Below are 144,179 nucleotides of genomic sequence, written 5' to 3' on the forward strand. Positions count from 1 at the left end.
TGCCCAGAGAGGCCGCCAGTTCTAATTCGGAAGCAGCAGTAAAGTTTGTAAAGGAGTTTAAGGAGTTTGTGAACAGTGAGGAGTATGTTTCAAACCGAGTATTCAATTGTGACAAAACAGGCCTTTATAATTTTAGGTTTTTACATTTTTAATTTTATTAATTTACATTTTTATTCAAATGTATTATTTGTTAACATTTTACCCTAAAATCTAGTGTAGTTACTATTAAAATCATTTTGAAAATTTGAATTTGTGGGACCCAGGAACAGATTAATCCAGTTTCTGTTATTTTAGTTTTTATTTTATTTGAGACAGAATCTCACTATGTCACCCTTGGGAGAATGCCGTGGCAACACAGATCACAGCAACCTCAAACTCTTGGGCTTAAGCAATTCTCTTGCTTCAATCTCCCAAGTAGCTGGGACTACAGGCACCCGCCATAATGCCCAGCTACAATTTCTGTTATTTCAAAGGGGAAAATTGTCTTGGAACTCTAACGATTTGGAACTCAAATGGGGTTCTAGAACAGATTAAGTAATACCTTGGAATCACTGTGTATACTTTTATGTGTTTATTATACATCAATAAAAAGTTAAAAAAATTACAAGTAAACCATTTGTTTTTCTCCTTAGCTATCTAAGATGTCCAAGGGTACACATCCAGGCTGGAACTGTGAGGTCCTGGAGTAGCTAAGAATCCATTTATCTTTCTGCTGTTTCAGCTTCAGTGTATGGCTGTTCCTTGCATGGTTGCAAAATGGCCACTGTTGTTTCAAGGTAAAATGGGCTATCCTGTTCTTTTCCTAGTCAGGAGGAAGATAAAAGGGCCAAAAGCTATCCCTTTGTGAACCTTTATTATTTTATTTCATTCAGGAAGGGAAAAACTTTCTAAAGACTTCCAGTTACTTTCTGGAGGCTAGATTTCTGTCACATGACCACCCCTAACTGCAAGTGATTCTGAGAAGGTGACAATTTTAGATCGGAATGTTGCAGCTGCAAATAAAATTGAGCTATTTGTTAGTGAAGAAGACGACAATAGATAATGGAGAGGAAGGATTAGAAGTGCTCAGCATAGGGTACGAGCTCTTGCATCCTGCTGAGGGACGTGGGAGGGTTAATAAAACCCAGATTAGTAAACCCCAGCAGGTGCTGTAGGAGCAGAGACTTCTTGAGAAAGAAGCCAGGCGGCGCCTGTGACTTAGTGGGTAGGGTGCTGGCCCATGCACCAAGGATGGCGGGTTCAAATGCCGCCTCAGCCAAACTGCAACAAAAAAATAGCTGGGCATTGTGGCAGGTGCCTGTGGCCCCAGCTACTCAGGAGGATGAGGCAAGAGAATGGCCTAAGTCCAGGAGTTGGAGGTTGCTGTGAGCTGTGATGCTCACAGCACACCACTGAGGGCGGTAAGGTGAGACTCTGTCTCTAAAAAAGAAAGAAAGAAAGAAAAGAAAATGCACTATGCAAGCACTACCATGTGGAAGCAGTGGAAATCCTCCAGGCAGAAGAAATAATGGCTTTTCATGTATGATTAAAAAGCATGTATCAAAGTTATCAGTGAGTACAGTGGAAATTAGGAACTAAACGTTGTTGGGCGGCGCCTGTGGCTCAGTGAGTAGGGCGCCGGCCCCATATGCCGAGGGTGGCGGGTTCAAACCCAGCCCTGGCTGAACTGCAACCAAAAAAATAGCCAGGCATTGTAGCCGGCGCCTGTAGTCCCAGCTGCTCGGGAGGCTGAGGCAGGAGAATCGCGGAAGCCCAAGAGCTAGAGGTTGCTGTGAGTCCTGTGACATCATGGCACTCTACCAAGGGTGGTAAAGTTAGACTGTCTCTACAAAAAAAAAGAACTAAACATTGTTCAGTTTTCCTCGAGAAATAAGTGTGAGGCTAAAGATGGGGATAGGGAAGCAGGAAAAGAAAACATCATGAAAGTCTTGGGTCCTTTCCAACTTGGCCCTTGCAGAATGGCTCCTGCAAAGAAGGGTGGCGAGAAGGGCCAATCTGCCATCAAGGAGGTGGTGACTCAAGAATACACTATTGGTATTCACAAGCGCATCCATCGAGTGGGCTCAAGAAGCGTGTCCCTCAGGCACTCAAGGAAATTTGCCACAAAAGAGATGGGACCTCCTGGCACATTGATACCAGGTTTACCAAAGTTGTCTGGGCCAAAGGCATAAGGAACAGTTAGGGTTAGGGTTAGGGTTAGAGTTAGGATTAGGGTACCGGACCAAATCTGTGTGTGGTTATCCAGAAAACACAATGATGAAGATTCACCAAACAAGCTCTATACTTTGGTTACCTATGTACCTGTTACTGCTTTCAAAAATCTATAGACAGTCAACGTGGATGAGAACTAACTGGTGATTGTCAGACACATCAAATAAAATTATAAAATAAAATAAAAAAGAAAAGAAGGAAAGAAAGAGAGAAAAAGAAAGAAAGTAAAGAAAGTCTTGTGCCATGAAAAGGAAGTGGAGCTTTATCCCTCAGAGCTCTGGAAGGGTTTTCAGCAAAGGAATGACAGTCAGATTAGGGTTTAAATAGATATTTCTAGCAGTACATCCTCTGAAACAATTAGAAGGGTTTTTGAATGGATAAGGGTGGGAGCTCATGTAGTGAGAATAAGATGGAATAAGTCAAGCTAGGGCCAACATGACACAGCTTGTCTGGTTGGGTTAGGTCCTACCTAAGTGACCTTGACCTTATGCCTCCCATTCTTGTTGTTTTGTAAACTCAGCTTTAACCTAAAAGTGTACATTTTGAGCAGTTTAGGGCAATTAATTTAGGAGATTAACTTTGAATTAGAAATGTTGTTTTGGGTCATGGGTGATGTCAATTATTGTTTATTATGGGTCATCAGTTATGGTGATTACTGTTGTTTAAGATAAGTGTTAATTGCGGTTGTTTAAGAAAAGGATTAGTACAGTTCTTGCTTTTAACTTTTATGCATAAAACTGTGATTTTGGAAATGGAAGCACAGAACAATCGTGGAGAGGCTACTCTCACTGTTCTCTAGAATTGCTGGGGGCGGCGCCTGTGGCTCAAAGGAGTAGGGCACTGGCCCCATATGCCGGAGGTGGTGGGTTCAAGCCCAGCCCTAGCCAAAAACTGCAAAACAAACAAACAAACAGAATTGCTGGCCTTCTGACAAAGTTTGGTGGACTATCCCCTGCTCTGCATATTGGCTACGGGGACAGGTGGACAGACCTTCTTTGTCTAGTAACAGGGGCAGCCAGGTGCATAGAGAATAGAGAATTAGATGTAGTGGGGGAGGAATATTCCAAGATAGGAGGAGCAGAAACAGGTTGGTGCAACAGCCTGGATGAGATATGATAAAAAAAAAAAAAAAAATTGAATCAGGACCACAGGAAGAGAGAGAAAATATTCTCTGTGCTCCACATTTACTATATATATATATATATTTTATTAAGATAGGGTTCTTTCCTGATGCTGCTTCCTATGAAACTCTTAATAAAGAGTGGGACTTAATGGGGGGAGAGAGGACAAGAGAAAATCTTTCTCAAGAGGCCACTGTTAAAGGAAGAATGTTAATGGAGGCTCGACGCCTGTAGCTCAAGCGGTGAAGGCGCCAGCCACATACAGAGCTGGCATTTTCGAATCCAGCCAGGGCCTGCCAAACAACAAGACAACTACAACCAAATAGTAGCCAGGCATTGTGGCGGGCACCTGTAGTCCCAGCTACTTGGGAGGCTGAGGCAAGAGAATTGCTTGAGCCTAGGAGTTAGAGGTTGCTGTGAGCTGTAATGCCAAGGCATTCTGCACTGTACCCAGGGCGACAGCTTGAGGCTCTGTCTCAAAAAAAAAAGTTAATGGAGTCCTGGCATTTGAACTTCCCTTTGTCTTTGAAATGTTGGCACTCTGATTCCTTCTTACCCCTTTTCTTATTCCCCAACTAATCCTTTCCCCACCTTTGGCTTCTTACCACCTATTTGCTGCTAACTCCCACTCTTTATCTCCAATCTAAATGTCTTCCTTTAGTGGTTGACATGTGCCTTTATACCCACTAGCTCAACATCTTCACCTGCAGGCTTCAAAATTCTCAAACTTAATATACTAAACTGTGCAGCAAGGTGGCTCACGCCTATAATCTTAGCACTCTGGGAGGCTGAGGCAAGTGGATTGGTTGAGCTCAGGAGTTGGAGACCAGCTTGAGAGAGAGACCCTTCTCTACTAAAAAAAAAAAAAAGAAAGAAAAACTAGAAAAACTAGCCAGATGTTGTGGCAGGCACTTATAGTTTCAGCTGTTCAGGAGGCTGAGGCAAGTTGGTTACTCCAGCCCAAGAGTTTGAGGTTGCTATGAGCTATGATGCCATGGCATTCAACCCAGGGTGACAGCATGAGATTCCATCTCAAAAATAAATAAAGTTCTAAACTGAACACTTTATTTTCTATCTTTTTGTATCTCTACCTGAATGGATGGCACCATCCTCCTAGTCAAAAGGGATCAGAATATGCCAACCCAAAATATACCACCTTGGCATAAATATTATTTTGAGCTAAAGGCGATTATGAACCAGCAGACACAGGAGGGGCTGTGTAACTATCCCACTTTCTGCCTAAAAGCAGAGCATATATTTCTGTTTGTGAAAGATGTCTCCCCTCCCATCTCCCTTAGCACAGGAGACAGAAACTCAACACCAACTTGAATCTTTATAAATAAACTTTACTTAAATACTCCTCATTTTCCATTAGTCTCCCCCATGTATTAACTTACCTTCCTAAGGCTTACTGCCTGTAGAAGCCCAAATCCCTTACCTTTTCCCTTTGTCTTGTCACTTCTGGCAACTTATTGCTTCTTTAGTTTTCACATTGTTCCTGTTAGGCTCCTACATGCATGTGAAATAAAACTTTTCTCGTGTTCATCTGTTTTTCGACAGTTTAATTCACAGGCTCCAGTCACTAGACATAACAGGGTAGGAGAAAACTTTTTCCTCCTTATATAGTCCACAATCTAGAATCCTGGCAGTCTTCTCAAACACTTCCCTGATTTTCCTTTCTTATATCCAATTAGTCACTGATAGTGGTGAGCCACCAGAACACTGTGCTTTTGGAAAACAGACTAAGAAATCCATCCACTTTTTTGTTTAAAAAAGGCCTCCATCCTCTTATGTTCCAGGGAAACAGATAACTCCAAATGTCTATCCTGTCCTCCCCTATTACATAAAATGACTCCATGTCCATCATTCCTTATGACTCCCGTAAGATTCATGTAAGACTCCTTTGTTTTACCACTTCTATGAAACTTCAGGTCCCTTCCTTTTCTTTGAGATGTTATTCATTAATGAATGTGAGTTATTGATGCAATAACCCGAATACAATCATCCTCTTAATCATCTGGTACATTTCGCCTTTGGCATCACTAAATCTTCCTGATTCTATCTCCTACATTGAGTATGTTCCTCCCTGCCCTCCCTACTGCCAGTTCATCAGGTTTTATTTGGATTACCGTAGCATTCCCCCACATGGTTTCGAAAACTTCATCTTATCCCTTCTCTGCCCCCATTTCTCATTGTTGCTGGAATGATCTTTTTGAAAAGCAAGTCATGATTCAATCTCCATTTCCCCAACTTAACTTGTAGGGCGCATGTGCACGCATGCACACACACACACACACACACACACACACACACACACACACACACTATTCGTGAGTACACCAGGCTACTTGGATAAAACACCATGCCGTCTCTCACTCCTTTTCCTTTCACATGTAGCTCACTTTGCCCAAACATGCTTCCTCGTTCATTTCCTGGCTGCTGCTCATCCTGCATAGGCATCAATCAGAGCAGTTTTCCTGACTGCCTTTCCCAGTCTAGGAAGATGGCTCTGCCATGCACTTTCATGACTTTGTGTACTTTCCTTCATCATTTTTTTAGGGGGAGGGGGCTCACATTGTGACTGACTGTTTCCTCCCTCTACTAAGTCTGTGAGTTCTCTGTAGGTAGAGTCTTTTTTTTTTTTTTGAGACAGAGTCTCATTATGTTGCCCTCGGTAGAGTGCTGTGGCCTCACAGCTCACAGCAACCTCAAATTCTTGGGCTTAAGCGATTCTCTTGCCTCAGCCTCCCAAGTAGCTGAGACTACAGGCGTCCTTCACAACACTTGGCTATTTTTTTGTTGCAGTTGTCATTGTTGTTTACCGGGCCTGGGATTGGTTCAAACCCACCAGCCCCAGTGTATGTGGCTGGCACCCTACCCACTGAACATGGGTGCCAAGCTTATAGGTAGAGTTTTTATTTTATTTACTTCCATATTCTCAGGACTCATACAACACCGGGCATATAATAAATCCATGTATTGATATTTACTATAACTAGTAAGTATCACTTAAATGCAAAATGCCATTTGACCCTCAGGCACCTTGCTTCTCAAATATGTTCAAATGTTTACATTTCAGCAAGTTGGAAAATGTACATTTTCTCATTAACATCCTTGTATTTAGTGTAGTTGATAATTTGCCCTGAGAATATCCTTTTTCTCCTTTGTGAACTGCAAAGATAGAAGACTAAAGAGTTTTGTCATCAAAGAAATGCAAATCAAAACTACTCTGAGATATCACCTAACCCCAGTAAGAGTAGCCCACGTAACAAAATCCCCAAACCAGAAATGTTGGCATGGATATGGAGGAAAGGGCACACTTCTACACTGCTGGTGGGAATACCCACTAATACGTTCCTTCTGGAAGGATGTTTGGAGAATACTTAGAGACCTAAAAATAGACCTGCCATTCAATCCTATAATTCCTTTACTAGGTTTATACCCAGAAGACCAAAAGTCACAATATAACAAAGACATCTGTACCAGAATGTTTATTGCAGCCCAATTCATAATTGCTAAGTCATGGAAGAAGCCCAAGTGCCCATCGACCCACGAATGGACTAGCAAATTGTGGTACATGTATACCATGGAATACTATGCAGCCTTAAAGAAAGATGGAGACTTTACCTCTTTCATGTTTACATGGATGGAGCTGGAACATATTCTTCTTAGCAAAGTATCTCAGGAGTGGAAGAAAAAGTATCCAATGTACTCAGCCCTACTATGAAGCTATATTATAGCTTTCACATGAAGGCTATAACCCAACTATAGCACAAGACAATGGGGAAAGGGCCAAGGAAGGGGAAGGGAGGGGGGAGGTTTTAATGGAGGGAGGGTAATGGGTGGGGCCACATCTATGGTGCATCTTAGAATGGGTACAGGTGATTGCACTAATGTACACAGCTATGATTTAACAATAAAAAAAAAGAAAAAAAACAAAAACCGAATTGAATGCTAAAAAAAAAAAAGACGACTAAACAGTTTTTGTAATCATTTAAAATGTATTCTGTCCACATAACTTCTTAAGTCTTGGGGATCCCATTTCCCTTCCTTTCAAAAGGAGGAGGGGAGCACTGGTAACAGCTACTGGCACAAAATGTACAGGGGGGGGAGGTTTTAGTGAATAGAAGCTTTCCTGCCTGCCCGCTCTCCTGTAGAGCTCCCGCTGTTCTCCCTTGATATCTGAGAAGTAAGGCAGGCTTGCCATGACCTTGTTCATGCGTCTTTCCCGATCTTCCCTCATTTTGGGAATTCCTAAACAACCAGGAAATAGAGTAGGGTGGAGGAGAGGGACAGAATGAACAGTTTATGTCAGTATGGCCAGGAGTGTGGGGAAATATCCTCTTTGTGATACCCTTACTTCTCTCTGACTCTTTCAGTCACTTTGTGATCCAGGGGAGGAGCATGATAGATCCAGTGGATATCCAGGGTAAAGCACGTCATCATCTGGAGACTCTTCTGTTTAGACATCACTCATCTTACTCCTGTTATCCTTTTGCCTCAAATCTGTTTCCAAAACAAAAGCATTGCTCCAAGGAAGAGCTTACTCAGCGGTAGATGTCGATGTGGGGAAGAGCTGGGAAAGCCATGCAGGGGAGAAGCTGAGACGCTAAGGAAATTCAGGCCAGCCACTGTTCCTGGGATCAGTTGTGACTTGTGTGCAGTGGTTGGGTGGGTAAACACAGCCCCAAATTAGAATTCTCTATTCTAACTCATCACTGCATCTTTAACACAGTTCTTTGAGAAGTCTAGGTCGAAAGGTTTAAAGAATAAGCCAAATTGTGAGATTTGTCTGTTTGCTTGTTCTGAGGCAGAGTCTTGCTCTGTAGCCCAGGTTGGGGTGCAGCGGCCTCATCATAGTTCACAGCAACTTCAAATTTCTGGGTTCCAGTTGATACCAGAATTTTGCTCTTCAGTAGGTCCTTGGTCTCCGGGATTCAAAGAATGAACCCACGGACCATATATCAGTGGCAAGATAGGACTTTTATTAGAAGTTAGAAAGGAATACAGAAATAAAAAGCACCAGAGTTTCCATAAGGGGGAAAGAACAGAAGAACCCACTTGGGAGTGTCCACGCCTGCTCTTTTATCTAGGGGTCTTAAATCTAGAGGATTACACTTGGCTGGCAATTGGTAGATAATGATTACATTAACAAATGAATGAATGTAGTTCCTCCTTCACTAGGGCAAAAGTCATCAGGTCCTTTACAGTCTTTGTCCCTGAGAAGGGATTAGAGGGTGTGCTCCTGCCTAAGGTGGAACCACTTCATAAAAACCATCACAGGCTGCTTTGTTCATGACCTTATCAGAGCCCAGAGGGTGTGTCCTGAAAAAGGTAGTCTGCTTGTGTACCTGGAAATGGGGGTCTGACTTCTGAGCTCACCTGGGCCCAGAGAATGCAAGGCTCCCTGTCTAGCCCTGAGTGGTGGAATCCTGTATCACAGTGCCTCAGCCTCCTGAGTAGCCGGGACTACAGGTACATGGCACCCCTACTGGCTGATTTTTTTCTATTTTTTGTCAGATCTCACTCTTGCTCCAACTGGTCTCAAGTTCCTGGCTTCAAGCGACCTTCCCACCTTGGCCTCCTAAGTGCTAGAATTACAGATGTGAGCCACAGAGCCTGGCCCAAGTTGTGAGTTTTTGTTAAACAATGATCATCGTCTTAAAAATAACTTAAGGTATAGAAAGAAATACGAAAGAAACAAATGCACAGATTGTATATTTAAACTTTATTCTTTTAAGCCTAATCCCAAAGTCCTACATTATACCTTCCCTTAGATTTAAACTCCAAGAAGGCATTCTTATCTTTCCTGGTTCATTCCTACCACCATCTCCTCTCTGGAGAGTCCCCTGCATGGGTAAACCAAATAGCTAACCTGCATATCTTCCCCTTTCATCATTCCCAGGTAACACCTCCTTTGTGTGATCACTGAGATGGAGTAGAAAGGAACTAAAGGTCAGGCTTGCTCATCTGTTCCCATCTACTGGTCAGAGAAATCAAATTAGTTGATTGAATGAGTTCTGCTGCAAGAGACAGAAGAATGTTCTACCCTCCAGCAATGCCATAGAGGGTTAGTCCTTTCTGGCTTATATCCTGAAAAGCAAACAAACAAATAAAACAATAGAAGAAGACATCATGATATTCAGTAAGTCTTTAAATTTATATAGGGTTTTTTTTTCTATGACAGGTGTCAGAGTACCTGGCATGTCTATAGAGAAAAAAACAATCTCACAAATGCACGAAAAGATTATTAATGATATTATCTCACTGGTGTGGAATCAGGTAACCTTTAAATTAGTTTTAGTATTTTTATGTCACAAGATATATATTATGTAAAATAATTTTTAAGAAATCAATCTAGCTTCAGTCTAATTGGAAAAAAACATTGATTTAAAAATTACATAGAAATCCTCATACAAATGCCACTAGTAGCTTTTTCTGATGTGAACTACTGGGGATTATGGTCTCTTTAAGAGTTTAGGACACAGTGGCGCCTGTGGCTCCAGGGGGTAGGGCGCCGGTCCCATATGCTGGAGGTGGCGGGTTCAAACCCAGCCCCGGCCAAAAACCAAAAAAAAAAAAGAGTTTAGGACATGGGTGGCACCTGTAGCTCAGTGGGTAGGGTGCCGGTCACATACACCAGGGCTGGAGGATTTGAACCCAGCCAGGGCTGGCTAAACTAAGACAACTACAACAACAACAAAAAAAATAGCTGTGCATTGCAGGAGGCACATTTAGTCCCAGCTAGTTAGGAGTCTGAGGCAAGAGAATCGCTTGAGCCCAAGAGTTTGAGGTCGCTATGAGCTATGATGCCATGGTACCCTACCCAGGGCAACAGCTTGAGACAATATCTCACACACACACACACACACACACAAAAGAGTTTAGCACAAAAAGGAAAACTCACTTTGTATCAAAAATGAGCTTCCAAAAGACAATCATAATAACTCAAAAGAGGGTCCTCTTAACTTCTGAGTACTACTATCTTACCCCCAAAATCCATCCTTTTCTCTGCTGGACATAACGTCATTCACAAGGATCAGAATACTGAATTGTTGCCTGCTCATCTGTAAAATAAAATGACACATATGCATGTATTATTACTTCATGAGCTTTATACACTCAGAAAGACAAAATGCTTCATAAAATCTATTGTTTCATCCTTTTCAGAATATCCCTACAAATTATGAACATATACAGAATTATAAGAAGATTTTTATCACTAATACAAGGTTTGATAATTAAGTTTGCAAACTTGCCATCCTATGCTTACATTGGCAACTCTGTACAAACAACTCAGTAAGATTTTATAACTTTGGCATATCAATGTCTCAGAGCTGTGTGTGTGTCCACATGTGATGAGGTCTTGCTGAGTGGCATTCATTATTGCTGTCATATGTTTTTCTGTGCTATAATGAGAATGTTGGAGCTCAAATTAGAACAATGAACATACATTAAATTTCTTGTTAAACTCTGCAAAAATGAAATTGAAATCATAGACATATTAGTCCGAGCCTATGGGGATAATGAGATGAAGAAAATGGCATGTAAAAATGGATTAAACGTTTTTCTGAGGGGCGAGAAAGCATCACTGATGAAGAAAGGCCAGGGCAGCCAGTAATGAGGAGAACTGACCAAAAAACATTGCAAAAAGCTGGCGTGGAGGCTCACACCTGTAATCCTAGCAATTTGGGAGGCCAAGGTGGGCGGATCCCCTGAGTTCACGAGTTCGAGACGAGTCTGAGCTACAGCAAGACCCTGTCTCTAAAAATAGCCAAGCATTGTGGCGGGTGTGTATAGTTCCAGCTACTCAGGAGGCTGAGGCAAGAGAATCACTTAAGCCCAGGAGTTAGAGGTTGCTGTGAGCTATGACACCCAGGGCCCTCTACCAGAGGTGACAAAGTGAGACTCTATTCCCCCCCCCAAAAAAAATTGCAAAAATTCATCAAATTGTGCATCAAAATCTTTGGCTGATTATGAGAAGCATAGTAGGCCATGTAAACATTGATAGAGAAACAGGAAAATCTTAACTGAAAATCTTGATGTTAAGACACCTTTTGCAGAAAGGTGTCTGCAAAAATGGTCACAAAGGAGCTCACTGATGAACAAAAGCAAAGGAGAGTTGAGGTTTGCCAAGACCTTTTGGAGAGGCAAGGCAATGTTTTGGGCCGTGTTGTCACTGATTATGAAACATGGGTGCACCAATATGACCCTGGAACAAAGCATCAAAGTGAACATTGGAAGTCAGCCAATTCTCCACAACCCAAGAATTTCATCAGTCCAAATAAAGTGTCAAAACAATGTTGCTAACCTTTTTTGATATGAGAGGAATTGTTCATTATAAATTTGCATCAAATGGACAGTTAACCAAGTTTAGTATTTGGAAGTCCTGAAAAGGCTGTGTGAAAAAATTTGATGAAAACAACCTGAACGTTTCTCCAACTCATGGCTCTTGTATCACGACAATGCACCAGCTCACACAGCACCGTCTGTGAGGGCGTTTTTAGCCAGTAAACAAATAACAATATTGGACCACCCACCTTGCTTACCAGATCTGGCCCCCAGGGACTTTTTTCTTTTCCCAAAAAAAATACTGAAAGGAAGACATTTTGATAACATTCAGGACATCAAGGGTAATATGATGAGAGCTCTTATGGCCATTCCAGATAAAGAGTTCCAAAATTGCTTTGAAGGGTGGACTAGACCCTGGCATTGGCACACAGCTTCCCAAGAGGAGGACTTTAAAGTGACCATATACATTGGCACCCATTGCCCAGTGGTTAGGGTGCCTGCCATATACACTGGGGCTCACGGTTTTGAATCTGGCCCAGGCCTGCTAAACAATAATGACAACTACAACAACAATAAAAAATTAGCCAGGAATTGTGGCAGATGCCTGTAGTCCCAGCTACTTGGGAAGCTGAGGTAAAGAGAATCACTTAAGCCCAAGAGTTTGAGGTTGTTGTGAACTGTGATGCCCTGGCACTCTACCAAGGGTGACATAGTGAGACTCTGTCATAAATAAATAAATAAATAAATAAATGTGACCATAGTGATATTCAGCAACCAGGTATGTAGCACTTTTTCTAGGATGCATTTGCGAACTTAAAGTATGAGTGTCAGGTCTCATACTTACATGTTGTAACAAATTTTTAATCAAAGCAAAAATATTAGAAATAGGCCTTTGAGAGCAATGTTCCACACTGTTCTCTTGGTCTAAGGACCACATCATATAAAATGTCTCTAGCATGAAGACTTCTAAAAACATACCAGACAATTGAATTAAAATGTTCTGGGAGATCAGGTAGTATAGTTATGTGCTACTTAGCTTGGGAAGGAGTATTTGTAAAATTAAGCGAGATACCATGAAGAATGAGGTGGAAGCAAGATGGGAGATGCAGGTAAGATCTCAGGGCTCACCTAGGAGGTAATAGTCATAGACTCTGATGGTTGCCGGTTTCAGGTTGGTGACCAGCACACTTTGGCTTATGGTGAAGCTATAGGTCTGAGTCTCCTTACTGAGCTGTGGGGAAAGCAGACAAAATAGTGCATTAAAACAAAAAAGAAAATAATGCTCTACATAAAGTGAGGTTAAAGCACCCTTGCTGTCTTCATGCAACCTTTTACCTATCCCTCTGCCCTACTGTTCATCTTTAAAATATTGCCTCCTGGGGGTCGCCTGTGGCTCAAGGAGTAGGGCGCTGGTCCCATATGCTGGAGGTGGCAAGTTCAAACCCAGCCCCGGCCAAAAAAAAAAAATATTGCCTCCTGCTGACTTTCTAACTCTTTCTTCTGAGTATCTTACTGCTCCCTGGCCCTCTTTTGGATTAGTTCCTTCCATTCATGGTCCACTAGGACTCATGTTTCTTTAACTAAATTAGCCAAAGTGGTCAAAGAAACAGAGATTTCTATTTTACTCCAACAGTTGCATGTTCCCTATTTTTTTTTTTTTTTTAGAGACAGACTCTCACTTGTCACCCTCAGTAGAGTGCTATGGCGTCACAGCTCACAGCAACCTCCAACTCCTGGGCTTAGGTGATTCTCTTGCCTCAGACCCCCAAGTAGCTGAGACTACAGGTGCCTGCCACAACACCCGGCTGTTTTTTCTTGCCGTTTGGCCAAGGCTGGGTTCGAACCCCCCACCCTTAGTATATGGGGCCGGCACCCTACTCACTGAGCCATAGGCGCTGCCCTCCCTATTGGTTTTTTTTCTCTTTGGTCAGGTCTCTGATCAAATGACAACTCCTCAGAGAGACTTTTCTTGACCACCTTATTTTAAAAGAATCACACCACCTAGGCACAATGGCTCACAGCTATAATCCCAGCACTTTGAAGGCTGAAGCAGGAGAATTGCTTGAGGCCAGGAGTTCGAAACTAGTTTGAGCAGTATAGGAAAAGCCATCTGTACAAAAAAATTAAAAAATGAGCCTGGCATTGAAACTGGTGCCTGTAGTCCCGGCTACTTGGGAGGCTGAAGCAGGAGGATTGATTGAGCCCAGGAATTCGGGTGTACAGTGAGTGATTGGGTCACTGCACTCCATGAAGATATCATATATGCCTGGGCAACAAAGCGAGACCCTGTCTCTAAAAATAAGTAGATAAATGAAATAGTCACATGCCTGGCCTACCCCATAAGTACTCTTTCTCTCTTTATCTTGCAGAGCATTTATTACTACTGAAATCACTATAGGAAATAGGAAAAAATATATGTGTATATGTAAATATATGTAATTTTTAGAAACTTGAACATTGTCTTTCCCATAGAATATCAGCTCTGAGAGGGCAGGGATCATGTCTATTTCTGCTGTTGTTGTTGAGACAGGTCTTTCTCTGTCACCCAGGCTAGAGTTCAGTGGCATGATCATCACTCACTGCAACTTCAAATTCCTGGGCTCACTTGATACTCCTGCCTCAGCCTCCTGAGTAGCTTGGACTATAGCACATGCCACCACGTCTAGCTAATTTTTCTCTTTTTCTGAAAAGAGGTTTTACTCTTGCTGGAATTTCTGAGCTCAAGTGCTCTCCTGCCTCAGCCTACAAGAGTACTGGGACTATAGGCATGAGCCATGGCACCCAGCTATGTCTATTGTTTTCATCGCTATATTTCCACTACTCCATAAAATGTCTGGCCTGTATGGGTTGATTAATAAATATTTTTGAATAAATTAATAAATGTAGCCTCTAAGATATTTGTATAAATTGACTTAACAGGAAAATTATATTTATGTTATAAATTAGATATGGAGCTATAGGCCAGGTGGAGTGGCTCACACCTGTAATCCCAGTACTCTAGGAGGCTGAAGCGGGTGAATGGCTTGAGCTCAGGAGTTTGAGACCAGCCTGAGCAAAAGTGAGATCCTGTCTCTACTAAAAGAAAAATAGAAAAACTAGCTGGGCATGAGGGCACATAGTTCCAGCTACTCAGGGGGGCTGAGGCAAGAGGATAGCTTGAACCCAGGAGTTTGAGGTTGCTGTGAGCTACAATGACACCGGGGCACTCTACCCAGGTCAACAGAGTGAGACTTGGTCTCAAAGTAAATAAATAAATACCAATAGCTATCACCAAAAACTCTTTGAGGTCATCAGTAAATTAACAGTATAAAGAGATCTTGAACCCAAAAAATTTTAGAAGCACTGTTTTTGTCCATATTTGGTTGCCATAAGGATTTAAGGTAAGTGACTAATGTGAACCCAAAAAAAGCCGGGATAGTAGGCAGTGTCTGTGGCTCAGTGGGTATAGCTGGGCATTGTGATGGGTGCCTGTAATCCCAGCTACTCAGTAGGCTGAGGCAACAGAATCACCCAAGCCCAAGAGCTGAAGGTTGCTGTGAGCTGTGATGTCACAGTTCTCTACAGAGGGCAACAAAGTGAGACTCTGTCTCTAAAAATAAAAGAAAGCTGGGCTAGCAGTCTTAATTGGTATCTGACCAAATGAAATCTAAGGCCCAAGGAATCGAAGGCAAAAACATACAATGTATATATAATAATCATATGCTACGGAAAAACACTAATACGCTAATAGTATATACTAAAAAAAGGAAAATTGAATAAGACATATTCACAAAAACAAATGCATTTAATTACATACTTTCAAAATATATCAAGAAAAACTGATAGATATGTATAAATAAATGGATAAATCAAACATTATAATTGGATATTTAAACTACCCTTTTTGGAGATTTAAATCAAGCAGAAAAATAAGCAGAGTTATTAAACACATGAATAATAGAAATAATGATCTTGGATTTTTCATCTAGAACAGAATCCATACCCAAGAGAAAAAGAGTAAGACATTCTTTTGGCTTGTAACACTGGACATTTACAAAAATAAGTCATAGCTTAGGTTATAAAAGAAACAACAGTACATTCTTGAGGATCATATCACAAAGACTGTTGTCAGACCGCAATGCAACAAATTAGTAATTAAAAATAAAAAGATGACTATGAAAAATTCCATGCATTTCCCATAAAATTAAGAAATAGAACTAAATGATGAAACACAACTTGTCTAAAATTGTGACAGAGTTGGAATGAACTTAAATGGAAATTTTTAGTTTAAATTCATTAGAAAATAAAGAAGACTGTAAATGTGAATAAGATCGTCTTCTGTTGAAACCAATCAAGAAAAAAAAAAAAAAAGAAGATACCCAGGAAAGGGCAAATAACCACAACTATAAGCATGAACTTTGGCTTTTAGGTTATTAGACTTGATGTTTCCAATTAAAAGTTGATTGACAGATTTGGCAGGGTACACTGAGGAACAGGTCATTACAGTCTCAGGAATGGCAGAGTGGAAGTTAGAAACCTGTGTTTATGCCCATCTCTGCTACTGACTTGGGTAAGCCACTCGATTACCCCATGCCTCAGTCTCCTTAAGTTCATGTATAAAGAGGGTTGCTGTGAGACTCAAATAAGGTGTGTAGAAAAGCATAATAAATTGTGTAAGTTTTAAACTGCAACATCAAGATTACAGGGTAGTTCCTGATAGACTAACCAGAGTTGTCTCAAAAGAAACTATGGAGGGCTCACTCAAAATAGCAAAACCCTGGATCCTGGAAGTTAAAAACAAAAACCACAGATGAATGGGTTGGTGGATGAGCGGGGGGGTTGGAAATGGATATTACTAACAAAAGCAAAACAAAATATTTTTTTGAGACAGACTCTTATTCTGTCACCTTGGGTAGAGTGCCATCGTAGTTCACAGCAACCTCAGTCTAGTGAGCTCAGGCAATAGTCTCCCAAGTAGCTGGGACTATAGGGGCTTGCTACAACGCCCGGCTAGTTTTTCTATTTTAGTAGTGATGAGGTCTCACTTTTGCTCAGGCTGGTCTCCAACTCCTGAGCTCAAGTGATCCTCTGGCCTCAGCCACCCAGAGTGCTAGGATTATAATTGTGAGCCACGGTGCCCAGCCAACAACAGAAAATTTTGATTTGGGATGCTCTTGTCTATTGATTATACAGTAAGAATATTTTGTTCCTTGTATATTGCAAAATATCATGAAAAAACACATTATAACAGTTTTTAGAGCATTACTGGTCTTCCAGAACTTATTTTGTTGAAATGAAAGGTTATATAGAATGTTTAATTAATATTAGTGAACATTAACATTACCTTAAAATAATGTCAACAGCTAATGTTTGAGGCTTACTCTATACCAGGACTAGTTCTAAATATTTTTAAGGGTCTTAAATAATTTCTTTTTTTTGTTTGTTTTTTTTTGTGGTTTTTGGCCGGGGCTGGGTTTGAACCCACCACCTCCAGCATATGGCACCGGCGCCCTACTGCTTGAGCCACAGGCACTGCCAGGGTCTTAAATAATTTCATTCTTTTGAGAGCTCTATGAGATAGATAATTTTTTACCACTCCCCACACTCATTTTACAGCTGACACTCTGTAATTGTCTGCTGACACAGCCAGTGCTGGAACAAAGATGTAACCCTGGTAGTTTGGTTTCAAAGCTTCTGCTATTAACCACTCTATTGTACTCTATAACTGCAATGTCACTCGCAACTACCGAGCACTCTATGTGGCCAGGCAGAACTGAGATGTGCTGACAAAGTAAAATATATACTGACGTTCAAAGATGTAGTAAAGAAAAAAAAGTACGTATCTCATTAATACTTTGATATATTAATTATATAGCAAAATAGAAACATTGTGGGGTATATAAGGTTGCCTAAAATATATTACTAAAATTAATTTCATCTGTTTTTCTACATTTTTTTTGCAGTTTTTTTGGCCAGGGCCAGGTTTGAACCCACCACTTCCAGTATGTGGGGCCAGTGCCCTACTCCTTTGAGCCACAGGTGCCTCCCTGTTTTTCTACTTTTAAAAATGTGTCTACTTGGCCAGGTGCAGTAGTTCATGCCTGTAATCCTAACACTCTGGGAGGGTGAGGTGGATTACTTGAGCTTGGGATTGAGACCAGCCTGAGCAAGAGCAAGACCCATTTGTACTAAAAATAGAAAAATTATTTAGGCTTTTTGGCAAGTCCCAGCTACTTGAGAGGCTGAGGCAGGAGGATCACTTGAGCCCAAGAATTTGAGGTTACTGTGAGCTATGCTGAGGTCATGGTACTCTACCCTGGGCAATAGGCAATAGAGTGAGACTCTGTCTCAAAAAAAAAAACAAAATGTAACTACTAGAAATTTTTAAATGTGGCTGGACCCGGTGGCTCACGCCTGTAATGCTAGCACTCTTAGAGTCTGAGGCAAGTGGTTTGTTTGAACTCAGAGAGACCAGCCTGAGCAAGAGCGAGACCTTGTCCCTACTGAAAAAAAAAAAAGGTAGAAAAACCAGCTAAGCATTGTGACAAGAGCCTATAGTCCCAGCTACTTAGGAAGTGGAGGCAGGAGGATCACTTGAGCCCAAGAGTTTGAGGTTGCTGTGAACTATGACACCACCCATGGCACTCTACTGAGGGTGACAGAGTGAGACTGCCTCAAAAAAAAAAAAAAAAATTTTTTTTTTTAATTCCATCAATGGCTCCCATTATCGATCTGTTGGATGATTTCCCCTACAGGTGCAATAGGGTGTTGTGTAGTATACCAGCATGGAGGGAGAACTCGTTTCATGATTGTGGACTCACTCTTTCAGGTCCCTTATCCCTGTGTATGCGACACTGGTATACTGAGATTGAAAAGAAGTCTAAACAATACATAAGCAAGTTAGCTCTTTGGTCTAGTTCCTGAATACCTACCTCATCCAAGTAAATGTTAAGTATGTCAGTTCCAGATTCAACCTTCTTCACTAGTGGTTGCTGGAGAAGCTGATAAAAAAAAGAAAAACGTAAGAGCCAGAGCCTTCCCTATCCCCTAGAGTGATGTTCCAAAGCTCTGTCAAGATCAAAGAAACAATGTATACTGTGAACAAGGTAGGAAAAAGGAATCAAGACTATTACAGGTTCCATTCCATATATCTGATGCACCTTTGTAGCCCATTAGATACTCTAATCATGAGGTGTGTGTACGTCATCATGCCCACTTCGCTAGTTTTTTTTTTTTTGGTTTTTTGATGGTAATGATAGGTCCCTTTGCACCTAGAAAAACAAAGAAAACAGAAGCAACTTACTAACGGCTTGGTGCCCTCCAGGGGACTGAACCCAGATAGCATCTTCACCTCCACAATAGCCATATTGGAAGAGTTGCGGCTCCCCACATAACTGAGGGCAAAAAAAAGCAAACATGTGAGCCTATGACTTCTTTTTTACTTTATTTTATTTTTGTCTTTTGTGAGTCTATTATTTCACTTCACTCTGCATCCCCAACACACACACATTCCAGCTCAACTTCTATGACCCAGGCAACCTCCCTTCCATGCCACTCAGGCATTCCTTACCTGGTGTGGATAGTGAGCTGCAAGGATCGAGGTAAAGTAGGTTGCTCACATCTAGCTTTTCCCATTTCCACACTAAGACTAAAGGTTTCTGTGTTTTTAGGAGGGAGGATATTATATCTCAACACCATCTGGTAGGAAGAAACAGGTAACTAGTCAGAGTTGGGAAGAACTTTAAGGATTGCACAGTCCAAACTACTTTTCTTACAAATAAGTAAGAGAAAAGGCTCTACTTGAGGCAAAGATGCCCGGGTTCTCCCTTCCAATGCTCTCTCCTTCTCATGGATCGCTGCTCACCTGCACATACACACAGCCCTGGCCAGAGGCCTCCAAAGTGTATACTCCAGGGATGTTGGGCAGAGTCTCCTGCTGAAATACCAATCTATTGGTGGACTGTACGTTGAAAGTGTGCTGGAAATTCTCAGTGGATTTTATAGCCAGGTTGACTTCTTCAGATGGAACATAGGCAGTAGTGGCATATTTGGCAAGAGCTTGGAGAGCAACTACAGTATCCTGAGGAAAATAATCAAGCTTACGTTTACTATTGTGTCGGCCATTGGAATTAACCTTAACCCTATAACCCATACATGTGGTTGTCCGTATGGGTTACAGGACTATAACAAACTGGTCAACATCTGAAGAGTGTCAACATAAGGAACTAGGCCTACTGTACTGATATGTACTTGTGGTGCACGTCTGGTTTATGAAAATTAAGTCAACTTGAGGAGTTGGTCAATGTAGGGACGTGGTCAGCTATGGAGGCTCTACTGTTTTTTAGAGAGCTACTTCTCTAAAAGAAGTAGTTCTGGGGAAGCTGAGACATGTGGAAATTCTTATTATGTAAAGCAGGATAGGACAGTTTTGTTGGAACACTTCATTCTTTTTTTTCTTTCTTTCCCCTTGTTGTAATTTATATAAATTACATTTTCAGAATGAAAAGGCTCGAACTTCCCTATACCATGCTCTCTTAGTGACAATTTATCAACCAGCTCTTAAGGATATTCTCAGATCTATCCTCCATAATGATCAGCCCAATTCTCTACCACAAAAGTAAACTCACTCAGAAACTTTTGATCAAACTCCAACTTCCACAGTGGTGAAAGGATTAAAAATGTCCACTGGACTTTTGAAAATCTTGATACCCCAAATTTTACCAGACTTATAATATTCTCCATTAATGTGAACGGCTTAAACTGTCCTCTAAAGAGGCACAGGTTAGCTGGCTGGATACAAAAAATCAGGCCAGATATTTGCTGCATACGAGAGTCACAGCTTACCTTAAAAGATAAATATAGACTCAGGGTGAAAGGATGGTCATCCATATTTCAGGCAAATGGTAACCAGAAAAAAGCAATTTTATTTGCAGACACAATAGGCTTTAAACCAACAAAAGTAAGGAAGGATAAGATTGGTCACTTCATATTTGTTAAGGGTAATACTCAATATGATGGGATTTCAATTATTAATATTTATGCACCCAGCCAGAATGCACCTCAATTTATAAGAGAAACTCTAACAGACATGAGCAACTTAATTTCCTCCAGCTCCATAATAGTCAGAGATTTCAACACCCCTTTGGCAGTGTTGGGTAGTCCTCCAATAAGAAGCTGAGCAAAGAAATTTGAGATTTAAACCTAACCATCCAACATTTGGATTTAGCAGACATCTACAGAACATTTCATCCCAACAAAACTGAATACACATACTTCTCATCAGCCCATGAACATACTCTAAAATCAATCACATCTTAGGTCACAAGTCTAACCTCAGTAAATTTAAAGGAATAGAAATTATTCCTTGCATCTTCTCGGACCACCATGGAATAAAAGTTGAACTCAGTAACAACAAGAATCCGCACACTCATACAAAAACATGGAAGTTAAATAACCTTATGCTGAATGATAGCTGGGACAGAGATGAGATTAAGAAGGAAATTGTCAAATTTTTGGAACAAAACGACAATGAAGACACGAATTATCAGAACCTCTGGGATACTGCAAAGGCAGTCCTAAGAGGGAAATTTATAGCACTGCAAGCCTTTCTCAAGAGAATGGAAAGAGAGAAAGTTAACAACTTAATGGGACATCTCAAGCAACTGGAAAAGGAAGAACATTCCGGATCTGAAGATGGCAGCCGAGTAACAGCTTCCTTGCATCTGGGCACCGTGAGTCTGGGGAGATAGGACTCCAGGCATCTCTGGCTGGTGGGAACTGCCTATCATCACTCCTATGAAAATACAGGGAGTCAGCGAGAGACTTCTGGACCCCAAGAGGAGGACTAAAACAGTGGAAAGCCGGCAAGTGGTCGCGTGTGTTCAATCCGTCTAAACCCGCCCACAACTGTAAGTTCAGTAGCAGCGAGACTGCAAACCAGAAAGGCCTTACCTGTGAACTGTTTTGATGTCCTTGCACTTGGCACTGAGTTGAACTGCCTTGGGGAAGGCCTGAGCGGGAGTGCGGAGAACTTTGGCCGTTGTCTAGGGCCCCAGTCTGAGCCACTGAGCCAGACGGAGCTGATAGTGTTTGGCGGTGGGTCACACGGATCCATTGTCAGAGATCTGCCCCGGCGAGCTCTGCCCTCAGGGTCGCAGAGCTAGAAACGGGTGGGAGCTGGTAACCCAGCAACCAAGTAGCCTAAGGGTGGGGTCTGAGCCGTCTTGCAGCCCTAACCCTCAGGGGCAGAGTGAGATCGGTTTTGGCACACTGAGTAAGTGCATAGCCACTTCAGCAGCGATTCCAGCGAGAAAGCTGGGAAAGCTTCTGCTCAGCAAGTTTACAAGTTCAAAGTGCCTTTTAAGTAGGCTGAAGAGAGATTTAGGGTGTCTACCTGCTGGGGTTTGAGAAATCAGCAGCCTCCAGTCATATCAGAACTGTGACTAACATCTCATACCCCAGAAGACCACGTGTTGCCCAGACAATATTCAATAACATATACAAACTGCTTTGTTTTTGGTTGTGTATTTTTTTCTTCTTTTTTTTTTTTTTTGGTTTGGTTGTTTTTTTTTGTTTGTTTATTTTGACGTTGCTGATGTTCTTTTGTTTTTTTAATTTCAATCTTTTCCACACAGATCCCTTTTTCTTTCTCAATTTTCCTAGTTTAATTATAATTTCCCATTGCTGCCTTTTTTAATAACTTCAACTTCATTTTTGCTAGTGTTTCTACCGATATAATTTGGTTTTTCACCCAATTTTATCCCCGTAAAGTTTTCTGTTTGCTTCTTTTGGTTTGATTTAAAGCATTTTTGTCTTTCCTCTCTACTTGGTGGAGGTGGGGTACTGTGTCTGATCAGGTTAGCAAAGAGCTGCTGACCTCAAGGGAACCACGCAACTGGGCACCCCCAGAAGGTGGGGTTTTTTAAGGTTGTGTCAAAGTACCCTACTGTACACCTATATTGCCCTGTCTCCCTCTTTCTGTGCCTCTCTTCTTTTTGTCAATATTCCTTATACCCACCCCCTCTCCTTTCTCTATCTTTCTTTTTTTCTTATCGCTCGGTCCTCCTTTCTTTCATCCCCTTTTTTTTGCTCTTCAACCTTCTCACCCTTCTGGTCCTATAACCCTTAGTCCACAGGCACAAGAACTTAAAGAGCAAGAGGAAGTGAAAGGAAAATTAGGGCAAGGAAACAGATAAAAGAAATCACTCATGAGGAAGAATCAGCAGAAAACTCCAGGCAACATGAAGAACCAGTCTAGAACAACCCCACCAAGGGACCATGAGGTAGCTACTGCAGATGATTCCACCAGTATAGAAATGTTAGGAATGACAGAAAGGGAATTTAGAATACACATGTTGAAAACAATGAAAGAAATGATGGAAACAATGAAGGAAATTGCTAATAAAGTGGAAAATAACCAAAAGGAAATCCAAAAACAGAATCAAATAAGAGATGAACGATATGAAGAATATAAAAAGGATATAGCAGACCTGAAGGAACTGAAACAGTCAATTAGGGAACTTAAAGATACAATGGAAAGTATCAGCAACAGGTTAGACCATGCAGAAGAAAGAATTTCAGAGGTAGAAGACAAAGTTCTTGAGATAACTCAGACAGTAAAAGAGGCAGAAAAGAAGAGAGAGAAAGCAGAACGTTCACTGTCAGAATTATGGGACTTTATGAAGCGTTCCAACATACGAGTTATAGGAATTCCAGAAGGGGAAGAAGAATGCCCCAGAGGAATGGAAGCCATACTAGAGAATATTATAAAAGAAAATTTCCCAAACATCACCAAAGAGTCTGACACACTGCTTTCAGAGGGATATCGGACCCCAGGTCGCCTCAACTCTAACCGAGCTTCTCCAAGACACATTGTGATGAACCTGTCCAAAGTCAAGACAAAAGAAAAGATTCTGCAAGCTGCCAGGAGTAAGCGCCAGTTGACCTACAGGGGCAAATCCATCAGAGTGACCGCAGACTTCTCTAATGAAACTTTCCAAGCAAGAAGACAATGGTCATCTACCTTTAATCTACTTAAACAGAACAATTTTCAGCCCAGAATTCAGTACCCTGCTAAGCTAAGCTTCAGAATTGACGGAGAAATCAAATCATTTACAGATATACAAACATTGAGGAAATTCGCCACAACAAGACCAGCTCTACAGGAAATACTTCAACCGGTTCTGCACACTGACCACCACAATGGATCAGCAGCAAAGTAAGAACTCAGAAATCAAAGGACAAAACCTAACCTCCACACTGATGCAAAAGATAAAATTAAGCAATGGACTCTCACCAAATAAGACGAATAGAATACTACCACACTTATCAATTATCTCAATAAATGTTAATGGCTTGAATTCCCCACTGAAGAGACATAGATTGGCGGACTGGATTAAAAAACACAAGCCATCCATTTGCTGTCTGCAAGAAACACACCTGGCCTCAAAAGACAAATTAAAGCTCCGAGTCAAGGGTTGGAAGACAATTTTTCAGGCAAACGGAATTCAGAAGAAAAGAGGAGTTGCAATCTTATTTTCAGATACATGTGGATTTAAAGCAACTAAAGTCAAAAAAGACAAAGATGGTCACTTTATATTGGTCAAGGGAAAACTACAACAAGAAGACATTTCAATTCTAAATATTTATGCACCCAATTTAAATGCTCCCAGATTCTTGAAGCAGACCTTACTCAGTCTGAGCAATATGATATCTGATAATACCATCATAACAGGGGACTTTAACACACCTCTTACAGAGCTGGACAGATCCTCTAAACAGAAATTAAACAAAGATGTAAGAGATTTAAATGAGACCCTAGAACAACTATGCTTGATAGATGCATATAGAACACTCCACCCCAAAGATAAAGAATATACATTCTTCTCATCACCCCATGGAACATTCTCCAAAATTGATCATATCCTGGGACACAAAACAAATATCAACAGAATCAGAAGAATTGAAATTTTACCTTGTATCTTTTCAGACCATAAGGCACTAAAGGTGGAACTCAACTCTAACAAAAATGCTCAAGCCCACCCAAAGGCATGGAAATTAAACAATCTTCTGTTGAATAACAGATGGGTGAAGGAAGAAATAAAACAGGAAATCATTAACTTCCTTGAGCATAACAACAATGAAGACACAAGCTACCAAAACCTGTGGGATACTGCAAAAGCAGTTTTGAGAGGAAAATTCATCGCTTTAGATGCCTACATTCGAAAAACAGAAAGAGAGCACATCAACAATCTCACAAGAGATCTTATGGAATTGGAAAAAGAAGAACAATCTAAGCCTAAACTCAGTAGAAGAAAAGAAATATCCAAAATCAAATCAGAGATCAATGAAATTGAAAACAAAAGAATCATTCAGAAAATTAATGAAACAAGGAGTTGGTTTTTTGAAAAAATAAATAAAATAGATAAACCATTAGCCAGACTAACTAGAAATAGAAAAGTAAAATCTCTAATAACCTCAATCAGAAACGATAAAGGGGAAATAACAACTGATCCCACAGAGATACAAGAGATCATCTCTGAATACTACCAGAAACTCTATGCCCAGAAATTTGACAATGTGAAGGAAATGGATCAATATTTGGAATCACACCCTCTCCCTAGACTTAGCCAGGAAGAAATAGACCTCCTGAACAGACCAATTTCAAGCACTGAGATCAAAGAAACAATAAAAAAGCTTCCAACTAAAAAATGCCCTGGTCCAGATGGCTTCACTCCAGAATTCTATCAAACCTTCAAGGAAGAGCTTATTCCTGTACTGCAGAAATTATTCCAAAAAACTGAGGAAGAAGGAATCTTCCCCAACACATTCTATGAAGCAAACATCACCCTGATACCAAAACCAGGAAAAGACCCAAACAAAAAGGAGAATTTCAGACCAATCTCACTCATGAACATAGACGCAAAAATTCTCAACAAAATCCTCGCCAATAGACTACAGCTTATCATCAAAAAAGTCATTCATCATGATCAAGTAGGCTTCATCCCAGGGATGCAAGGCTGGTTTAACATACGCAAGTCTATAAACGTTATCCACCATATTAACAGAGGCAAAAATAAAGATCACATGATCCTCTCAATAGATGCAGAAAAAGCATTTGATAAAATCCAGCATCCTTTTCTAATTAGAACTCTGAAGAGTATAGGCATAGGTGGCACATTTCTAAAACTGATTGAAGCTATCTATGACAAACCCACAGCCAATATTTTACTGAATGGAGTAAAACTGAAAGCTTTTCCTCTTAGAACTGGAACCAGACAAGGTTGTCCTCTGTCACCTTTACTATTCAACGTAGTGCTGGAAGTTCTAGCCAATACAATTAGGCAAGACAAGGAAATAAAGGGAATCCAAATGGGAGCAGAGGAGGTCAAACTCTCCCTCTTTGCTGACGACATGATCTTATACTTAGAGAACCCCAAAGACTCAACCACAAGACTCCTAGAAGTCATCAAAAAATACAGTAATGTTTCAGGATATAAAATCAATGTCCACAAGTCAGTAGCTTTTGTATACACCAATAACAGTCAAGATGAGAAGCTAATTAAGGACACAACTCCCTTCACCATAGTTTCAAAGAAAATGAAATACCTAGGAATATACCTAACGAAGGAGGTGAAGGACCTCTATAAAGAAAACTATGAAATCCTCAGAAAGGAAATAGCAGAGGATATTAACAAATGGAAGAACATACCATGCTCATGGATGGGAAGAATCAACATTGTTAAAATGTCTATACTTCCCAAAGCTATCTACCTATTCAATGCCATTCCTATCAAAGTATTTACATCGTACTTTCAAGATTTGGAAAAAATGATTCTGCGTTTTGTATGGAACCGGAAAAAACCCCGTATAGCTAAGGCAGTTCTTAGTAACAAAAATAAAGCTGGGGGCGTCAGTATACCAGATTTTAGTCTGTACTACAAAGCCATAGTGGTCAAGACAGCATGGTACTGGCACAAAAACAGAGACATAGACACTTGGAATCGAATTGAACACCAAGAAATGAAACTAACATCTTACAACCACCTAATCTTTGATAAACCAAACAAGAACTTACCTTGGGGGAAAGACTCCCTATTCAATAAATGGTGTTGGGAGAACTGGATGTCTACATGTAAAAGACTGAAACTGGACCCACACCTTTCCCCACTCACAAAAATTGATTCAAGATGGATAAAGGACTTAAATTTAAGGCATGAAACAATAAAAATCCTCAAAGAAAGCATAGGAAAAACACTGGAAGATATTGGCCTGGGGGAAGACTTCATGAAGAAGACTGCCATGGCAATTGCAACAACATCAAAAATAAACAAATGGGACTTCATTAAACTGAAAAGCTTCTGTACAGCTAAGGACACAATAACCAAAGCAAAGAGACAACCTACACAATGGGAAAGGATATTTGCATATTTTCAATCAGACAAAAGCTTGATAACCAGGATCTATAGAGAACTCAAATTAATCCACATGAAAAAAGCCAACAATCCCTTATATCAATGGGCAAGAGACATGAATAGAACTTTCTCTAAAGATGACAGACGAAGGGCTAACAAACACATGAAAAAATGTTCATCATCTCTATATATTAGAGAAATGCAAATCAAAACAACCCTCAGATATCATCTAACCCCAGTGAGAATGGCCCACATCACAAAATCTCAAAACTGCAGATGCTGGCGTGGATGTGGAGAGAAGGGAACACTTTTACACTGCTGGTGGGACTGCAAACTAGTACAACCTTTCTGGAAGGAAGTATGGAGAAACCTCAAAGCACTCAACCTAGACCTCCCATTCGATCCTGCAATCCCATTACTGGGCATCTACCCAGAAGGAAAAAAATCCTTTTATCATAAGGACACTTGTACTAGACTGTTTATGGCAGCTCAATTTACCATTGCCAAAATGTGGAAACAGCCTAAATGCCCACCAACCCAGGAATGGATTAACAAGCTGTGGTATATGTATACCATGGAATACTATTCAGCTATTAAAAAAAATGGAGACTTTACATCCTTCGTATTAACCTGGATGGAAGTGGAAGACATTATTCTTAGTAAAGCATCACAAGAATGGAGAAGCATGAATCCTATGTACTCAATCTTGATATGAGGATAATTAATGACAATTAAGTTTATGGGGGGGGAAGCAGAAAGAGGGATGGAGGGAGGAGGGTGGGGCCTTAGTGTGTGTCACACTTTATGGGGGCAAGACATGATTGCAAGAGGGACTTTACCTAACAATTGCAATCAGTGTAACTGGCTTATTGTACCCTCAATGAATCCCCAACAATAAAAAAAAAAAAAAAAAAAAAAAAAAGGAAGAACATTCCTACCCCCAAACACAGTGGAAGAAAAGAAATAACCAAAATTAGAGCACAATTAAATGAAATTGAAAACAAAAGAATTATGCAACAGATCAATAAATCAAAAAGTTGGTTTTTTGAAAAGATCAATAAAATAAATAAACCTTTGGCTAACCTAACCAGGAAAAAAAGAGTAAAATCTCTAATCTCATCAATGAGAAACGACAAAGACAAAATAACAACAGACACCTCAGAAATTCAAAAAATCCTTAATGAATATTACAAGGAACTTTATTCTCAGAAATATGAAAATCTGAAGGAAATTGAGCAATACTTGGAAGCACGTCACCTTCTTAGCCAGAATCAAGTGGAAATGTTGAACAGGCCAATATTAAGTTCTGAAATAGCATAATCCATACAAAATCTCTCTAAAAAGAAAAGCCCGGGACTAGATGGCTTCACGTCAGAATTCTAGCAAACCTTTAACGAGGAACTAGTACCTATATTACTCAACCTGTTCTAAAATATAGATAAAGAAGGAAGACTACCCAACATGTTCTATAAAGCAAACATCACCCTGATCCCCAAACCAGGAAAAGACCCAACAAGAAAAGAAAATTATAGACCAATATCACTAATGAATATAGATGCAAAAATATTCAACAAGATCCTAACAAACAGAATCCAGCAACACATCAAACAAATTATACATCACCACCAAGTCAGTTTTATCCCAGGGTCTCAAGGCTGGTTCAATATATGTAAATCTATAAGTATAATTCAGCACATAAACAAATTAAAAAACAAAGACTATATCATTCTCTCAATTGATGCAGAAAAAGCTTTTGATAATATCCAGCATCCCTTCATGATCAGAACACTTAAGAAAATTGGTATAGAAGGGACATTTCTTAAACTGATAGAGGCCATCTACAGCAAACCCACAGCCAATATCATATTGAATGGAGTTAAATTGAAATCATTTCCACTCAGATCAGGAACCAGACAAGGCTGCCCATTGTCTCCACTGCTCTTTAACATTGTAATGGAAGTTTTAGACACTGCTATTAGAAAAGAAAAGGTGATCAACGGTATCCATATAGGGTAAGAAGAGATCAAACTTTCGCTCTTCGCAGATGATATGATTGTATATCTGGAAAACACCAGGGATTCTACTACAAAACTCTTAGAGGTGATCAAGGAATACAGCAGCGTCTCAGGTTACAAAATCAACATTCATAAATCGGTAGCCTTTATATATACCAACAATAGTCAAGCTGAAAAAACAGTTAAGGACTCTATTCCATTCACAGTAGTGCCAAAGAAGATGAAATATTTGGGAGTTTATCTAACAAAGGATGTGAAAGATCTCTATAAAGAGAACTATGAAACTCAAGGAAAAAAACAGCTGAAAATGTTAACAAATGGAAAAATATACCATGCTCATGGCTGGGAAGAATCGACATTGTTAAAATGTTCATACTACCCAAAGCAATATACAATTTTAATGCAATCCCTATTAAAGCTCCACTGTCATACTTTAAAGATCTTGAAAAAATACTTCATTTTATATGGAATCAGAAAAAAACTCGAATAGCTAAGACGTTACTCAGAAATAAAAACAAAGCAGGAGGAATCACACTACCTGACCTCAGATTATACTATAAATCAATAGTGATCAAACAGCATGGTACTGGCACAAAAACAGAGAAGTCGATGTCTGGAACAGAATAGAGAACCAAGAGATGAATCTAGCTACTTACTGTTATTTGATCTTTGACAACCCAATTAAACACGTTCAGTGGGTAAAAGATTCCCTATTTAACAAATGGTGCTGGGTGAACTGGCTGGAAACCTGTAGAAGACTGAAACTGGACCCACACCTTTCGCCATTAACTAAGATAGACTCTCACTGGATTCAAGATTTAAACTTAAGATGTGAAACTATAAAAATACTAGACAAGAGTGCAGGGAAAATCCTTGAAGAAATTGGTCTGGGCGAGTATTTTATGAGGAGGACCCCGGGCAATTGAAGCAGCTTCAAAAATACACTACTGGGACCTGATCAAACTAAAAAGCTTCTGCACAGCCAAGAACACAGTAACTAAAGCAAGCAGACAGCCCTCAGAATGGGAGAAGATATTTGCGGATTATGTCACCGACAAAGATTTAATAACCAGAATCCACAGAGAACTCAAACGTATAAGCAAGAAAAGAACAAGTCATCCCATCACAGGCTGGGCAAGGGACTTGAAGAGAAACTTCTCTGAAGAAGACAGGTTCATGGCCTACAGACATATGAAAAAATGCTCATCATCTTTAATCAATCAGAGAAATGCAAATCAAAACTACTTTGAGATATCATCTAACTCCAGTAAGATTAGCCCATATCACAAAATCCCAAGACCAGAGATGTTGGCATGGATGTGGAGAAAAGGGAACACTTCTGCACTGCTGGTGGGAATGTAAATTAATACATTCCTTTTGGAAAGATGTTTGGAGAACATTTAGAGATCTAAAAATAGATCTGCCATTCAATCTTATAATTTCTCCACTAGGTATATACCCAGAAGACCAAAAATTACATTATAACAAAGATACTTGTACCAGAATGTTTATTGCAGCCCAATTCATAATTGCTAAGTCATGGAAAAAGCCCAAGTGCCCATCGATCCACAAATGGATTAATGAACTGTGATATATGTGTACCAAGGAATATTATGCAGCCTTAAAGAAAGATGGAGACTTTACCTCTTTCATGTTTACATGGATGGAGCTGGAACATATTCTTCTTAGTAAAATATCTCAAGAATGGAAGAAAAATTATCCAATGTACTCAGTCCTACTATGAAACTAATTTTTGGCTTTCATATGAAAGCTGTAACCCAATTATAAGAATATATGGGGAAGGGGGAGAGAGAGGGAAGGGAGGGGGGAGGATGGGTAGAGGGAGGATGATTGATGGGATTACACCTGCAATGCATCTTACAAGGTTACATGTGAAACTTAGTAAATGTAGAATATAAATGTCTCAACATATAATTAAGAAAATGCCAGGAAGGCTATGTTAACCAGTGTGATGAAAATGTGTCAAACGGTTTATAAAACCAGTGTATGGTGTCCCATGAGCACATTAATGTACACAGCTATGATTTAATAAAAAAAAATAATAATAATAAAGATCCTGGATCTAGAGGGCAAGGGCAGTATTTTTTCCTCTACCTCCACACATGATCTGATTCTACCTGACAGGTAACTAATAGTGGGATAGCAGTCTGTTTACCTGAGTGGAAGAGAAGCCCCCATATGCATTGCGTTGCTTGGCCAACCAAGCCACTATGCTAGTGGCCCTGGCTATGTCTTTTTGAGTCAGGCTGGGGTTGATGAGCTGGGCCAACAATACATATGATGTAAGTTCCACATCTAGAGCCTCAGGCTCAGACCAGGGGCTGGCATCTGAGGTTGGAGTAAGTTTCTGGCTCCAGTGAATGGATTCTCCTACGGAAAAAGAAAAATAACTAGAAAGGTCTTGAAAGGAACTGTTTCTCCCATATTCACTTTGTAAAATGCTGCATCTTAAAGCAGACAAAGTACCAAACAAGAATTAATTACGCACGATTATAATAGAGACTCTGAATAACAAAAGCAAACATTGTAACCTAATTATTTGTGCCCTCACATTAATCTGAAATTTAAAAAAGAATTAATCATAGGTTAAAATGATATATTTCTCAAAATCAGCTGATTAATTGACCCTGATGTAAATGGCAGGATGTGTGTGTAAGTGTGTGTGTGTGTGTGTGTGTACACATCTACCCATAATTCTTTAAGGTAAAGCCGGGAGTCTGGATAAATGCTCTGCCTCCAGCAATTACCTGAAAACTACCCCTAATGATTTATAAATTCTGATGATAATGAAGATAGGAAAGTAGAAATTTATAAATCTCCATGGGGGAATTTTTTGACTTACAGAATTTTATGAATTTTTCAGCATTTATTCTTCTTACTCAAAAAAGAACAAAAATGGCAGAACATACGTAAGAACTCTGGGAAACCATAGGAGAAATACTAATAAGGGCAATGAAAAACTGTGCTTAGAGGGTAATCCAATAGTATATGAGACCAAAACAAACCTCTGGGACAGCCAAAATGATAGATAACAGATAACTTGAAGAAAAACAAGAAAAAAAAGTGGAATGAGAAAAGTGGAAGTTAAAAGTATAATTATTATCCATAGAAGTTTAGAGATAACAATCTGTGAGAGGCAATCTAATTGGAAGAACATAATAGAAAACATATGAGCTTGCAATGCAAGATAATGGGAAAGAGATAACCCCAAGAAATCAACATACGTGGAACAGGTATATTCTACCCACTCTCCAAGACACCTGCTCCATAACTGATGTTGCTTGCATACAAGATGAAAACTACCCTGAGCCCATATGACAGGACAACCCAGCAATGACACATCTGTAAGCTGAGATTGAATTTTTGTCTGAAAGTATAATTTTAAATATACAGCTAGATAAATAAAGTGTATTAATACTTTATGTACAAGATCTATTATAACTTAAAATATTATTCTAAATACATCCAAAATGATCAAAGAATTTTTGAAGATCTCCAGAATGGTGATTTTCCAATACCAGTCTATTTTTTGACTAGCTTCACCATCTAGTTTCTCTGAGAACTTAACGTATGGTTCTCACAGAACTCCCAGTAATGGTTTTACATGTAACAACTTTTGCTAGAGTGAATCCTAGAGTTGAATAAATGAGAGAGGAGACTGGGATAAAACTATTGGTGATGCATAGCATATTTTCACAATTCCAATGACCAGCATACCTGAGACGACAGCCTGTTGATCTAACTTTTTAAGAAGACTATTTCTGGTGTCCATTTCCCCAGCCAGGGAGAGAGTGTAAGCCAATAGAGCCTGTGTGTAGAGGTCGGTGGTGGAGGTGACAGAATTTCTGAGACATTGCAGACCCTGACTCACCATTGGGTCCTAAAAAGTGAAGATGAAGACCATAATTTATAAGGTATTCCTTATAAAATAGGAAGTGATAAGGAAATTATTGTACCCTCCTTGACCTTAAAAGGCTAAATAGGATAAAGATAGATGAATGTCTCTAGGAATAGGCATGACAAGGAAAGGGTCTAGAGAAGCAGCCAGAAAAACTCACATCTGTAGTCTTTCCCATCTCCAGCAATGCAGCTGTGATGTATGCGGTCAAGGAGATCTCATCATCCACACCACCCTAGAGGGAAACATGGAAGTGATAAGTCAGGGCAGCAGACAGCACCTCTATGAATTATGTGCAAATTGCAAAAATGCATTCCTTTTGAATAAATAAATTCTTCTTTTTTTTTTGCAGTTTTTGGCCGGGGCCAGGTTTGAACCCACCACCTCTGGTATATGGGGCCAGCGCCCTCCTCCTTTGAGCCACAGGCGCTGCCCATAAATAAATTATTTTTTTAAGTGTTCCTTTCCACTGGCTTTCTGCAGCCCCCAGCCTTCAGAACATACAATGAGGGAAAAACAGTCTGAACTTTAGTAATTGCACAACCTTAAATGGTAGCCCAAGGGCAGTAGCATTAGGTCTTCAGTTTAAGAAACTCAAGAGAGGGCAGCGCCTGTGGCTCAGTCGGTAAGGCACCGGCCCCATATACCGAGGGTGGCGGGTTCAAACCCGGCCCCATATACCGAGGGTGGCGGGTTCAAACCCGGCCCCGGCTGAACTGCAACCAAAAAATAGCTGGGCGTTGTGGCGGGCGCCTGTAGTCCCAGCTACTCGGGAGGCTGAGGCAAGAGAATCGCTTAAGCCCAGGAGTTGGAGGTTGCTGTGAGCTGTGTGATGCCATGGCACTCTACCCAAGGGCCATAAAGTGACACTCTGTCTCTACAAAAAAAAAAAAAAGGAAACTCAAGAGAAGAAGTTGGAAGGGAGTTCACAAAAAAGGAGAAATAAACAGGGAACCATGTTGCTGAATCTAAGCCTCCGATGCAATTCCCCTCCAGTAGCACAATGCCCAGCCCCATCTCTAGGGAGGCAAGAAAGACCTTCCCTGCTTAAGGCCTTCCCCGAAAAGATCTTAGCAAAAATTTTTTTAAAATATCTAATCTATATTATCTTTATCCTGTAGATAATAAAACAAACATTTTAAAAGCTTAAATATATATGTATATGTGTGTGTGTGTATATATATATATACATATATATACATATATATATATTCTTTTGTTTTGTTTTGTTTTTTTTCTGTTAAGCAGACCCAGGCCGCTGGTTTTAAACTCCCCATCCCTGGTGCACAGGCCGGTGCTCTAACCACTGAGCCACAGGCACTCAGCCAGATTAAATATCTTGTCAAGTTTACACAGCTATTTCACAATGGGACTGGGATTTAACCTAAGGGAGCTTACTTCTGGAGTTCATGTGCCAAACAACTAAACTCAGCTACACTAGGGATGGGTTTCCTAATGGACTAGCCAGAACTGATAAGGGAAGGGGAGGAAAGCCTCTGGAATCTTACTCTAGTCAAGTCCTGTCTTGTATTCTCAGGTTTATTTTTCTTTTTTCTTTCTTTCTTTTTTTTTGAGACAGAGCCTATCACCCTGGGTAGAGTGCCATGGCATCACAGCTCACAGCAACCTCAAACTCTTGAGCTTAAGTGATTCTCTTGCCTCAGCCCCTAGTGCACAGGCCGGGACTACAGGTACCTGCCACAACACCTGGCTATTTTTTGGTTGCAGTTGTCATTGTTATTTAGCAGGCCCGGGTTGGGCTCAAATCCGCCACTGAGCTACAGGTGCCAAACCCATGCTCAAGATTTTTAATCCAGGCCCTGGAACAGCAATATAAATGATCTCTGTAGGAAATTTTGTATGAATCTTTCTTTCCCTGAGTGTGTTCTGAATTGAATGAGCTATCCTGCTGCATCTATGCCTCACCCTGTGTTTGGGACAGGTATAGGCAATGTAGCAAACAGGTAAGAACAAAGCCACTGCCATCCAACTGCCGTGGTTCGACTCTCAGTCCTGGCACTTAGTGGCATGCACTGTAGGCCTTAGTTTCTTCATCTGTAAGGTGAGGTTAATAATGGCATACCAATACCTACCTTACTGGTTTGATATAGATAATTTTAAAGAGACAAGTGCCTAGAACAATGCCTGGGATGGAATAAACCCCTTAAAAAAGATATTGGGTTGACTACTGGTCCCTACCCCAGGAAATAGCTTTTGCATGTGGGTTTGGGGAGATATTAATAGGCCCAAAGATCTTCTAGTCCAGTAGTCTCATACTTTGGTGTTTTTTATAATCATTTGGACAGTCTGTTAAAACAGAAATTTCTGTCTCAACTCCCAGAGTCTCCCAATCAGTGGGTTTGGGCTGGGAGCCAGAATCTACATTACAAACAAATTCCCAGGTGATGCTGATCCTCTGGATCTGGGGACCATGATTTGAGAACCATGTTCCAGTCCATATTCTCATTCTACAGACATGAAAACTGAGGCCCAGAATGGTCATCCAGGCCAAGGCTGAGACCTGAAGAAAACTAACTCCAAGGCCAGTGCAATTTGCTCCCTCCCAAACACAGTAGCAGGCTGCAGGCCCCTGACAGACCCACACCTTCATAGCCGTATGAAGGAGCTTCCCCACATTGGCATAGCAGCCACTGGGGAGCTGGTTTCCCGCCATCCAGCTGAGAGCATCCTGGATGTTCTTGTCATCAATGAAGATGAATTTCTGTGCTTGTCCAAAGCATTTTGTGACAAAGGCTGTCAGCCTACAAAGGTAAAGAGGAAAATGTGGCATGAAGAAGGATTTCTAGGTGATGGTGCAAGGGGAGTGGAGGACTCAAAATGCCTTAAGAGGTCTAAAAAAGAAAGGCATAAATGGGCAGGAATGAGGACATTAACTGGGGAGGCAGAGGGCAGAGTGAGGGTCCGGGCCATAGATGAGGCTGAAGAGCAGTATTAAAGAGACAGAAGACTGAGTACAAGCAAGGATGGGGTTCGGGAAGAGCAGAGGGATAGTTTCCAAGGGCTCAGGAATTAAGAATGCACTGGGAATTGGGCAAAGTTACCATGTGTTTCCATTTCCATCCTGCTCCCCAAAGGCGCTGTATGAGCCGTTGCTGTGTTTGTACACCAGTTCCTTCTGGTACCCTGGGAAGCCAGATGTGGTCTTCAATCACAGTGACAATTTTAAACCACCACCCCCCCATACAAAGAATGTGGAACCCTTTTGGGAGGGGCTGGAATTTCCCTGTGTCTTATCAGCCTGTCATATTCCCTGGAGGAGAAGAGTGTCCAAAAGAGAAAGACTAAACCAACTTACCTATCTCCAGGAAACCCACTGCCCGAGACCTGATGTCCTCGGTCAGCAGCCCTGCCTTCTCCAGGTACTGCAAGACGTAGATGATGGGAGCAAAAAGGACCATATTCTGTTCCCCACAGCCAGTGGGCATCTGTACCAGACTGTCTAGGTTCTGCAGAGCTGTGCCCATAATGTCTCCTGGGATACAAAAGGAGAGAGAGAGAGAGAGCAAGTGGTGAGAGAAAGAGGACGGAACCTTGGACGGTTATGATCATTCAGTTAACACACGTACACTAACCTATCATTTAGTAAGAACCCACTACTGCTGCCCTGGGGAGACAACAGTAAGTCAGACACAGTCTCTACCTTCAAAGAGCTCAGGGCGGCGCCTATGGCTCAAAGGAGTAGGGTACCGGCCCCATATGCTGGAGGTGGTGGGTTCAAACCCAGCCCTGGCCAAAAACTACAAAGCGCTCGCAGTCAGAGGCACAAACAATCAGGACACATTACAATTATAATTCATTATAAACAGTTTTAATATAGTACTACAATATTGCCTTAGGTATGTACAGGGTGCTGGGTCACACAGAGAGGTGCATAGGCCAACTGAGGGAGTTAGGAGCTTTAAGAAGACATGTCCCTGAACTGATGAGTGATGTAACAACTTAACAATACTGAGACTCAATCCCTAAATCCTTCCACTGCATATAAATTCATCACCCTCCAAATTACCAAGTCTCTCCCAAACACACAATCCCGAGGCTTTTCCGAGTATGTCTACCAACTCCTCTAGCCTGAGCTAAGTGAGTCGTTAAGATCTGCATTTTAGCCATTGAGCACAATTCAAATCTTTTCTTTTGGTTTTTGAAAATAGAGTCTCACTCTGTTCCCCCAGGCAAGAGTGCAGTGGCCTCATCACAGCTCACTGCAACCTTAAACTCCTGGGCTCAAGCTTCCTGAGTAGTTGGGATTACATGTGTGTACCAAAACAATTAGCTAATTTTTCTATTTTTAGTGGAAATGGGTCTTGCTCTTGCTCAAGCTGGTCTTGAACTCCTGAGTTCAAGGGATCTGCCCATCACCGCCTTCCAGAATGCCATAGTTACAGACATGAGGCACTGCACCCAGCCCTCACATCTTTCAATATGTCCAGAGTGTCAACTACGTTGCAGGAACTATACCAGGAACAGAAAAAAATAAAATGAGGTCTTTGCTGTGAAGGAGCCTACAACACAGTGTGAAAGATAGACATAGAAGGGAGCTATGACACAATCAGATGAGTCCTAGATCAAAGTATAAATAAAATAAAGTCAAAACAGAGAAATTTTGACCTGCGAGGGATCTTGGTGGGGTGAAGAAAAAAACTACCATTCATAGAACTCCTATGTGCTAAATAGTGTACTGGGAACATTGTGTTACATTTAATCTTCACACCAATCCTGAGAAGTAGGTTATTATCAATTACTGTTTTACGGAAGAGGAAAAAAAGGATCAGAATTGTTCGCTAACTTGTTCATGATGACATAGCCATTAAATGACAGGTCTGAATCTCATGCTCATGCTTTTCTACTTGCTTCCTCTCCTTGCCCAAAGGAGTAAGTCTGCTTTTTATCAAATATGGTTATATCTTCCTTAAACTCTACTCAATTCTCCATTGTTTAAATGGTTGGTGCAAACATTTTATCTCCCCCTTCAGCCAATATATAGATTACCCAATCTTTTTTGTTTTTTGAAACAGAGTCTTGCTATGATACCCAGGCTAATCTTAAACTTCTGGCCTCAAGAATTCCTCCTTCGTTAGCCTCCCAAGGAGCTGGGACTACAGGCATGAGCCACTATATCCAGCAACTACCTAACATGAATATATATCAAGTGTCAGTGACCTCAGTTTCCTCTTGCCCAGATGCCTGTTTTTAACTAGGATTTACATCCAACCCCATCTGCTCTGTTACCTACACACTGTATTTCCCCAGTATATAAAATAAACCCTTCATCACTTCTCTGCCACACTTCCCTTCAGAGCGGTCTACACGCCCTGTCTCACTCCGCACCTTTGCAGCCTCTAGCCCCACTTGGCCTTTCTGAGACAAGACTCTCCAGTTGCTTACCCAGCACAATAACATGAGCCTTAGCTGAGTCAGGAACAACATCCACAGGGAGCTCCAGGGAGATGGATTCTGAAGCCACCTTTCCTGTGAGTGGCAGAGAAAAGGTGACACAATAGAAGGTGGGAACTGGGAGGGTTCTCCAGCCCAAATCATCGAAAGCCCAAATCACATAATCCAGGGTTTTCTGGACCCAGTGCTTTTTTGTGGAATCGAGGCGGATTTTCTTAACCTATTCATGGTGATCTTTGCTGAAGATAAATTGCCAAGAGTTGTGATTTTGGAGTACATTTTGTCTTTCATCCTGCCTGTCAGTAAATCAGCCCTGGGAGGGTTGGAATCCTAAAATCTCTCATCGCTTCCTGTCCTCTATATTCCTCCTTTTGCCTATGAAAATCTCCCGTTGCCTATGGGAATTCTCACCACCCAGACTCCCCTCTGAGTTTACCCACCTTTTGGGCACAGCAGTGAGCTGTGTGTCTTCTCCACAAGGACTCCCTCGGGCTGGCACCAAGACAGACCCGAGCAGGGAAAAGCAAAGAAGATGAATGTCAGGGCAGGTGGAAAGGAAGGAGTAGGAACTGGGAGGGAACGGGGAGAAGAGTCCCCTCCCTGGGCGCCCGGGGCTTCTGTCTGATGCTCAGAGGGACTCCATTTCAACCCAGGAATACACGTGTTCTGTGAAATTCTTTCTAGGCTAGGGCTATAGCTAAGGACAATTTTAAGGCAACTTACACGAAGCAGGCAGGACTGACGACAGGGCTCCTGATGGGATCTTTAAAAAGCAGCTAATGATGAAGGTGGGGATCTTAATAAGGGCAAGTAACAGTTATTGAGAGTCTGTGATGTGCCAGGCACCGTGTTGGGCACTTTCATAGGCCACAGGTATGGGTGAGGCACATGGTTAAAGGGCAGGGAAGGAGGATGTTGAAGCTCCCAGACTAGTGGCAGAGATGAAGCTGTCTGGGGAGATACTGCGTACCCTGGGCTGGCTGCCTTCTTTGTCTCTGTAGCTGCCTGCAGAAAACTCACCTTGACCAGAACAGGTTTGATGAGTGTGTCACTCTGGCCCTTTTTGGGAACAAAACCCTTGTGGCCCCCACAAAGTTCATTGCTGTCCAGAATCTTAGTACTAATGGTAAAGTTAACATAACCTGAGGAGAAAGAAGGTGAAAGAGGCTATTAGCCCTATGGCCAGAGGTACCCATAGGATCTTTTCCCTTTTAGACCATCATTTCTTAAGCTTTAACAGTAAACAGATCATCTGGGGAATCTTGTTACAATACAAACTCTGATTCAGTAGATCTAGGGATGGAGTGCTATATTCTGCATTTCTAGCAAGTTCCAGGTGATGCCAGTGATGCTGGCCCAGTGAATAAGTATCCTCCAAGGGCCTGCAATGACCCCTGCATCCTGCTATTTATATCCTTTTATAATCCCGTCCTGTAAGTGTGGCTGGATTGAGTGTCTTGCTTTTATTCAAAAGGATAGGGCAAAGGTAATGCAATGTCTTTTCTTTTCTGAGATTACGGTGTTAAAAAAAAAAAAACAAAAAGACTTTATTTCTGTCTTGGTGTACTCTTTCCCTCAAATCTCTTGCTCTGGGGAAAGAATATGATGAGGCAGCCCAGTGGGGAGATTCATGTTATGAGATACTGAATGAGCCTCTAGGCAACAGCTGAGGTTGAGAACTGTGGCCCTCAGTCTCACGGCCTGTAAAGATCAGAGGTTTTAGAACGAGGTTGAAATGGATCCTGTCCTAGTCCAGTCTTCAGGTGAGACCCCAGCTCTGGCTGTCAGCTTCACAGCAACTTCATGAGATACCTTAAGCCAGAGGTACCCAGATAAGCTGTACCAAGATTACTGGCCCACAGAAACTGTAAGATAAGAAATGTTAGTTTTTAAAGCCACCTATGTCTTACAGTAGCTTATTAAGCAATTATTAGATAACTAATATACCTGAAGATTGTACTTTGAGTTGAAGCAATTTAATCTATGAGCAGCTCCTAGGGTTAATGTGAAGATTAGAAGAATTAATCCACGTCAAGCAGCCAGAGTGGGTGCTTGGTCCATATTAAGTGCTCGAATAGTTGACATGACCATAAACACCTTGTCCTGGTATGAACATTAAGAGGTCTCCTTTTCGGGCAGCACCTGTGGCTCAAGGAGTAGGGCGCTGGTCCCATATGCCGGAGGTGGTGGGTTCAAACCCAGCCCCGGCCAAAAACCACAAAAAAAAAAAAAAAAAAAAAAAAGAGGTCTCCTTTTCACACTCAAAACATTCCAGTTTGGATAAATTTGTTTTGTCACCCATCAAAGAGTGCTTTTATTTATTTATTTATTTATTTTTTGAGACAGAGTCTTATACTCTGCCACCCAGGGTAAAGTGCCATGGTATCATAGCTCACAACAACCTCAAACTCCCGAGCTCAAGCAATCTTCTTGCCTCAACCTCCTGGGTAGCTGGGACTATAGGCACTTGCCACCACGCCTGGCTAGTTTTTCTATTTTTAGAAAGAGTCTCGCTCTTGTTCAGACTGGTCTCCAACTCCTGAGCTCAGGCACTCCACCGGCCTCAGGCTCCCAGAGTGCTAGAATTACAGGTCTGAGCCACTGTGCCCAGTCTCAAAGAATATTTTTATTTACTTACATAACCTTAGGAAGAAGGAAAATAGAGTCAAATAAAAGACAGAGGGAGGAGGAAAGAAAGCAAATACAGTAAAGGAAAGGATAGCATTCTCAATCCTGAGATTCTGTGCTAGGCTTTCCATGCCTGTCTCCCCCTTCCCTCTTACCCAGTTTGATGGCTGTGATATTCCAGTGGTAGGTTTCTGCTTCATCTGCACAGAGACAACGGGAGGCCTGAGAGTCTGCCGATGAATTCACCTGGTACTCATCTGATGCAGCCAGCTTAGTCTGAACCTGAAGAGTATGTTTAAGAGATGAAAGGCATGCGAATGGAGACAGCACACAGAAGCCAAAAGAAACGTGGGGGCTGAGGCACCAACATCTCGCCTCTTTCCCAGGGAAAACTGGTATGCTTCCAATCAGGGACAAACTTATGAAAGGGGTTGTGGTTCCAGGGCCAACACCTGCCTCCTGTGTCACTGGCGGCTCTTACCCTGATACAGTTCTTTAGATAATTGAAGACAGTGGCAGTAAGACGAAAAGATTCCCCACGAACAACTGAGTAAGGGAGAGTCAGGTCGACAAAGAACGGCTGGAAAGCAGTTAGTCCAACAGTGGGGGACAGACCGAAGCCTCTGGACGGGGAGGTGCAAAAAGTCATAGCCTTCCACTCGGTGATGGCATCAGGAACTGTGACGGGGACCACTTCCTTCCCAGAGTCACTGTGAGAACATGAGAGCCCGTGTGAGGCAGAGGCAGGGTGGGAGGAGAGCATTTGTGAATTGAGCTACAGGTTCATCTGCAGAAGCGCATTATTTTTGCTGTGTGGGGGGAAAGTAAAGAGGTAAGTGGACTGGGGGAACCTGTGACTTTCAGGGTGAAGCCTCAGGTGAGTAAGGATGTAGGAAGATGGAGAAGGGATGACAGGGTGCAGGGGGCTCAGGGGAGAGGTGTGTGTATGCATACCTGAAACAGGGGCTGGTGACCTTTGGATCTGTGGGGATATGTGCTCTGTGGCTTGTCAAAATAAGGACATAAGCAGTGGGCAAGAACTGATGTCAACACGTGCTTTTTTTTTTTTTGAGATGGAGTTTCACTCCCTTGCTCTGGGTAGAGTGCTGTGGAGTCATAGCTCAAAGCAACCTCAAATTTCTGGGCTCAAGTGATCCTCTTGCCTCAGCCTCCCAAGTAGCTGGGACTACAGGTGCCCACCACAATGCCCAGCTAGTTTTTCTATTTTTAGTAGAGATGGGGGTCTGACTCTTACTCAGGCTGGTCTCAAACTCCTGAGCTCAGGCAATCCACCTGCCCTGGCCCGCAGAGTGTTAGTTACAGGTGTGAGCCATCCCACCTGGTCTAGCATGTCCCTCTCCATGAGTAGCTCTGGAGTGAGAATGCACTCTGCACTGTGAATGTGAAGATGTGTGATTCATTTTGAGTGACTCTGTATGATTTCATAAGAACTCTGGGGAAGAAACAAGTTCCCTTATTCCATCAAACATGCACAGCTCAAGACCTAGCTCCATTAGGAATGATGTGGAGTTCTCTGTGGGCTCCACACTGTATCATCTCACCATATTTTAGACGCAGGGGTCCTCAAACTGCAGCCCGCAGGCCACATGAGGCTGTGTGATTGTATTTGTTCCTGTTTTGTTTTTTTACTTCAAAATAAGATATGTGCAGTGTGCATAGTTTTTTTTTTTTTAACTATAGTCCGGCCCTCCAATGGTCTGAGGGACAGTGAATTGGCCCCCTGTTTAAAAAGTTTGAGGATGCCTGCTTAGAATCATCACTTACCCAATAGGAAACAGATCCCAGAGCCAGGTCTCCGGGAAGTACTGGCGGACCTGAGACCCCTCTGAAGGAAGTGAGGCGGAGGGTGAACTAAAACCCTCTCGAAGAGTATCAGCACCTGATGATGAGAATAAGGGTATGAGAATTTTGGAAAACAGAACACTTCTGTTGTGATATAAACTAAGGTAGAAGGATTACTAGAAAGAAATTCAGGGGGAAGCAGAGGATAACCTAGTAAGAGACAAGAAGGGGGCCTCTGGGGAAGTGACTGAACACAGAGGCAGTTGGGGGAAGTGACAGCAAGGTGGTTTGACCAGGGAATGAACAGATAAGGGCTTCAGGCTTCAAAAGCTCTCTCCAGAGAGAGAACTTTTGGGGAACTTCCTGCATCTGTGATGCATAAGCCATTAGCATTCTGAGGCTGGAAGCTCGATGCAAGAACAGGAGGAAAAGAGGGGTTTTCAGAGATTCTAACTCCATCCATCTAAAGGGAACCCACAGATCGCGGAGGTGACTTACTTCCACCCATTAAACGGCTGTATTCTGGAGACGAGTAACTGCAATTTACAGGCTTCCTGATTTTGGCATTGGACAGTATTTTCAGGCCCGCAGTCTGACAGGCACCAAAGAGACCAGAGAATGAATTGTTAAGGTAATCCCTTCTCCCACCACAAGGGACACTATCCTGAAATTCCATTCTCTAAGGACTGAAACAAAACATACTTTTTTCATTAATGGTGAGACTGGTGGTTATTACCAAGTACTCAGTCACCAAGATTGGTTCACTTCTGCTCCAGCCAGGATGAAAGGTTTTCAATTAAACTTATCTCATCAGAAAATGCATCTAATTCTTCTTCCAAATATTGATCACTGTGTCTTTATTTGACACTCTGAATTTTCTAAGGGCAGGGACCATATCAGCTTGAACAATTCAACCAAAATGCAATGAGCATTAAGAGTGTCGGGCATTAGAGAGAATGCAGGTGACCAGACCTGACCTCAGAGACTACCTGGTCAGACTTGAGTCACACAGCATCCTAAACTCCTGCTCATAAAATAGGTACAAAATGTTTCTATAATAATGATAAGAAACTTCCGGGAAGCCTTCCTTAAATTTTTTTCTAGTTGTCTGATCCCATGAAAATCATTGTTTGTAGATCCCCCAGAAAAAGAAGAACTAGGTTTACAATCTTCACCGGGGTGGTTCTCTTCCAAAGTAATTGGACAACTTCTATTACAAAACCTAGAGAGTCTGCCTTCCATGTCAGAAGCTTCTTTCAAGTTTTTTTTCCCCCTCTCAGTACCCATATGAGTGTCTCTGCTTTCCTAAATGTGGACTTTCCTTTGCTCTCTTTCCCATCACCATTCTTTGTATAAGAATAAATTGAGTAAAAACATCTACCTGGAAAAAACTGAAAAAGTCTATGCCTTCAGAGAACCAGGGCCTCCACATGATGAAAGGCATGCTCGAACGCCCCTCGGGCACCGGGTCAATGAGGGGTTGAGGAATGTCCCGCTGGTCAGACACTAGACACTCATCATATTCAGCCACTTGATAGGGGTAGTGACCATACCAGAATGGGAACATCCCATAGACCTGAGAAAAGAGGCGCAAAGAAAATAAAGTATTGACACTGTGAAATCAGTTGAGAAACTTCTCTCAGATTCTGTTGCCCCGGTTCACTACTCCCTTTGTTACTCCAGAATTATTTTTATATTTATTCTACTGTAACCAACATTTTACTTCAAAAATTTTAACCTCTGTCTTACCTCTTCATGATCCTATCTCCTATTTCATTCTCTTTTCTTTTTTCTTTTTTGAGACAGAGTCTCACTATGTTGCCCTCAGTAGGGTGCTGTGGCATCACAGCTCACAGCAACCTCAAACTCTTGGGCTTAAGTGATTCTCTTGCCTCAGCCTCCCTAGTAGCTGGGACTTTAGGCGCCCACCACAACACCCGGCTATTTTTTTGTTGTAGTTGTCATTGTTTAGCAGGCCCGGGCTGGGCTTGAACTCACCAGCTTCAGTGTATGTGGCTGGCGCCCTACTCACTGAGCTATGGGTGCCGAGCCTCCTTCTCTTTTCTTATCTCTATGTTCATATTAACCATGTCCTTCTTATGCCATCATTTGTACCTTAATTTCTCTTCCAGCTTTTTTACCACCTTTTGGTGTTTCATTATTTCCCTAAGGCTTCCTCTCCATTCCCTGAAATCTACATCTGATTCTGATGCAGTTGAATTCTTCTCTACCCACTCCCTCTTCCCGCCGGATCAGCAGACTACTCACAGAGCTGTTGCTCAGCTCTTTCTCTGGCCGAAGGAGCAGGACGCTTTCATCCACAGCCCGGATCGCACACAGGGATCCAGGAGCTGCCTGCAGCTGTAGCTCCACATCTGCCCCTGGAAGCTGCTGGGCAGGTGAAAAGCCAACAGCCACCTGGAGAAAGGAAAGGGAGAATTTGGGAACTGGGTCAGCCTGGACAGAGGGGAAACGATGTGATTCGGATCACCAGCCAACACTCCCCAGTGATGCTATCCAACTCATTCCTACCCTTTTGTACTTATTTTCTGTGTACAGTTTAGATCTTTAGGACTTATATGCCATAACAGAGTTGGGAAAAGGGAGTGGTACAGTGGATCAATATAGAAAGTTGTTTTTTTTTTTTTTTTTTTGGCTGGGGCTGGGTTTGAACCCACCACCTCCAGCATATGGGACTGGCGCCCTATCCCTTTGAGCCACAGGTGCCACCCTCAATATAGAAAGTTTAGAAGACTAAAAGTAGAAGAAAGGAGAGTATGTGGATCAGCTATATAGAACATGTGATTTCCCAGGACGACTTTTTAAAAAGGAGAGAAACAGATTTCAACGTAAACCTAAAACACTAAAGATACAAATACAATATGACATCCAATGTCAAGTGTATTTTCTTATTTCCCTGAACCTGTGTGTCTCCAGGCCCAGCACACGCAGATCTTTCTTTCTTTCTTTTTTTTTTTTAGAGACAGAGTCTCACTTTGTCACCCTTGGTAGAGTGCTGTGGCATCTACAGCTCACAGCAACCTCCAGCTCTTGGGCTTAGGCAATTCTTTTGCCTCAGCCTCCTAAGTAGCTGGGACTACAGGAGCCTGCCACAACGCCCGGCTATTTTTTGTTGTTGTTGTTGCAGTTTGGTTGGGGCCAGATTTGAACTCACCACCCTCGGTATATGGGGCCGGCGCCCTACTCACTGAGCCACAGCCACCACCCCACAGAGATCCTTCTTTATGCCCAACTCCTTTCTCCACCCTCCTCAACTGCCCTTTTACCTGATTATCAAAGCACATCTCGACTGAGAACTGAATTTTGTCAGCTACAACACCTCCGCTGGAAAAAATGGCGTAGACCAGCAGGGTAGGATTAGGAGCTAGTCGGGAAGTGAAGGTCAGTGAGAGAGAGAAGGAGCCTTTTCGTCCTGAAAGAGAGGAGGGGAGTTCGGGGGAGTGGGCTTGCACATTCACCTGCCAGTGGTGTCCAGCCACATGTGTGCTTCTCACTGCAGCATCAGAGAGCAAGTTGCTTCTCACGCTGCTATTCTCCTGTGATTATTGTTAGTGTTCTGTTCTCACTGCTTCTGGGTATAGGAACTGTTTTCTAGAGGTTTAAAATACCTTTTCTTTTCTTTTCTGTCTTTCTATTTTTTTTTTTTTAATTTTTAATTTCAGCTTGCTTGTTCATTCTTCTTCATTTGAAGCACTTTTTTTTGTTGTTGTTGTTGTTCATTTTCTTCTCTTTTTTTTGTTCTTCTTTGGTGATTCTCTTTCCCGTTGCCTCCCCAGTAGTTGGGATTACAGACGCCCTCCACAACGTCCGGCTGTTTTTTGATGTTAGTAGAGATGGGGGTCTTACTCTGGCTCACTGCTGCTCATACTGGTCTCAAACCTCTGAGCTCAGGCAATCCACCCACCTCAGCCTCCCACAGCTCTGGGACTACAGGTGTGAGCCACCACGCCCGGCCTCCTTTTTTGTCTTTTTTAAGGTAAAGTCTCATTCTGTAGTCCAGGCTAGAGTGCCATGGCCTCAGCGTAACTCATAGCAACCTCAAACTCCTGGGCTCAAGCAATCCTCCTGCCTTAGCCTCCCAAGTAGCTGGGACTACAGGTGCCAACCACAACACCCAGCTGGATTTTCTATTTTTAGTAGAGACGAACTCTCTCTATTGCTCAGGCTGGTCTTGAACTCCTGAGGTCAGGCAATCCTCCCGCTTCAGCCTCTAAGAGTGCTAGGATTACAGGTATAAGCCACCACGCTATAGCTATACCACGCTATAAAATATCCTTTTCTTTTCTAAGAGACAAATGACGTACACTCACCTTCCTTCTTAGAGTTCAGCTGTTTCTGCCCCTCCATCTGCAAACTCCCTTTCTCTATTAACTAAAGAAGAGAAGAAAATAACTAACAGCACAGATGTCATGGTAACTTCACCTTGGCCCTAATCCTGGAGCGGCTCTGCCTCCCCCCTTTCACAGTTCCAGAGCCTGGTCAGCCCTTCTCCAAGCATCCCTTAAGAGCTGGACAAATGCAGGATGCTGCCAGCAGGAGGTCTGCTGAGAAACACGGGATGGGTGGGAGGTGTCTAAGGAATAATATTTCCTTAGGGCTTCAGGTTTTATTTTCTTATAATCCTTGTAATGTAAAGTAAGGTAAACTCTACCCTCATAACTTTGTCTTGCAGCTCAATTCAAAATTCAGTGGAAATGAGTTCATCTTAAACTATCCCAACCCTTTTGACATCTGATCCTTTAACTCTTCCTTCCTGTCCACTCTTACATGAAACAAAATTCCATGAAATTGTTTCTAAACAGACTGTAATCTCTCACTCCTGCCAAGGGCTCTGTGGCCAGTTCCTTAGGCTCCTGCCTGGCCTCAGCCATTGTGCATGGCTCAGCCTCAACTTCATCGCCTTCCTAGGGCTCCCCACACTTCTGTCCTGCATTAACTCTGACTCGTTATGTCCCACTTGCCTCTCCTCATTCTGCTGTGTCATGATGACTATTCTTACTGGATAAAAACACCAAACTAATAGAATATACTGGAATGATCCAGGACAGAGTTTCCCAGAGACTTAGAGGAGGATAAGGGAGTAAAGAGACTTGGAACCATCAAACCCAGGATGCACATGACTTTGCTTCCTACTTGACTTTGTACATTTTTTTTCAGGCTACTGAGTTGTGATATCATTTTCCCAACAAGGCTGCTATCATTGTGGATTATTTTTATTTATTTATTTATTTTTGGAGACAAGAGTCTCAAGCTGTCCCCCTGGGTAGAGTGCTGTGGCATCAAACCTCACAGCAACCTCCAACTCCTAGGCTCAAGTGATTCTCCTGCCTCTGCCTCCCAAGTAGCTGGGACTACAGGCGCCTGCCACAATGCCTGGCTAGTTTTTGGTTGCAGCTGTCATTGTTGTTTGGCGGGCCTGGGCTGGATTTGAACCCGCCAGCTCAGGGGTATGTGGCTGGCGCATTAGCTGCTTGAGCCACAGGCGCCGAGCCTATCATTGTGAATTTTAACCCTATAGCATCTATTTAAAAGTATCACCCACGTATGGAACATAGAATTAAATGTATCCTGAGTCCCCTGCCCTCCTCGCCCTTCCTCCCACCCACCTTCTTTGTGACCCCAGCAAGCAACATTTTCTCAATTAAATTACTTATTTTATTTTCCTATACAATTTCCCTGGATTCCTACTCAAAATCTCTTTATTCCTCAAACTTCTCCATCCTCTACATTTACACTGCATAATACGGTAGCCTCCACCCTCATGTGAATATTGAATACTGGAAATGTGGCCAGTCCAAACTGAGATATTCATTTTTTTTGCAGTTTTTGGCGGGGCTGGGTTTGAACCCACCACCTCCAGCGTATGGGGCCGGGGCCCTGCTCCTTGAGCCACAGGCGCCGCCTAAACTGAGACATTTTTTAAGGGCAAAATACATACTGAGTTTCTGAGGCTTGGTTGAAATAAAAAATGTAATATATCCATGAATTGTTTCTATTGATTTCATGTTGAAATGATAATAGTTTGGATTTTTTAAATTAATTTCTCCTATTAATTTTTTAAATGCGGCTTTTAAAAATTTTGAAATCATATGTGTGTCCTGGATTGTATCCCCATCTAGCCAGTCTATCCAGCTTTCTGACCGACTCTGCTCATTCCCTTGTCTTCCCCACAAACTTTCACCCATGCCCGTTTCTTAGTCTCACATAGTAGGAGAAGACGATTTCTTGGTCGTGGCTTGCATCAGCAGGATCGATGTAATAATCCACCAGCACTTCCTGGGGCTGACCGCATTTCATAAGGCCACTTAGCCGGTGGATGCCAAGGAAGCTGCGGGTTGTGTTGTAGAAGGGTCGCAGGTGCAGGTAGGCATTTTGGTAGTAATGAGGCACTTGTTCCCGATCATATACTAAATCTTCCATTTGGAACTTGCCCTGGGAGAAAAAGAAAAAGTCCTCTTACCCCAAACATATTAACCCCTTGGAGTTACGGTTTTCAAATAGAGCTCTTTCTCTCAAATCTTTACTGCCTAGAAATGGTATGTGGGTATTTCACTAGCGGTCCAGCCCAGGATAGATAGAGAATCCATAACAGCGGGTACGTGCAGCAACATTTTGGCATGTAGGAGAGTCAGAGGAGGGCTGAACTACAGTTGTTAAGTAATGAGAAATTGATATACCTTCACCGACCGACGCCAAGGGGTGAGATAAGCATAACTAGGGTTCCTTATAAAGGAATATCTAAACTATAGTTTAATATATATAACGTTATATAGGAATCACAGATTATATTTCAGGGATAAGAAAACAAGGTATAGAGAATACTAAGATTGAAGAATAATTATTTTTAAGTATATTGATTGAATAATAGCTAAAGACATAGTTAAAGCTGGGTGTGGTAGCTCACACTTGTAATCCCAGCACTTTGGGAGGCTGAAGTGAGAGGAAAGCTTTAAGCCAGGAGCTTAAGACCAGGCTGGGGAATATAGCAAGACTGCATCTCTACAAAAAGTAAGAAAAAAATTAGCTAAGCATGATGGTGCATCTGTAGTCCCAGCTAATTAGGGTGTGGACTGAGGTAGGAGGATCTTTTGAGCCTAGAAGTTTAAGGTTACAGTGAGCTTTGATCATGCCATTACAGATCATGCCTGGCTCAGAGTGAGACCCCTGTCACAAAAAAAAAAAATCAAATTAGTCATAAGACAAATAGTATGCATTTGTTTTAAGTTGTGTGTCAGAATGATTTCAAAAATGGCTTAATGGCTGCAATTCTTCACTTTTTCCTGCGTCAACATCTTTTAGCAAGTAATCTTTTTTTTTTTTTTTTTTTGTAGAGACAGAGTCTCACTGTACCGCCCTCGGGTAGAGTGCCGTGGCGTCACACGGCTCACAGCAACCTCTAACTCCTGGGCTTCTGCGATTCTCTTGCCTCAGCCTCCCTAGTAGCTGGGACTACAGGCGCCCGTCACAACGCCCGGCTATTTTTTTGTTGTTGTTGCAGTTTGACCGGGGCTGGGTTTGAACCCGCCACCCTCGGCATGTGGGGCCGGCGCCCTACTCGCTCAGCCACAGGCGCCGCCCTTTAGCAAGTAATCTTAGTCTTTCCATGGGTTCACCGTGCAACTAGTTGTTGAGAATGGAATATTAGCATATGTGACATAAGTATATGTTTAGAAAACCCTTTGTAGGGCGGCGCCTGTGGCTCAAGGAGTAGGGCACCGGTCCCATATGCTGGAGGTGGCGGGTTCAAACCCAGCCTCAGCCAAAAACCACAAAAAAAAGAAAAGCCTTTGTACATTAGCTTTGCTCTTGCATCTCGTCACTGCTTTAAGAGTACTGGAATGCGAGAGATACGGAACACCAGCTTAGAGCCAGTGGATCCACAGACACATGAGGAAATCCATCAAGATCATCAAAGCACCCCAGGTACACGAGCAATGAATGCTTTCTGCTGCATGATGCTGAAGCTTGGTAGCTATTTGATAAGCAGCACATTGATATAGCAGTTGATAACTGGTACAAGTAGCCTTCCTTAAGAGTTATCTAGAGTTCTCTTGTTTGCTATTCTCATAAGTAGTGGAAGGGGAAATGGAAAGTTTTGATTCTGAACCACTTTTCCTTCCCTACTCTGATTTCATAAATAGGACCAGATAGAGATGGGATAAATTATAAGATGAATTAATATAAATAATGGCTTTCACCTGACAGGTTATTTATTTGATTAAAAACAGAAAGGACCTGAGAAAAATAGTGAGTGAGAGCGGTGGAATTACACGTTGAGAGAGATGGGATTACAAGTCAAAGGATAAGAAACAGGAAAATCTTAAAGTTGTCCTTCAGAGAAGCCTTCTTTTCCAGAAAGCAGGTCCTCACCAGTGCTTACCTGCAGAGTAATATCTGTCCCTTTCCAACTGGTTGTATCTAATTTGAAGGAAGCTAGGCCATTGTCGTCAGTCATGAGGGTCTGGTTGATGGTTCCATTTATGCTTTGAATCACCAAAAACACAGGGTGGTTCTTCAGGAGGGAGTCATCGTGGCCCTTAACTCTTATCTGAGGGGTAAAAGTCATTAAGGCATTAGAAATAGGTTTGGAGTAGGCTTGAGTATGAGGCAAAGTGAAGTAATAACAGAAATTCTTAATTTCAGGAAAGAGTCCAGAAAAACGTAATTGGGATTCAAACATTCAAAACTAGGATCTATTTTAGGTGTAGCACCCATAGCTCAGTGGTTAGAGCACCAGCCAATTATAACGGGGTGGGTGGGTTCGAATCTGGCCTGGGCCTGCTAAACAACAACTGCAACAACAAAGAAATAGCAGAGTGTTGCAGCGGGCACCTGGAGTCCCAGCTACTTGGGAGGCTGAGGCAAGAGAATCGCTTAAGCCCAAGAGTTTGAGGTTGTGCTGTGGCATCATAGCACTCTACTGAGGGCGATATCGTGAGACTCTGTCTCTAAAAGAAAGAGAGAGAAAGAATACACTAACCAAGGAAATCTGTTAGGTAAAGAAAGTGCTTAAGGAGCTGTAAATGGCTTTCTGTCAAGGAAAGTTCAATATTAACCTTGCTTAGATACAGTCTAGCCCAGGTTGGATGACTTTTCCATAACCTTGTAGCTCTTAAATTCAAAGATATGGACATTGAAAGATGAGCTCCTGGCATTAGGAAAGGCCCTGCAGTCACACTGATATTCAACAGATGGCTCCTGTGGGTTTAAGGGCCACAGAACACAGGGAGTTAAGAGCGGATACTCTGCATGCAGGCTCCTGGATTTGGTCACGGTAACTACTTATGAGTTGTATAACCTTGAGACAATCACTCAATCTCTCTTGCCTCAGTCTCCTCATTTGTAAAATGGGGCCAATAATAGCATCTATCTCCTAAAATTGTTGTAAAGGTTAAAGTAAATGAATACAATGCTGATTTAGCTATTATCATATGGCTGCAGGAAGAAGGCAAAAGCAGGTGATTAAGCATTTTTATCTTTGCAGAGCCAAGTTGCAACATACCTTCCCTCTGAAGGGGAAATTGGGGTAATAAAAATCATTGGTGTCTTCAAAGGTCATTGATCCCACTTGTGAAGAAATGTAAACATGCTGAGTGGTATTAGCCTCCACTCCTGCAGAGGGAAATCAAATGCATAGTGATCTAAGTACCTGATATCCTCATCTTTGTGTTTAACATTAAATTCCTGAGAGAACAGCACCCCGGGAAGTATGAAGTTGAACATATTTCTGGCCAAAGATCTAACTTTGGCCACGAACTCTTCCTCCCCAAACTTGTGGGGGAATAAGTAGTAGCTGGCAGGGTGGAATCTGGCACTTCCCCTTGACTAACAACCGGGTATCTCCCAAACACTCATGAGGGAAGATCTTGAATCCTCCGGCCCCGCGACAGCCCTGTTTCTTTCTCTTCTCTTAATCATCCCAGAAGTGCCCTGCTTACCTGTCCCTTTCTCCACCACAGTCGCCACAATATTGATGTTGTGGTTGTACATATATCCGGTGAGGTTAAAGGTGGCCATCTCCACGGAGGCTGAGAAACAGCCTGTTTTGTCAGTCTGGCACAGCAACCAGAAAGAGAAGGAGAGAATGTGACAAATCTAATTCTATTTCCATGGAGAAGGAAGTAATTTCTTATCTGCATACTTTGGTTTCTTCAACTTTTTTTTTGGCCGGGGCTGGGTTTGAACCCGCCACCTTTGGCATATGGGACCGGTGCTCTACCCCTTTGAGCCACAGGAGCTGCCCTAGTTTCTTCATCTTTAAGAGAAAAAATCCTGTAACGTATACACTCTGACTTATATGATTGTGAAATGACGTTGAAGCTCCAAGATTTAAAAAAGTGAAAAAGAATCTATAGGAGAACTAGAAAATTGCACCTTTCAAGGATTTAGGTTAATTTCTCAATTTCAAGGCGGACTCTGAGTCTCTGTTTAGGATAAGCAACACTGCTTTGTTCTTTGGAACTGGGATCATTATCCTGTGAAATGATTTCCAGTTTGGCCTTTTTACCACTTTTCTGAATTGATGTTTATTTACTTTCTGGGACACGTGGCTAAGGTTCCTTTTCTACATCCCATTTACTCACCTGTCCAGACAGGTTCCTGCACTGGTCAGGGAGCTGTTCTAGTCCCCTCTCTCGGTTCCAGTAAGTATATGCCTTCTGACAGGCTGATACCTGCACTGCCCCCAGCACTGGCTTTCCGTAGGTGTATCTGACCAAGGAAAGCACGAGGGGCCAGAGTTGGGAATCTCACTTGAGATCCACCTCTCTTCTCCCAAGTCTTGACTCCAAACTACATAAAATATCCCCAGTTTTGTCCCACCCTTAATCCCTATGCCCACATCACTCCCCCATCTCTTCTCTCAGTGAAGCTTCAATAGCCACCAGGTCCAGAGCTTCTGCTCTTACCTACAACAAATTTTTACTAAGAACGATTCCTGCACCGTTGATAACTGCGTGGGTTCCACCACTTCCACTTTAAACTTAGGCAGCACTGGAGAGAGTAGAAGAAGAAATGGGAAAAGAATCGGAAGACTTGATCAAATAGGTGGTGAACAGAGGGGACAAAGACAGTGATAATTAAATTAATTGATTTCATAAAGGGGGAATTATTAATGTAAAATCCTCCTGAAGTTATTAGTTGGATTAGCACTGATTCCCAAGTAAATAAATAATTCTTCCCCAGAGTAGATTACTTTACCTTTGTTGATTTTGAGTCAAGGTTATGCCTCCCACTTTGACCTGTCCATTCCCCCACCTACCATATTCCTCCACGCTGAAAGTGCCAAAGGTCCTGCCCTTAGCCACTGCCACTGTGTAGGTGCCCAGCGTGGCCTCTGGTGCCAGTTGGAAAGACAGGTCTACAATGCCTTGCTTGGGTGACACTTCCAGCCACTGTGCAATCCTGTTGCTATTTGGATCCTGTGCCCAATAAAGAGAAACTGTGTGATGTGCCCACCTGTCTGCTTCCCAGTCCACACTGCAAAATGCAGGTAAAGAAGCAAAAAGCAAGGAAAGAATTCTACCCATTGCTCCCGACCCCTGTGATTGGTGTTCAGGAAGAACAGCTACCTATGTTATTTATAATTTTCTTTATTACTTAATGAAATAAATATTCCTATATGTGCAGCCCCCATTTGGGAGGAAAAGGGTCCTTGTAGATTCAAACGATCAGACTGAGTCCTCTATAGTCATCACCAGTTTCAGAAAGTGGGCATTGGGGAATCATTTACAAAGAATGTTTACTTCCTGTCCCTATTGAGGGACAAAGCTGAAGGAATTGATTATAAGATACCTGAAACATAGGTAATTTCATAGAAAAATGGAGGAGACATTGTGAGGAATTCACCCTCCTGGATCCTTTCCTTTCAGACTCCTCACAGGCACTCATGTTATCGTGTAACTGTTGAGTGTTTATGGTAAGACCTATTACCTAAGACTACGAGCAGTACAGAACCAAGCCTGGCTAAATTCACATGGCACAAAGAAGTCACACTAATGAGCGGTGAATGGCTGGAGGGGCTGGCCTGGTCTACAGCGGCTTAGGTCTGAGAGACCAAGAGGACAGAGGCAAGAGAACAGGCTCCGCCCCAGCGAATGTGGCCACTTGTGGCTGGGCGGAGACTTGGGACTCTGGACCAAGATCTCAGAGTTGTTTCTGCCTGCAAGGTTTAGCACCAAATTCTCATTCTATTCTCATTCTTCCTTCTCCACAACTGACAGAAGAAACAGATACTTTTACTTACCTCTAGTTCCACCAGGGAATACTGAAAAAGAAAACCAGATAACGTAGGTTAAAGGAGCAACAAGGATAAGCTGCCAAAAGCAGGAAGTCACAACAGACTCTTCCTTTCTCTCTTGCTCTTTCTTTCTTTCATTTTCTTTCCTTCTTTTTCTTTCTTTCTCTTCCTTTCCCTCTTTCTTTCTTTCTTTCTTGCTTTTTCTTTTTCTTTCTTTCTTTTTTGTTTGTTTCTGAGACAAGATCTCATTCTATTGCCTGGACTAGAGTGCAGTGGTGTGATCATAGCTCACAGCAACCTTAAACTCCTGGACTCAGGGAATCCTCCTGAATCAACCTCCCAAATAGGTGGGACTATAGGCACACGTCACCATCCCTTCCTTTCTAAATGGCTCTGTTGTGTCCTGAAATGAGTAATAATGGCAGCAAAGACTTACTGGGAAGGCAAGGACTTACGGGGGGGAGAGGGGGCAAAGATTTATTGCAAGGGCAAGAGGAGAGATATCCTCAAAGGAACTGCCAGTCTCCAAAAGATTTGAAGCAATGCAGCATCAGGCCCCTCATTACCTATATGCCCTGTGACTGACCTTCCACAATAGACACAGCCTAAAAGAAATGTAGCACCTGCAGGTTCCCAGTATTTAGACCTCTTCTTGAAAGCCAGCCATCTCCTGGCCTTTTTCCTTGCCGTCTGAATGTCCCCGGGCAGGAATCTTACTTTCAAATGTTACAAAATAACTTTGAAAAAAAAATTGTTTGAAAGAGTTTCATTGAAGGATCATGTATAGTTTCATAAAGAATGGGGCGGCGCCTGTGGCTCAGTGAGTAGGGCGCTGGCCCCATATGCCGAGGGTGGCAGGTTCAAACCCAGCCCCGGCCAAACTGCAACAAAAAAATAGCCGGGCGTTGTGGCGGGCGCCTGTAGTCCCAGCTGCTCGGGAGGCTGAGGCAAGAGAACCGCGTAAGCCCAAGAGTTAGAGGTTGCTGTGAGCCGTGTGACGCCACAGCACTCTACCCGAGGGCAGTACAGTGAGACTCTGTCTCTATAAAAAAAAAAAGAAAAAGAAAATGATTGCTAAAGGGATGCTAAGATCATTAAGCTGGTGGGGAACAGGTCATTGTTCTTGCAACTAGATGAGACCAAAAGCTTGAATTTAGTTGGGGGAGGAGGGAGGGAGCTCAGAGTGGGTGCAACACTCTCCTTCAAAAGAGGAGACCAGTTTGGGTCTAACCTGGTAAAGAGAGAGAATGACACCAAGATAGTGTGCTTGCCTTTGATTCTCAGGCCAAGTACCAAGTGATGCCGGCCAGTAAAGAAGCTGAGCTCACTGAACGTAATTATCTGTCTTGATATCAGAGAAAATGGCAATTCTACCAAAAAGCCAAAAGAAAAAAATAAGGAGAGATAAGGATGGGGGTAAAAGAGAACTTCCCTGAACCTGGGTCTATACTTTAGGAGGCAAATATCAACTGAGATTGCTATAGTTGTCATAAAGTCCAGAATACTTCTTTAGATAAAAAGATACCTTTCTCACAAGGAAGAAAGAATGAGGAAGGCCATCAGCCTGAAGTTGGCTCTCAAGGGAAATAAGTGTTCAACTAGGAAAGCAGCATTTCCACTTGGAAGTTGCCTGAAGTTTATGAATAACTGTACAACAACCAAACTAGAAGGGGCCAGTTCAATTCAGATACACTTTAGCTGTTGAAAGATAAAATAGGGCGGCGACTGTGGCTCAGTGGGTAGGGTGCTGGCCCCATATACAGAGGGTGGCAGGTTCAAACATGGCACCAGCCGAATTGAAACAAAAAAATAGCTGGGCATTGTGGTGGGCGCCTGTAGTCCCAGCTACTCAGGAGGCTGAGATAAGAGAATCTCCTAAGTCCAAGATCTGGAGGTTGATGTGAGCTGTGATGCCAGGACACTCTACTGAGGGCGACAGAGTGAGACTCTGTCTCTACAAAAAAAAAAGAAAGAAAGATAAAATAGTGCACTCTATAAACATAATTTTTATCTTTACTTTCTTAGTAAAATTCCTTTTTGTTTTTTTTTTTTTGTAGAGACAGGGTCTCACTTTTATGGCCCTCGGTAGAGTGCCGTGGCCTCACACAGCTCACAGCAACCTCCAACTCCTGGGCTTAAGCGATTCTCTTGCCTCAGCCTCCCGAGTAGCTGGGACTACAGGCGCCCGCCACAACGTCCGGCTAAAAATTCCTTTTTGTTAATCCCCTGTTTCAACTGAACTGGGAGGGAAAGGACGGAATGAGAAATGAGGGGCAGAGGAAGGAATCGTTTTGGGAGAGAAATGGAGCCTAAATGGGGAAGTGAGAGCACCTCTAAGTAAGCCAGCATAATTCGGGCAGAGAAAAGATAAGTTAACAGTTAATGAGAACACCTTGGAGGGATGGAAGAGCATGAAATAGCCCTGTCTGGGGAGACACTGTGACTCTAACTCTTCCTTTTGGTACCCCCTAGAACCAACAGTCTCTCAAGAAATAAGTACTCTGCACTTTGAGAGGCCAAGGCAAGTGGATTGCTTGAGTTCACGAGTTTGAGACCAGCCCAAGCAAAAAGCGAGACCCCCATCTCTACTCAAAATAGAAAAACCGAGGCAAGAGGATCCCTTGAGCCCAAGAGTTGGAAATTGCTGTGAGCTATGATGCCACAGCACTCTACCCAGGGCGACAGAGTGAGACTCTGTCCAAAAAGAAGAATAAAAAATGGCCAGTGTGGGCGGCACCTGTGGCTCAAAGGGGTAGGGCACCAGTCCTATATGCTGGAGGTGGTGGGTTCAAACCCAGCCCAGTCCAGAAACTGCAAAAAAAAAAAAAAGAACTATTTTAGGGTGGCACCTGTGGCTCAGCGGGCAGGGCGCCGGCCCCATATATTGAGGGTGGCGGGTTCAAACCCGGCCCCGGTGGAACTGCAACAACAAAAAAATGTTTGAAAAAAAAATGGCTGGTGTGGTGGCTCACACCTGTAATCCTGGCACTCTGGGAGGCCAAGACAGGTTTATTGCCTGAGCTCATGGGTTCAAGACCAGCCTAATTAAGAGCGAGACATCATCTCTAAAAATGCCGTGTGTTATGGTGTGTACCTGTAGTTCCAGCTACTTGGGAGGCTGAGGCGAGAGAATTGCTTGAGCCCAAGAGTTTGAGATTGCTGTGAGCTGTGACACCATGACACCCTACTGAGGGTGTCAAAGTGAGATTCTGTCTCAAAAAAAAATAAAAAGAGAGAGAAAGAAATATTGTATATTATACTGAAGTCCTGCTAAAAGGGATGCCAGGGATGGGAAGGAGGAAGTAAAAAGAATTCTAAGCTGGGAAAGAAAGTTGTGTGGAACAGGCTGCTAACCAATAACAAACACATAATTTCTCTGCACGTAGGAAAAGGAAACAGCGGCTCTGAGAACATGGAGATGGAGAACGAAAACGATGCTGTAATGTACAGGCTGTGACTGAAGGAGGAGGAGAGAAGCAGGGCTTTCAGAAAGGTGAGCATCGCAGGGGCAGGGAGAAATGATGCAAGCCCAAAATTGAGGAGTAGGCCTGCCCAGGAAAATGTCAGTATTCACCACATGTCACCACACCTTTACATTCAGTAGTATTTATTTAGTATTGCCTTGAAAGTACTGTCTACTTTAAAAATTATCTTGCCTCATAGTAAAAAACAAACAAACAAATGGTGGCAGTGGATGCTCTTATCTTTCCCTTTTGTTCAGTACACGCCTGAATTATTTCTTAATATTTGAACTTGAAAGCCAACTTGGCGTCACTCCTCAAGAGAAGGTCTTAACGTTTGCAAAACCCCTTTTTAAATGACAGCAAGTGTAATCATCTCTCAGGAATGTTAACCGGATTGATGGGTAGTCACCAGAGCTGAGAACTGGTCACTTCTGCTTGTACCCAGGCAGACAGGAGCCAGAAAGACTTAGGCTGGTGTCCTGAGGCCAGCACAGTGCTTCTGTTCCCACACACTCATCCCCCACTGCAGGGACTCATGGAGGACTACACCCCTCACAGAGAACCTCTCCTTCTTCTTCCTGTCCTCCCTCAGGCGACTGGACTCCTTTCCCTTGTCCTCCTCCCAACCAAATTCTCACCTTGTCATTGACTGGGACAAAGTCGCTGTTCATGGTGACGATGCGGAAAAACACTAGAAGGAAAGAAGCATCATGAGCAAAGGCGTTTCCTCAGCCCCATCAGAATCTTCACCCCTTTGTACATACTTCTAAGTCAGCAAAACCACATCAGGTTTTACTTCTTTAAAAAAAAAAAAAAAAAAAACTCTCCTCATAGAGAAGCCCAGACACGGTTTCTCTAACAGTGCTGCAGACTTGGAAACCTCAGAACAGAATGCCCCTCTAAGGAAGAATGAACAAATGCAAACAACAGGAGCTCAAGCCAGATGTCTCTTACGCTTTCTTTTTTCACTTTTTTTTTTTTTTTTAGGCAGAGGCTCACTCTGTCCCCCTGGGGTAGATCTTGGCATCATCATAGCTCACAGCAACCTCAGTCTCCCAGGCTCAAAAGATCCTCCTGTCTCAGCCTCCTACAGGTGCCCACTGCAATGCACGGCTAGTTTTTCTATTTTTAGTAGAGATGGGGTCTTGCTCTGGAACTCCTGAGCTCAAGCAATCCACCCACCTCGGCCTCCCAGAATGCTAGGATTACAGGTGTGAGCCACCTCGCCCAGTCTTCTCTGATGCTTTCTTATTCATAGACCATCAGCTTACTGTAAAATCCAGCCACTCAATTACACTTCCCAAATTCTACTTCAGGAGAAATGTGGCAACTCCACCCTGTACACTAGCTTGTGTGACACAGCATGAACTCAATGCCCGAAACAATTCACGTCCCCAGACTTTCCTTTCTTAGGCACTTTTTGTTCCCTAGTTCTACCACCAAAACACAAATCCCCTCTTTAGCATGCGTGTGTGCAGCTGTGTCTCCAGTTCTTGGTCTAACCCTAAATGCGTGCCTCTTACCTCGCTGCCCTGGGGTGTAGACAGGTTTGTCAGTCTGCACGAAGGTGCCACTCCCCTGCCTCTGAATTAGAATCTTTTTCTTCTCCTCAAACTTGACGTTCTTTCCAACAGCTGACACCTGGATTGTGGCCACTTCTTCTGTGCCACCAGCAGGAGGTGGTACCTGGCCAAGAGAGGAGGAAGCTCAGGGGAGGAGGAAGAGATTGGGGGACAGAACCAACTGGTCCCAACCAGACAGTAGAAGAGTAAAAGGAAAGAACTGAGTTAGATGGGGCAGCAGGGGTAGAGCCACAAGAGGAAAACAATATTAGCAGGGGTTAAGGCCACAAACTGAAAGAAGAAATCCAAGGTCAAGGAAATTGTGGGCGAGTTATGGCCAGAAATTGAGAAATGATAGATCTACAGGACATGGCAAAAGTAAGATAACAGAACTTACATTTAAAGTTAGATGATATGAGTGGCTAGGGAGGCTAATAGGAGAGTAAGAGTCAGGGCTGAGTCTGTGCTTACTAGAAAGGAGATGCAACGTAAGTTCCTCTTTTTCAATCCAGAGTGTTCCAGCAACTTCTGGGTCTTGCCCTTGGTCTCCAGAGTAATAGTAAATTTTACATCACTGTACCCAGGGCTCAGATCCAAACACACCTTCTGAGTGGAGGGGAAGTTAAGCTGGGCTGGTAATGTCACCAGGTAGTTTCTTTTAAGGGAATAAAAGGATTTCAGAGCAATAATGATTTGTTCATTCAATGAAAGTTTAACTACTTTCCTAAGACCTCAGCATTAAACAGTCTGAGTCCTTCCTTTATGACCCTTAAATAAAACAAATAACTCAGGGCAAAGCTTTAACTCTCTCTCCATTAAGCAGCCATCATTGAGAAACTTTGCCCAGAGAACATTTGGTCTCTAGGAAATTTGGTCTATTACAGAGAATGAGGTACAAGAAGTCTACTATGTTTTAACATTTGTCTTTTTTTTTTCTTTGAGACAGATCCTCAGGTGATGCCTGTGGCTCAAAGGAGAAGAGTGCCAGCCCCATATGCTGGAAGTGGTGGGTTCAAACCCAGCCCCGGCCAAAAACTGCAAAAAAAAAAAAAAAAAAATAGAGACAGAGCCTCAAGCTGTCGCCCTGCGTAGAGTGCCATAACATCACAGCTCACAGCAACCTCTAACTCTTGGGCTCAAGCAAGTCTCCTGCCTCTGCCTCCAAGTACCTGGGATCACAGGTGCCCACCACAAAGCCTGGCTGTTTTTTGGTTGCAGCCATCATTGTTGTTTGGTGGGCCGGGGCTGGATTCGAACCCGCCAGCTCAGGTGTATGTGGTTGGCGGCTTAGCTGCTTAAGCCACAGGCGTCGAGCCAACATTTGTCTTTTTTTTTTTTTTTTTTTTTTGAGACAGAGTCTCACTATGCCACCCTGGGTAGAGTGCCAGCATCACAGCTCACAGCAACCTCAAACTCTTAGGCTTAACTCTTGCCTCATCCTCCCAAGTAGCTGGGACTACAGGCACCCGCCACAATGCCTGACTATTGTTTTGTTGTAGTTGTCATTGCTGTTTGGTAGGCCCGGGCAAGGTTTGAACCTGCCAGCCCCAGTGTTTGTGGCTGGCACCCTAGCGGCTGAGCTATGGGTGCCACGATAACATTTATCTTTTTGTTAAGCTTTCTCTTGGTGTCTTAGTGCTTTATCTCTGGGTAAAGGAGCAATGGAACTAAAGAGGAGAAAAAGTGAGAAGGAAATTAAAATAAACCAAAGTTGATCTCCTCATACCGACAATTTGTGTGAGAAAGATAGTCACAGAAGCCACCTGCCCTAAATCAACTCTGACACGGAGCACTTACGGGAGAAGTTCTTCTGCAATGGCTGGCAACAGGGCCAACGTTCCTAGAAGGAGTCGAGCCCACATCATTGTGGGTGAGACAGACTCCTCGGGATCAGGAACCAGAGGTTGGCTCTCCAGCAGTAGCTTATATACTAAGCCCCAGGTAGGGTGTGCAGCTATGATTGATGTCCTGGCCAATCACCTAAGGGGGCCTTAGGTAAGGTGTAGACTAGGGTAGGGCCACTGCTTGCTTCTTCAAAATTATTTCTCCCTGGAACTTTATACTGGTTCAGCCAGTTTGGGGGGAAAGACAGAGGTGAGTATTCATAATGGTAAAGCTCTCAGAATATAGTTTGAACTCCGCCCTTTTTTTCTGGTTTCATTCCAAATTCTCATTCTCATTGGATCTCCTTCTTTTCTTTTATTATTCTATTAAGATATATACTTGGGAACACAAGCACGAGGGCAATATCAACAGAAAAGCAGTGAGGCTGGGTGCAGTGGCTCATGCCTATAATCCCAGCACACTGAAAGGCCAAGGTGGGAGGATAGCTTTACCTTGGGAGCCTAAGCAAGAGTGATAATCCCCATCTCTACTAAAAATAGAAAAATTAGACAGACATTATGGTGGATATTTGTAGACTCAGGTATGTGGGAGACTGAGGCAGGAGGATTTCTTGAACCCAGGAGTTTGAGGTGTCTGTGAGCTAGGCTGATGCCACGACACTCCAGCCTAGACAACAGAGTGAGACTCTGCCTCAAAAAAAGGTAGAAAAGTAGTGAACTTATAATTAGGAATTTAAAAAAATTAACACTACTCAATATTATTGTAATTGTGTGGAATAGGGATATCTATAGTCCCAGAGAAAATATAATTTGGATAACCTTTCTCAGGGCTTATCAGAAACTAGAAAGAGCATTGCTCCTCCCCTGACAATGAGAAAAAGCCAGACACACTGCAAAATCACTTTTTTTGAAGCAAAAAATTGAACCTAGAGCAGACCTGATGCTGCAGGTCATTAAGTAACCTAAAATTCAATTCCTCCTGAGCAGGGAATGGATGTGTAGACTCTCCCACCTATACCACAGCATGAGAGGTATTTGAATTATCGTACAAATGGTAAGAAGAAAGTACCTGAAGTTTTTATGGATTACTTAAGCTTGGCCTAGAGTGATTAGGAACCTCTGAGTGCTACAGAAGTAAGGGGTGCTTGCATATTAAAATTGTACTGCAATTAGGCTTTTATTAATTTTAAAAGTCTATAAGAAATAATATAGCTACTGTTCTTCCCCTGTTTCTGGAGTATAGCTTAACCAAATTAATATTAAAATTTCATTATTTCAAAAAAAAAAAAAAATATGTGGCTCTGGGCCAGGCTCATGCCCATAATCTTAGCAGTCTGGGAGGCTGAAGTGGAAGGATCACTTGAGCTCAGGAGTTTGACACCAGCCTGAGCAAGAGCAAGACCCGGTCTTTACTAAAAAGAAAAATTAGCCAGGCATAGTGGCAGGTGCATGTAGTCCTAGCTACTCAGGAGACTGAGTTAGGAGGATCACTTGAACCCAGGAGTCTGAGATTGCTGTGAGTTAGGCTGACACTATAGCCCTCTGACCTGGGCAACAGAATGAGACTTTGTCTCAAAAAAAAAGGAAAAGCCAGGGCGGTGCCTGTGACTCAGTGAGTAGGGTGCCAGTCCCATATACTGAGGGTGGTGGGTTCAAACCCGGCCCTGGCCAAACTACAACAAAAAAATAGCTGGACTTTGTGGTGCACACCTGTAGTCCCAGCTACTTGGGAGGCTGAGGCAAGAGAATCACCTAAGCCCAAGATCTGGAGGTTGCTGTGAGCTGTGACATCACAGTACTCTATTGAAAGCGACAAAGTGAGGCTCTGTCTCAAAAATAAAAGGAAAAGCCAGAAAAGTTATTTGAAAAATACCCCCCACCCCCCAGATAGGCACTAGGTTCATATAGTTTTGCAGCTAAATTATTTTAACCCTCATGCAATAAAAAACTCCTATGCTTCTCTAGAATAAAAGGTGAAATACTTGGGGGCCGGGCATGGTGTCTCTTATCTGTAATCCCAGCACTCTGAGAGGCCGAGGCAGGTGGATTGCCTGAGCTCACAGGTTCAAGACCAGCCTAAGCCAGACTGAGATCTTGGCTCTAAAAATAGCCAGGTGTTGTGGCAGGTGTCTATAGTCCCAGCTACTTCAGAGGCTGAAGCAAGAGAATGGCTTGAGCCCAAGAGTTTGAGGTTGTGGTAAACTATGATGCCATGGCAGTCTACCCAAGGCAACAAAGTGAGACTCCGTCTCAAAAATTAATAAACAAATGTCTTATTTGGTTCTGCTTTGAAAACTTGTCAATAAATATTTAAAAATTTAAATAAAAGAGCCTCTGAGTGCACAGAAGCAATGTGCTCACTTACAGACTCTTTCCCATGACCTCCCAGGGGTTCACAGAAATATTAGGGCAAAGTGGGAGACTGCAAAGAGCCCCCTCAGTACTATAGGCATAGAGGACAGTATTAGCTATCCCTGCAGGACAGGCCCCACCTGCCCACACTCCTCTCCCAAAAGGCTTAAGACTGTAGGGAGGAGCAGTGAATAGTGTTGTTCCTGGGGTACAGGTAACGACCCACCATTATCAGAGAAGAAGAGGGGAACCCTACTCCTAAAGGGAAGACAAGAAGTAATCCTAAGCCTGAGATTCCATGCTAATATTCTTGGAGGTTTCCTAAAACTGAAGGAGAAGCAGGAACATTTTTCCCCACACAAGACCTAGCACAGTTACAAAGCGGAGTTTGGCAGCCTGTCATAAGGAGAAGGCAGGGAATAGTGAGAAAGCCTTATTCTCCAGGGCCCAGGAATATAAACCTACCTAAGACTGTTGATGAAGAGGACACAGAGTCCCACCCTGTCCCATCACCATTACCCCAGCAAAAACACCAATAACAGGTAGTAACAGCCTTCCCATGGCAGAAGGGGAAAAATAAGGCCAGAAACTATCTCTGTGATGCCTATATAGGATATAGGAAAGACGGAGCGCTGAGGGCAGAGCACAGACATTGAGAAAACCCTTCAGCATTATAGACACCACCCTAAGCATAAGCATCATTAGAGAATTTGAAGCCTATGGTGCACTGAAAATTATCTTGGCAATAGCAAAATCTAAATCCACCACGCTTTTTAACTAGATGGGCTCAATCTATCATACTGACCACCCGAGAAGAGATGTATACATTTTCAGGCACAAATATTCACATAAAGCTCTCTCTTCGTTTACTCAAGATGTTTGCTACTCACTCAAAAATTATAAAATGTGGCTCGGTGCCTACAGCTCAGCGGCTAGGGTGCTGGTGTGTTCGAGCCCAGCCCGGGCCTGCCAAACAACAATGACAACTACAACAACAACAAAAAAATAGCTGGGTGTTGTGGCGGGCACCTATAGTCCCAGCCACTTGGGATGCTGAGGCAAGAGAATCATTTAAGCCCAAGAATTTGAGGCTTCTGTAAGCTGTGACTCCACGGCACTCTACCGAGGGTGACAAAGTGAGACTGTCTCAAAAAAAAAAATTATAAATTGTACCAAAAAGACAACCAGCCAGGAGTGATGTTTATAATTCTGGCACTCTGAGAGGCCAAGGCTGGAGGATCACTTGAGTTCAGGAGCTCAAGACCAACCGGAGCAAGAGCAAGACCCCCATTTCTACCAAAAATAGAAAACGATAATAATCTTCTGTCAAGCTACAAAATAATCAACAGAAGCAGACTCAGAAGCCTACATGTTAGAGCTATCAGAGAGACTTTATTATTATTTTTTTTTTATTGTTGGGGATTCATTGAGGGTACAATAAGCCAGTTTATCAGAGAGACTTTAAAATGACTAAGAGCAATACGTTAAAGGATCTAAGAGGCAGATAACATACATGAACAGATGGGAAATTTCAAAAGAAAGATGGAAGTGATAAAGTCAAATAGAAATGCTAAATATAAGAAATTGGGCGGCGCCTGTGGCTCAGTGGGTAGGGCACCAGCCCCATATACTGAGGGTGGTGGTTTCGAACCCAGACCCGGCCAAACTGCAACAAAAAAAATAGCCAGGTGTTGTGGTGGGCACTTGTAGTCCCAGCTACTCGGGAGGCTGAGGCAAGAGAATCACCTAAGCCCAAGAGTTGGAGGGTGCTGTGAGCTGTGATGCCACAGCTCTACCGAGGCTGATAAAGTGAGACACTGTCTCTAAAAATAAATAAATAAATAAAAGAAATAATTTGTCAGAGATGATCAACTCCTTCAACAGGCATTCATCAACAACCTCAACACAGCTGAAGAAATAGTCAATTACCTTAAAGTCAGCCCAGTTAAAAATCACCCAAACTCCGGGCAGTGCCTGTGGCTCAGTGAGTAGGGCGCCGGCCCCATATGCTGAGGGTGGCGGGTTCAAACCCAGCCCTGGCCAAACTGCAACAACAAAAAATAGCCGGGCGTTGTGGCCGGCGCCTGTAGTCCCAGCTGCTCGGGAGGCTGAGGCAAGAGAATCGCGTAAGCCCAAGAGTTAGAGGTTGCTGTGAGCCATGTGACGCCACGGCACTCTACCCGAGGGCGGTACAGTGAGACTCTGTCTCTACAAAAAAAAAAAAAAAAAAAAAATCACCCAAACTCCTCTTGTGCTCTCCTGTTAATGGTGGGCAGTGGCTGCTAAGAAGGTCACAGATAACCACTGCCCTAATGGGGAAAGTCTGCCCTGCTTCCCACTATCTGCTCGCCGCCAGTGCCAGAGGTCTCCAGCATGTCTGTGGTGCCACCCAATCACTCACAGACCTGCTGGCCCCAGGGAGTCAATCAGTTTGACAACAAGTACATCCAGCAGACCAAGCCCCTCACCCTGGAGCACACCATCAACCAATAGTGGGTCATCAAGATGGAGTTCTTCAAGACTGAGTCATTGGGGCGGCGCCTGTGGCTCAAGGAGTAGGGCGCTGGTCCCCTATGCTGGAGGTGGCGGGTTCAAACCCAACCCTGGCCAAAAACCACAAAAAAAAAAAAAAAAAGACTGAGTCGTTGGTAACTGGTGGAGACCAAATTTTGAACCTCCTCAGTATCCATATATTCTGCACATATTACAAAGCCTAAGGAACATAAGAAGTTGTTTCTGGTTCAGCTTCAAGAGAAAGGTTCAATTTTATATACAACTGAATTTCTGTGCAATAGAGAAGTAAAAGAAGCCGTCTCTGTGAGCACAGTTATCCACAGTTATAGAAGAATAAATGTGGTAGAAAAGTGTTTTGGTTTTATCTCTTTCCTGATCCCTAAATTGCTACCTACTTTCTATTGTTTGAATAGTAAAGTTAACATGAAGAACTAGATAGTGGTATCAGCAAATGTGATGATGTTTATTTACTTTTGGTTTTACATATACTTTTTTGTACAACATTAAAGAAAGTGGACTTCTTTCTAAAAAAACAAAACAAACAAACAACAACAAAATTACCCAAACTGGCTCAGTGCCTGTGGCTCAAGCGGCTAAAGCGCCAGCCACATACACCTGAGCTGGTGGGTTCGAATCCAGCCCTGGCCCACCAAACAACAATGACCGCTGGAACCAAAAAATAGCCAGGTGTTGTGGTGGGCGCCTGTAGTCCCAGCTACTTGGGAGGTGGAGGCAGGAGAATCACTTGAGCCCAGGAGTTGGAGGTTGCTGTGAGCTGTGATGCTATAGCACTCTACCGAGGGCGAAAGCTTGAGGCTCTGTTTCAAAAAAAAAAAAAAAATCACCCAAACTGAAACACATCAAAAAAAGTGGAAAAAAATTAAACATCAACAACAAAAATAAATAAATTGGACCTGATCAAGTTATAAAGCTTCTGCATAGCTAAGGACACAATCAATAATGCAAATAGATGACCTTCAGAATGGGAACAGATATTTGCATGTTATGAATCTGATGAAGGGCTAATAACCACAATATATAAAGAACTGAAGCAAATCAACAAGAAAAGAGTAAAAAACCCTATCAATAGGGCGGCACCTGTGGCTCAGTGAGCAGGGTGCCGGTCCCATATACCGAGGGTGGTGGGTTCAAACCCAGCCCCGGCCAAACTGCAACAAAAAAAAAATAGCCGGGCATTGTGGTGGGTGCCTATAGTCCCAGCTACTCGGGAGGCTGAGGCAGGAGAATCGCCTAAGCCCAAGAGTTGGAGGTTGCTGTGAGCTATGTGACGCCACGGCACTCTACCGAGGGCAATAAAGTGAAACTCTGTCTCTACAAAAAAAAAACAAACCCTATCAATAACTGGGCAAATGACAGATAGAGAACCTTTTCCCAAGAGGACAGATGAATGACCAACAAACACATGATAAAATGCTCATGACCTCTAATCATCAGGGAAATGCAAATCAAAACCACCTTGAGATGTCACTTAACCCTAGTGAAAATAGCCCACATCACAAGATTCCAAAGCAGCAGATGCTGACAAGGGTGCGAGCAGAAGGCAACATTTATGCACTGCCTGTGGAATTGCAAACTAGTATAGCCTTTTTGGAAAGAAGTATGAAGAATCCTCAAAGAAGTAGTAGACCTTCCATTTGATCCCACAATCCCATTACTAGGTATCTACTCAGAAGAAAAAAAATCATTTTATCATAAGGACATTTGCGCTCAAATGTTTACAGCAGCTCAATTCACAGTTGCAAAGATGTAGAAACAGCCCAATTACCAACTGACCAAAGAATGGACTAATAGACTGTGGTATATAGTATATTGGGATACTATTCAGCCATAAAAAGGATGGAAACTTTGCTTTTTTTGTATAACCTGGATGGATTTGGAGAACATTCTCCTAAGTAAACTATCTCAAGAATGGAAAAGCAGGGCGGCGCCTGTGGCTCAAAGGAGTAGGACGCCAGCCCCATAGACCAGAGGTGGTGGGTTCAAACCCAGCCCTGGCCAAAAACTGCAAAAAAAAAAAAAAGAAGAATGGAAAATCAAGCATCCCATGTACTCAGTACTAATCTGAAACTAGTAGATCAACAACTACAGGCCCACACAAGAGAGAAACACAATTAAATTCAAGAAGGGGGAAGGCCAGGTGTGGTGGCTCACACCTGTAATCCTAGCACTCTGAGGGCAGAGGAGGGTAGATTGCCTGAGTTCCTGGGTTCAAGACCAGCCTGAGCAAAAGCAAGACCCTATCTCTAAAAAAAAGTAGCTGGGTGATGTGGCAGTTGCCTGTAGTCCCAATTACTTGGGAGGTTGAGGCAAGAGAATAGCTTGAGCCCAAGAGTTTGAGGTTGCTGTGAGCTATGATGCCATGGCACTTTACCTAAGGTGACAGAGTGAGACTCTGTCTCAAAAAAAAAGAAAAGAAGAAGTGGGGAGGGGGTTCGGTAAGTTCCCACCTATTGGGTACAATGTAGGGGTATATGGCATACTTCTTGGGCAAAGGAGTTGCCTACAACTCAGACTTTGGACTTATAAATAAAGTAACTTAATCATATTAACATGAAATAAAAAAAATTAAACAAAGATCTACCCAAAGGAAAAGAAGTCATTAAAAAAAAGACACCTGCATCTGAATGTTTATCACTGCACAATTCACAATTGCAAAGATGCAGAATCTATCTAAGTGCCCATCAACTGAAGAGTGGATAAAGAAAATGTGAAGTAACTATTCAGCCCATAAAAATGAATGAAATAATGTCTTTTGCAACAACTTGGAGGGAACTGGAGACCATTTTCCTAAGTGACAAATCTCAGGAATGGAAAAACAGATGCCATATGTTCTCACTTATAAGTGGGAGCTAAATGAGGGATATATGTGATCATAACGTGGGAAAGTGGGGAGAGATAAAAATCTACCTATTGGGTACAGTGTAGACTATCCTGGTGACAGGCACATTAAAAAACTCTGACTTCGGCCTAATACATGTATAATTCATCTATACAACAAAAAACACCTGTATCCCTTAAATGTTTGGAAATTTTTAAAAAGTTAAACAGAGTATCCAAGAGATTTAGCACACAAGGTTATTGGAATCTTGGAAGGATGAGAGAGAGAAACAAGCAGAAGAAATGTTTAAAGAGATAATGGGTGAGAATTTTCTAAAAATAATGAAAAATAGCTAGGTAAAGTAGCTCACACTTATAATTCCAGCATTTTAGGAGGCTTGGTCAAGAGACCACCCTCAGCAACAAAATGAGATCTCCCTCTCTACAAAAAAACTTTTTAAAAATTGGCCATGTGAGGCATACCTGTAGTCTCAGCTACCTTAGGAGGTTGAAGTGGGAGGGTTACTTGAACCCAGAAATTCAAGGTTACAGAGAGCTATGGTCACACCATAATTACACTACTTCATTCCAATCTGGGCAACAGAACAAGCCCCTGTCTCCCAATCAATCAATCAATCAATCAATAAAATTTTAAAAATTAAAAAATAGAAATAATGAAAAACATCAAACAACACATTCAAGAATCTTTGAAAATAGGGGCCAGACACAGCGGCTCACACCTGTAATCTCAGCACTCTGGGAGGCTGATGGGGGTAGACTGCCTGAGCTCACAAGTTCAAGACCAGCCAGAGCTAGAGACAGACCTCATCTCTAAAAAAAATAGGCAGGCATTGCTGTGGGTGCTGGTACTCCCAGCTACTTGGGAGGCTGAGGCAGGAGGATGGCTTGAGCCCAAAAGTTTGAGGTTGCTGTCAGCTAAAGATTCCACGGCACTCTACCCAGGGTGACTCTGTCTCAAAAAAAAAAAAAAGGAATCTTTGAAAATCCCAAGCAGAATAAAGACCAAAATAAAACACACTTAAACACATATTCAAACTGCCAAAAACTAGAGATTAAAGAGGAAATCTTAAAGGCAGCCAGAGGAGCAAAAAGGCACCTTACATACAGAAAGAAGGACAGAATTGTAGCAAACTTCTCATGAGAAACAGTGTACATCAGGAAGCAATGAATTGACCTCTTTAAAATACTGAAAGAAAAAAATGGAAATTCAGAATTCCTTTGGCATCTTTTTTCTCCTATTTTAGATGTTCCCACTCTAAATTTTACTCCTCTTCTCTTAGTAACTTGTTCAGGGCTCACCACATCTCTATTTCTTTCAGCTTTTCTAAAATCCTAGTAAAGAGACCCTGGCTCTCTCCAGCAACGAATCTTCTTTTACCCTGTCTCTTTCTTTCTAGTAGACAAAATTTGTTTTTGTTTTTTTTTTTTGTGGCCGGGGCTGGGTTTGAACCCACCACCTCTGGCATATGGGACTGGCGCCCTACTCCTTGAGCCACAGGCGCTGCCCAGTAGACAAAATTTGTTAACTTTGGGGTCCTACTCAACAGTTTCCAATCCTGTGGATTCAAGAGAGAAGCTAGAATAGAGACAGGTACGGTTCTAGCTATGGGGGTTATTTGTGCATCTAAAAATGCATTAGCCATGCAATGAAAAAATAATAATGCTTAGCTTGGCACCTGTGGCTCAAGCGGCTAAGGTGCCAGCCACATACACCTGAGCCAGTGGGTTCGAATCCACCCCGGGTCTGCCAAACAACAATGACAACTGCAACCAAAAAATGGCCAGGCACGTGGCAGGTGCCTGTAGTCCCAGCTATTTGGGAGGCTGAGGCAAGAGAATCACTTGAGCCCAAGAGTCAGAGGTTGCTGTGAGCTATGATGCCACAGCACTCTACCCAGGATGACAGCTTGAGGCTCTGTCTCAATAATAATAATAATAATAATAATAATAATAATAATAATGATGCTTGAGTTAGGGAGGCTTGCTTTTCTGCTTTAAGTGTATTTAGCTTGGATTCCAAGGAAATTGACTTTACTGGTTAGGGGTATGTAAAAGAACTACTTACTGTACCAGCAACCAGAAAATAGCAGTCTTGCAGAGGAAAGATAATGGTTTAAAGAATCTGAAGAGAGGAGGCCATTTATTAGTTGTGTGACTCATGATAAGTTATTAACTTCACCGTGTCTCAGTTTCCCCATCTATAAAATGAGGGCAGTAGTAGCACATATCTTACAGAGCTGGTGCAAGAATCAAATAACGTGATATGTGAAAAGTGTCTAAACAGGAGTGGCGCCTGTGGCTCAGTGAGCAGGGCGCCGGCCCCATATACCAAGGGTGGCAGGTTCAAACCCAGCCCCGGCCAAACTGCAACAAAAAAATAGCCGGGCGTTGTGGCGGGCGCCTGTAGTCCCAGCTGCTTGGGAGGCTGAGGCAGGAGAATCGCCTAAACCCAGGAGTTGGAGGTTGCTGTGAGCTGTGTGACTCCACAGCACTCTACTGAGGGCCATAAAGTGAAACTCTGTCTCTACAAAAAAAAAAAAAGTGTCTGAACAGTGCCTGGTACATAGGAAACGCCCTATAAATGTTAATATTTAATATTTTTGAATATTATGAAGGAGCAAACGTTCTTAGGGTTAACAATTTGTAGGCAATGAGGATTTTGAAGGGCTAAATAAGGTGAGTTGGTGAATTTGCTACCCAACAATAAGAATATGTTTAACACTACTGGACTGTACACTTAAATAAATGATTACAAGGGGCCAGGCATAGTGGTACATGCCAATAGCCCCAACTATTTGGAAGGCGGAAGCATAAGGACCACTTGAGCCCTGGAGTTCACGGCCATAGTGTACAATATCATGCCTGTGAACAGCCATTGCAATCCAGCCTGGGCAACATTAGGAAGCCCCTGTCTCTAAAAAAAAAAAAGAAAATAAATTTTATATTATATGTAAACTTCTTGTAGACTATGAATTATTCACAATAAAATTGATAATTTACTTAAGAGATAATTTAGAGTAGACCAAAATTGGATGACCTGGTTTTCCCTTATGTCCAAATCCATTAGAGCTTGCAGAGATGATTGCAAGTATTCCATACCTAAGAGGCTTGGTGTGTGCGTGTATGTGTGTGCATGTTTGATATGGCAATGAAGGGAAACTAGAGAAGTTATTTCAGTGTGTAGAAACAAGTTCCCTAGGATATTCTTTTTTTTTTGGAGACAGAGCCTCAAGCTGTCACCCTGGGCAGAGTGCCATGGCATCACAGCTCACAGCAACCTCCAACTCCTGGGCTCAAGCGAGTCTCCTGTCTACAGTTTATATGAAAATAAATACGAGGGCGGCACCTGTGGCTCAGTCGGTAAGGCGCAGGCCCCATATACAGAGGGTGGTGGGTTCAAACCCAGCCCGGCCGAACTGCAACACAAAAATAGCTGGGCATTGTGGCGGCGCCTGTAGTCCCAGCTGCTTGGGAGGCTGAAGCAGGAGAATTGCTTAAGCCCAGGAGCTGGAGGTTGCTGTGAGCTGTGTGATGCCACAGCACTCTACCCAGGGCCATAAAGTGAAACTCTGTCTCTACAAAAAAAAAAAAGAAAATAAATATGAGGCCAAGCACAGTGGCTCACACCTGTAATCCTGGTACTCTGAGAGGCCGAGGCAGGAGGATCCCTGCAGCTTAGGAGCTGGGCGTGGTGGGAGTGCCTGTAATCCCAGCTACTCGGGAGGCTGAGGCAGGAGGACTGCTTAAACCCAGGAGTTTGAAATTGCTGTGAACTAGGCTGATGCCACAGCACTCTAGCCTGGGCAACAGAGTGAGATTCTATCTCAAAAAAAAAAAAAAAAGCTAATTTAAAGAAATATGAAATGCAGAATTTAGAGATATTCTAGACTGTATTCCACTGTTGCTTTCTTTTCTTTAAATACATGGCTCCATCCTATACTGACCATTCCCTTTTCTATCTACCCTTTCCTGAGCTGCTCCTAAAGGTGTTCAGGAAGCTTTTGCCTGCTGATAGGGCCAGTCTCACCTCTTAGAAGCTTCATATGAGCTTCCCTAGTTAAGTATTATATGACAGTAATTAAGTCCAAATACTTAATTACATTTACCAATCTAATAGCTATTTTGAATTAGAATTGGGAAATTTCTCCATGTCTGCTTTCAATTTCAATCAAACTCCAGCTGAAATAAACTCCACCGCCTGACTACTTCCCGAGTTCCCCATGAATGCGGTTTACTCCGAACACAGGCATGTGACAGAAACATGTGACAGAGAATTGGTTCTGACAAGTCTTATTTTCCTTCCTCCCGCCACACTGCCTCTGCTTTCTGTCTAAGGGGAATCACGTGCAGATCCATTATCACCCACTTTTTTTTCTTACTCCCCTTTTCCTGACTGGCCTACCGATCATTTTGATCTCTTCAGTTCCATTTTAAAATCTACTTAAATGCAGTTATTAGCCTGATAATGTATCTGAAAATTGGTGGTAGGGGGGAGGGGAAATGTCCAGGGTTTAAGAATCTCCAAAAGTTAGGCTGCATAAAACTATATTGCTGGCATATCATATGGCACGTATAGAAAAAACTGAGGCATGTTAAAGGCTATTTTATAAAGGAGCTACCTCGCTTGGTTTTGCTCTAGGTATCCAAATACTGACTTGAGAGTTTTAGCCTAAATAGACGTTGTGAGATATTACCTGGAAGAGTTCTTACACTTGGACCTTTATTGCAAATAATGAAAGTATTTCTGAAGTAAGAATTATACCAAATTACCTAAGATCTCATTATCTTAATAGCTAATCATCTTATATATTATGTTAGGCATAACTCTATATACATATATTTTTTTTTTATTTGGCCGGGGCTGGGTTTGAACCCGCCACCTCCGGCATATGGGACCGGCACCCTACTCCTTGAGCCACAGGGGCCGCCCTCTATATACATATTTTTAAATCTATACTTGTTCAAGAATACTGACAAATTTCCAATTCATCTTCACCAAAAGTGAGCGGTGATAACTACCAATCAGTGCAGCTAAGGAAAATATCTTTGTACTGGTGTGTCTGGAATTCTTTCTTTTTTTTTTGTTTTTTGTTTTGTAGAGACAGAGTTTCACTTTATTGCCCCCGGCAGAGTGCCATGGCATCACACAGCTCATGCAACCTCCAACTCCTGGGCTTAGGCAATTCTCCTGCCTCAGCCTCCCGAGTAGCTGGGACTACAGGCGCCCGCCACAACGCCCGGCTATTTTTTGGTTGCAGTTTGGCCGGGGCTGGGTTTGAACCCGCCACCCTCAGCATATGGGGCCGGCGCCCTGTTCACTGAGCCACAGGTGCCGCCCTGGAATTCTTTCTTTATACTATACCAGCTTTCCTGACTTCTTTCTATGTATTCTATATTTTCTTCCACACATTCTGCTCAAGCATCTTATTTTCTCATTTCCAGATTATTTCTATTTTTTTCACATATAGTCTTTGGTCTTGCATCTGGTAACATTTTCTTTGAATATTTTTCTTTCCTATGATGCACTTTCCAAAAAGCTATCAGCCCACTTTACCTAGTAACCTCCCAGGAGATAGCATAGTATTTATCTGCTAGGAGATACTATTCTCAAGTATTTCAAGCCAGTTTTCCACTCTCCCCATTCCAGAGGCAGCCAAAGGAGAGGTGACCTCCTGTCCCACTTCGGGACTGCTGATTTGAGATTCTACCTCTGGAGACCAGGGGGCTAATCAAACCAAGTTCTAATATTGAGGAAAGGAAGAAGAGAGACCGGCTGAAGCTGGAGCCTCTCCTTGCTTGGCTGTGGGCCTCCTTCCTTCTTCCTAATTATAGGCTACTCTCTGTCCCCTTTTCAAATCCATTCAAATGAACTATACAATGCGCCAAAGTTCAAATGCATCAGGGCAAATGAGGTTGCCACCCAACCTCACCCAAGCTTAGACAGTGTGCAAACCAACACTTAGTTTCCTAAAGTATGTAATGACAGAAACGAGGAAGTTCATATTATAAGAAAGGAGGAATATGGAGAGCACGTGTTCAGATTTCAGATTACACTTAGGGAGAAAGACTTTTTCTTATCTTTCTTTCTTTTTTTTTTTGAGACAAAGTCCCAAGCTGTCACCCTGGGTAGAGTGCCATGGCATCACTGCTCACAGCAACCTCAAACTCCCGGGCCCAAGCGATTCTCCTGCCTCAGCCTTCCAAGCAGCTGGGACCACAGGCACCCGCCGCAACACCCAGCCATTTTTTCAGTTGCAGTTGTCATTGTTGTTTGGCAGGCCCGGGCTGGATTCAAACCTGCCAGCTCCGGTGTATGTGGCTGGCGCCCTAGCCGCTTGAACTACAAGCGGCAAGCTGAGAAAGACTTTTTCAACTGTTATTATTATTTTTTTTTTTTGGTTGCAGTTCGCTGGGGCCGTGTTTGAACCCGCCACCCTCGGTATATGGGGCCGGCGCCTTACCGACTGAGCCACAGGCACCGCCCTCAACCGTTATTTATTAAACACTGTTATGGGCTAAGTTGTGTCTCCCCCTCTTCCAAAAATTCATATGCTGAAGCACTAACCCCTGTATCTCAGAGTGTAAATGTATCCAAGTAAAGTCCAAACTGCCAGTCTGCTCTGAGATTTTGGACTTGCCAGCCTTCACACTTGCACGAGCCAGTGATAAATCTCTGAGAGAGAGCATATGTAAGGACCCTGACTAATACACCTATCTTTAGCCTTTTAGATGCTGTAGGAAATATATATGTGAAAGTGTTCCCTTTGACTTCAAGGGAAATATTTCAGAACATTACATATTCACATATGAAAAGTCTTATAACAACAAAAAAATACTAAAGAAATGCCACAGAACAGCATATGATTGAGTACTTAATATGTAGTACTAATGATAAATATTACTCATTTAAAGATTGTGGGTTGGGCTTGGTGCAATTGGCTCATGCCTGTAGTCCCAGCTACTTGTGAGGCTTAGGCATAAGGATTGCTTGAGCCCAGGAATTTAAGGTTGCTATGAGCTAGGCTGGTGCCAGGGCACTCCAGCCTGGGGCAGAGAGTGAAACTCTATTTCAAAAAAAACAAAAATGCCACACACCATGGCTCAACCTGTAATCCTAGCACTTTGGGAAGCTGAGGCAGGTGGATTACTTGAGCTCAGGAGATCGAAACCAGGCTGAGCAAGAGCGAGAACCCGTCTCTACTGAAAATAGAAATAAATAAATAAATAAAACCAGCTGGGCACTGTGGCAGATGCATATAGTCCCAGCTACTCAGGAGGCAGAGGCAAGAATAGCAACTCAAGAGCTTGAGGTTGCTGTGAGCTATGATGACTCCATGGCACTCTACCCAGGGTGATGGACTGTGGGCTGGGTTAGAGCTGTCAGGAAAAGTTTAATGGCATGTAAGTCAGTATGTATGGAGAACTTTCAGCAAACCCCTTTCATATTGGTTTTCATTATGCTTTTATCCTCGTTACTCTTCTAAATTTAATCCCTTCAAACAAACAAAAATCTCTTTTCCTTCATGAAGGACAGGATCCTACTTCCTCAGTCTTAACCATATCATTTCCTCTATGAGATACTGACTTGTCCACACTAAGCCACCCTTTCTGAATTTGGTGGTACTATTTCGGGAGGTGGAGAGGAAAGATAGAGGAACAGATGGGAGTGTTTCCTGTAAAGTGTACTCTTTTTCAGGAAAAGGAGACTACATAAGGGATTGATGGGAGAGAGGAACAAAAGGCTTCCTTGAAAATCAGCAACATCTAGCACATAGTCACATCCAATGCATTTTTGCTGACTGGCTTAAGAGAATAAGTAGGAAATATACCTTCCAAAGCTACGTATCTAGATGAAATTACACTATACCACCAACCACAGTAAGAAAATATTAGACTTGCGGCTGGGCATGGTGGCTCATGCCTGTAGTCCCAGCGCTGTGGGAGGCTGAGGCGAGTGGATTGCCTGAGCTCAGAGGTTCAAGACCCATATGAGCAGCAGTGAGCCCGAGTAAGACCCCGTCTCTACTAACAACATCAAAAACAGCCAGCACCGCAGGAGAAAGAAGAAAATCAACAAAAAAGGAGTACTTCAAACAAAGAAGAATGAACAAGCACACTGAAATTAAAAATTTAAAAAAAAATTTAACAAAAAAAAGAAAATATTAGACTTGCTAGAAAAAGACTTTAAATATTTTAAATATGTCCACAGAGCTAAAAAAAAAAAAAAAGTTTCAAGAACTAAAAAAAGTATGAGAACAATGTCTTACCAAATACAGAGTAGTAATAAAGAAATAGAAATTTTAAAAAGGAACTAAACAGGGCAGCGCCTGTGGCTTGAAGGAGTAGGGCACTGGCCCAATATACCAGAGGTGGTGGGTTCAAACCAGGCCCCAGCCAAAAACTGCAGCAAAAAAATAAAAACAAACAAGCAAACAAACAAAAAAGGAACTAAATAGAAATTCTAGAGTTGAAAACTAAAATAATTTAAAAATTTACTAGAGGGGCTCAACAGCAAATTTGAGCAGGCAGAAGATTAGCCAACTTAAAAATGGGTCAATTGAGTTTATTCAGTCTGAGGAACAGAAAGAAAAAAAAATGAAGGAAAATGAACAGAGTGTCAGAGACCTGGGAGACACTATGGAGCAACATATTTACAGTGGGAGTTATAGAATAAGAGAAAGAGAGAGAAAGAAAGGGCAGAAAAAATATTAGTGAAAATAATGGCCTCAAACTTCCTAAATATGATGAAAACCATCAGTCTACACATCCAAGAAATTCAGTGAACTCCAGGTTAATAATTTCAAAGAGATCCACACCTAGATACATTATAATCAAATTGTTGAAAGACAAAGAGAGAAAATTGAAAACAGTGAAAGACTAATTTATTACATACAAAGAATCCCCAGTAAGTTAACAGCTGACTTTTCATCAGAAATCATGGAGATCAAAAGGCAGTGGGACGATATATTATTATTTTTTTTTTTGGGGGGGAGGACAGAGTCTACTCACTCACCCTTCATAGAGTGCAGGGACATCATAGCTCACAGCAACATCAAACATTTGGTTTAATTGAGCCTCCTGCCTCAGCCTCCCAAGCAGCTGAAACCACAGGCACTCTCCACAACACCCGGCTATTTTTTGAAGATGGGTTCTCGCTCTGGCTCAGGCTGGTCTTAAACCTGTGAGTTTAGGTAATTCACCTGCCTCAGCCTCTCAAGTGCTAGGATTACAGGCGTGAGCTACAGTACCCGGCCTAGGGATGATATATTGTTAAAAGGGCTAAAAGAAAAAACTGTTTATCTAAGAAATCTGTATCTGGAAAATTATCTTTTCCAAATGGAGAAATTGAGATACTTCCAAATAAACAAAATCTTTGAGATTTCATTGATAGCAGACTTGCCTTATAAGAAATATTACTATAAAGGTTTATATTATTGATTAAATCTCGTTACTCAAAAAAAAAGAAATATTACTATATAGAGATTTTCAGACTGAAATAAAAAGACGGGTCTAGGTAGTAGTTTATGCTACGTGGAAAAAAAAATAAAGAGCATCAGTAAAGGTAACTACATAGATAAATATAATAGGCAGTATAAATATATACTTTGTGATGCCATTTTTTCTGTCTTATTTAAAAGATAACTGGCTGGCATGGTGGCTCACATCTGTAATCCCAGCACTCTGGGTAGGAGGTAGGAGGCTCTTGAGCTCAGGAGTTTGAGACCAGCCTAAGCAACAGTGAGACCTGGTCTCCACTACAAAAAAACAAAAACAAAAAACAATTATCCAAGCACAATGGCACACACCTATAGTCCTAGGTACTTTGGAGGCTGAGGCAGGAGGATTGCTTGAGCCTGGAATTGGAGGTTTTAATGAGTTATGATGACCGGGCTACATGGGGCAACAGAGTGGAACTCTATCTCAAAAAGAAAAAAGACTGCATGATGTAATAACTATAAATCCAAGTTGTTAGGCATACATGTACAAAAATGTAATCTTTAACAAAGCAGCCTAGGGGCATGTATGTACTGAAATTAAGTTGGTATTAACCCCAACTAGATTGTTATAAATTAAGATATGATTGGTAATCCCAAATGGGCAACCACTAAGAAAAAGGACTAATTATAAATTAAGCATTGAGCTATTGTCAAATATCAATTACATGTTTCATGAATGTATCTTTTTTTTTTGACAGAGCCTCAAGCTGTCAGCCTAGGTAGAGTGCTGTGGCATCACAGCTCACAGTAACCTCCAACTCCTGCCTCTGCCTCCCAAGCTCAAGCAATTCTCCTGCCTCTGCCTCCCAAGTAGCTGGGACTACAGGTGCCCACCACAACACCCGGCTATTTTTTGGTTGCATCGGTCATTGTTGTTTGGCGGCCTCTGGGCTGGATTCGAACCCACCAGCTCAGGTGTATGTGGCTGGTGCCTAGCCATTTGAGCCACAGGCGCCGAGCCTCGAGAATGTATCTTGAACTTATTCCATTTCTCCAGCGACTGAAAAGTTAGCAACAGAGATTTCACTTTGGGAACTTGTCTAGTAATTAGACGCCACATAATTCTCTATGAATTTGAAGAACATCTCTCTAAAAGTGCCTTCTTATTCTGTCTAGCTTTGTTAGGATCTTTAAACAGACTTGATGGAAGTTGAAAAGGTATGATTAGATCATAGTTCAAATCCAACATGTCACCACTTTCCTAAAGGAACTGCTGGGCCAGGCCTGGTGGCTCACACCTGTGATCCCAGCACGCTGGGAGGCTCAAGCAGGTGGATTGCCTGAGCTAACAAGTTTGAGATCAGCCTGAGCAGAGCCAGATCTCCTCTGTAAAAATAGCCAGGTGTTGTGGTGGGCACCTGTAGTCCCAGCTTCTTGGGAAGCTGAGGCAAGAGAATTTCTTGAGCCCAAGACTTTGAGGTTGCTGTGAGCTGTGATGCCATGGCACCCTACCCAGGGTGATAAAGTAAGAGTCTGTTTCCAAAATAAATACATAAATTAAAAAAAAAAAAAAGAAAGAAAGAAAGAAAGAAACTGCCTTTTTTTTTTTTTGAGACAGACTCACTTTGTTGCTCTCTGCAGAGTGCAATAGCATCATAGCTGACAACAACCTCAAACTCTCGGGCTTAAGCGATTCTCTTGCCTCAGCCCCAGAGTAGCTGGGACTACAGGCGCCGTTCACAATGCCTGGCTATTTTTTGGAGACAGGGGTCTCACTTTTGCTCAGGCTGGTCTCAAAATCCTGAGCTCAAGTGATCCTCCCACCTCAGCCTCCCAGAGTGCTAGGATTATAGGTGTGAGCCACCACACCCAGCCCTGCTTATCTTCATTAAAACTAAATTCTGGCTTGGCGCCCATAGCTCAGTGCTTAGGGTGCTACCCACGTACAGCAAGGTTGGCGGGTTCAAGCCCAGCCTGGGCCTGCTAAACAATAATGACAACTGCAACAAAAAATTAGCTGGGCTTTGTGGTGGGCGCCTGTAGTCCCAGCTACTTGGGAGGCTGAAGCAAGAGAATTGTTTAAGCCCAAGAGTTTGAGGTTGCTGTGAGCTGTGATGTCACAGCACTCTATCGAGGGCAACATAGTGAGACTCTGTCTCAAAAATAAATAAATAAACAAACAAACAAATAAATAAATTCTATATTCTCTGAAGACTCATAGTGAAATTCACTGTTACTCCAAGTTACTTCCAGTAGATGGAGTCGAGTACACCCATCCAAGGGAATCAGGCATCAGAATAGTACAAAACAAAAGAGCAAAAATACAGGTTAACAGTCACATGAGTCAGACATTAAAAAATATCCTCCCAGACAGATTGTTATTTTGGTGCTATAACGCATCTTTGTGGAAAAGAGTGCTTTGTTGTTATTTAAGAAATGGGGCTTTAAATTTTCTTAAATTTTATTTAAGAAAAACAGAATCACTACCATGTGCTAACTTATGTCCAATATTTGAAAACCACTCTACACTGCCCTGGCTGGAGTGCAGTGGTTCCACAGGTGTAATTGTAGTGCACTGGCCTCAAACTTCTGGCCTCAAGTGATCCTCCTGCCCCAGCCTCCCAAGTAGCTGGACTACAGGCTTATGCCACATACATGTGCTGATCAGTATTCACCAAGGCCTCAGGAGGATCCTCTGCAGATCTCAACGTTCTCTCTGTGTATCTCTTTTCTCTTTGATACTCTGAGAATTCCAGCTGCCCTGGCCCTCTAACCCTCGATTCCATTTCTTCAACTCAGTGAGACCACTAGACTCCTGTTAGATTGCTCTACTTTACACTGTGACCTGGAAACTCTTCCCAAGTAGTAAGCCCTGGCAGTTATGTGATCCCCTTGGTTGTCTTCCTTTTGTAAAGAATCACCACCATGGCTCAGTGCCTGTAGCTGAGCGGCTAGGGCACCAGACACATACACCAGGGGTGGCAGGTTCGAACCCGGCCTGGGCCTGCCAAACAATGACAAAGACAACAAAAAAAATACCTAAGTGTTGTGGTAGGCACCTATAGTTCCAGCTACTTGGGAGGCTGAAGCAAGAGAATCACTTAAGCCCAAGAGTTGGAGGTTGCTGTGAGCTGTGACACCACAGAACTCTACCGAGGGTGATATAGTGAGACTCTGCCTCAAAAAAAAAAGAATCACCACCATGTGCTAACTTATGTCCAATATTTGAAAAGCACTATTTCATTTGCCATGTCTTGTTTTTCAGATGGCAGGTAAATCCAGTCTCCATTACTCCATCTTTTACCTATTATTACAATAATCTCCTTGCGTCTATCTGTGATTTTCTAATATTATACCTAAAATGATACTTTTAAAATATAAGTTAGATCATACTATTTTAAATGGTCCGATGCTTCCCACTTTCTCTCAAAATATCATATCTCTACAATGATCTTAAGACCCTGGGCAATGTAGCCCTTCACTACGTCTCTGATCTATGTTTGTTCTTTCTGCGCCATCCACACTAGCCTCATTACTTTTTCTCGAACATGCCAGGCACATCCAGCTTCAGGTCTTTTTGTTTGTTTATTTGTTTGTTTGTTTTTTGAGACATAGTCTCAGTTTGTCACCCCTGGTAGAGTGCCGTGGTGTCACAGCTCATAGCAACTTCAAACCTCAAAGTCTTGGGCCTAAGCAATTCTCTAGCTTCAGCCTCCCAAGTAGCTGAGACTACAGGTGCCCCCCACAATGCCCAGCTATTTCTTTTTTTTTTTTTTTTTGTAGAGACAGAGTCTCTTTATGGCCCTCGGTAGAGTGCCGTGGCCTCACACAGCTCACAGCAACCTCCAACTCCTGGGCTTAAGCGATTCTCTTGCCTCAGCCTCCTGAGCAGCTGGGACTACAGGCGCCCACCACAACGCCCGCCTATTTTTTGGTTGCAGTTTGGCGGGGGCCGGGTTTGAACCCGCCACCCTCGGTATATGGGGCCGGAGCCTTACCGACTGAGCCACAGGCACCGCCCAATGCCCAGCTATTTCTTTTTGTTGTTGCAGTTGTCACTGCTGTTTTGCTGTCTGGGGCCAGGTTGCCAACCCCCCAGCCTGGGAGTATGTGGCCAGCGGCCTACCCACTGAGCTCTGAGTGCAGCCTTATCTTTCTTTTCAACTATATGTCTTACTTAGAAGATTAGCATTTCCCCTATTCTTTTATTCTGTGATAGTTGCCAATACCAATTCTCCTGGCATCAACCAGGAGGAAGTTCTCTCTATGCATTGGAGACATCTCATTTTCAGTCTGGGAGTTGGTTGTGGGCTGAGGTTTTTCTGGGGAAGATAAGAGCAGCACAATAGTACCCAAAGAAATTCTAAAATATGTTCTTGCTTTCCGCGTAGTAGTGATCTTGATGTTCTCATTCAGGCCAGAGAATTACAAAAGGTACAGGACATTTACGGCCTGTGATTCTTTAAATGGCCATTAACTGCAAGTTTGATTTCTCAGTTCCCATTCCAGCTGCATTTACAAATTCTCTTTTTCCTTGACTTTGAGATTTTGTTCCTGTACACTTTTTTTTTTTTTTGAGACAGTCTTACTTTGTCACACTGGGTAGAGTGTCATGGCATCATAGCTCACAGCAACCTCAAACTCTTGGGCTCAAGTGATCTTCTTGTCTTAGCCTCCCGAGAAACTGGGACTACAGGTGCCTACCACAACACCAGGCTATTTTTTAGAGATGGAGGTCTCACTCTTGCTCAGGCTGGTCTTGAATCGGTGAGCTCAGGTAATTCACCGGCCTTGGCCTCCCAGAGTGCTAGGATTACAGGCGTGAGCCACTCCACCAGACCTTAGATTCTTTCTCATTTAAACCTCCCTCTGTCTCTGTCTCTGTCTCTGTCTGTTCCCACCACCACTCTTTCCCGTCAATTCATTTGTCTCTGCTGTTCCTCTTTTCTGACCTGGTCTTTAACCGTAAGCACACATTTTAGTTTCTGAATGTGTCACCACTTTGGAAAGCTTATCTTCCCTCCCAGGTTTAAGTACATCCTTCAGATGTAGTGTAACTGACACACTGAATATAGAAGGTAAGAAATTGAAGGGACATTAGAATGAACCCAATCTAATGCCTTCCTTTTCCAGGTAAGAAAGCTGAAGCCCAAAATGATCAAGTGATTAATGTAGGGTTAGTCAATTAATTAGTGGCTAAGCCAGAATACTATTTCATGTCTCCCAATCCAGTTCTCTTTCTATACAAGGCTACTGCCCTAAATCACTAATATATACTAGTCCTCTGTGTCTGTGAACTCGTAAATTGTATCAAATATATGCTACCCCACCATCAGGACAGTATAACTCTGCCACACTGTCTCTATACCATAGATATTTTTATAGTGTATAACATATACCTATATAACGTATAATAGGTGGTATATAAAAGGTATGAGCTATTTTAATATTAAATATATGTAAGTATTTATATTGCATATAAATATTTTTACTGTAAATAAACGTGTATTAGTTTTTAATTCCTATGTAACAATAATCATAGTCTTAATTCAAATTTATCATCTCATAGTCTTCATAGGTTAAGAGTTTGGGTACAGGGGCGGCGCCTGTGGCTCAGTCGGTAAGGCGCCGGCCCCATATACCGAGGGTGGCGGGTTCAAACCCGGCCCCGGCCAAACTGCAACCAAAAAATAGCCGGGCGTTGTGGCGGGCGCCTGTAGTCCCAGCTACTCGGGAGGCTGAGGCAAGAGAATCACTTAAGCCCAGGAGCTGGAGGTTGCTGTGAGCTGTGTGAGGCCACGGCACTCTACCGAGGGCGATAAAGTGAGACTCTGTCTCTACCAAAAAAAAAAAAAAAAAAAAGAGTTTGGGTACAGACCCTGCTCTGGTCAGGGTCTCACCAGGCTGCAGCATCATCTGAGGCTCAAACTCCCTCGGTTGTTGGCAGAATTCAGTTTCTTGTAATTGTAGGACTAAAGGCTTCACCTCTTCGAGGTCACTTGCTGTTCTCTCCTCTTCATATAGCGGATCGTATCTTCAAGAAGTGTGCTGCTTGAAATCTTCGTGATTTCTCTTGTCTCTGACCTCTATCCCTTTTTTTTTTTTGAGACAGAGTCTCACTTATTAACTCTCGGTAGAGTGCTGTGGCATCACAGCTCACGGCAACCTCCAATTGGGCTTAAGCAATTCTCTTGCCTCAGCCTCCCGAGTTGCTGGGACTACAGGCACCTGCCACAATGCCCGGCTATTTTTTTGTTGCAGTTTGGCCGGGGCTGGGTTTGAACTCACCACCCTCAGTATATGGGGCGGGCACCTTACCCACTGAGCCACAGGCGCAGCCCTGACCTCTATCCCTTTTAAGGGGCTTATCCTTAAATCTCTCTTTCAGTTAACTTAAAGTCAAATGATTAGAGGCCTTCATCACATCTGCAAAATCCCTCTCCCTATACAGATAACATAATGTAGTTATGGAATGATATTCCATCATAATTAAAGGTCCTATTTAAGGAGAGGTAACTTCATAAGGCACATACACCAAGGGGTAGTAATATTGGGAACCATTTTAGAATTCTGCCTACCACAATATTTAACGTAAGATATTTCATTTTTCTCACTTCCTGAGCATCCACAGCTGTTCCAATTGATTTCCCTTTACCAGTCCAAAATGTTTGAAATCCCCAGTTTTAGAGAAGTTATCAAAAAATAAATAAAAGGCATGTTTTTTTGTTTGTTTTGAGACATAGTTTCACTCTGTTGCCAGGCTACAGTACTGTGGCATCACAGCTCACCACAACCTCAAACTTGGGCTCAAGTGATCCTCCTGCTTCAGCCTCCCAAGTAGCTGGGACTACAGGTGCCTGCCACAACTCCTGGCTGGTTTTTCTATTTTTAGTAGAGATTGGGTCCAACTCCTGAGCTCAAGCAATCCACCCTGAAAGGTAATTTTTTCTTTAAAAAAAAAATTTTTTTTTTCCCAAATGGAAAAAAAAGAAGTACTTTATTTGGAAGCTTTCAGTGGAGCCTCTGGAGGGCTCATTGGAGAATATAGTGCTAGAACCTATCCAGGGATTTCAATAGCTCTGACATGGGGACACAGATGTCTTTGGTCTGCATAGAGTGTGCACTACCCTTCCCCTGACTCTCCCAGGAAGTCTGAAGTTCTCTCTCCTGCAGAGTCCTCTAACACACCCACATGGAGCAGCACACCTACCTACCCTTCCACTGCACTCACGTTCCTCCTCAGATATCCAAGTCGCATCCTCCACCAAGGCTGCCACCTCTTTGCAGTCCTTTGGGTGCTGTGATTCCACCCACATCCGGAGTTTCCCAGGTAGTACACCCAGGAACTGTTCTAGCACCAGCACTCCAGCATCTGCTCCTTGGAGTGAACGTCAGGCTCCAGCCACTGGTGACACAGTTCACGAAGGTAGGTGAGGGCTTCTCGGGGACCTACCAAATTCCCATAATGAAATTGCCGAAATTTCTGACGAGCAGCCTCAGGATCAGCTGGATGCTTGCCCAGCTATTATACTGGCTCCTTGAGAATGTCAGGACTCAGGACCCCATCTTCAGCATAGACAGCGCAAATCTGGGCATTCCAGGCACCAGCTACCTCCTGGTTCAGTGTGAGGACCTCAACAACCTCAATGTTCATCAGGGGATTCTCAGCAGGAAGAGGACCCAGCCGGATTTTGATTTGAGGCCCAAGATATTCCAGGACCAGGTCGTCGGAAGCCTGGAGGCCATACTTTTCTCCCTCTCAATCTGTCTGTCTCATGAATGGGTGAAGTCCCGCAGGGGGTCGTCGCCTTCCCCAGGCCCCACGCTCCCAAGCACAGTCGGCTCCCTGAGCCCTCACGTCCGGAGACCGCCGTCTCCCCTCCGTGTCACACCGTGTCCCATAGCACGTCGGCAGGATGGCAGGCAGGTCTTTCTTTAAAATTTTTGACTTTACTACTATGTGACAATTGGAAAGTCCTTTAATTTTTCTAAATCTATGTCTTAATCTTACTTTTTTTTTTTTTTTTTGTAGAGACAGAGTCTCACTTTATGGCTCTCAGTAGAGTGCTATGGCATCACACAGCTCACAGCAACCTCCAACTCCTGGGCTTAAGTGATTCTCTTGCCTTAGTCTCCGGAGTAGCTGGGACTAAGGCGCCCGCCACAACGCCCAGCTATTTTTTTGGTTGCAATTCAGCCGGGGCCGGGTTTGAACCCACCACCCTCGGTATATGGGACCGGCGCCTTACCGACTGAGCCACAGGCGCCGCCCATCTATGTCTTAATCTTTCAAATACTGTCTATCCAGTAAAAGCAGAATTGTAAGTTTCTATATTAATATTCCCCAATCCTTTTCATTCCATTCATTTATTTCTATACCTTTTTAGGACTCCAGACCCCCTTTATTCTTTTTTTTTTTAGAGATAGAGTCTCACTTTGTTGCCCTTGGTAGAGTGCTGCGGCGTCACAGCTCACAGCAACCTCCAGCTCTTGGGCTTAAGCGATTCTCTTGCCCCGAGTAGCTGGGACTACAGGCCCCCGCCACAACGCCTGGCCATTTTTTGTTGTAGTTTGGCCCGGGGTGGGTTTGGGGCGGGCACCCTACCCACCGAGCCACAGGCGCCACCCACTCCCTTTATTCTTATGAGAAATTCATTCTAGGTGTACAAGGAAGCACTGCTGTTAAGTGTAGGCAATTAGCAAACTTCACCCTCCTGGCCACAATGGAGGATGAGGGCTGCCTATCCCTGTCTTAAATTTTCTGTCAGAGCAATTTGAGGATGACAGCTGAAACTGTTAAGCTTAAATGATATAGATCAAGAGAGGTCAGTGATTATTTTGTTTTCCTTATAGAAAAAGACTTTCTGAAGAATGTAACCAAGCAATAACTAGCAGAGCTGAGAAAGGGAAAGAGATATAAAAGCCTCTGAACCCCAGCCAGAAATGAAATCAAGCTGACACAAGCAGATCGAAGGCATGGAAAGAGAAATAGATTCCTAGTAACATTAATTGAATCTGTGGATCTAGCTATGCCTGCAGCCATTGCAATCCTGGAAATCTAGGTCACAGAAACCAGTAAGTAAACCTTCCTTTCCTTTTTTTTTCTTCCTTAAACTAGTTGGAACGGCATTTGTCATTTGCAACTAAAACAGGCTCGATTAATACAGTCCACATAACTGTAAATTTCTGACCTGGCTTCCCATTTCTACTGACAAAAAAATCATTTATGAGAAGCAAAATACAACTGCAGGCAGATCCTGTGTATGAATCCAACTATGGAGAATATGCATTGATATGTAACATTGTTTATATTCTGATCCGATGGATTAAGAAATGCTTATAAATGAATACACAAACTTTGGAAGGACATTAACTCCCTCTGGGGAGTAAAGTCAGTAGTCAGGGAGGGGTGTTAGTGGGATTTATTTTCCAGTTTATTGGCTTCTTGAGAACTATTTGTTTACAGCGAGCACTGTGGCAACCACAGTAATGTGCCACTCAGTCCCCCACTTTAGAAAACATGCCGTAAATGGCGCAGTTGCTACGGAAAACAGTATGGATGCTCCTGGAAAAATTAAGAACAGAACTACCATATGATCCAGAAATCTCACTTCTGGGTACTTATCCAAAAGAATTAAAATCAGGACTCACAGAATAGTTGCACTTTTATGTTCATTGTGGCACCATTCTTAGCCAATATGCACAAACAACCTAAAGTCTATTGACAGATGAATGGATTAAAAAAAAAGGCAGCCTATAAATACAATGAAGTATTATTCAATTCTACAAAGGAAATCCTGCAATAGGCAGCATGATGAACCTTGAGGACATTACGCTAACTGAAATATGCCAGTCACAGAGCAAACACTGCGTTACTTCACTTACATAAGGTATTTAAAATAGACAAACTCACAGAGCGAAGAGTAAATTGGTGGAGATAGTGAGAAATGGGGAGAGTTGCTAATCAACAGATAAAAATTTGGTTATGCAAGGTAAGTTCTACAGACGTGCTATACTGTATTGTGCTTATAGATTATAATACTACATTGTACACTTAAAAATCTGTTTAGTGTTCTTGCCATAATTTCAAAAATCATGCCCCTCCCCACCCCCCAAAGAGTAAGCCACAGTGGGAAATGTGGTTTCCTGGCTGGCCTCCATTTGCCACAGCTGGATCTCAGTTCTCACACCGAGGTCACTTTCTTCCTGGTTTACTCTCCGCCAATGATTGCACACATTATTAGGTCTCAGGTACACAATACACAGCCATTGATTTAGTAAATGCATTATTTTCCTTACCTTTATAAGAAAAGGGACCAGAAATAGTTTGCATCCTTGCAAACAGACTATTTAAAGTTTTGCCCCAGAGATGTCATCTCTTGTACCTCTGATGATAAAATATGAACTATGGGCCACCTGTATATTCCACAGACCATCACATTAATAATCCATTACATTAATGATGCCATCCTAACTGAATAAGATGTTAAAAGATAGCTAGCACACTAGAGACCTTGCCAAGATTTGTGTTCCAGAAGGTGAGAGATACTCTACAAATACTGGAGGATCTGCCATCCATGTACTTTTTAATTTTTGGACAGAATCTCACTCTGCTGTCCTGGGTAAAGTGCTGTGGCATCATAGCTCACAGCAACCTCAACTCTTTGGTTCCAGCGATGGATCTTCTCGCCTGAGCCTCCTCAATAGCCAGGACTACAGGCATGTGCCACCATGCCTGGATAATTTTTGTTTTTAGTAGAGATGGGGTCTCACTCTTGCTCAGGCTGGTATTCAACTCCTGAGCTCAAGGTATCTACCTGCCTCGGCCTCCCAGAGTGTTAGAATTATAGGCGTGAGCTAATGTGCCCCGTAAGAGAATCTTAGTATGCCTTTAAGTTGAAGTACTAGGTTCAGGTGCCGTGAAATAAAAAGGTTGGGGGAAAAAAAAAAGTTGAGAAACAATGGTGCAGGGGTCCTCAAACTGTGGCCCACGGGCAACATGATTGTATTTGTTCCCATTTTTGTTTTTTTTTTTAACTTCAAAGTAAGATATGTGCAGTGTGCATAGGAATTTGTTCAGTTTTGTTTTTTGCAGTTTTGGCCAAGGCTGGGTTTGAACCCGGCACCTCCAGCATATGGGGTCAGCGCCCTACTCCTCTGAGCCACAGGCGCTGCCCTGTTCGTTTTTTTTTTTTTTTAAACTATAGTCCAGCCCTCCAACAGTCTGTGGGACAGTGAACTGGCCCCGTTTAAAGTTTGAGGACTCCTGGCTAGAACAGTGGTTCTCAACCTTTTAATGCCGCAACTCTTAATACAGTTCCTCATGTTGTGACGACCCCCAACCATAAAATTATTTTCATTGATACTTCCTAACTGTAATTTTGCTACTGTTATTAATTATAATGTAAATATCTGATATGCAGGATGTATTTTCATTGTTACAAAGGGGTCGTGACCCACAGGTTTAGAACTGCTGCTCTACAGGAAGAATCAGCCCTGCTTTGTAAAGTAGGTATAATCATTTCCTTTGAAATAAAAATAATCCTCCTATGGCTTAAAGAAGGTGATGTCCAAAGGCCACGTAACCATTTAGTAATGGTATTACAATCTGTATTAATATCTGACTGCGAAGCCCATTTTTTTGGTCAGAACTAAAAGGCCATCTTTCTATAGTCACGAGCTAACATTTTGGTGAACAAACTGCATAATGATGGTTGTCCCATATGATAATGAAGCTGAAAGATTCCTGTCACTTAGCAACATCGTAACCATCAGTGCTGTTGTGCAATAGATCACGGCATGCTTGTGATGATGTTGTAAACCTATTACATTTGCTAGTCAGATTAAAGTACAGCACATGCAATTTTGTACAGTACGTATTACCTGATAAACTGTTACTGGTTTATGTATTTTCAGTACCATTTATTGTTTAGACTTACAGTGTACTTTTTCTACTTTATAAAAAGTTGACTGTAAAGCAGTCCTTTGGGAGGTACTGCAGAAGAACATCATAGAAAACGACAGCTTCATGCCTCCTAGTGGGACAAGATGTGGAGGTGGAAGCCAGTGATATAGATGATCCTGACTGTGCAGGCCCAGGCAAGTGACTGTGCTGTGTCTTTAGTTTTTAACAAAAGTTTAAAAATTATTAAGGACAGGATAGCTTACAAAGTATATGAAAAAATATTCTTATACAACTATACATGTGTTAAGCTAAGAGTCATTACAAAGACTCAAAAAGATGAAGAAATGGAAACATTTATAAAGTAGCCTAGTGTCTGTACCGGTACCGCTACAATAGTGAACGGTAATGCCTCAGGTCTTCACACTCACTCACTCACCCAGAGCAACTTCCAGTCCTGCAAGTTCCATCCATGTTAAGTGCCCTACATTGGTATACAATTTATCTTTTCTACTGTTTTTTTTTTTTGGGGGGGGGTGGGTTTGAACCCTCCAACTCTGATATATGGGGCTGTCGCCCTACTCTGAGCCACAGGCACCACCCTCTACTATGTTTTTTTACTGTACCTTTTCTGCATTCATAAATTACTGTTGTGTTACCACTGCCTACAGTATTCAGTATAGTCACATGCTATAGGCTCTCCCACACAGCCTAGTGCATCGTAGGCTATACCACCTGGTTTGTCTAAGTACACTCTATGATGTTCCCACAACAACAAAAGTCCCTATCAACACATTTCTCCAGACATATCTCTGTCATTAAGCAACACATAACTGTATATGCCAGACCTCCTATAGTTTAAACATACTAGACCAGACATGGTCTCTAGTCACAAGCAGATTACAATGTAGAGGGCAAGGCTATGATGAGTCTGTGCCAGAGCTTTGTTGTGGTGATTGTTTTTTTAAAGTTTGCATTCAGAGATTTAAAAATACAGCAACCATTACTCAACATGGACAAAGTGTGATGAAAGAGATAGAGAAAAAAACCCATCTATATACTTTAGTACCTGCTTATGTGCCCAAAGGAGAAATTTCAGAAGATATTATAGAAATTAGTCTGTTAAGAACCAAGGACTCAAGAGTTTCATCTAGTAAAAGGTGAAGAAAAGAAATGAGAATGATGTGTTGGGGGTAGACATCAAGTCTCAATATCTGGACCAAAGTGAATTGATGCAGAATGGAATATGCAGAAACAACCAAAAGAAAAGTCACACTCTTGCTATTTTGTTTTCAGTTCATGTTTTTATTTTATAAAACACATTAAATCAAACAGGTTAGAACTACCGCTTCCTTGTTCTTCTGTTTTTATATTCTTATTCTCCACGCCAAAAACCACAGTGTCAATTCTGTCTTCATCCATTCTGTTAACATGGTAAGCAAAACAGATCACCAGTTACTTCAAAAGAACCTGGGAGGAAGGAAACACAACTCACTTAAGTCACAGATTTAACAGTTTGCTATAGCTAGGATGAGAAATGTGAATAAAATATTACAAACTGGATAGACTACCAGTTTGTTATCACTGTTTGTTGTCATGGTGATTTTTAAAGACATTTAATGTTCTTACTGTTAAATATTAAAAGCTAAACATATTACTGTTTTACAAGAGCAACTGTACTCCCCAAATGTATCTGAATCCTTTTCCGTAGTGAGTGAAGTCATTAGTTCCGTTTACAGGTCCATATATTGTCTACTTCATTAAGTTGTTAACACCCTTATAGCCTACAACTTTATGCTCAAGTTTTGTGACCTTTTTTTAGCAGACAGGGTCTCACTATGACACCTAGGCTGAGAGTGGAGTAGTGTGATCATAGCTCACCACAAGCTATGATCAAGCAAACCTCCCACTTCAGCCTCCTAGGTAGCTGGGACTACTGGTGTGTACCACCACACCCAACCTGTGACTTATTTTAGATGGAATAATCTACAGATTATCTATTAGCCCAGGGATTAATTTAAACTGCAAAAATCAACCTAATTTCAGAAGCAATAAATAAATGTACATGTAAATAATTCTGCATATATACCATTTAAAATGGCCACCTACAGCTTGCCTTATCCTTTACTTCAATAAACGCCCCACTCCCTACAAGCACAAATACTGACAATTTTCTTTATGACACTGCAGTTTCCACTACAGAGCATATGTTCAGTAACAACAGTGTACTTTGGAGGATGCATGGAATACAAAGCACAGAGCACGGTATTGACAATTAGAGACCTGGATCATTTAGTTATGGCTCCCATAATCTTGGGCAGGCACCACCTTTTCTTGATTTCAGTTTCCTTATCTATAGATGCAAGATTATACCAAATGACCAGTTTTCACTTTAAACATTCTAAATTTCTCTATCAGACCTTAGAGGCTGATAATGCAATCTATTATAAATATTAACAACGGTCGGGATTCTTTTTATTTAATAATGTCTTCTCTGGATACCTTGTTTCCACCACCTATAAAACTTGAAAACAATTATTTGCGTGTTACTTTAAGAGGAACAAAATTGATCACATTAAATCAGCTAGAATTTTAACCACCTAAAAGATTAAAACGTGTTATTCTCTAGTATGTATGTCTCCAAAATAGACTGCTTTGTTCATTTTCTGATTTCATTAGATTTGAGAAAATCAGTTATCTTGAAGTTAAAAGTCTAAATAAGACTAAAAAAAAACCATTCCCTTTCATTTCTTTCCAGGTGATCTTAAATAGGTTTCCATCTTAATATACATGTAAGAGTTGAAATATACATTAATTATAGGGGACAAAGTATCATTTAATTTCTTCTATTCAGCCTAGTTTTTCTTTTTTTGAGACAGGGTCTCATTATGTCACCCTCGGTAGAGTGCTGTGCATCACAGTTCACTGCAACCTCAAACTTAAGCGATTCTCTTGCCTCAGCCTCCCGAGCAGCTGGGACTACAGGCGCCCGGCACAACGCCTGGCTATTTTTTTTGTTGCAGTTTGGCCAGGGCTGGGTTTGAACCCGCCACCTCGGCATATGGGGCCGGCGCCCTACTCACTGAGCCACAGGCACCGCCCAGCTTAAATTCTAATACATGAAGAATTACAATGCTGGTACTAGGATTCACATATCTTAAGGCAATATAGACATAGCAGAAAAAATGCAAATGAAAAGGGTAAGAGATGAAAGGGGAGAGACAGGCAGAGACAAACATACTCCTAAGAACACGCAGGCAGAGATGAAAAATGGCAACACTGGGTAAGTAAAATTCAGGACTGAACGAGAGAGAGAAGCATATATACACAGGTAAGAAGAAGTTGAATAGGCAGAGTGGTACTGATGGGCCTGCAGTGACAAGGAAATAGGACTAGATCAAAAAGAGATGGCCATTTGGAACAAAAAAATCCCCCCCTGCTCCTAGATTTTTCAAATTACATTCTTTTCTTGTTATTCCTCTAGGACTTACATTGAAGAGAGGACAGAGGACAACTTTTAGTTTTATAAAATGGTTAGCAATGCGTAGTTCTCTTGCAGACTTTAAAAAAGATCAGATTTATTGTCAGCATAATTTCTTCTGTCATTAAAGGTCACACATCCCAACATACTACAAAGAAAACCCTATTTGTATATACTGTTATTATTATTTTTTTTATATTTCTTTTTATTTATTTATTTATTTTTTTTTTTGTAGAGACAGAGTCTCACTTTATGGCCTCGGTAGAGTGCCGTGGCCTCACACAGCTCACAGCAACCTCCAACTCCTGGGCTTAAGCGATTCTCTTGCCTCAGCCTCCCGAGTAGCTGGGACTACAGGCGGCCGCCACAACGCCCGGCTATATACTGTTATTTTTCAAAGTAAAGAATGACAGGCTGGGTGCAGTGGCTCACACCAATAATCCTAGGCCTCGGGGGGCCAAGGTGAGTGGACTGCTTGGAGCTCATGAGTTCAAGACCAGCCTGAGCAAAAGTGAGACCCTGTCTCTATTTAAAATAGAAAAACTGAGTCATGAAGATCGCTTGAACCCGAGTTGCAGGTTGCTGGGAGCTATGATGTCCTAGCACTCTCCCCATGGCAACAGCCTTGAGACTCTGTCTCCTCCCCCACCCCCAGAAAAAAGAAAGAAAGAAAACCACACAAAGTAAAGAATGACAGTATACCAGTTAGGTCAAATTCAACTTAAAGCAAGGCCATATAGACATTTATGATTACATATCAACTGTCAGTACATAACAATATAACTTATGTAACAATCCTATTAAAAACACACTTAGTTGAAAATAACTTACCATTTAGGTTAAAAATCCAGGTATCTTAGTCCTGCTTCCATTTTTTGCCCCCCTTGCTTCACTTGGTATGTCATGCTCCTATGCAGATTGTAAGTCAGTTGCCATCAATCTGAAGAATTCCTTTCTCTGCTGCCACCTACCAGTTAATTCTCTGCTGCAGCAGAAGGGTATATAGAAAAAGTTCTTGCTTACCATTGAGATTAAATAGAAAAGATTCCTTTGTTTAATATTTCATTATTTTCGCATGTATAGTAATTTTCATGTCTCCCCTAGACCTTCCCTCCAAAAATCCTAATCACAGGAAAAAAAAAAAAAAATCAAACAATGTATGATCAATGTTCATGCTAAGCTGAGAAAATTACAAAAGAAAAAGAAAAAAGAAAGTGGAAAGATTTAGACACTCAGCAGTTGCCATCTCAAGGAGCCATGTTCTTTTATTAGAGTTTCCTTCTTCACCTACCCCTACAATCTATAAATAAATATGTAACTTAAAATCTCTAACTAGGTAGTCTACAAATCCTACAAATTTTAAGTTCAGAGACTACCCAAAGAACTATAGAAGATACAGTAATACATAGAGTTTTTAAAGTAATTCTAGAAACTAAGGGTGTTAGGTGCTTTACCTGCTTGAGTTTTCAATGTTCTGGAATGCTTATTGCCCAATGGCTCTGAATACATTAAAACACGAACACATACGCCACCTACATTTAAAATAGGGTAGCATTTGTATGCCCATATAAGCACTGGGTATATTTTTGCAAAAGAGTAATAAATCCATCAAGTCCTTTAAAAAGGACTGGCCATGAACACACATTTCCTCAAAATGTATAAATACATAGAAGAATGGGGGGGGGGGGAGACAGAGTATAACAGCAGTTATGGAATTGGGAATTAACACAGCATATGTTTTATTTGTTGAAATACTCAGATTCATTCCTAGTCCCATTCTGTTTGTCGCTGGGGTCTATGTTTAAAATTTATTCTATGTTAGCTATTAAGGGACAGTATCCAGTAATGAACTACTAATAGCAGTAATGGCTTGTTCTTGTTCCACCCTCCCACTACCTTTACCCCAAGATAAAAAAACATGTACAGTTTTGCCAACTTAAAAAAAATCAGGAAATAAAACAAACACTGAAGAAGCACCAAAGGCTAGTCAACAGTGGCACTGCAGTGACAAGTTTCTACTTTCTCATTCCTTCCCCCAATCTCAAGCCCCACCCTTTGACCTCTGTATATGGGATGAGCCTGAGCAGGAGAGTTGGTGATGTCAGGACTGCGCCGTTCCCACGGATGCTCCTAGAGGCCTGCTGTGCTTCTGGGAACTGAGGCACAGGGATGTCTGTCTGACTGAAACCTAAAACAACAACAGTTCACCCCACCCCTCATGTTCCCAATCCCACAATAGCAGCTGGGTATATATGCTATATATGGCTCCCCTAGTAAGTTTGAATATGGTAAAATCTAAAAGCAAGATCATTCTTAACCACTCAGTGGGTACTCATGGGGGCAGCAGAATGGAGGTTTATTAAACTCTCCATGCCTTCACAGTCCACATTCTAATGTTGGCCTTTCTTATTAGCAAGAGAACCAGATTCTCTAGAATAAGACTTTTCTATTTTCTCATTCCTTCCCCCAATCATAGTATACATCATAAATTCTTGTGCACATGCAGTTAGGATTCCTTCGTTAATAAATTCAAATGCAACAAATATTTTTCTCTTAAGATTTTTTATGGCAGTGACTACCCCTATTGCATATGAATCACCTGAAACACAGGATAGATTAATGATTTATTACATGTCTTCCAGCTGTAGAAACAGCTTTACAAGCCAAGACTTGCTACTTACTAACTAGTGACTTACTGAACCAACAGTCTTTGGGTAGGACATCTAAAGCTACATGAGAAAATTATGCAGAAGTACATGTGTACCTTAAAAAGGTCCCGGTTACTTTCACTAACATTCTACCCATTAGAAGAAAGAGGTCTGTCTCCCAAAATAATAAAAACTCACATAAGAGCTAAAACTTTAGAATAGAAGAAAGGAGAAAAGAGTAGGTGGACTGAGAAACAGAGAAAGGAAAGTTTGTTAACTACAGAAAGGCTATTAAAACGGGACAAACTGTATTTCTATTCTCGCCACTAACTTTGTTTTATGACCCTTGGTTACTCTGTTTAACCACCTAGTGATTCAGGAATTCCCTCCTATCTGTTCAAACCTGCACTTTTTCCTTTTTTAAACTACAATTTTACGATAATCTCAAACTGCTCACATTAGAACTAGTATCTCAGAAATGCTAAAATGGTTAGTTCTGAAATCACACTGCTTCTAAAATAACTAAAATGCTCTGTTATCTATGATTTAGTCCCTTTCATTTTTATAATGTCACAGAAAGAGAAGCACTAATGTCAACTGAGTGCTAAAGTGAGTTTTTACCATATGTATAACCTAGAACCTAATTTTACCTTTTCAAAACTCTAGTTTTCCATACCTGTCAACTCCTAATTGATGTCTTTATACTGTGAGCTCACTGTGTATTCGGAACACCAACCCCTGAAAAAGCTTAAGCCAGAGTAGCACAATGGAAGAAACAAACAAACCCAAAACAAAAACAAAGCCAATTCACACTCTGAATACTTAATTATAGACAAATATGCAAGAAATGGAGTTATCTAAATGGCTAAACAAAATCCCAAGAAAGTCCTGAGTTCATCCCAACCGATTCAAGCTTTAGCCCCCAAAGCTCTTTTTTAATCAAGTTAAATGCTAATTAATTTATGTATTATTTTCTTAAAAAGAAAAGTTATGACAAACCCATGGCTGTGCTTAAAAGTATAAAAGGAAGGAAATTTTTAATAAAGTTAAGTTAGCCTAGTGATGGAAAGAAAGGAGAAAGAGTCAAATTACCTGCAAGCAGGCTGGGGCTGTGCCTGAATCCAAACCGCTGCATTTACCATTCATTATACAGCTGCATTATTGGGGGAAGGGGAGTTTAGAAGGGCACTGACCCCGAAAGTTCTCAATACTTCTCACTCATCACATCAGGAAGGGGGAAGAAGGAAAGTTTTTTCTCTGGGTAATTTTTTGTTTGTTTGTATTTGGTTTTTTGGCTCCTGAAAAGGCTGGTAAAGAACAGTAACAGTGCAAGCAGTTAGAATATTTCTTTAAAAACAATGTAAAAACTGCAAAACATTAAGGAATTTAAAAGGCCAAACTTTCGTTAATATAGAAAGAATTTTTGCTAGAGTTAGGCAGCCACCCCAAAACAGCATGGCAAAGGGGCATTGGTGTAAAGGAAATAAAATACCACACAAAAATCCAAAACAAAACTTAAAACATTTCAAATTAAACCTGGAAGACTAGAAGATTCCAACAGCAGATTTCTGTCCACTACTGAAACATTCCAAAATCCAAGCTTCAAAGGCGCCTAAATCTATTTTAAATGAAACTTTGTTTTTTTTTTTTTTTTTAAGAAAAAAAAAGAAAGAAAGAAAGCAGTGAACCTGGTTATAAATCCTGCAATATATTACATTTTTAAAAATCCTAGTACAACAAAAACAAATCTTAAATGAAATTAAACAAACAAACAAATAAAAACAGTAGCAGCAGAGGTTACCTGTCTGAGCACCTACATTTTCTTAGGAGGGGATCGTGTCTCACCAGCCAAATAGCCCATAAACCTTCTCAAAAAAAGTGAGCCAGGAGAAAAATGTAACACAAGATTTGATTTCACAATGTCTCTAAGTCCCCCCTCCCCCAACCCCACACTGGGGATTCACTGAATGAAGAGAATTTGTTTTTCCACTGCTTTCTTCTTGAGAAAAAGAAGAGATGATTTTGAAAGTCAATGCCTTCGGTATCTTCTCAAAGTCTGATAATGTGCTTGATGAAACCAAGTCTCTTGTTGGATTTTTCTAATGTTCCAGGGTAGTTTTCTTATTGATAGCATATACAGAAAGATTTCAAAGTTCATTGGAGAAAAGTCAGCAGAAATGAGCAATCAATTAAAGGCATCAAAAAAAGAAAAAAAAAAAAACTATTAAAAATTTTAAATATTTGATACTTATATATGTTTAGATATGTATATATATATAGTCCCGTTTTCATCATGGGTGACAGAAAAACAATATCAGAAATAATTATTTTAAAAATACAATTTAGAATTACAATTTTAACAATATACAAAATTTTACAATAATTCAGATTTTGCCATGATAATGATTATACATGTTTGATAAATACATTTTTACCTCTCATAATAGCAATGAAGATTATACAAAAGTTATAAAACAATTATGAAAATAAATTTAACTTTCATTTAAATATCTGCTGTTTCCTTTGGGTTCTTCCAGAATGATATGTTCTTATTCTTTATCTTAACTGTTTTGGAAGTCAAGGTGATATCCCTGTTTTTAAAATCTAAGATGACCATTCCTGCCCTGTTCATTCTAACATGTGAGTGTGTACAATCCAAAAATAGGTTGGTAAAGCCATGTTTTAATATAGTGTGAATGCATAAAAGATGAATAGTAAGTAAGTAAAACTATAGGTGAACTAATTTCAGATATTTCTTAAAATATAGTTAGTTGATTTTAAGTTTTTAAAAAGACTACATTTTTCCTGGTCCCTTACTCCACCAACACAAGCTTCAGCTTTTTCATCATATAAAGAGGTCGTTCGATTTGTGTTTTAAAATACGTTAATTTACATACACATGACATGTAACTGTTCAAAGTATGTATGTATCATAATATTATGTAGCAAACAGATGGTCTCTATACGAACATATGAATGATGGTTTAATTAAGCAGTTCTTTCTTGCTCGTTTATTTCTCTAACTCAAATAGTATGCATTATCCAAAGTATAGTCATTCAGCTAAAAAAGTACCAAGTAGTTCTTTCTGCTAAAGATTCAGAGGTACTAATATATGTAATGTGAGTCCCCCATTCCCCTCTGCAAAGTCAAATTCTTTTAAATGTGATTAAAATATCCTAAGAAAAATTAGAAACTCTTATATATCTTTTCTTCTAAGGTGAAATGAGACACTACACAGATGAGAGGTACTATTCTATTCGTCAACAATCAACCTTTCACTCAATTTTAATATTTAATTCTATGGAAAAAAAACAAATTTTATTACATTCCTTTTTAAAACGGGGAAAACTGTACAGGTAAGCATGATCAAACCTCTGTTAGAGCTGGTTAATACTGATCTTTTATTATTGCCTCGAAGTCTCTCTAGTAGTGTCCAAGAAATTACGTTTAAGGTCCATGTAAACGAAAATAGCACTGGAGAGGCAAGAAAGAGCTGGGGTAAAAGCTTCAGAGGATTTGTAGGGAGATGAAACTTGCTGTTTAAAAAATTATGTTGAGCTCTACAGCATCTCCGTTTCTTAACATACCATCCAAACCCATCACTAGGATAGTTTTACCCATGTTTTAAAGGCTCATACTATATGCAGTTTTGGGGCTATTATAAATTCAGAAAGTAAAGGAACATAAAGAATGGACAGTATTGAAGGCTTAGAGTAGGGCTACCAGAGACTCAATACCGCTAATTCCCCAATCAAAAATATCCAGCCCACCCCATCCCAAATCCTATGTGTAAAAAGAGAAAATGCATAGCCAAAGCATTAAAGAAAAGAATGTAGCCTTGAATAAACCATATGCTGGAAAAAAAAAAAAAAAAAAAACAACAACATACATATACACATAAAGGCCTAAGAAGAACTTATTCACCTTATGTCTTTAGGTGAATACCTCTACCCCAGTGAAGTCTAATTATGAAAACAACTCATCTGCTTTTTAAAGTCAAAAACTGTTTCCCATCATGCTCCATTTTCTAAAATCTATTCTTTTTGATTAGTTGATGTAAACAAAAAGCAAAACACATACACATGCATGCGTGCACACACATACATATATACCCCCTCATAAAATGTGAAAAATGCAAATATATAATGCTAGCATTAGAAATCACTCCAGCTTTATATGTAAGAACTTACAGGCCCTGGATCTGACCTCAAAAAAAAATATTTTCCCTTGTTCTTATTCTTTAAATGCCCAACCACCAAAAAAAATTAAAAAAAAAAAAAAAAGGAACAAATAAAAGGCTTTAAATGTATGTTTCAAGTCAGTGTCATGTTAACAAAAAAGGTAGCATTTTCTCCACTTTGGCCATTGTTAAAGATGCAGGCATAAAGCAGGGAATGTTAGACTAGCATGTATTAAAAAGAAAAAAACATTAACAGCATATCTTTCAAAAAAGACTAAAACACTAACAAATACAAGTCAATGCACATATTTTAAACTAGTAAAATTTTATCTACATTGAGTAAATATTATTTTGTATACCAGACATTGCAATACTGTTCATTTCCCTTTCATCATGCAAGCATGCCAATTTTGTCATTAAAAAGCCTTTATTTATTGGATTATGTTCATTTGCCCTCCTGCCCAAATTAAAGAAAAGGTGACAGAACACAAAAAATAAGAAACCCCAATAAAAGAGGCCCTTGAGATTTCATAAACAACTATGAACTAAAGCTGCTAATAAGGAAATTCAGAATTTTTAGATTTGTAAATAAAAAACGTGTGGAATTTAGGCAGATGTTTTCCTCACCCACTGCTAATCTTGCAACACACTGTTAAGTTATGCCACTTGAATATTTGTGCCAAAACAATATTTTTATACAAAAACAAAAGTGAAAGACCATGACAAAAATTTTGGTCCTCATGGCCTGACAGCATACAAACTTTTTAGTAATTTCAAAAGGTAAACTGAGAGCCTAACATGTTCTATATCCCACCACTTCTGCCTCTCTATCTGTAGGATTCGTAAACAAAAAGTCAGTAACATCTTTAGTAGCAAAGATCTCATCTATCTTCTCCTTCTCTCCAACTAATCCTACTAAATTTCTCTCATCTTCCTGAGCATCCTCCATGAACAGCATTGCAAGTTGGTGTTCAAAAAAAAAAAAAGGAAGAAAATAAAAATAAGGAAAGAAAGTTAAGTTTTACACGGGTTTTGTTGGTTAATTATTGGTGGATTCACTCCACCAGGAGTTTGATTTCATTGGCTAGTAGCTGGTTCATGTTGAATAGGCCCCCCGGAAGCTTGGTGAGCATCTCTCGCTCCGTGCTTTCAGGGTCACTGTCGACAGAGCTGGAACTTGCGCTCATGTTGTCGACAGCAGTGCTGGCTGGGGGACCCAGCTCGGGCTCACTAGTCTCACTGGCCGTGGACACCACGGAGAGCAGGGACATACGCCGGGTGAGCCGGCCAGAGGGCAGAAGGGAGGCGGCATAGTCCGCAATGATACCAGCTACATCTAGATTACAAGCCTTATCAAAGGCGATGAAACCTACATTTGCATTGGCCTCGCAGACACAGAAGGAGCCGTCATCTTTCATCAACAGGTCAATGCCACACACATCCATCCCCAGGATATTAGACACCTGGATTGCTAGCTGTTTCCCTTGTTCACTCAATGAGCACATCATCCCCACACCACCTGGCAAAAGAGAAACAAGAAAGTAAGTTACTAAAATAATAAACTTTTAGAGTAAAATTAAAGTTGGCCTCTAACACTAACCCTTTCCTCTAAATCAGTACTGAAAACAAAGGTATTATAGTGTATTAAATTGGTACTTTGAAGTCTAAATTTCCTTCATTAGAGATCCTCTCCCCACTCAGTCTCCCAGGAATTGCTGACTTAGTACTTTTTCAATACATTATTTTTTTCCAAGGAAGACATCATCTGACTGGAGCATCTTACTTGCGAGAATATAGGCCAAGTGTAAGGAATTCCAGCGTAAATTTAATTAGACCACTTTATGTATGACAAAAAGTGTTACTGGTTTTTAATAATAGAGATATATAATTGCATAATAATGATACAGTAATAAAGATGAATAATAGACACAGAGGATGGGATGGAATATGGGAACATGATAGCCAAAACACAGTTCTCTTCCTCTATATCCCCTACTTTAATCCATATGCCATTCCTGAGCCAAAGGCTGTGGGTCTTAAGGTAGCTTGTTAGATAAAAGTGAAGTGTTGGGTTGTGCTGTCATCTGAGAGAAACAAAACAGAACCAGATCTTCTCACTTAAAAGACCAGCTTTAGGAAGCTCTAAAACAGGCGTCCTCAAACTTTTTAAACAGGGGGCCAAATTCATGGTCCTCCAGACCATTGGAGGGCCGGACTACAGTTTAAAAAAAAAAAAAACAAAACTATGAACAAATTCCTATGCACACTGCACATATCTTATTTTGAAGCAAAAAAACAAAACGAGAACAAATACAATCACACCACCTCATGTGCCCTGCGGACCGCAGTTTGAGGACCCCTGCTCTAAAATAAGGACTGAAAAGAGGCTTGGTGCCTGTACCTCAGCAGCTAGGGCGCCAGCCACATACACCAGAGCTGGCGGGTTCAAACCCAGCCCGGGCCTGCCAAACAACAACAACAACAAGGGCGGTCCCTGTGGCTCAAGGAGTAGGGCGCCGGTCCCATATGCCGGAGGTGGTGGGTTCAAACCCAGCCCCGGCCAAATTAAAAAAAAAAACAAAAAAACAATAACAACAAAAGCTAGGCGTTGTGGTAGCACCTGTAGTCCCAGGTACTTGGGAGGCTAAAGCAAGAGAATAGTTTTAAGCCCAAGAGTAGGAGGTTGCTGTAAGCTGTGAGGCTGCAGCACTCTACCGGGCAACATAGTGAAACTCTGAGGGGTGGGGGAGTTTGGCTCCGGGTGGCGCCTGTGGCTCAAGGAGTAGGGTGCCGCCCCTTATACCAGAGGTGGCAAGTTCAAACCCGGCCCCAGCCAAAAACTGCAAAAAAAAAAAAACAAAAAAAAAAACAAAAAAAGAGTTTGGGTCAAAGAGCTAAGTTGTACATCCACAGGAGTAAAGAGGACAGCATTATGTGAATGTGACTATTCTCTTTGACCCCAAAAGAGAACAAAAAGTAGCTGGCAGGTGAGCTGAGTCCTCCCTACCACTGAGGCTGGCAAACTGAGTCCAGGAAATAGAAAGGCTTCTTTTAGGTATCTCAGTAGAAGACTGGAATACTGGCCCATAAATAAACCATCTGCAGAACTCAGGCCACATGGAATACTCCAAATAACCAGGGCTGAGTGAGCCCTCACATAGGAACAACAGAAAAATAGCAACCCATGCATGACTTGAATGAAAGAAATAAGAGCACTTTAAGGATATTCATGTCTCTAACTTAGAAAGATTTTTCTGAAGCTGAAACAAAACACCATTATCTAAGTAAAAAATTCAGAAGAACTGAAGGAAAGTGTAGTCACTTGAGTTAACTTAGAAAATCAACAGTAAAAAACAGTTCAAAGCACACATAAAAACATGAGATGAAACAGAGATAAAAAATGTGGAGAGGTGAATCAGAGAAAAAAAACTCCAAGTGGAGAAACAAAGAGATAGTAATTTAAAAAAATTTCCTAAAACTATAGAAAAAACATAGTTAGCTGATTAAAAACATCTAACTAAAATCCAGGCTAAATTCATAAAGACACATACCTAAAAAAATTCCAATTTTTTTTTTTGGTAGAAACAGAGTCTTGCTTTATGGCCTACAGTAGAGTGCAGTGGCGTCACACAGCTCACAGCAACCTCTAACTCCTGAGCTTAGGCGATTCTCTTGCCTCAGCCTTCTGAGTACCTGGGACTACAGGCGCCAGCCACAATGCCCTGCTATTTTTTTGTTGCAGTTTGGCCGGGGCCAGGTTTGAACCTGCCACCATCGGTATATGGGGGCGGTGCCCTACCCACTGAATCACAGGCGCCGCCCCTCCAATAAATTTTTTTGAACTCTACGTTTAAAAAAAAAACCCAAAACTTAAAAATAAATAAATTGGTAAAGAAAAGAATAGACTTGTACATTCGACTATAATAATAAAACCTTCAAAGCAGCAAGGAGAATTATATCTCATCCACGGTACTATACTCCTCAGAGGGAGAAAGATAAATATGATGAAATATATGTGTGTTGGGTTTTATCCACAATTCCTGGCTTTTAACTCCTATAGTCCTTATTATATACATATATATACACACACACACACACACACACATATACACACATATATATGTATGTATGTATGTATATATATATATATATATATATATATATATATATAGTCTTTTGTTATAATGCCTGGGGCACTTCAGGCCTCTGAAAACAGAATCTCTAACTTTTCCTCTCCCCTCCTTTCACCAACCCCAGGCAGGACTATAAATCTTTACCTGCCATTCTGATTATGGTTAGCAAAACCCTCTCGATTTGGGAGGGGTCCAGACCTTGCTAGTTTATATCATGCCCTTCACGTACAAACACATTTCTACACAGCTGTCAATCACGCGAAGGAAGTCTCCATAAAAGGTCCCAAAGGACGGAGTTCAGAGAGCTTTAGTGATGACTATATAGAAGTTCCCGGAGTACGGTATACCTGGGGAGAGCATGTAGCCTCTGTACTCCTTCTCCCATACCTTGCCTATGCATTGGTTATACTTTCTAATATCCTTTTGAATAAACTGGTAAATTTAAGTTGCGTTCCCTGATCTGCTCTAGTAAATTAACTGAACCTAAGGAAGGGGTCATAGGAACCCCAGGTTGAAGTTGGTTTAGAAGTTCTAGAAACCTGGACTTAAGACTGGTATTGTGGGGGCTTGGGGGGGACAATAGTGGCAGTCTTGGGGACTGAACCCTCAACCTGTGGGATCTGATGCTATCTCCAGATAGACAGCGATAGAAATGAATTGAAAGATACTCAGTCGGTGTTCCACTGCAGACTTGACTGCCTGCTTGGTACGTGGGGAGAAACTCCCCCCACATCTGGCCATAAAAGTCTTCTGTGCTAATTGTTAAGTGAGAGAGTAGAAAGAGCACTTTTTTTTTTTAGAAAGAGCACTTTTTATATTCATAGAATACATGAGGGTATCTATCACTCACATATCCCACTTGGGGGGGGGAAAATCAAGAAAAGATAATAATGACTACTAACAGAGATCAAGATAAAGTAAATAGTAGTGAGTACTTTGCATTATGAGATAAAGAATGCTTGAGAATAAAGTGCTATATAAGGATTCTTAAAAATCCTAATTCTAATATAGACCTGAACTAAAACTATTAGATGAATTCAGGAAAACTGGAATATAAACCCCACAAACAGGAATTTTTGTTTATTCACCAGTGTATACAAAATACTGCTATAACAGTACATGACATTTAGGAGGTGCTCAAAACTATCTGTTCATTGAATGAATGAATCAAGGGTAAAGAGTAGGAAAGGAAGTAAAACTGCTCTGAATCTTCTCACTGAAGAAAAGAAACAGGGATGATAGGGGAAAGTGAAAGTATGTCAAGCCTTTATACTGCAGTACAACCTTTGTAAAGTTGATTACCCAAGGGATCTGTAACTGGTCAACATACAGGGGTAGTTTACATAAGGAACAAGGCCTGCTATACTGATATATACACGTAGTGCATGCCTAGTCTATGAAAATCAAGTCAACTTAAAGAGGTGATTCAATGGAGGGAGGTAGATGGGTGGTCAACCACGGAGGTTCTAATGTATTACGATAACATAGTGAAGTAGGAAAGAAAAGGTATCAGGGAAAATTACTATCTTCTCAAATAATGATAGAGAAGATATGTCTGATTATGAACATAGAGAAAGGGATGGTAACCTTTAGAGGAATGCAAAACCATGGCTTATCTTCCAAATTAGTTGGATTTGGGGACAGGAGTGAAAATACAAATAATGGTACCTTACAAACAAGCAAAAATTTAAAAAGAAAAAAGAAGAATTTAAGTTAAATGAAAAACAGACTGCAGAAATAAAAGGAAGTGCATTAGAAGTAACACTAAAAACAGCCTGAAATCTCTCATTAAAAGAAGGAAACTTATCAAATTAGAACAAAAAACAATTTAGTTACACGCTGCTTATAACAAACATAGTCAGAACAAAATAATAAAGAAAATTTGAAAACTAAAGGAGTGGGCAAAGAGGTACTGGACAAAGGCAAAACAAACTACTTCATAGCTTTATATCTCTTGACTAGAGTATAACCATTTTTCTCTTTGTCAAACATTAATAATAAACAATTATACTAGCTACAAAGAGAATCTTAACAAAATTTAGAAGAGATAGGCCACATTCTAACAATAATTCAAGAAAATTATAAAGTAATGTTAAAACAAACTAAAACAATATTTACTTCAAAATTGCAAAATTGATTCCTTGAATTAAACAGAAAATCACAAAAGGAAATGAGAACCATGTGTAAAGAGAAAAATGCTTTATGCCAAAATGTTCTAATGCTATGAAAGTTCCCCCAGAGGAAAATGTTTCCTTTTTGAAATAGGAAGTTAGATGTTGTTTGCAAAAGCAGCTAGGAAGAGAGATTTAATAAAACACAAAAAGTGAAATGAAGAGAATAAACAGAATTTTTAAAAAAACCCAAAAGCTATTCTGATAAGACTAAGAGTGATAATAAAAACAGAATCACAAAGGAGAGATTAAAAGCAGCATATGAAAAATCTCACGAATCTCTGACAAAAAATGTGAAACTTAAAACAAATGGATGATTTACATTAAATGATAAATTTCTGAAACTGACCCAAAAGGATGTGGTTAACTTTAACAGGCCAATTATCACAGAAGGGATTAGGGAAGTGATAAAAGAGCTACTGTGAAATGAACCAGTAGATGGGTTCACAGCTTAGTTTTATTTAATTATCCTTTATTATAATGTAACTTTGCCAATATAGATTGCCCTAGGAAAAGACTGGAAGCTTGCCAATACATTAAATAAAGCTAGTAGAAACTTAGTATCAAATGTGATCAAGGAGCTTTAAAAATATATTATGGGCCAGGAGGGCACCCAGGGCTCACATGCCTACAATCCCTCCACGTGCTTCAGGAAATCAAGGATTGCTTGAGGACAGAAGTTCAATCAAGACTAGCCTGGCCATGGTGAGACCTCATCTCCATTGGATAAAATCTGACAATCATCCCTACTAAAAACTCCAGCAGAACTGATCTCTTTAAATAAAATATTCTCAATAGCAAAACACTAAATCTACTGTCATAGAAATCAGAAACTACACAGATCACTGCTGCAATTATGACTTAACACTGTCAGGTTCTCAAACAATGATTCATTCTCAAGTGGCAAGAATTTGGAAATTGCATGGCGGCATTTTTGGTCATTTAACATTTGGAAGGGGATCTAGTGATATTTAGTGGCTATTAGTCAAAAATGGTAAACAAAAAAGAAAACTGCCTAATTTAAAAGTGAACAAATACAATGAAATGTAAGATAAATAGAAATGAGGAATAAACTATGAAAAAATACTCTCATCATTAATGGTCAGGAAAATACAAATTAAAATAACAGTGAAATATCATCTAAATCTCAGATGATTGGAGAAAAAAACAAAAATTCCAGTACCAGCACTGATAGGAAAAATAGGGGAAAGGGTATTTTATTATAATATATAGCTCAAGTTAAAAACAAAAAGTTAGGGCCTTTTGGAAAGTATTCTGGTCACATCTATTAAAATTAAAAATACATATATTTTGACCCAGTAATTTCAACATTGAGACTCGTGAAGACAAAGCACCACTATGCAAAAAAAAAAAAAAGGTATAATGTATTCTAAGATTATTGCTCACAACAGTAAAAATAAATTGGAAATCAGTAATAGCATGGATGTATATGGTAGATGAAAGACCAAGAGTTAAGAAAAAAGGAGGAGGGGGGGGCAGCGCCTGTGGCTCAAAGAAGTAGGGCACCAGCCCCATATGCCAGAGGTGGCCGCTTCAAACCCAGCACCAGCCAGAAACTGCAAAAAAAAAAAAAAAGAAAAGAAAAACAGAGGGAAAAGAATCACATTTAAATAACATTATAAAACTGTGTGGTGTAAAGCTACTTAAAATTTCTTAAGTCAACAAAAAGTTGTCACAGAAAATATCAAAGCAGTAGTCATCCCTCATTATCCACAGGGTTCCATGATCCTCCATGAATACAAAAATCCATGGACGCTCAAGTTCTTTACATAAAATAGTATTTTTTATGCATTGTGGTGTTTGTATATAACCTTTGATCATCCCACATACTTGAAATCATCTTAAAATTACTTATATTAATACAATATACACACTACAAAAATAGCTGCTATACAACAATAGCTGTATTGTTTAGGAGATAATGACAAAGGAAAAAGTTTGTACGTGTTTAGTATTTATAACACTATTTTCCTTCCCATGGTTGTCTGAATAACGTGATAGGGAGGGAAGACTGAATTTGCAAAAAACAGCTTGACAGTTGATTTCTTGGGATAACCACAGTTATCTAATATAGTTGAATATCTGTCAGGTATGCGTGTATAATTTTACACAACTAAGATCATGTTAGTGAGTTTTTTTTTTTTTTAGATCATGTTAATAAACAAAAGAGACTGAGGCATTGAGCTTAACAGTTTAAAAAAGTTAAATTCATGATGTTCATTTGAAAATCTAGATGATGTCTGCATAGCTCTCATGTGTAACTTTCTAATTTTGGAGCCAAGATATTCAAGAAGTAGCAAAATGGAGTAGTTAAGCAGTCAGTACTGGAGCTTAATAGTCTGCATTCCAGTTACACCCTTTATGACATCTATTATCTTGAGCAAATTACTTAACTGTTCTGTGTCTTAGTTTCTTCATATGTTAAAAAAAAAAAGGAGTAATAACTATCTAGTCTACAGAGACTGTGTGGAATAAATACACAGAAAGCATTTACTATAGTACCATCACTAGACATGTTAATTGCTATTTTTCTTAATAACAAATATAGGAGAATACTCATCATAAGAAAAAGCCTCCCTCGGAATAATGTAATAAGGGCATTCAATTTGACAAACAAGACAGAAGGGTTCCTTGCTCTATCAGATTATCTGGCACAATCCCAAAAGAATAAAGACAGAAATTCATATAAAAAAAGATCAGTGCAGGGCGGCGCCTGTGGCTCAGTTGATAAGGCGCTGGCCCCATATGCCGAGGGTGGCGGGTTCAAGCCTGGCCCCGGCTGAACTGCAACCAAAAAATAGCCGGGCGTTGTGGCAGGCGCCTGTAGCCCCAGCTACTCGGGAGGCTGAGGCAAGAGAATCGCTTAGGCCCAGGAGTTGGAGGTTGCTGTGAGCTGTGTGAGGCCACGGCACTCTACCGAGGGCCATAAAGTGAGACTCTGTCTCTACAAAAAAAAAAAAAAAAAAAAGAAAAAGATCAGTGCAAAGACAATAGGACCTTGATACAGAGCAACGCCTGCATTACAAATCAGTGATAAACAAGACTACTCAATAATTAGTGCTGGGACAATCAGTTGATCATTCTGACTAAAGAAACAGATCTCTATCATCACACTGAACAACAAAACCAGTTTCAGGTAGGCAGTTTTTATGAGAGCCTGGAGTTCAGAAAAAACAAATTGAAATTAGAAATTTAAAACCAAGAAGCATATAAATGGTTCTTAAAGCCATGAGCTGGACAAAATTACTATGACAGTGGTATAAAACAGAAAAGAAGAAAAACCCACAGACTAAGTTCTGATGTATTTCATCAGTAAGAGAGCTGAAAAAATACATATTTACATCTAAGTTCTGATGTATTTCATCAGTAAGAGAGCTGAAAAAATACATATTTACATTTTTGATTTACATAAGTAAATCAAAATCAGCAACTTCATAAAATATAAATAATAAACAAATACATCAACTTCAAAAAAAAAATCAGCAATTTGTTTGAACCAATGGCTAAAATGGGTTAAGCTGCAGCTTAACAAAGTCCAATTATACACAAAAGTTATATGATTAAAAAGAGACTCTAACCTCATCAGACATCTCATACATGTGTGAATTAGGTTACAGATTGAGCCTTGGCACCTGTAACTCAGCAGCTAGGGTGCCAGCCACATACATAGGAGCAGGTGGTTTTGAACCTGGCCCAGGCCTGCTAAACAACGACAACTGCAACAATAACAAAAATAGCCAGGCATTGTGGCGGGTGCCTGCAGGCTCAGCTACTTGGGAGGCTGAGGCAAGAGAATCGCTTACGCCCAAGAATTTGAGGTTGCTGTGAGCTGTGAAGCCAGGCCACTCTACCCAGGGCAACATAGTGAGACCCTGTCTCAAAAAACAAACAACAATAACAACAACAAAATTGAGCCTGAGGCTCATGCCTGTAATCCTAGCACTCTGGGAGGCCAAGGCGGTTGGATTACTTAAGCTCACGAGTACGAGATCAGCCTGAGCAAAAGCGAGGACCTGCCTCTACTAAAAATAGAAAAACTAAGGCAAGAGGATCACTCTAGCCCAAGAGTTAGAGGTTGCTGTGAGCAATGATGCCATGGCACTCTACCCAGGGCAACAGCTTGAGACTATCTCAAAAATTAAAAACAAATAAATAAATGAAAAACAAACTGAGCCTGGGTAACACAGATTTATTATGATTTGGTGAAATCTAATTCATTACTAGAAAAAAACTCAAAACTATTTATTACATACACTGATGATATCTCTAGAAATAATATTTACATGTGAAAAATATTTTCTCAACTTACTAAGTAAAAGATCTAATTATACATGTATGAATGCTCACTGGATAAGTTACACTAATACTTTGCATACCCGAAAGACATTTGCATTCTTTTTACCTAGTGAGCAGTTGCTTTGCATCCTCCCATCTGTTGAACAACGTAACATGGTGCCAACCACACGACCTCCCACAACAATGACACGTACATCTCGTCCATGAGACTCTTTAACATACTTCTGGAATAGGTATGGAGCATCATGTCGAATAAGATGGCTTAGATCAGCCAAATGGTGCTTATCTCGAGCTAAGAAAACAGCTTTGCCTGTGATTGGAAAAAAATAAAATAAAAACTACAGATAAGTCATCAAGTGTAGACAGCTGAGATCTCCCAGTTTGCTATTTCTTTTTTTTTTTGCTGTTTTTGGCCGGGGCTGGGTTTGAACCCACCACCTCTGGCATATGGGGCCGGCGCCCTAACTCCTTTGAGCCACAGGTGCCACCCCCAGTTTGCTATTTCATAGCCATTTATACTTTTGTATATTTTCTTTTAAAGATTTCCTTGTTTTAACCAAAGTAATTTAGTTATGGTAATTAGTGGGACAATCAAAAGTATATAAAGACAAGGTTAATAATTTCTTTATACCATCCCCCCAATCCCCAAACTTTTAACAGTAAATTATATTTTGGTATATGTTGTAAAGAAGTCTAGATTTGTATTCCTCCAAAGGTTAGCCAATAATGACACCCTCATTTATTAGCAAAACTTTTTCTCTCTGAATTAAAACATAAGTGTTATATATTATAATATGTGCAGTATTAAAAGGATATACTGTATTAGTATATAGTAACATAACAACATGTTATTGTTCACAGTGGTTTATTTCTGGGATGAGCATATGCGCACAGTTGCCTTGTTTACTTTTGTCGAGACACAGTTCTACCCTATGCCCTGAGCAGAGGGTAATGGCGTGGTAGCTCACTGCAACCTCAGACTCCGGCTGTGGGCATCCTGCTGCCTCAGCCTCCGAAGCCGCTGGGATTACAGACGCTCGCCGTGGTGCTCGGCTGGGTTTTTTCATTTTTTTCATGAGTCGGGTCTCACTCTTGCTCAGACAAGCCTGGAACTCTTGAGCTCAAGCAATCTTCCCGCCTCAGCCTCCCACAGGGCTAGGATTACAGGCGTGAGCCACGGCGCCTGGCAACAGTGGTTTATTTCTGAATTCTTGACTTCCATTTGCCTATTTTTGTGACAATGTAAGTGGCTGTTTTTAATGTATGGTCATAAATTCCTCCTATGGGGCAAGTGGAGAGAGGAAAGAGACAGAATTTGTCACGTTCTGGTTGAATCTAGGAGGGCTGTGATGGCTCCAACCAGTAGAATATAACAAAAGAAATTCTGTATAATTTTGGTCATCGTTTCTTTGTTCACTGTAGGATTCACTGTAGAAGGCCAGAGACTCCTGACTACTATAATGGAAAAGCCAAATATAAAGAATCCAGTCAACAGTCCCAGCTGAACTCTGACCCAGCCATCCCTGTGAAGGCAATAACCCCTGTTTATGTATTACTTTATGCCTTAAAATTTCTTCCTTAGGGCGGCACCTGTGGCTCAGTCGGTAAGGCGCCGGCTTCATATACAGAGGGTGGTGGGTTCAAATTTGGCCCCGGCCAAACTGCAGCAAAAAAATAGCCGGGTGTTGTGGTGGGCGCCTGTAGTCCCAGCTACTCGGGAGGCTGAGGCAAGAGAATCGCCTAAGCCCAGGAGTTGGAGGTTGCTGTGAGCTGTGTGATGCCATGGCACTCTACCGAGGGCAATAAAGTGAAACTCTGTCTCTACCAAAAAAAAAAAAAAATTTCTTCCTTAATCCAAAGTCATGAAGGTATTTTCATATACTATGAGAAAGTTTAATGGTTTTGCCTCATACATTTAAGTACTCAAATTCTATAAACTGAGAGGGGAATGGCTGGAGTTGGTGACCTAAGCTCCTTGTACTATTGAGGAGGAAGACAGCACCATTCAGTGAGTTTAAGTTAGGTATGCATGTTAAAATCTCTGGGGTAACCACAAAACAAGAAACAGCTTCCAGCCAAGTTTAACGACACACATACATAGTAGCCTTCTGTAAATCTGAGGTATTATGAACCCTCTAATTATTCTTCAGAAGCTCTGTTTAAAAACCACCCACATTAATCTGCAAGAGTAATGTCAAAATCATGTACTACAGCAACAACTCACACACACCTCTATGACCCCGTGTATTCTTCACTACCATTGGGAATTCCAGTACTTCTGCTTCATCAATCATTTTAGCAAAATTTTCATGGCCACCTGGTTTGAGAATGAAAAAAAAAAGGAATTAAGAAAAACAGCAGAAGTGTTTTGTGACTGATTTTTTTATTCTATAGACAACAACACAAGGGAGGTAGAAGAACCTGATAAATGACATTTGTTTTTTATAAAAGTTGAAAGTATCACTGAATTATCATTTAAAACCACACCTTTTAAAATGAATAATAGCTATCAAACTATTCTGATTTCCAACTTAACAAAAAATCTTTCAGCTAAACTGAGCTCCCTAATTCTTTATCACTTTTCCTATTTTTCTTTCTTATTCCTCTACCAGATAAATAGTAAAAGCCCCAAGATTTATATTTATATCCAGTTCCCTGGTTAGATTAAGAAATTAAAGAGTGAGTAGATTTGCCCAAGATTAAAGAGATGCCGCAAACACACATATACCCTGTATTACTAAACACACACCAATTTTTCTTATCTCTATTATTAACTGAAGTTCCTTCTTTCGACACTGAGGTAACTTAGCATCCATGCATTAAGCCTTGCTTCTTATTTTTATTGCCCAGGAACAGATAACATAATAGTGAGATCAGGATAAAAACAGATGGTAACTGTAAAAATCAGCATGAGGATAGAAAAAAATCAAGCCAGGAAAAAGTTCATTAAACAACTGCAGTATGAATTAATTTTCAACTTAGCAAAACCACAATAATTCAGTCAACAAATTTTAACCCATCAATAGAACAAAGGTAGTATTTGCTAATTTAATTGTTTTCTTCCTTTTTCCATTCCCATAAAATCAAAATTGTTGAACCATGATACAAGCTGTATATCCCAAAAGCCTTAAAAAGAACTCTCAAGTTACTTAAATAATTCTGTTTCTTCTTGTGCTACTGCTAATAGCAGCAAGTGCATGCAGATATGCCACAAAGGTTTGGTGGGTTTCTTTTAAAATATTTACAGTCTTGAGCCAGGCATGGTGGCTCACACTTGTAATCCCAGTACTCTGACCAGCCTGAGCTAGAGTGAGACCCTGTCTAAATAGCCAGGTGTAGTGGCGGGCACCTACAGTCTCAGCTACTTGGGAGGCTGAGGGAAGAGAATCACTTGAGCCTAAGAATCTGAGGTTTCTGTAAACTATGACGACACAGAACTCTTAATGGGGGTGACAAAGTGAGACTGTCTCAAAAAAAAAAAAAAAATATATATATGTATGTGTGTGTACACACACACACACAGTCAGAGGACAGGGGTTTCTTTTCAAAGCTGCATTAAGTCTCCAGGCATTCTACTAGGCATTTAATTCTGTAAATGGGTAACTCCGTCCTGATTTATAGTTAGGTCTCATCTTTTCCAAACCAGAAGAACTAGAAGGGCAGGAAATATACTAGCCCAACACTATGTAGAGCAGTGTAGCCTTGTAACCTATGCCAATTATGACTTGTTTGCTATTGTTATGTGGTCAAATAAATACAAATGTAGATGGAGTAAGCACTAGCAATCTGGCACTGCTGTGATAGTTTCATTACATTTATATGAGTATTAATCTATAGATTGACTTTAAAAAATGATCCTTTGCCACAGTTTTAGAAGCACTACTCTAAAGCATACATATACGAGTGTCATTTTCTTAAAAACATGAAAATGATAAAGAAAATAATAATTTAGGGCAGCGCCTGTGGCTCAAAGGAGTAGGGCACTGGCCCCATATGCCAGAGGTGGCGGGTTCAAATCAAGCCTCGGCCAAAATCGCAAAAATAAATAAACAAATCTTTAAAAAAAAAAAAGAAAGAAAAGAAAATAATAATTTAAAGATGTCACCAAATTCTATTATCTTTCATCTCAGTAGTTGGCAAACTAGGGTCTGCCTGTGGCCAAATATGGCCTAGTGCCTATTTTTATAATAAAGTTTTTATTGGCACAGAGCCATAGTCATTTGTTCAAGCATTGTCTACAGCAGCTTTCATGATCACCACTGAGAATTTAAGTCCTATAAAGCCTAAAATATTTATAATCTGGCCCCTTAGAGTAAAAGTTTGCTATCCCCATCCTACCCCACATTGTAGAACCACTCTTAAGACTTAATTCTTCTGCCCAGTTTGTTAAAACTTTAAGTCACAGAGAATTTCCTTCACATTCCTAAGTTTGCCCTATTACTTTAGTATGGCTTGTAAAACTACAGGTACTCTATATTTAGCAACACATTCTCATTAGTGATCTCACCATAAGAGAAAGTATCTGGCAGAGGAACGCCATGGCCAGCCAACTCTTGAAATGTCCAGAACTTATTAACACAGTTCAAGATAGCTTGAGGTCGGTTCATCAACCGGCACCCCATCTTCTCCAGATGTCGCAGAACAGTGATGTCACTATCACTTTGCACCCAAGGGGTTGGTACTCTCACTACCACCACTTGGGGATAGGCAGTGATTAGTTCTCCATTGATTCGAAGACCTGAAAAATATAGAAATAAAGTCAAAACCAACAGAAGGGAATATACAGTAAAACAGAGGAATAGTAATACACCAAAGCTTAGATCTTAAAACTAAATCCATAATTTTGTTAATACAAAATTAACATGCAAAGTGGCTCATGCCTGTAATCCTATCGCTCTGGGAGGCTGAGGTGAATGGATCCCTTGAGCTCAGGAGTTTGAGACCAGCCTGAGCAAGAGTGAGACCCCATTTCTACTTAAAAAAAAAAAAAAAAATCTAAAAAACTAGCCAAGTGTTAGTTATGGTGGGTGCCTGTAAGTCCCAGCTACTCAGGAGGCTGAGGCAGGAGGATCGCTTGAGACTGTAGGGAGAGAGAAAGAAAGCTGATTTGCTTGAGTTCCTTGTAGATTCTGTTTATCAGCCCTCTATAGAATACACAGCTTGCAAACAGACTTCTAGAATTTATGCTTTAAGTTATCCATTTTGAGTTAATTTTGTGGATGATGGATGAGATCCTGTTTCGGTCTTCTACATGTGGCTATCCAATTTTCCCAGCATGATTTATTAAATAGGAATTCTTCCCCTGAGTAGATGTTTTTGTCTGCTCTGTAAAATATCAGATGGCAATGAGGATGGTTTTATTACTGTATTCTCTGTTCTAATCCATTGATCTATGCCTCTGCTTTTATGGCAGCCAGTACCATGCTGTTTTGGTTACTACAAGGTTGTAGTAACCAAAGACTGGTAAATTGAAGCCTCCCTTTTTCTTCTTGTTACACTTGAATGTTTATAGCTGCACAATTCACAATTGTGTAAACAATCCAAGTGTCCATCAATACATGAGTAGACTGATAAAATGTGGCATATGTATGCCAGAAAAAAAAGGTGAACTAATACATATTATATTAACCTGGATGGAACTGAAGATCATTCTAAGTGAATTAGCATAAGAATGGAAAAACATCAAATTTATTCACTATTAAATTGGAATTAATGAATCAACACTTACAGAAATAATACTCATCAAAAATCAAGTAGATAGGAGGGGGAGTAGGAGATGGATAAATTCACACCTAACGGATACAATGCATACTATCTGAGTGATAGGCACACTTATAACTTGACCCTAATGATAGAAAAGCAATGTATATAACCAAACATTTGTCCCCCATAATATTCTGAAATGAAATATAAAAAATGATGTAACTGGCTTCCTTTATTTTCCTTTTTTTTTTTTTTTTGACTGGGGCAGGGTTTGAACCCACCACCGCCAGCATATGGGGCCTGAGCCCTACTCCTTTGAGCCACAGGCGCCACCCGTAACTGCTTCCTTTGAGTATGACTTGGTGGCAAGGCAGAAAGTGGAAGGTAGAGAGAGAACTCTAGCACTGTGCTCCATGCAATTCTTTATGAACAATAGGTTTTGTATGCTATGTTTTTAAAGTGAGGACTGTATGTCTCTATAATGAAATAAGAAAAACAATTATAATAGAAGTTTCTTGACCTTTTATCCAATACCATTCTATTTAGGAAGGCCACAAATAAACAGGTATTTACACACCTACACATCAGCCCCCTCCCTTCAGGGGATACATTATGACCCCCAATGGATGCCTGAAACCACCAATAGTATTAAACCCTATAAACACTTTTTTCCTATGCCTATAATAAAGTTTAATTTATAAATTAGGCACAGTAAAAAATTAACAGCTATATCTAATAGGACTCATCTCTCAGGCACTCTTCTTTTGATGTAGAGTTTACAAAACTGAAATAAAAGGACTGGCTCCCTTAGATCCATGTTATTCAATATAACAAATACACACAAATGTGCCAACAACTTTATCCCAAATTCCATTAAACACATCTTAAAAATATTTACTCCAATTGAATGAACTATTACTCAGCTCAGTTTTCAACTCCACTTCCTCAAATGTATTACTTTCTTATAAACATCTTAAACTTCAACTTATAAAACTTTTCAACTAGTTTACTTATTACTGAAATTAAGATGTCAGTAGTAAATATTTTGGATATAAATTTTGGGTTAAGCATATGATCAAGCATTAATAGCTAATGAAGAGTTAACAGCAGGGCGGCACCTATATGGCTCAGTGAGTAGGGTGCCAGCCCCATATACCGAGGGTGGCGGGTTCGAACCCGGCCCCGGCCAAACTGCAAAAAAAAATAGCCAGGCATTGTGGCGGGTACCTGTAGTCCCAGCTACTTGGGAGGCTAAGCCAAGAGAATGGCCTAAGCCCAAGAGCTGGAGGTTGTTGTGAACTGTGACGCCATAGCACTCTAACCAGGGCAAGAGCTTGAGGCTGTGACTCAAAAAAAAAAGAAAAGAAAAAATGTTAACAATCTTCTTGCCCACAATTAAGTGGAGCCTGAAGTAAAACTCTGGCTTTTTTGAAAGTAGAGTTTGGCTGCACTGCAGTTAATAGTTTTCCCTCAAGAAACAAGGAACACAGAACTGACAGGCTCCTTGCTGACTGGCATGTACTCTTCTTCCACCTTCTAACGATTTAGAGGATTATTCGGGACTTCTGCAATCTTTTAAAAACTTACAAAATTTCAAGAATTTTAACTGAAAATTTCAAGTGAAGATGACACTTGTACACAATTAAAAATCCATACAAACCCAACCCCGTAAACTGCAACAATAAAATAGTTGGGCGTTGTTGTGGGCACCTTGTAGTCCCAGCTACTCAGGAGGCTGAAGCAAGAGAATCGCCTAAACCCAAGAGCTGGAAATTGTGGTGAGCTGTGATGCCACAGCACTCTGAGAGTGACAAAGTGAGACTTTGTCTCTATTTAAAAAAAAAAAAAAAACACCTTATGATGCAGCTATTTCATGTCTAGGTATACACAGTATGCCTAAAGGATATGAAATCAGTATTTCACAGATATCTGCATCTGATGTTCACTGTGGCATTATTTGCAACAGCCAGAATATGGAAATAACCTTAATGTCCACAGATAGACCATATACACTAGCTGATGGGTTCAAATCCAGCCCAGGCCTGCCAAACAACGACAACTACAACCCAAAAAATAGCTGGGCATTGTGGCAGGCACCTGTATTCCCAGCTACTTACGAGGCTGAGGCAAGATAATTGCTAAGCCCAAGAGTTTGAGGTTGCTATGAGCTGTGACACCTGGGTACTCTACCAAGGGCAACACAGTGAGACTTTCACAAAGAAAAAAAAAAAAGAAAGAAAAAAAAAAGGAAAGAAAATGTGGTGTATATAAACAATGGAATACTATTCAGCACTAAAGAAAATGTTATTTGAGACAATATGGATGAGCCTAGAGAACATTATCCTAAGTAAAATAAGCCAGACACAAAAACAAAAATAATGCATGATTTCACTTATATGTGGAATCTATAAATATCATTTAAAGAAACAGAAAGAATAGTGGTTTCCAGGGGTTGGGGAGTAGATATGGGGAAATGATGGGTCAAAGGCACACAAAGTTTCAGTTTTTCAAGATAAGTTCTGTGAAAACATCATCACTGATTACTACAAAAACCTCTACACCCAGAAATATGAAAATGTGGAAGAAACGGAACAATACCCAGAATCACACTACCTCCCTAAACTAAACCAGGAAGAAATAGCAAAACTGTAACAGTAAAGCTTTCAACAACAAAAAGTCCCACACCAGAGTATTCAACAACAAAAAGTTCCACACCAGAGAATTCTGCCAAATCTTCAAAGAGCTTGTAACTATGTTGCAGAACCTATTCTCATACACTGAGAAGGAATGAACTCTTCCCAATTCTTTGCACAAAGCAAATAACACCCTGAAACCAAAACCAGGCATAGGCATAAATGGGACATTTCTTAAATTGATAGAAGCCATCTACGCCAAACCTACAGCCAGTATCACACTGAATCTCTAAAACTGAAAGCATTTCCACTTAGAACCGGAACCAAACAAGGATGCCCACTATCATTCACCAAAATACTAGAAGTCCTAGCCAATGCAATCAGGCAACAGAAGTGAATCAAGGGTATCCAAATGGGGACAGGAGATCAAACTTTTATTCTTTGCTGATGATGTATGACCTTAGACTTAGAAAAACCCATGGATGGGCGGCGCCTGTGGCTCAGTCGGTAAGGCGCCGGCCCCATATACCGAGGGTGGCGGGTTCAAATCCGCCCCGGCCAAACTGCAACCAAAAAATAGCCGGGCGTTGTGGCGGGCGCCTGTAGTCCCAGCTACTCGAGAGGCTGAAACAAGAGAATCGCTTAAGCCCAGGAGTTGGAGGTTGCTGTGAGCTGTGTGAGGCCACGGCACTCTACCGAGGGCCATAAAGTGAGATTCTGTCTCTACAAAAAACAAAAAAACAACAAAAAAAAGAAAACCCAGGGACTGGGGCGGCACCTGTGGCTCAAGGAGTAGGGCGCCGGTCCCATATGCTGGAGGTGGTGGGTTCAAACCCCAGCCAAAAAAAAAAAAAAAAAAAAAAAAGAAAACCTCAGGGACTCAACCACGAGACTCCAGAAGTGACTGAGAACTAGGCCAAAAAAAAAAAGAAAACCCCAGGGACTCAACCACGAGACTCCAGAAGTGACTGAGAAATAGTACAATAATGTCTCCGGATATAAAATCAATGTCCACAAACTAGTAGCCTTCATATATTGTAACAGTCAAGTTGAAAATCAAAGACACAGTACCCTGCACAGTAGCTTCAAAGAAAATGAAATACCCTGAGATACACTTAACAAAGGATATGAAGGATCTCTACAGAGCTAACTATGAAACCTTGAGAAAATAAATGGAAGAACATACCATACTCATAGCTGGGAAGAATCAACATTGCTAAAATGTCTATACTACCCAAAGTGATCTACAGGTTTAATGCAATCCTCATTAAACCCAACATCACACTTTGAAGAACTTGAAAAAACAGTACTTCATTTCATATGGAACCAGGGAAAAAAACAAACAAAAAAAAACAAATAGCCAGTGCAATTCTAAGAAATAAAAACAAACTGGGAGGCATTATGTTAGAGAACTTCAGGTGATACTACAAGTCTATAATGATCAAAACAGCATGGTACAGACATGAAAATAGATCTGTGGAACAGAAAAGAAATCCTAGAGATGAAACCAGCCTCACACTGCCATCTGATCTTTGACAAACCAAACACACATATACTGGGTAAAAGAATCCCTACTTAATAAATGGTGCTGAGAGAACTATAGCCACATGTAAAAGACTGAAACTGGACTTGTAACTCTTAACCACTTAACAAAAATTAACTCACAATGAATAAAAAGATTTAAACCTAGGACATGAAACTGGCTCAGCACCTGTAGCTCAGTGAGTAGGGCGCTGGCCACATACAAAGCTGGTGGGTTTGCGCCCCGCCTGGGCCTGCTAAATAACAATGACAACTGCAACCAAAAATGGCCAGATATTGTGGCAGGTGCCTATAATCCCAGCTACTTGGGAGGCTGAGGCAGGAGATTAAGAGTTTGAAGTTACTGTGAGCTGTGATGCCACAGCAACTCTACTGTGGGTGACATAGTGACACTGTCTCAAAAAAAAAAAAAAAAAAAGACATGAAACTATAAAAGCTCTAGAAGAAAACTTGGGAAAACTTTTAATGATATTGGTCTGGGGAGAGATTTTACGAGGAGGACCCCACTGGCAACTGCGGCCAACAACAAAAGTAACTGAGACCTGATCAAACGTAAAAGCTTCTACATAGCTAAGGACACACTCAACAAAACATGCAAACTTCCAAACGTGAGAAAACAATCACATGTTACAAATCTGACAAAGGGTTGATAACAAGAATTTACAAAGAACTCAAGCAGGGGCGGTGCCTGTGGCTCAAAGGAGTAGGGTGCCGGCCCCATATACCAGAGGTGGCAGGTTCAAAAAACCCGGCCCTGGCCACACCCCCACCCCCAAAACCTCAAGCAAATCAACAAGAATAGACAAACGACTCACTGGGCAAGAGACACAAACAGAACCTTCTCCCAAGAATACAGATGAATGGCCAATAAACTCATGAAAAAATGCTCATCGTTCTTAGTCAAAGAAATGAAAATCAAAACCACTGAGATACCACCTAACCCCAGTGAGAACAGCCCCTATCACAGAGTCCCAAAGCTGCAGATGCTGGTGTGGGTGCAGACATAAGGGAATACTTAAAAACTCTGTTGGTGGGACTGCAAACTAGTACAGCCTACAATCTTCAAAGAGCTAAAAAAAGTAGACCTTCTATTTGATCCTGCAATCCTACTACCTGATATCTACCCAGTAGAATATTATCATTTTATCACAAGGACATTTACACTTGAATATTTATAACAGCTCCATTCACAATCGTAAAGATGTGGAAACAACCCAAGTGCTCATCACCTCATAGCTGGATTAATAAACTATGATATATATACCACGGAATACTACTCAGCCATAAAAAGATGGAGACTTTATATCTTTTGTGTTTACCTGCATGGAATTAAAGAACATTCTCCTTAGTAAAGTATCTCAAGAGTGAAAAAGCAAGCACCCTATGTACTCAATACTAATTTGAAACTAGTAGATGAACTATAGGCCCTCATGAGAAAAACAGCATCAAACTCAAGTGGGAGCAGGGGAGCTTGGTATGTTCTGACACTATCTAACAAATGCAACCCAATCATATGTACTATTATATTAATCTGAAATTTTAAAAAATTAGATTAAGTTCCGGATTTTTAGATACAAACTAAAGTTAAGAATAATAAAATCATGAAAGAAATAATAAGCTGAACATCTCTAAAATTAAAACTTCTATTCTATAAAAGACAGCGTCAAAAGACACAACTGACAAGAGTTTTCCAAACTATACTCTTAAAACTCATTATCAATAATAGTCTGATTAAAAACATGGACAAAAGCCCTGAAGACCATACCTCACCAAGGATATATAGAGGGGAATAAGCATATGAATAGATTCCCTGTACAGTAGAAGAGACAGAGGACTTATCTCAGAGAAACATCCTACTAAAATCCAGGTGATAAAAGAATAAATATAAAGGTAAGAAAAAGCTAAATGTCCTCGATAAGACCCAAATTCCTTGTAAATGATCACACCAACATGACAATCAGAAGGCACTTATAGCTCAAAGCTACTATCAACCTTTCTTCTGATTATAGAACAGACAGCATGTTGAGCATCTCAGAGGCCTATAAATGTGAAAAGGATGAAGATGGATTCCTGTATATAGTAAATGCCTCCTTTGGAGACATGTGGAAAGATTTTAGCATCAAGTCTAGAATTTTTTAAATCCTTACCAAGTGCAAAAAGGGATATTATGAGTTCACTTAATAGCAGATAATCAAAACAGCTGTATTCCCACTTCAAAGTTTTAGGAAGTTCTTTTTGTATTTTAAGCAGAAAAGCTGAACTCTAAATAAGCATATTCAGCTTTGGAAAACTTTATTATTTAACCTTTAGGGATATCTTGTCAAGTTTAAAAATAATACTTTGCATCCTAAGTTGCCAATAAAACAAGACCTTCAGGTTATTTTAATACTCTTTTCTATTTCCCCCAATAGGAACGTGCAATTCAAATTGTTATTCAAAGTTATCAAAGGGAGAGTGAGTCTTCTCTTTCAGGTTAACAGAATGTGCTGCCTTTTTTATAGTAGGGTTTTTACTTAACTAGAGAAACCTCCCTAAGAAGATCTTTAAGCTTAAGTGTCCAAACATAACCCACCAAAACTCATCTACCACAAACAGTTGGCACAAACATGATGTCATCGGGGGTAGATAAGAAAACAGCTCTGTGACTTGCCACTCAAAGTTCCTGATTTCTGGCACAGTGCTCACGCCTGTAATTCTAGCACTCTGGGAGGCCAAAGCAGATAGACTGCCTGAGCTCACAGGTTCGAGACAAGCCTGAGCAAGAGTGAGACCTCATCTTCAAAAACAATAGCTGGGGCTCAGGGCCCATAGCACAGTAGTTACGGTGCCAGCCACATAACACCGAAGGTGGTGGGTACCTGCAGTCCCAGCTACTTGGCAGGCGGAGGCAAGAGAATCACTTGAGCCTAAGAGTTTGAGGTTGCTGTGAGCTGTGATGCCACCGCACTCTACCAAGGGTGACAGTGAATCTGTCTCAAAAAACAAAAAAAAAACAAAAAAAAAACCCTGAGCATTATGGTGGGTGCCTATAGTCCCAGCTACTCAGGAGGCTGAGGCAAGAGAATCACTTAAGCCCAAGAGTTGGAGGTTGCTATGAGCTGTGATGCTACAGCACTCTACCAAGGGCAACAAAGTTAGACTCTGTCTCAAAAAAACAAACAAACAAAAGAAACCCCAAAACACAAAGTTCTTGATTCCTAATTGACATATCAAAGGTCCACATTCTTGCAGTGTTAGACTGTTTTGTTGTGCAATTCTAATGCTGCAAGAATGTTCTTATCTGGTTTTTCTTGTAAACTAAAATAAAATCTTAAGCCCTCCAAACTGAGTGAATTGACCACCCCTTGACAAGGGAACCTCCTCCCCCCACCCAAAAAAAAAAAAGTAGCTGACTATAAGAAGAAAGGAGATCAGATTATGCCTCATTCCTCACAATAAGCTGAAAAAAAAAAAAAAATCATTAACAAACCCAAGGCCATGGGCGGTGCCTGTGGCTCAGTAGGTAAGGCGCCGGCCCCATATACCGAGGGTGACGGGTTCAAACCCGGCCCCGGCCAATCTGCAACCAAAAAATGGCCGGGCGTTGTGGCGGGCGCCTGTAGTCCCAGCTACTCGGGAGGCTGAGGCAAGAGAATCGCTTAAGCCCAGGAGTTGGAGGTTGCTGTGAGCTGTGTGAGGCCACGGCACTCTACCGAGGGCCATAAAGTGAGACTCTGTCTCTACAAAAAAAAAAAAAAAAACCAAACCCAAGGCCATGTAAGAGGAAGGTTAAACCACACCTGTTGGTTATCAAGTTACTAAACAAATCACTTGAGTCTGGGGGTGGGGGGGGTGGTGTGGTGTGTGTGTGTGTGTGTCTCTCTCTCTGGGGGTGGGGGGTGGGTGGGGTGGTGTGTGTGTGTGTGTGTGTGTGTGTCTCTCTCTCTCTCGCCTGGTACATTGTCTCTAACTTAACAGAAGACTTCACTTCTTCAACTAATTACAAATAAAGAATCTTTAAGCCCACATATAACCCCTGCTTTGAGATGTCCTGTCTTTTGGGCCTTTCCATCTGCCTAAAATCATAAAAAACCAAGCTATAACCCAAATACAGTGAGATCACTTGTTCAAGGTTTCTTAGGCATGGCTCTCCGGACTATGGTTGCATGTATTCAGCTCAGAATAAATCTCTTTAAATTATTTTATAGGGTTTTGAGGTCTATTCTGTTGACATTTCCTAGACAGTTAAATACAGGAAAAATCATCGCACAATAGAAAACTTATACAATTTATAATTTGGGTCTAATATCTTAAAGGCCTCAGAGAAAATGAGCAGCGTTTCTTCTGTTTTGGGTTTTCTCCCATTTAAACTCTAACTTAGTGCCTGCTTCGGTAAATAAATGAGCAGTTGTACCAATGTCATTCTTTACAGCAGCAGAACAAACCACAGTATAGTAAAAGTAAAAGTATTAAAATTTAGAAGCACTCTACCACTTTTAGCTTAAAGCTATAGATGATCATTTTAAATGTAAAATTTATAATTAAAATGTTATCAAAAAGTTCTCCTATTTTTCAAAGAGTAGTTCAGCTATCACAATTAGGTCAGATTACCATCACTATTCTCCCCCTAAGTTGTGAAGAAATACAGCAAATGGAAATTCTTCCTTTTCCTTTCCTTTTTTGCCTTTATTTCCTTCTTTCTCTGCCTGCCTTCCTTTCCTAGCTGCCTTTTTGTCTTTCTGTCTTCCTTTCTATCTTTTTCTGTCTTTTCTTTCTTCTTATTTATTTATAGATGACGGAGTCTCACTCTAGCCACAGGCTAGAGTAACACTGCACCAGTCTAGCTGATTAGGCCTTATTAATTTGTTATAGCAACCCAAACTAAATAAGACAATCAAGTAAAGGTTTTTCCTGGAACAAGACTTCCAGAATGGTAGAATGAGAAGGCACATTTCCAGCTCACCAGTGCTGACCTCAAATTAGACAAAGCTATGTAGTAGATCTAAAATTCAAAGAGGAACTATCCCTTTCTTACCTAGCACACACTACCAAAATCCTGTAAATGCTAAGGAATGGATTACTCCAACAGAAGTTCGACTTTAGAAACCATCCAGATGCAAAACAACAGGCCAGTTACTTCTTTCAAATATAATAATCTCCATAAACAAATCTCTTACAACTAACTTTCTGTACCTACTAGATTGGCTGCAGGGAGGGGTATCACCTCTCCCCATCCCTTTCTTATGAGAGAAAAAAAGTACCTCACACTACAGTTCTCACTAACAAAATTACAACTCTATAATCTATTTCTCTCTTCTTTTCTAGACTAAGATATTTTGGAAACGTTGTTCTTTCCTGGAATCAGACAAAAAGATTTTAAGGTCTTATGGAATAATAAAAAAGTCAAGAGAAAATAAATATCACTGATGATTGTCTAAATATTTTCTGAGAATAAAAGACATTTTAATGATCTTCAGACCACTTTAGGACTTGGTTACTGTATTTTCAAAATGAGCTCTAGGTTATTTCTAGATATACTTTCTATGAAAAATGCTATTTTAAACTTTGTTTTCTCCACCAGAAACACTAAGACTGTGAATTCAAAAACTACTAATCAAATGTCCCATCTTTCAAAATACTGTTGAGAAGAAAATACTAAAAATCTTACGTCAGTATTAAATTATTTACCCAAAAGACTAGATTTATTAACTTGAACATGAGAATAATTTTAATTATTGTCATTTGGCTTTTAATAAATGTATGTTTACCACTCCATATGTATCCTTCTGTTTAGAGCTAAAAGAAAACAAACCTTAAAATTCAATTTTAAAAACATATAAATGGCACTGATTTCAAAATCTCAAAGGAATCAGAAATCTGAAGAAATTACTGATTATAAGACTGGAATAAGGAAAGAACAAATGGGCCTTAAAAATAAGGGAGCACAAATCACAGGGGCCAGACAGTTGTCTTCTACTGGTCCTAATACTAACAATTTAAGCAAAATGAATTACAGTAATAAATTATTAATTTTTTGAATAACAGACTATGAATCCAAAAGGTAACAGAAGGAGCCCCAGGTACGTTCAGGTACATAAAAGGCTAAGGAGGAGGACTGCTTGAGGCCCAGAGTTTGAGGTCTGTGATCAGTAACATAATGAAACCTCTAAAAAAAGAAAGAAAGAAAGAAAGAAAAAGAAAAAGGATAACAAGTGATAAGCTCTTCTTTACTACAACAGAATTCCAATAAATATAGACTGAATGACAGAGGTGGGGAAAAAAAATCTCCATTTTGCAACAATATTACAGTAATAATTAAGGCAAGATTCATCAATGTTTATTATAAAAACAAGATTATTTCGGGCAGCGCCTGTGGCTCAAGGAGTAGGGTGCAGGTCCCATATGCCAGAGGTGGCGGGTTCAAACCTAGCCCCGGCCAAAATAAAAAAAAAACAAGATTATTTCCATAGTCTCAAACAAATCTCATTTTATTAACAAGGAAAATGTGGCATCTTTATAGTAAAGAAACCTGGAAGAAACTGGCCCCATATACCGAGGGTGGTGGGTTCAAACCCGGCCCCGGCTGAACTGCAACCAAAAAATAGCTGGGCGTTGTGGCGGGCGCCTGTAGTCCCAGCTACTCGGGAGGCTGAGGCAAGAGAATCGCTTAAGCCCAGGAGTTGGAGGTTGCTGTGAGCTATGTGATGCCACGGCACTCTACCGAGGGCCATAAAGTGAGACTCTGTTTCTACAAAAAAAAAAAAAAAAAAAAAAAAAAGAAACCTGGAAGAATTTCAAGTAATCAAAGAATGACAAAATTTACAAATGCCTCCTGATGTATTATGAAGTACAACATTTACTTATGGGATACTCTTGCCAAAATTGCATAACCTGTCTGTAACTTAGCGTTTATCAAATTCAAACTGGGGCACATTCTGCAGAAAAGTTCACCTGTACGCTGCAAAAATGTCAGTACCTAATAAGACTAGGATAGGCAAAGAAATGATTCAAGTTTAAAGAAAACTAACAATACATGACAAATACAATATGTGAAATTGAAGATATCCTGGATGCAGGGGGAAAGAACGCTCTATAATGGAAGAAAAAAAAATTTTTTTTTTTTTTTTTTTGAGACAGACTCACTTTGTTGCCCCGGGTAGAGTGCTGTGACATCATAGCTCACAGCAACCTCAAACTCTTGGACTCAAGTGATCCTCTTGCCTCAGACTTCCAAATAGCTAGGACTACAGGTCAATACAACTCCTGGCTAGTTTTATGAGACGGGGGTTTTCGCTCTTGCTCAGGCTGTTCTCGAAGAACTAATGAGCTCAAGAAATCCACCCACCTTGGACTCCTAGAGTGGTTAGGATTACAGGCGTAAGCTGTAACCACACCCGGCCTATATAATGAAACTTGTTTGAGTATGAACGGTATATTATTTACAAGTTTTATAGTAATATTAAAATGTCTGAACCTAGACTGTGCACAGTAGCTCATACTTGTAAATCCTAGCACTCTAGGAGGCCAAAACCTTAGGAGTTAGACACCAGCCTGAGCAAGAGTGTGACCTCATGTCTACTAAAAATAGAAAAGTTAACTAGGTGTTTTTGGTGGGTGCCTGTAGTCCTACCTACTTGGGAGACAGAGGCAGGAGGATGGCTTGAGCCCAGGAGTTTGAGATTGCCATGGTCCAGGCAACAGAGTGAGACTCTATCCCACAATCACCCCAGCAAGATTCCTGAACTTACAGTACAGTACTTTAGTTATATAATATCCAAGTTCTTAGGAAATACTTAAAAATTTGAGGAACTTTAAATAATTCAAGGGGGAAAAGTACACAGAGTAGTAAAGCAAATATGGTAAAATGTTAACAATGGGCGGAAATTGAGTAAACAGTACGTAGGACTTTGTACTATTTTTGCAATACTTATTTTGAAACTACAGTAGAACCTCCAAAGTTGACCACCATCCTACACCTCTTTAAATAGATCTAATTTTTATAGATTGGACACGCACCACAGGTACTAAGGCCTAGTTCCTTATGTTGACCACCTCCATTAGGTCAACCAGTTTGTTACAGCCCCTTGCATGGTCAACTTACAGAAATTCTGGTATATTTCAAAATAAAAAGTTTTTAACAGGGCAAGAATAGGTAGACTTTTTCATTCTAACTGACTGAAGAAACAAATTACCCAACACCCCTAAATATCAACTTATTAAAAGAAAATTTATCACACACCAATTTTGCTGCCTTCAAAAATTAGGTTCAGCCTTAAAACTAAAATAGAATCCGCAATGGTTTCCCATTCCAAAACAGGAAAACATTACCATTTGAGGAGACCTTTCAGATATGACAAAATTAGCTAACCTATTCCACTGATAACATTAATAAAACAGATAATTAAAAGGCTAAAATCAATAACCACTCCCATAAACTATTTATTAAACCAAAACAAGCAAAAGGTTTTAGTCAATCAAGATTTAAAATTTTTGCCTTGGCTGGGCACCTGTGGCTCAAGTGGCTAAGGCACCAGCCACATACACTCGAGCTGGCGGGTTCAAATCCAGCCTGGGCCTGCAGTCCCAGCTACTTGGGAGGCGGAGGCAGGAGAATCTCGAGACCAGGAGTTGGAGGTTGCCGTGAGCTGTAATGCCAGAGCACTCTACCCAGGGCAACAGCTTGAGGCTCTTTCTCAAAAATAATTAATTAATTTAAAAAATGTCTCAGAGTTAATTATGTATTCCATTTATTCAAAAATGCTTCCCTCTGTCTTAAAGTTATAATCCTTTGGTATTTACATTAACAATATTTTTTTCTAAGCTGTATAACAGTAAATCTAGGCAGCAGTGCTTCACAGTTCTCTGATCAAGGAGAACATTTTTTGACCTACAGATTTCCTATGCCCAAATAAGCAATTAGGACAGTTTTTTACTGCCTGTTAGATATCGTTTCAGGAAGAGATTCCAGCGGATGACAGATGTAAGAAAACTACTTTCTCTTCATTCACTCCCACCCCAAGTGAATTTCTGGCCCTTAATATATTCTGTGCTTAGTTAACTTCAAGTTTCCTGAAAGGATTATAGAGAACTTCTAAGTCTTTGTTGTTGAGGGGCTCTACTGTGCATTATAGGATATTTAGTAGCATCTCTAGCAATGAGCTGTGATCACACCACCACACTCTAGCCTAGGTGACAGAGAACCTATCTCTTTTTTTATTTTTATACTAGGCTGACATATAAAAACCTGCGAAAACGGAAATGAGGAAAAAAGAATACTCAGAATGTATATGATTCTCTTTCTTGTATAAAAAAAATTTAAGAATAGGGCCGGGCACAGTGGCTCATGCCTGTAATCCTAGCACTCTGGGATGCAGAGGTGGGTGGATATTTGTTAAAACAACTCCATATTTTTACAGGCTGATGAAGTATGACCTTAGAGTTTGCATTAAAAGAAGTATATATGCTTTAAAAATTGTTTTTGCCCATCTGGAATAAACAAAGGTTTACAATCAGAATGATTCATGACCACTAAAGAAAAATGGCTTATTTCCCTGCATATCGTTTTACCAGCTATTTTTTGGATTGGGCTCATCATTGATTCTACGTCTCTCACCGTTGTTCCAATTCTGATTCTCATATACCTGTAGTCAACCCAGACCCCTGACATGAATGCCATTTAAGAGAAGTGAAGTCACAACAAACAGCACATAAAAGGAATTTTCAAAGACTAAGCTTTTCCATGACACATACAAGGATAAGGGAAAGGATAGAGCCAAATAAAGTTGTTTGGGCTTTCTCACCCATGGGAAACACAGTTGTTTGGGCTTTCTCACCCATGGCCTTGCCAGAAGGCACCAAGTGTTATAGATAAACATAACTATACACAGTGAACTGCTGGCTGGCACCCTGCCATTATTGTTCCCCCTGAGTATAAAGGTGTACAGGACCTTCCACTTGTGTGGATTATAGATTATGAATTGCTAATTGTGGATTGCAGACCTTCTGTGGAGCTCGGCTTCCCAGCTACAAGGAGCTGGATACGGGCAGACTTCCCATGTAACTTAACTCGCCAGCTGCCATAAGCTGAAAAGACATGTTACACTCTCCTTCCAGGGCTTCGGCTGTCCTCGTCTGTCTAAATTAGAACACTTGCATTACAGGGAGTTTAGGAATTAAAAAATTCATCCCTGTATGATTTCCATGTTAAGAATATTCCTATTCTTATCTCAATCCAACACACAGGATACATTTAGAATAAAGTGGCTTAATTAAGATGGAACAAGGTATTTTAAGAACTGTGTAGAAAAAAGGTTGGAAAAGACCACAGATCTTCAAAGCTAAACCAAGGGGCTTACCCTTTATTTTATAAAGAGGATACCATTAAAAGTTTTTGAGACATGCCTGTAATCTAGCACTTTGGGAGGCTCAGAGTAGATTACTTGAGTTAGGGAGTTGGAGACCAGCTTCAGCAAAAGCAAGACCTGTCTCTAAAAACTAGCAGGTGCCTATTATCCTACCCACTTGGGAGGCTGAGGCAAGAGGATCGCATGAGCCAAAGAATTTGAGGTTTCTGTGAGCTGTGACGCCAGGGCACTCTACCCAGGGTGACAAAGTGAGACTCTATCTCTAAAGAAAAATTTTTTTTCTGAGGAAAAATTCATCTGGCAGCAAATATACTGTACATACTGAAAGAAGAACGAGCAGAGGTTCAAATACTATTTAACACTTCAAGCAAAAACTCTGCAAACCTGGATTTCTCATTTCTCCTGAACTTAGAAGACTAAGAGACTAACTTCCTGGGGTTTTATCAGAAATTAATCAACCTCGGAAAGAGAAATGTAAACCTCCAGCTCCCTCTGAACATTTTGCCCAAGCTTAGGAGAAAACAAAAAGAATGACGACACACTGGCTATGTTCACAGTCCAAGGACAAAAACTCACCAAAAAGCCAAGAGCTAGACACAGGACACTTCACCTCCACCCACACCTTACCATTATAGTTCCTTTTGTGCAATTTCCACCTACAAAAAAATACAAGGCATACTAAAAGGCAAAAACCACAATTTGAAGTAAACAAGCATCATAACTAGGGTCAGACATGGCAAGAATTCAAAAGACTGTGATTAATAGGCTAAGCACTTTTTTTTTTTTGAGACAGAGTCTCACTTCGTCACCCTCATTAGAGTACTGTGGCGTCATAGGTCACAGCAATCTCAAAGTGTTGGGCTCAAGCGATTCTCTCACCTCAGCCTCTAAGGACCTAGGACTATAGGTGCCTGCCACAACGCCTAGCTATTTTTAGAGACAGGGTCTCACTCTTATCCAGGCTGGTCTCCAACCTATGAGAGCTCAGGCAATCCACCCACCTTGGCCTCCCAGAATGCTAGGATTACAAGCGTGAGCCACCAGGCCCAACCAGGCTAAGCACTTCAAAAGAAAAGTAGACAACATGCAAGAACAGATGGATAATGTAGGAGACATACGAGAAGTCTAAGAATCATCATAAAGAAATGTTATAAGGTCAAAAACACTAACAAAAACAAAGAATGCTTTTGATGGGCTCATTAGTAGAATGGATGTGGCAGAAGAATTCAAGAATATGAGCTTGAAGATATGACAAAAGAAACTTCCAAAATTGAAAAAAAAAAGAACAAGGGGGGGGCGGGGAAAAAAAAAAGAAAGACGAAAGGAAGAGAACAATGTCTAAGAATTATAGGACAACTATAAAAGGTATAATTGACAAGTAATGGAAATACTAGAAGGAGAAAAGAACAGAAGCAATAATGACTAAGAATTTTCCCCAAAACAATGTAAGATACTGATTTAGGAAACCCAGAGAAGACAAAGCATTTCTGGATAAATGCCAGGAAAATCACACCAATGTTTATCATATTCAAACTTCAGAAAACAAAAGATGAAGAAAACACTACAAAAAGGTCAGAGGAAAAAGACTTTACCTTTAGAGGTACAAAGCTAAGAATTACCCCTAACTTCTCAGATCCATGTGAACAAAAAAGAAGTGGCATGAAATATGTAAGATATTGGAAGAAAACAAGCTAGAATTTTGTACTATACAAAATTATTCTCCAAAAATGGGGAGAAAGACTTTTTTAAACAACAACTGAAGGCATCAGCTGCCAATAGATGTGTCATGCAAGAAATGTCTAATGAAGTTTTTTTCTTTCCTTTTTTTTTTTCTGTTATGACAGAGTTCTACCCTATGCCCTGAGCAGAGTGCAATCATGTCATAGCTCACTGCAACCTCAGACTCAGGCTGTGGGCCTGGACAACATGGTGAGACCCCATCTCTAAAAAAATGTTTTAAAGATTAGCCAGCCCTGGGAAGAATCAACATTGTTAAAACGTCTATACTACCCAAGGCAATAAGATTTAATGAAATCCCCAATAAATACCAACATCATACTTTGAAGAACTTGAAAAAATAGTTCTTTGCTTCATATGGAACCAGAAAAAAAAAAAAACTGGTATAGCAAAGACAATTCTTAGTAACCAAAACAAATCCAGAGGCATCAGTCTACTAGACATCAGGTTAAATTACAAGTCTACAATAATCAAGGCAGCATGGTATGGCACAAAAACAGAGACATAGACATATGGAACAGAATAGAAATACCAGAGATGAAACCTCTTAGGTCTGATCTTTGATAAACCAAACAAAAGCATCTAGTGGAGAAAAGAATCCCTATTCAATAAATGGTGCTGGGAGAATTAGATAACCACATGTAAAAGACAGAAACTGGAGCTGCACCTTTCACCACTTACAAAAATTGACTTGCAATGGATAAAAGATTTAAAATCTAAAACACAAAACAATAAAATCCTCAAAGAAAGCGCAGGAAACTCTTGATTTTTTTTTAGCCTGGGGAAAGCTTACGTAGAAGACTCCACTAGCAATCACAACAACAAAAATAAATAAATGGGACTTAATTAAGCTTAAAAAGCTTCTGTACAGTTTAAGGACACAACAAAGCAAAGAGACAACCTTCAGAAGAGGAAAAGATATGCATATGACAAAGGGTTGATAACTAGAATCTACAGAGAACTCAAATTAATCAACAAAAAAAGAAACAATCCCATCTATCAGTGGGCAAGAGACATGAACAAAACCTTCTCTCAAGAAGACAGAATGGCCAACAAACATATAAAAAAAGCTCTTTATCCCTAATCCTCAAAGAAATGCAAATCAAAACCATCCTAAGGTATCACCTAACCCCAGTGAGAATAGCCCACATCACAAAGTTCTGAAGCCGCACATGCTGGCACGGTTGTGGAGAGAAAAAAATACTTCCACATTGGGCGGCGCCTGTGGCTCAGTAGGTAAGGCGGCGGCCCCATATACCGAGGGTGGCGGGTTCAAACCCGGCCTCGGCCAAACTGCAACCAAAAAATAGCCGGGCGTTGTGGCGGGCGCCTGTAGTCCCAGCTACTCAGGAGGCTGAGGCAAGAGAATCGCTTAAGCCCAGGAGTTGGAGGTTGCTGTAAGCTGTGTGAGGCCACGGCACTCTACTGAGGGCCATAAAGTGAGACTCTGTCTCTACAAAAAAAAAAAAAAAAAAATACTTCCATATTGTTGGTAGGACTGCAAACTACTACAGCCTCTTTGGAAAGAAGTATGGAAAATCCTCAAAGAATTCAAAATAGACCTTCCATTTGATCCTACAATCCTATCACTAGGTTATCTACTCGAAAGAAAAAGCATCATTTTATCTTAAGGGTATTTGCACTACATTGTTTATTGCAGCTCAATTTATAATCACCAAGATGTGGAATCAACCCAAGTGCCCATCAACCCATGAATGGATTAATAAACTGTGGTGTATGTATACCAATGAATGCTATTCAACCATAAAAAAGATGGAGACTTTACATCTTTTGTATTAACCTGGATAGAGGAGGAGAACCTTCTCTTTAGTAAAGTATCATAAGAATGGAGAAGCAAGTATCCAATGTATTCAATACTAATACGAAGCCAGTGGACAAACCAACACATGCTCACACAAAAGAAAACTCAATTTAATTCAAGTGGGGGGAAAGTGGCAGTAGTAGTGAGAGGGGAAAGAGGAAGACGGAGGAGGGTTGACGTGCTCTCACCTAATGGGCACAATGTAGGGGTACACAGCACACCTCTTGGGTGAGTGGCACAACTACAACAGGGACCTTACCTAACAAAGCCCAACTCTGTAACCCATTTTACCCTTGTATTAATCAGAAATAAAAAAATAATAATAAAACAAAACATTAAAAAAGAAAAGATCAGCCGGGCATAGTGGCACATACCTGCAGTCCAGCTACTGGGGAGAATCACCTGAGCCCCGAAGTTGCAAGGTCCAGTAAGCTATGATGATGCCACTGCAGTCTAACTTGGACAACAGAGTAAGACCCTGTCTCTAAAAGTAATAATACAAACGATGTAGTTGTCTCTTTGTATTCACAGGGGATTGGTTCCAAGACCTTGTGTGGATACCAAAATCCGCACAAGGTCAAGTCCTGCAGTTGGCCCTCAGTATCCACGAGTATTTTTGATATGCATTTGGTTGAATCTGCAGATAAGGAGGGCTGACTATATTTGATTTCATGTATAATTAATGAATGTGTGTGTTGTACAGACATACACACGCATTAAAGAAGTGAGGGATAGGATAATCCCAGAGACTGGAAGAATTACCAATATTTTGTTATAAGAACTTGTACTACTCATGAACTGGTACAGAGTTATTTAAAAGTGAACTTAGATTAGTTGTAAATACACACTGCAAACCCTAAGAAAACCAATCACTTAAAAAAGTTAAATAACTGAAATACAAAGGAGAAAAACAGAATCATATAAAATGTGCAACTTGAAACCATAAAATACAAAAAAAGTGGAAGACAAAAACAGGAACAAAGAACAAAGGCAAGAAACAGAAAATAATAACCAACATAGTACCATGCTAACAGTAACCAACATGCTAACCCGACTATACAAGTAATATTTAAAAAATCAATGGTTTATACTCCAATTATAAAACAATACCATACAAAAGCATCAAAAAACAAGATTCAATTAAATATTACCTACAAGAAACCTACTTTATGGCTGGGTGTGGTGGTTCACACCTGTACTAGCACTCTAGGAGGTGAAGGTGGGTAGATTGCCTGAGCTCATAGGTTCAAGACCAGCCTGAGCAAGAGGAAGAGCCTGTCTCTAAAAGTACCTGGGTGTTATGGAGGGTGCCTATAGTCCCAGCTACTAGAGAGGCTGAGGCAAGAGAATCGCGTTAGCCCAAGAGTTTGAGGTTGCTGTGAGCTATGATGCCACAGCACTCCACTAAGGGTGACAAAGTGAGACTGTCTCAAAAAACAGACAAACAAAAAACACTAAAAACAAAGACAACACAAATTATGAGTAAACAGGTCACAAGGTTTAAGGAAAGAAGCCATCTGTGGGGCGGCGCCTGTGGCTCAGTGAGTAGGGCGCCGGCCCCATACGCCGAGGGTGGCGGGTTCAAACCCAGCCCCGGCCAAACTGCAACAAAAAAACAGCCGGGTGTTGTGGCGGGCGCCTGTAGTCCCAGCTGCTCAGGAGGCTAAGGCAAGAGAATCGCATAAGCCCAAGAGTAGAGGTTGCTGTGAGCTGTCTGACACCACAGCACTCTACCCGAGGGCGGTACAGTGAGACTCTGTCTCTACAAAAAAAAAAAAAAAAAAAAAAGAAGCCATCTGTACAACATAAAAGTACAAGGTGAACTAGCAGGTACCAATGTCCAGAAGACCTAGCTAAGATTATTGACGGAGGTGGCTAAATTAACCAGAGATTGTCAATTAAATCAAGCAGTCCAATATTGGAAGAAGATGCTATCTAGGATTTTCACAGCTAGTGCAGAAGCTGACACAAAGCTTCAAGAGGCTTACTCTCTTGTTAAAAGCTAATGCAGCTGTTGATTTTAAGCTGAAGGCAATGCTCATTTACTGTTCTGAAAATCCCAGGGTCCTTAAGAATTATAATAATCAATTCTGTCTATGCTCTATAAATGGAAAAACAAAGCCTGGAGGACTATTCACACCATGATTTATGGAAATATTTTAAGCCTTCTGTTAGACTTACTGCTCAGAAAAAGACTCCTTTCAAAATTTCACTGCTCAACAATGTCCCTAGTCATCCTACCTTGTATGCCTGATGAAGACATACAAGGACAATAAAGTTCTTTTTAGGCTTGCTACCACAGTATCTATTCTGCAGCCCATGGGTCAAGGAGACTTCAACTTTCAAGTCTTAATATTTCAAAAACATATTTTGTAAGGCTTTTGCTGCCATAATTAGTGATTCGGTGATTCTTCCAATGGATCTGGGCAAAGTTAATTGAAAACATTCTAAAAGGGGGGCGGCACCTGTGGCTCAGTCGGTAAGGCGCCGGCCCCACATACCGAGGGTGGCGGGTTCAAACCCGGCCCCGGCCAAACTGCAACCAAAAAATAGCTGGGCGTTGTGGCGGGCGCCTGTAGTCCCAGCTACTCGGGAGGCTGAGGCAAGAGAATCACTTAAGCCCAGGAGTTGGAGGTTGCTGTGAGCTATGTGAGGCCATGGCACTCTACCGAGGGCCATAAAATGAGACTCTGTCTCTTAAAAAAAGAAAAAACATTCTAAAAGGGATTCACCCCTCTAGATGCCATTAAAAATATTCATGATTCATACGTGGGAGGAGGTCAAAATATCAACATGAACAGGAGTTTAGAATAAGCTGATTCCACCCCTCAAAGATGACTTTGAAGAGTTGTTTCAAGAGTTCAGTGAAGGAAGTAACTGCAAATGTGATGGAAACTGTAGGAACACTGGAATTAAAAGTGGAGCTTGAAGATGTGACTGAATTACTGCAATCTTATGATAAAAGTTACACAGATGAGGAGTTGCTTCTCATAGATAGGAAAGTAGTTTCTTAAGATGGAATCTATTGCTATTAACATGGTTGAAATCACAAAAAAAGATTTAGAATATTACAGAAATTTAGTTGATAAAGCAGAGGCAGGGTTTGAGAGAATTGATTCCAATTGTGAAACAAGTTCCAGTCAGTGAAATGCTATCAAAAGAGCAGCACATTACAGTGAAATCTCTTGTGAAAGGAAGAGTCAATTGATGAGAGAAACTTCATTATTGTTTTATTTTAAGAAAATGCCATAGGCATTGCAACTTCAGCAACCACAACCCTGATCAGTCAGCAACTGTTAAACCAAAAGTCTGTGACTCCCCTTTCTAGCTTTATTGTGATATTTACTTTATCATGGTGGTCTGGAACTGAACCCATGATTATTTTGAGTTATGCCAGTAAAATGATCTTCAGCAACTTTATAACCAAGCTTTCAAAAGACAGAGCTTTGTTATTTATTTATTTATGTATGTATTACCTGCTCAAAACCTCTTTTTAAACCATGCCTCCATCCCCATGCCACTGCTAAAAGAATCACTAGATTTTTTGTTTTTAAATACCCTTAACAAACTGATCTGGCTCCAGGGCATTAAAACTGTCCCTGTAGAGTCTGAGGCCACATCTCCACTAGAGGGAGTATAACCAGTAACAGTCAAAAGTTCTGGCTCTGTCTCTAGTTGCAAGACCATAGGGCAAGCTTTTTACTCTTATGTAAAGCAGGGATAATGGTACTTTACTCTAAATAGTAATTAAAATACATTATCAGCTGCTTAGTAAGACTTATAGCAGTCAATTCTACTAGACTCCTGAGCTCAATGGGAACAGAGACCCTTTATTTTGTTTACTATTGTGTACTGGAACGGGCCGGACAAACAGTAGTAATCTACCAAATATTAGCTGACTACCGAATGTCAAACAATTGACCTTAAAAGGTACGAATCTCATTCTGCAACCTTCTATTTTGGCTTTTTCCCTTGTTAAGTTTCTCATCATCATCATCATCATAATAATAATAATAATAATAACCTCCAAGAAATAGATGTTACTGATAAGACGTAACTTCCCATACTCCCTAACGAGTATGTTTTAATGGATTTTGTGGTATCAAAATTTATGTCCTGGGCAGCACCTGTGGCTCAGTGAGTAGGGTGCGGGCCCCATACAGGGAGGGTGATGGGTTTGAACCCAGCCCCAGCCAAACTGCAACAAAAAAATAGCCGGGCGTTGTGGCGGGTGCCTGTAGTTCCAGCTGCTCAGGAGGCTGAGGCAAGAGATCGCCTAAGCCCAAGAGCTGGGGGTTGCTGTGAGCTGTGACGCCACAGCACTCTACCAAGGGTGACAAAGTGAGGGTCTGTCTCTAAAAAATAATAATAATAAATTAAAAAATAAAATGAACTGTAGAGCCAAAATTTATGTCCTCAATCTATGTTTCATCCTCTGCTCAACACTAAAAAAGGGCTTATCAGCCAAGGCATGTGAATTAACTGAACTGATGGGTTCGAGACCAGCCTGAACCAGAGTGAGACCTGTCTCTTAAAAATAGCCGGGCGTTGTAGGGTGCACCTGTACTCCCAGCTACTTGGGAAGCTGAGGTAAGAGAATCACTTAAGCCCAAGAGTTTGAGGTTGCTGTGAGCTGTGATGCCACGGCACTGTACCAAGAGTGACAAAGTGAGACTCTGTCCCAAAAAACAAAACAAAAGGTCTTAGCAGCTCAAATGCAAACTCTATCCTGTATCGAATGTTACATCTTAGAACTTTCAAAGTCTCAGCATCAATTCCTGTTTTGAATGTGAATAGAGTTCTAGATCCATCTCCACTCACAGAGCAGTCTGGATAGAAAAATCAAACCAACTGTGACATTCCCTTGAGCCAAGGACTAATCAAAAGCATCACCCTATCTCTTCAATTTTATGAAGGCTAAGAGAAATGATAAAGCTGCCAAGAAAAGGCATAGGCCTACCTGATGCCAGACCCCTTGTTAATCTCCTTTATCAGCCCAAGATCCTCAGAGACTGGCAAATTGTACTTTCCATCATTGCATCCTCAACTGCACGTGTACACTGTCCTTTGTGAAATAAGTAATTGATGAATGAAATCTTGTATTAATAACTTTGGTTTCCTACGCATCATTTTTCTGATTTTCTGATTATAAGATCTTTTGAATCTTCCATAACATCGCTAAGCAGATCCTCCAAAAATAATCACCAACTGGAGAGGGGCAGCTTTATTCATTATGCCAGAACTTAAAAAGCACCATGATATCCTTTAATAGCTGAATGAATAAAATGTGGGAAAGGCAATAAGAAACTAAAAAAGATGGGGACAGGCAGCGCCTGTGGCTCAAAGGAATAGGGCGCTGGCCCCATATGCCAGAGGTGGTGGGTTCAAACCCAGCCCCGTCCAAAAACTGCCAAAAAAAAAAAAAAAAAAAAAAAAAAAAGAAAAAGCAAATTCATCATATTCTATGTAAAAATCCAAAGCATCACTTAGTAAACACTTACCTAGGTTTCCTTGCTCTATTGTCAGCACCACTTCATCCATCACCACAGCCCTAAAGTCCAGTTCCTCCTCACAACACTTGGCCTTCAATGCTCGTAAGATCTCTTTTTGGGGATAGTCTTCTGTGATGCGACGATCTGTCAAAAACCACAACTTGGCAGCCACAGAGCTACACATCTTGATCTGCTTGTTCTTTTGCGTAGATTATTTCTTCTTAAATGCAAAGTCTATCTAGATAGAAAATACACATAAGATAAACCAAAAACTATTTGATGAATTTCACAAGTAAACGCTATCATTACATACTAATTACACAAACAAGGAAAAACAAGGAGAGATACCTTTTTCCCTTTTAATTAAAATTAAAAATTTTATGCCGCTAATAATATGGAAACTGGCAACCTCTCTAAAATTGAGATTTCGCCATTTTCCCTGAGGAAGCTGCCAGTGTAGTAGGTCACTTCTCAAACTTTCAGTATTTTTCCTATACTTTATACTGCATAGGAATATACTTTAATCTGATCACCAGCTTTTCATTGTTTTATCCCCTCCTTCAAAATGCAACTTCCTTCATATAAACATGAAATAAATGAGATTCCTATCATCAACAATACATCCCCATCTTTCCCATCACTGGAAACCGCAACTAAGCATATTTTTTTATCTGTTAAGTTTCACATTCAATTTTCTTGCTTTGTTTTAGATATGTAAGAAAAAAGAAAAGAAAAAAAGAGTACCTAAATCACTAGCTAAGCGTCAATGCTGAAGTCATTTACACAACAACCTCAATCAAAATAAGTTAATGAGAAATTGAGGAAAAGGACTTTGAATAATTAAAACAAATGCCCAGATTAATTTAACAGATTTGGATTTCAGAGGAATGCATGCTCTTACACTCAATGTTTTTATTCAAAAAATACATTTTTTGAAACAGATGAAGCTTTTTACTAGAATACAAGAAGGATTACTTTTTCCCTAGACAATGTCACTTCTCCAAGTTTACAGCATGAGCAATACAACAGATGAAAATCGTCTCCTTGAGAAGCAGCAAACAAGTTACAAGTTTGAGAAGCAACAAAAAGCTTTAATTTTTACCAAAAAAACACAAAATCTCAAGTATCATTCAAATATTGTTTCAGATGATGTGGCAAACCCAATGCAGAAGGAATGGGGAAGGGCAAAAACTAAGAGAAGCAAGTCTCACGCTATTTGGTAACTTCCTAAAATGGGCAGACAGAAGTGGTTTACTCTCATAGATAAAAGCCCAAAGGGCCTGCTCCAAAGATGCACATGGTTGGATAAGAACCCCGTTGGGCAAAGGCACCACCAGAGCCAACAGTATACACCCCAGCACCTTCGCCTGCCATGCCTGTGCCACACTCACCAGCCTACTACTCTTAACCCACCTACTATCCTAAGATCCACTATCTTGAAGGTAAAGTTTCTGCTAAATAAAATGCAGAGTATCTAAACTAGATGTAGTAATAACTCAACTTATACACATACTAGGAAGGAACTATCCTAACTCAATGGTCAACCTTTTGGAACTTATGAGGCTGGGCTTGGTGGCTCACACCTTTATTAATCCCAGTACTCTGGGAGGCCAAGCCGGGTAGATTGCCTGGAGCTCACGAGTTTAAGATTAGCCTGAAAGTGAGACCTCCCTCTAAAAATAACCAGGGGTTGTAGCAGACACTTATGGTCTCAGCTACTTGGGAGGCTGAGATTGAGGAAAGAGGATCGCTTGAGCCCAAGTGTCTGAGGTTGCTATGAATTATGATGCCGCAGCACGCTACCCAGGGAAACAAAATGAGGCTGTCTCAAAAAAAAAAAAGAATACTATTTATGTACAGAATATCCTGTATATCCTACAGCACAAACTTTTACTCCCTTTTCTTTAAACAGAATGTTCTTGATAAAACCTTTTCTCTTATAAAATTTTCTTAAAAAGAGATTTCTACTTTAACCATAGATGTGGAAAAGGAACACAAGCTAAGCTGCACTAGGAAAGATCCCCAGCTTCCCTTGAGGAAGAAACTATTAAAAAAATGCCCTTGGGCGGCGCCTGTGGCTCAGTGAGTAGGGCGCCGGCCCCATATGCCGAGGGTGGCGGGTTCAAACCCAGACCCTGCCAAACTGCAACAAAAAAATAGCCGGGTGTTGTGGCGGGCACCTGTAGTCCCAGCTACTCGGGAGGCTGAGGCAAGAGAATCGCTTAAGCCCAGGAGCTGGAGGTTGCTGTGAGCTGTGTGATGCCACGGCACTCTACCACGGGCCATAAAGTGAGATTTTGTCTCTACAAAAGAAAAAAAAAAAAAAAAAAAGCCCTTAAAAATTAATCAGTATCAAGGGGCAGCGCCTGTGGCTCGAATGGGTAGGGTGCCGGCCCCATATGCCAGAGGTGGCGGGTTCAAACCCACCCACGGCCAAAAACTGCAAAAAAAAAAAAAAAAAAAAAAAAAAGTAATCAGTAGTCTTTGAAACATGCACCGATCTCCAATACTCTACAGCCACATCAGTACCTCCCTGTTAGTTAGGGACTCTCCTCAGTTCACTGATGAAAATTTCATTGTGTGGTAGGCTTTCACCTGAGGGAATACTTGCTGGCCCAATAGCTATCAGAAAAGGATGTTATAGCCACTGGCAAATGGGAAGCAGAAATGTTCTGCTGATTACTGATACATCAGCTATCCGGAAATACTGTATCATGGGCCACAACAGTAACGTAACTGGGTATTTCCAATGATTCTGTAATCAGACAATACTCCCCTTTCAAGAGCCACAAAACCTTCAATCAACATGTTCTTCTCCATCAAACCTTTCATTGCTGGGTATAGTAGTCCACTCCTATCCACAGGGGATACATGCCAACTTCAGAAATACTAAACTCAATATATACTATGTTTTTTCCCTATGCCTATATACCTATGGTAAAGTTTAATTTACAAATTAGACACAGAAAGAGATTAACAATAACAAAATA

The 144,179-nt window shown here is 41.0% G+C and overlaps 2 protein-coding genes and 1 pseudogene across 4 annotated transcripts in view; all 3 read right to left on the reverse strand.

The window, feature by feature from the left end:
- Positions 1-9,040: 9,040 nt before the first annotated feature.
- A2ML1 (alpha-2-macroglobulin like 1) lies at positions 9,041-62,037 on the reverse strand. Of its 2 annotated transcripts, none has more exons than XM_053554631.1 (36): positions 61,876-62,037; positions 60,550-60,733; positions 60,040-60,202; positions 59,155-59,207; positions 55,059-55,079; positions 54,075-54,234; positions 53,722-53,806; positions 53,398-53,524; positions 52,753-52,867; positions 52,317-52,426; positions 51,195-51,362; positions 49,019-49,246; positions 47,125-47,185; positions 46,081-46,226; positions 45,062-45,211; positions 44,175-44,369; positions 43,292-43,385; positions 42,776-42,890; positions 41,472-41,700; positions 41,146-41,272; positions 39,383-39,504; positions 38,803-38,854; positions 38,354-38,437; positions 36,267-36,443; positions 36,013-36,094; positions 35,556-35,712; positions 33,111-33,185; positions 32,770-32,932; positions 31,208-31,422; positions 19,468-19,683; positions 19,174-19,301; positions 18,907-18,997; positions 18,536-18,604; positions 12,753-12,855; positions 10,323-10,399; positions 9,041-9,425 (listed from the first exon to the last, which is right to left on the reverse strand). In XM_053554631.1, the coding sequence occupies exons 1-35, from the start codon at positions 61,941-61,943 to the stop codon at positions 10,359-10,361; spliced, it is 4,374 nt and encodes a 1,457-aa protein (XP_053410606.1). In that variant the 5' UTR covers positions 61,944-62,037; the 3' UTR covers positions 9,041-9,425; positions 10,323-10,358. The 2 variants fall into 2 exon arrangements, with proteins under 2 accessions (XP_053410606.1, XP_053410607.1); XM_053554632.1 differs by having other exon boundaries at positions 9,041-9,355; positions 61,876-61,962.
- A 21,244-nt stretch (positions 62,038-83,281) lies between these two features.
- LOC128561954 (neurotrophin receptor-interacting factor homolog) lies at positions 83,282-86,839 on the reverse strand (annotated as a pseudogene).
- Positions 86,840-98,802: 11,963 nt separating this feature from the next.
- The window catches only part of RIMKLB (ribosomal modification protein rimK like family member B), a 52,226-nt gene continuing 6,849 nt past the window's right edge, over positions 98,803-144,179 (reverse strand). Inside the window, exons 2-6 of one of the 2 annotated variants that reach the window (XM_053556215.1) lie at positions 141,199-141,423; positions 116,425-116,655; positions 114,148-114,234; positions 112,024-112,227; positions 98,803-102,815 (exon numbers count right to left, since the gene is read on the reverse strand). In XM_053556215.1, the coding sequence (XP_053412190.1) occupies positions 102,352-102,815; positions 112,024-112,227; positions 114,148-114,234; positions 116,425-116,655; positions 141,199-141,373 (1,161 nt within the window). In that variant the 5' untranslated portion in view covers positions 141,374-141,423 and the 3' untranslated portion in view covers positions 98,803-102,351. Of the gene's footprint in view, positions 102,816-112,023; positions 112,228-114,147; positions 114,235-116,424; positions 116,656-141,198; positions 141,428-144,179 lie in introns of both variants that reach the window. The other variant, XM_053556214.1, reaches the window with a different exon arrangement.

The sequence above is a fragment of the Nycticebus coucang genome, chromosome 12, assembly GCF_027406575.1.
Source record: "Nycticebus coucang isolate mNycCou1 chromosome 12, mNycCou1.pri, whole genome shotgun sequence".
NCBI classification, from domain to species: domain Eukaryota; kingdom Metazoa; phylum Chordata; class Mammalia; order Primates; family Lorisidae; genus Nycticebus; species Nycticebus coucang.

Excerpts from the sequence above, each read along its gene's own strand:
- A2ML1 (XM_053554631.1), bottom strand. The coding sequence starts at position 61,943 with ATGATGTGGGCTCGACTCCTTCTAGGAACGTTGGCCCTGTTGCCAGCC. Across the intron at positions 60,203-60,549 it reads TACGTTGCATCTCCTTTCTA|GTACCACCTCCTGCTGGTGG; the intron begins GTAAGCACAGAC and ends TCTCTTGGCCAG. Across the intron at positions 49,247-51,194 it reads GGACAGATATTACTCTGCAG|GGCAAGTTCCAAATGGAAGA; the intron begins GTAAGCACTGGT and ends TTTTTCTCCCAG.